General features: G+C 43.5%; 1 protein-coding gene and 1 pseudogene across 2 annotated transcripts; one reads left to right on the top strand and one right to left on the bottom strand.

The window, feature by feature from the left end:
- Positions 1 to 3377: 3377 nt before the first annotated feature.
- Positions 3378 to 114455, bottom strand: CCDC6 (coiled-coil domain containing 6). Of its 2 annotated transcripts, XM_008145477.3 has the most exons (9): positions 113785 to 114453; positions 67637 to 67786; positions 50416 to 50544; positions 34432 to 34535; positions 24889 to 25049; positions 19470 to 19626; positions 16842 to 16942; positions 8688 to 8812; positions 3378 to 7678 (listed from the first exon to the last, which is right to left on the bottom strand). In XM_008145477.3, exons 1-9 carry the CDS (start codon positions 114100 to 114102, stop codon positions 7484 to 7486), a joined length of 1440 nt encoding a protein of 479 aa, XP_008143699.2. In that variant the 5' UTR covers positions 114103 to 114453; the 3' UTR covers positions 3378 to 7483. The 2 variants fall into 2 exon arrangements, with proteins under 2 accessions (XP_008143699.2, XP_028007311.2); XM_028151510.2 differs by lacking the exon at positions 50416 to 50544 and having other exon boundaries at positions 113785 to 114455.
- A 2729-nt stretch (positions 114456 to 117184) lies between these two features.
- Positions 117185 to 117330, top strand: LOC129152116 (small nucleolar RNA SNORA33; annotated as a pseudogene).
- The last annotated feature ends 232 nt before the right edge of the window (positions 117331 to 117562 follow it).

Genomic DNA, 117562 nt, shown 5'->3' with positions numbered 1-117562 from the left:
TCATGCACCTTGTCAGCATCCCTCATCAAACTTGGGGTGGCTACCGTTGGCTTTGCTGCTGTAGGCATTCAAGGAAGCCTCATGCACAATTCAGAAAATCTGATTGTGGGGGTCCTTCTCCCCATGAGCACCTCCCACCAACGGGTGAAGGAGTTTGTGGATCCAAGTCCCAGCATTCCTGTCCTCCAAGGGGACAATTCTGAGGCCCCTTCTAAATTATTCCTTGGGGAGACCCCATGGGACAACTCCAGTTGCCCACAATGCTAACAGGCTCATCGACACACCCTTCACTGGTCTTGTCTCATTTTTCTTCTTTCTCATTCTACTTTCTGGCATCATCTCTCAAGCAAGCTTCCTACACCAAGTCCTGTGTCAGTCCGTGTTCTGGGAACCCAATCAGCACTTGGATGGGTGCTCTTACCTCCAGGTTTCACACATGCCGTTTCCTCTGCCCCTGAGACTCTTCATTTAATTCTCACCTGTCCTTCAAGAACTTGCGTAAAGATCATTTCCTCTGGAAGACTTCTCTGACCTTCCCTCTCTCCTAACGCTGAGGGATCCTGCTGCAGTTCCCACAGCCACAATGCTGACAACACGTGTCAACTGGAAGCTCCAAAAGAGAGGAACGGTGGCATTCTTACCCTCCACCGCATGCCCAGTACTGTACACAATGGCTGGCATAATACGTGTTTTAAAAATATTTGTGGAATGAATGAAACTATATTGGAAATGGTTAAGAAGTTACCATGCAAAGAACCTAATACTCTATAAAGTTTTAACAGTATGTTCATTGGACCCTAATGACCCCATTCTCATTCTTATTTTGTAGGTTAAGAAACTGAAGCTCAGAAAACTTGACTCAGACTGGACTTGAACTCATGGACACTTTCTACTTGGCTACCTTATACCTTGAGTCTTCATGCCCAACATTAAAGTGACTAATAGGAGTAGTAAGTCGGTTCCTGAGGTTAATAATTTCCGAATAGTGGTTCAATCCAGGCAGAGCTATCCCCGGTGGGGGGTGGGAGGGGCAGGTGGAGAAAAGTAGGTCAACTGGACTTAACTTGAATTTCAGGAGTTGCCTTTTTCAAGTCCCTTAGGAACATTTAAAGAGCCCAAACCTAAATCCACAAAAGACTTACAGCAAGTTTTTTGTTGCTTTAAATTTTCAACTATTGTATTTATTTTTTCTTTTGGTCTCTAGAAGTTCAATTTGTCTTTTTTAATACTTTCCATTTTTCTTACATGTTTGTGCCTTCTTCTGCCTTAACACAAGGAGAATGTTTATTATAGCTATTTTCACATCTTTGTCTATTAATTCTATCATCTGCTTCACTTCTGGGCTGTGTCTGCTTTTGGTTTTCTTTTTTAAAATGAGAATTTTTTAGATCAATTATTAAGATCACTTTTTGAGATAATTAGTAATCTTGAAAGTTGTGTTTTCATTCGTAGGGTATTAAAAATAAGATCTTTAGAAAAAGATATAAATATATTTAGTTCAATGTAATTTATAATTAGGGGTGATATGTAAGTGAAGAGAAAAACTTAAGGAACAGGAAATAAATTTCTCATGTCAACATAAACACCAGACACAAACCGAAACTGACCACCCACTGACTTCTTCCTCTATTTCTAAAGAAAATGTTTAAAAGTTCGGGCCTGGATTAGATATTGATGACTGAATACAATTGCATTTCCAAAAACTTTCCTTGACTTAATAGCTTATGTGCTTGTTAAAACAAGAGCCCAGGTTTACTTAGTTTTACATAAACACGAAACATTTTCTAAACCAACCATTTCAATGTTAGAAGAAACATGTGGACGAACACACAGGCTCTAAGAGGCATTAAAGGGAAAACAAGTGCACGTGCAACTTAAACTTGACCTACTTGTCGTTAAAGCATCCGGTGCAAACCCCGTTTTCTTGCAACTCCACCTGAAACCAGAATGGCTGTCTCCGTTACACAGTCCAGAAAACCGAAGCTGGCGGGTGGAAGCAAGACTGGAGTTCTGAGGTCCTGGGTAACTTCCTGGTCAACATTTTTCCTCAAGTTACCACTAAACTCTAGCTGCCAAGAGTAGAGAAGCATTTTGAAATTTTGGTCATTTCGATTCACCACATGAAATGGAACAGAAGGAAAGGAACAGAACAATACTACCTCCTTTTGCGTTCTCTTTTAACCAGTTTTAACCAAATTTAAAACTCAATTAACTAGGATAGTTACTGTGGAATCCTGGTTAAGCCAGAGTGGGTCAAGACTGGTTCCAGATTTATTTAGCACTTTTCCATAGAAAGGGGCTCAGGGTTAAACCATTTGAACTCCTAACATGGTATCACAACTGGGTTCCTGAAGACTATGCTCCTAAGACAGCATCCTGCTAAGTACCGCGCTTGTCCCTCAGGACTTACTGCCGGGGGTGGGGGGTGGGGGGGGTGGGGAGCTCTCTAAATGCAGCTGGGGAGCCAGCACCCCTCCCCGCCCAGCACATCCAAACATCTCCCCAGACGGTCGCTGTTTCTTCCTGCATGAACGGATGTAGAAGGGACTTGTGTCTTATTGTGTGTGAGAAACTGTACCAGATGTTTTCATTTCAATTCTCTCATCTTAGCGAGGCATATAGCATCCCTGGTTCATCGGTAAGGAACCTGAGTTCCAGAGAGGGTAAGGCCTCGTGAAAGAACTGGTACTCAAACCTAGACTTGATTGAAAGCCAAGAGGAATCCATGCAGATGGATTTAAAATTTTAAGAAAAGCTGAAGCTAATATAACAAATATAATGTCCAAAGCCTAAAAAAAAAAAAAAAAAAAAAAGTATTTGTTTATAGGTAACATTTTTGGGAATTGAGAGTAGTTTTATTTTATTTTTTTTCAGAATCTCCTGCATTTATAGTTTTAAATTGAAATATAACATAAAGAACAACACACAAATCATAAGCAAACAGCTCAATGAAATTTCAAAAACTTAATATTCCCAGGTAACCAGCACCCTGATTAAAAAACAGACCAAGCTTGGCCAGAGTGGCTGTTGGTTGAGCATCGTCCCGCGCACTGAGGAGTTGCAGGTAGGATTCCCGGCCTGGGCACATACCTGGGTTGTGGGTTCAGTCCCTGGTTGGGGAGCATATGGAAGGCAACCGATTGATGTTTCTCTCTTATACGTCCTTTCTCTAAGCATGTCCTGGGGTAAAGATTTTTTAAAAAAAAGAAGGAAAGAAACAGAACAATACTACCTCCTTTTGTGTTCTCTTATTAAGTTTACGTTCTAAGGCAGCCTTTGGTACTTGGAATCTAAATTCAGTATCTATCAGAAGCAATAGGGAAACAATGTTCATTTTCCCACTCAAAGAACAGAAATAAGGCTTAAGGCTCACGAGGTACATTTTAAAAAATTATCTTTATTTAGGTTTCTGATTCAGCACATGTATCAAAGACTAATCAACATAAAGAAGTAAATAAGACATTAATTGGAAGTCTTACATCTCTCTACACTCTGACCGAGAATGTCAAGATTGCCACTATTACCAGAACTCCAACCTCATCAAGTTGTGGACCAGCTGTCATGAACAAACAGCGTGCACGGAGGTGCAGAGGCAAAAGACAAGCTAGCACTTGGCTCTCCTCTCTTCCTTGCTGATGTCTGTTTGACAGTCCACTTTGCTTTCCATGCTCAGTTCCAAATAAAGTCCAAAGCAGCCCTCAGGGTCAGCCTGACGGAATACGCTTCCGGAGGAATGCATTCCGGAACTGCTGTGCCTGCAACTTCGTTTGTGCCAGGATGAAGTTCAGATCGAGATGTACAATACAATCTAGATGACGGTGCAGACTAAGTCCAGAACGAAAGTTGAGCAGTAACCCGAGTTAAGGCATGAATGCACACACGCACACGTGCACACACACAGCACCCACGCCACCATGAACATAGGATTCCTCCGATTGCCTGACGAGAGGCAACCAGGGCTTGGCAGTTAACCACAACTGCTGAGCATTCTGGAAAATGCTCCCCATAATTTTATGCTAACAGCTGTGTGTGTATGTTTTATATTTAAAAAAAAAATTAAAGAGAAATAAAGAAAACTAGAAACAAAACGAAAACCTATAAACCCCTCATTTCTCACAATGGCTCTTGAGCATGGAACTCATGTAGCAGCGTCAATGGCTGGCTCTTTAATAATTTGGAAATAAAAGGTTGTTTTACTGTGTATTTCTTTGGTAGTCATCACTACAAAGTTTTCAGTGTTGGTTACCTAAAAGACAAGTACTAGACAGAAGATCAAGTCACACAGAGAAATTTCTTCTGTACTGATTAAGATGAAAATATTGAGCTCTCGAAGCATACGTTACTACGCTTTTTTTCTTGTCTTACTGGGCACCCTCTACCAGCAAGGCTTCGTGCAGGAAAGGTCCGTATCACCCTAACAAAGGGTGATACGTGTTCTATGGTCCTACAATTGAACAGGTAACGAAAATTCACATTATCAATCATGTCTGGTCAAATCAGAAGCCAATTACAAAGGGACAGCAGCACTTGGTGTCAAAGCCACATTCTGGTCACACCTTCATTCCATGGTTTGTGGTCAGTATCTCAGGAGCTCAGCATTTAAAGCTCCTTTCAATCAACAAAGGAGCAAGGGAAATGAAATCTTAAATACTTCCACCATCTGCAAATTTCTAGAATTCTGCCTAAAATGCCAGCATGCTCTTGAGAGAAAAGCAGGTCAGAGCCCAGAGAGGTGTCAGGTGTCAGGTAAGCGAATTTGGTTTCTCGTAAAAGGCATGGTGATCTGGCAATGACGTACTTACCCTATTAGCAGCACAGTGGTAGCCAAGGGTCTCTGTCAGCAAGACAGAAAAATGAAGCTATTATTGCTCCCACCGGCCTTCGGGATGGCTGCGGATTTTACAAAGGCCTTCCGGGAGTCAGTCCCGAGTTGCCCTGGGCGAGTGGGCAACGGGGAATGGCAGTAACCACGGTCAGCCCCGAGGAGAAATGGCCGAGGTGAGTCAGCTTCCCTTGGGTGAGGGGGCTCTCGCCTCTCTGGGCTCGGGGTCTGAATCTGCCTTGGCAGGCATTGCCCAAGTGCGGCAGGCTCCACACGGGCTCACAAAACACTTTAAAAAAGACATGAAACAGCATAAATCCCAAGTAGTAGTGTTTGTTCTATCAATTCTGAACGTCCGCAGGGAGGGGAAGTCAGACCGGCGGTGAAAAGGTGCCGCCTGAAGGAGCTGTGTTCTAGTTTGAAATGAAATGACTAGCCTGGGGGCCCCAGCACTCCATGCGGGCAGAAGTCTGAAGGTCAAGAACCTCGTCTCTAAAAGGCATTGGTCAGGAACTGTTGTTTGCTCACGCCCAGTGCTTTGTCATTCTCCAGCCGGCGATGTTTTGACTTTTGTGCTTTCAGGAGGTAACTACATTGACAGGAAGCAGAGGTAAGGTCACTCACTACATGACGGACTTCCTCGTTTGAGCGCAAGACACTATCCAACAGCACTGAAGACTATACTCTTGTAGAAGATTCTTGTAAACATGTGCCATATTTCTCCTATAAGAAAAGCCAAGAACTGTACCATGAGGGCAAACGTCGTTTGCCTCCTCTCCGAATGCCTCGGAACGGCCATGTACCAGGAGGGACAGTGGGCTGGCGGTGGCATCCTCAGGTTTCAGCTGACCCAGTCTGATCATATTAAAAATCTAAAGCCTCAGCAATAATAGGCCAAACTTCTCCCCCTATTTGAGAACTGTACTGTGATTAGGTATATTACACACACATTATAAATAAAATTTATATAGACGGACGATTTCTTCCAAACAATGAGGAGTGACGCTCTCCGTCTGGGGGTGGGGACGGGGGGTGGAAGCAGGAAGAGGTGAAAAATCCTATTGTTGTTTTTACTCTCAAGTTCTTAAAATGCTAGTCAAACACTATTATCCAACAAGACTTTTTTTTTTTCTGTCTGTAACTCTTAAATATGCATTCAAAGGCAAAAATGGAGGTTTCTATACTGTACAATATTAAATATCTACAATGTCATGGTTCCTTATTTTTTAGGAGTGTGTTCAATAAAGAGCTAGCTATTAATAAGAGATGGTTGTCACAAAACATGGACTCTTAAAAATTACTGATAAATTAACTTTCAGTCCTCTGATTATATCCAACAGATACACATTCTCATCATAAAATATACATTCTCTAGGTAAGGTATTTTCGTCCACAGCATATATAAATATGCAAACACAGGTGGTAAAAATCACTTTATACTACCAAAGTACAAAACAGTAACTGCTGAAAAGCAAAAATAAAGATGTTGCAGTCTTAAGAAAAGAGTGACTCACAGTGTTCCACTTCGAAGTGAAACCCAACGATTTATTTGTGCTAAATGCATGGGGATAATGTATTCAGAATATACTTCTTTGTACACACTGCACTTCTTATACTGGGCGAAATAAGCAGTCACCAATGCTAATGTGCTACTTTCCCATACACCTCCTCTCTTGCCTGCCGAGCAATAAGGTACTGTGTGGCCATTATGCCAAAGATATTTCTATAACATTCATTTCAAATAGTATCTTCTAATAATCTCGCACCTTTAAAATATTTGTTCAAACTCTATTTTAGGGGAACACAAATAAAGAACGGAAAGGGAAAAATAGCTGTTGTTTTGTTATAATCGCATTGCCTTCTGCAGCAGAAATCGCACAGCACGCTCTAACCAGCCATTGCAACCACAGTGGGGAGGACAACATTTATGGACGCACGTGAGAGGGGGCCAGTTTGGGAAGATTAACATGAAGGAAAAGGAAAGAATCACACTTTAATATACAATAATTACCCATCCCGTGTAGGTGGAAAAGGTACAGGCATGTGATCCATCACTTTTGGCTGTTTTACAAGAGAGGCGGATGTTGATCTACGCTGAAAATAATCTATAAAAAGGGTATCTGTAGAAAGCTCAATTAACAGTCTTGGGCACTGATCCATCTAACTTTCCATTCTAGGTTTCCAAATTGTAGTGCTGAATTATTGGTATGTTTGGTAAACACCATTCTAACGGGGGGGTGGGGTGGTGAGAACAGCTCAGTAATTTTTCTGCAAATTCATGGGGGGGGGGGGAGATAAAAAAAGATATCCCTTTTTATTTTACAAACCTAAAAGCCAGGAAAATGAAGCTCTGGGGCCAAGCAAAAAACGGCACACGGCTGCCTAATTACCGAACATCGCAAAGCAGAGGTTCCAGCTGAGGAATGGACGCACGTGTCGATTCAAGTAAAACACTGATGGAGAGAGTCGTCTGGTTAGTGTTGTAACCCACAACACTGGCTGCGTTTCCGACAAACATTTACAACACAATTAATAGTGAAGCCTAGATAACCTCAGTGCAAATAAGTCAGATCCAAATATGCCAGGGGAAGAAGCCTTTGGCATTGAGTAGACGGCTCCACGGTACGAGTCCCAACGTAAGATTCAGACTAAGCACATGCATTAAGGCTGGGAGGAGGGGTGCACCGAATGTTGCGAAGGGGCGGGCTGCGTGGTGGCTGCCGAGGGGACCGCGGGCTGCATGGGAGGTGGAGGTGGGGGCGGAGGCGGCTGGACCGGGGTCTGTGTGTTGGGAGACGGAGGCGGCGTGGGCCGTTTGAATTTGTCAGGACTGTTGCTTCTCCGTGGCGAAGGCCTCTGTGGAAAGGACAGGAGCAGTAGGTCAGTTTAGGGACAGACAGCTCATTTCTTCCACAGCCTGACTCAGAGCTGAGGCCAGTGAAATGCTGACCAGCGATTTCCTTGTCCAGCCCTATTGATTTCTGAACTAGTAATGAAAACTTAAAGTCAGGTTTATGCCTAACACCTATGAAAAAGCAAAATCACTATGAAACTTGCACTGACCAAAGTACTGGACTTGCCCCCTTCAATGAATCAGTCCTAAAATTAAGGCTCAGCTGTCACACCCTCCCTTACACTTACATTAGCATTAACAAAAGTTTTCAATATCCTAGAAGCTTAAGCTAAACCAAAAACGTTTCTGCTTTTACATAGAGCCCTCAAACAGCAAAACAGCTTCAGAAAACCCTTAATGCTCTTGAAGAATAATTTCTTGTTTAAAGATTTCCTTACTGGGAATTTACCTTCAATGCAGTCTTGTTCTCAAACCCCTATTAGCTACATTTCCAATTGCTCTATTAGCCAACTAAATAATCAGTTCTAAAGAAAAAAGATCCCCTGAGTGAGGTTTGAATCAGATGCACTTGAAGTTCCTTCTAATTTCAGGAGAAAAAATTCTGAGTGAAACTAGAAACAAAGCTAATTTCAGAAAGCATATTGAGGGCCAGTGAACTGTGAAGGTGCAGACAATAAATATTCTAGACATTATGGCAACTAACAGTAATTGGTTTTGGCAAGGACTTGGCCAGAGTTCAATCAAGGCATTGGCCAGAGTTCAAAGTAAGTTTCACAAGGGTGATTTCTGAAGGAAAGCGAAGCTGAAATTTTCCTTCAGGGATAGATTTTAGTGTCAACACCAGAATTCGGTATCAGACTGTTAGGAAGTCTCTATACAGTTTTAAGGTGAACTGATGGAGGGAGGGAGGAAGAATGGTGAATATCTAATGGCATCGATCCTGGTCTCCTAAGGAGGACCAGGGAGACCACCAGCTGGGGTAAGTGCTGCTTCCCACCCCGGGGTACTCACTGTGATGCCGTGGGATGCTCCCATATGCTGCACATGAAGACCCGGGGAATTGTAGTAAGACATGCCGGCTCTCGTCAGTGAAGTTGGTGGCGTGAAACCAACCGTGTGACTTGCATATGACAGACCTGAAATATAACAAGACCTTGTAAGCATTATTTCAAACTCAAATTATCTGTTGTCCTTGACCATCTAGGAGGCTTCAAAATGCAGAAGTTCCCCGTCACCCACAAAAATGAAAATAGATGAGGTGCACAGTGGGCTCAGTTAACGGCCTGCTGGGTGACAAGGGATGTAAAGTCAAGCCATGGAACAGAACAGAGAACCAGAAGACATCCCATGGATACATGGTCAAATGATCTTCAACAAGAGTGCTGAGAATTCACAATGCGGAAAGGGTAGTCTCTTCAACAAATGGTGTTTGAAAAACTGGATACCCACATCCAGAAGAATGAAACCGGACCCCTACCCTCCTCCCCCCCTATATTTCACCATACACAAAATCAACTATAAATTGATTAAAGACTTGAATGTAACACCAGAAGGTGTAAAACTCCTAAAAGAAAAAAATAGGGAAAGGCTTTCTGATATTGGTCTTGGCAATTTTTCAGATATGACACAAAAAAACACAGCCATAAAAGCAAAAATAAACATCAAACTAAAGGCTTCTATTCAGCAAAGAATACAATCAATGGAGGTAACCTATAGAATGCGAGAAAACATTTACAAACCATGAATCAGATCTGCAATTAGTATCCAAAATATGTAAGAAACTCGTACAACTCAACAGCAAGTAAATAAATTACCCAATTCAAAAACGGGCAAAGGACTTAGACATTCTCCAAAGATGACCTACAAATGACAAATAGGCATATAAAAAGATGTTCAATACCACTATTCATCAGGGAAATGCAAATCAAAACCACAATGAGATATCACCTTACACCTGTTAGGGTGACTATTATACTATGCAACAGTAAACAAAGAAGGATCTCTTACCCTTTGAGAGAGCATGGAGGGACCTAGAGAATATTATGCTAAGTGAAATAAGCCAGTCAGAGAAAGACAAGTATTACATGATCTCAATCATATGTGGAATCTAATGAACAAAATAAACTGATGAACAAAATGGATCCAGAGACACAGAAGCATGGAACAGACTGTCAAATCTTAAGAGGGAAGGCGGGGGTAGGTGGGTAGGTGGGAAGAGATCAACCAAAGAACTTATATGCATATATGCATAGTCCATGGACACAGATAATGGTGTGGTGAGGGCCTGGTGGGGGAAGGGGGTGCAGAGTGGGCTAGAAGGGATCAATGTTGTAATACTTTCAACAATAAAGATTTAAAAAATAAATACATGAATAAATAAATAAAATTTAAAAATGTTTATATGTAGATGTTGGCAAGAAATGTGGAGACTTTGAACCATTGTGCACTGTTGGCATGAATGTACATTGGTGCAGCCACTATAGAAAACAGTATGGAGTTTCCTCAAAATATTAAAAATAGCACTACCATCTGACCCAGCCATCCTACATCTGGGCACTTAAGCAAAGAAATGAAATCAGGATACTGAAAAGCAATTTGTGCCCCCATGCTCACTGCAACATTATTCACATTAGCCAAGATATAGAAACAACCTAAATGCCCATCAATAGATGAGCAGATGAAGAAAATGTATACATACAATGAAATATTCTTCAGCCTTGAAAAGAAAATTCTTTTTAAAGAGAACATGAATGAACCTTGAATGCATTATGCTAACATAAGCCAGTCACAAAAGGACAAATAGATATATGAGGTATCTAAGTCAAACTCAAAGAGGTAGAGAGGAGAAAGGTGGTTGCCAGGGGCTGGAGGTAGGAAGAGATAGGGAATTGTTCCATGGGCTAATGTTTCAATTATACAAGAATACGTTTTAGAGATCTGCTGTACAACACTGTGTATTATACAGTTAAAAATTTGTTAAAAGGGTTGATTTCATGTTAAGTGTTTTTATCCCAATTAAAAAAACAAAGTGAACCTGCCGGAAACAAATCAGTTTCACTCAAAGAGAGATGTTGACAGGAAGCCAGGAAGGCTGGTCAACAACCTGAATTGCTCTAACCACTCACCCTTTAGTTGAGACATTGTTAGCTGAAGCAGCCTCCACCTTTGTTTTTCCCATGTAAATTTCTGTTATTTCCTGCCTAATGGCTACATGTATATTTCTGTTTATCCTGGCTAAGATGTTTTCCCCAAAGCCTCAATAAAAGGGATGGCAGGGCCAGAGCAGGAGTAGTTCTCCCACTAGAGGTGGACTACCGCCTGGCCCCCCATTTCACCAAATTGAATTTCTTCAAGTCTCCTTTCATTTGTGTGCGGCCCTTCTCCAGAACTCGAACCCTGAACCGGAACCCTGGACCACGCGGGACGTGGGAAGGGATTCCTACAGAATCCCTTGCCAGGAAAAATGACACAAAACCACTGTGTGAGTTCGTGCAATGTGTACAATCAGCCGTAAGGCAAACAAAAACCATCACAGAACTTTGCAACTACAGGACACTCAACGAAGAAAACAAAAGCCCTATCTATGTTAACGTTGCCCCAAAGAAACTGATATTTAAGGAAAAAACAAGCCCCAGCGCACTATAATGTTCTACAGTCTCCTTCTAAGACCTGAGAATTATCTCCAAAGTACATGCCCGGACTCCCCTCATTATGGGATAGGGCTGGGTTGAGGTCCTAACAGTTGTTTTTTTCCAAACATTCCTAACGTGGTCATCACCCACGTGCAGTCAAGCAGCGCTGGCCTTTTCTCCTTAGGTGCTGATGGTCCAGTGGTCCAAAGCATCACTCACTTATCACTACACAAATGTGGCTATCTTTTTTATTTTTATTGATTTTTTACAGAGAGGAAGGGAGAGGGATAGAGTTAGAAACATCGCATCAGCTGCCTCCTGCACACCCCCTACTGGGGACGTGCCCGCAACCAAGGGTCATGCCCTGGACCGGAATTGAACCTGGGACCCTTCAGTCCGCAGGCCGACGCTCTATCCACTGAGCTAAACCAGTTAGGGCAAACGTGGCTATCTTTACATCTTTGTGTTCCCAGCATCTACCAGGGTATCTAGCACAGGTCAAGCGCCATATGAATGAATGCAGTAAAAACGGAAACAAAGGAGCAATTTGGGGAATTTGGGTAGAAGTATCTATTGTCAATCACTGTGTTCCCAAGACCAGCTGTTGGATGCCAAGCACCATGAACTCTGGGTAGGGCTTTTGTTTTCTTCATGGAATATCCTGAAGTTGCAAAGCTCTGTGGTAAGTTTTGTTTGCCTCTTTTCTGAATTACATGAAAGCCAGAAAAAAGCAGTTTGGGAAGCTTTCCCACATTGTCTTTGGGTGCCGACGACACGTAGCCACTAAGCCTCCCTTTAGTTGTCCTGTCCCAGAACTTGCCGCGCCTCCACATCCACGGTTAGGTGCTTGCTTTATTTCTTGGTTTGACTATTAACTGGTGCTGCTTTCTATTTGCTCTATTTCCATTTCTGATTGTGGATCTTCGGCCCAGGTTTACAAAATGGAGGCTGGGGGTAAAGTCCAAGGCGTTGGGAGCGAAGTGGCCATTGACTGTGATGTTTATGCAGGGAGCGGGGAGAAGAGGTTTTCTTTGAACAGCTTTGGGGAATATACAATCTTAAGTCTATTTCTTATGAAAGCAATGAAATCTAAGAGAAAGGCTATAAAAGTGGATCCTTATCCCCAGATAAGAGAAGCTCAGAGAATTCAATTCATAACAACAAAAATAAGACCCAGCTTATGTTCTAGTATTACAAGGTTTATTATTATGTTTCACTGCTAATCAAAAGTCTTCAAAGACTCCTACTGTTGGTCTAAATTTTAAAAGCTTCTCTTCTCCGGCTATTATAATTCTCTTCTCTGGCCTATGCATTTGGCTCCAAACTATCTCCTGATGTTCCTGGTCAGTGGATATCAAAGCCCTCGGCCAATCCAAATCAAACGAATCAGGATCTACGGGGAACAGGGTCCCAGGGCAGCAGGTGTGAAGGACCACAGTGACCTTATTTTATCACCTGATTCTGGCCTCCACATCTCAGTTCATACTGTGCCCTTTGCCTGGGATAGCTTCTCTTCACACAGGACCTGCTAGTAACTTACTCCTTCCCCCACTCAACCCCCACCCGGGTCGATCAGGACCTCACTCAGCCTCCTGGAAGAGGCCAAGAGCCCAGACTCCACAGCCGACTGCCACGTCACCTCAGCCTCTAGTTCAGCCACTCGGCATTGAGCCACTGTGGACTTTTACTCCTTCAACTGTAAAATGAGATTATCGGAGTGACCTCTCAAGGTTGTTGTGGAGACGAAATGAGTTAACATCACCAAATGCTGCGAGTGTCCGGCACCCAGTAGAGAAAGGCTCAGTAAGTGCCAGCTTATGAAGGCTCATCTCAAAAGCTCTCCAGGCTGCTGGTAGCTCTCTGCTGTTTAAAGCTCTTTTTAAACTATTTCGCTTCTTTTATTGTAACTTATTTTAAAATAGTTTATAATTCACAAGAAGCTGTAAAAATACTACAGGGTTCCCATGAATCCTTCCCCTAGCTTCCCTGAATGACATCTTACATAACCACAGCACATTATCAAGACCAGGAAACTGGCATTGCTCCAATATAGGTGACGAAGATACAGGATGTCATCTGGTTTTACTGTATTCTCTCTCTGTGTGTGTGTGTGTATACAGCTCAATGTAGTTTCTTCACATGTACAGATTCGGATCACCGTCACCACAACCAGGACACAGAACTGCTCCATCACCACCCACCAAGAAACGCCTTTGTGTTAGTTCCTTTAATCCTAACGCCTGGGAAGGACCAATCTGCTCTCCAGCATTGTGATTCTGTCACATAGAGATTGTTATAGAAATAAAATCATACAGTATGTAACCCTTTGAAACTAGCTTTTTTCATTCAGCATACACCCTGGCAATCACTGGAGAATGGAATCAGAAACCATGACTTGGGCGGTGGGTATGCATGTTGGGCAGTGGGTGTGGTGAATACCCTTTTTGGAACTTAATTATTCCTCACCCTGATGAGGGCACATGAAAATATACTAATTGGGAATGTCTCTTTCTTAGTCTGTATTAAATAATGGACGACCCGAAAAACACTCTCCCCATAGATAATCCACATATAATGAATAAGGAGATCTTTCCTAAATTCACCTTTCAAACTGTGAAACAGGATTCAACGTATCTCAACAAGTTGGTGAAAATGCAAGACTGCCAATGTCGAATGGTAAGGGAGGAAGAAGAACCAACGCGCTTAAAGTGGAAATAAAAACTGCAGGAACAGCTCTGAGAACCACAAAGTCTCCCAATAGAAAACAAAGTGAGGGAAGTGGGGGTTGGGGGATAGATTAAGCAGAGACCTTATATGCAGGTATGCATACCCATAGACAGACAAGAGTGCGGTGAAGGCCTGGGGAGGAGGCAGGAGCGAGGTGGAGGGGGTCAACGGGGGGAAAAAGGGGACACCTGTAATACTTTCAACAATAAAGATAAAGTAAATAAATATAAAATGTAAAAAATAAAGTGAAAAGAACACATGAAAATCCGGGTTTTGCTGATGCACTTATATATAGGACTGCAATGGACTAGAATAGGAGTAATTCTGCTGCCAAATAGGAGATAAAATCTACTTTGATGATATTATAGAACTTAAAATAGGATACAAATGTTCTCACTTAGCCTGGCTAAAAAAATCAAAAAAAAAATCCTGGTGTTACTTATTATGTAGTTTAAGGGGAAACCAAATAGCTTATTTATACAAGCAAGCCCCACACTACAGGGACAGGGGGTTATGAAAATAAAAATTATGAAAATGGAAGAATACCTTCTTCAGAACACTTGCTATAATAGAAGCTTAATGTTGCCAACAAAGGTCTGACTTTATTTTTATTTTCAATGACCACAACATTATATTTAATGAACTGGAAATTACACGCCTCTCAAGATTTCTTTAGACTTAAATACACAGAACATTAAACTATAGGTAGCATGAATCGGCATCACCCATCAACCATAAAAGCTACTCTCCATCTTGCTTCTCCCTAAGTCATGCCTTCCTTTTAGGTCAATAAATGAGAAAGCAAAAAAGACCTTTATTGCGGTAATGAAACCCAAATGCTCTTCGGGCGAAATTGAGAAGCAGAGAAGAAGGGAAGCTCTGGGAGAGGCGTAAAGGCCACTGGAAAGCAGGAGACACAGTTTCAGGAATACCCTTTGGGCAGGAACAGGAGTGATGACCATGACATAGATCCAGACAGAAAGTTGTCTTTCTTTGCAAACAGCCTCCCTTTGTGCGGTTGGACGCCAGAGACAGTACGCTGGACATCTGCGAGGGCACCGCCACAGCCACGCTTGGTTGTGGGACTTTTGATTTCTCCTCTTAAAAACACACCAACCACAGCATTCCTGGAGCTGGGCTGGATCCTACCCTCACAAAACCAAGCCGTTTCTACCTCGCACTTTCTGGCTACCTGCGTTACTGCAGCATGCCCCCTTTACCAACCTGGAGAACAGACAATAGGAGGTGTCACCCTAACACGAGGTTCTTTTACTTTCCCAAAACGTAAAACCTTTATTGCCATTAACCCTTCCAAGCAGTCACTCCTTCTCCACTCCCCCCACTGCCCCCCACTACACACGCACACTCACACACACACACACACACACACACACACACTCCCCCCCCCCCCACCTGTTTAAAACCTGTTTAGCAGCAAGCACAAGGAATTCAGTCTCTTCACTTCAGTCACAAGACTCGATCTTTTTCATTCCTTCCTCCCCTCCGCTCGCCAGCCAACCGCCCTGGCCCTGCTGCTTCCTCGCTCTGCCTGGCTGGACCGTTTCCTTGCCCTCCCAACCTGAGAGCCCATGCTGTGCTGGTCCTGGAGCCAAAGACCCCGGGGGGAGGTTTCGGGGTCAGATGAAGACAAGCACGCCTCTGAGGGAGAGGCTTCTGAGGAGCAAAGCCAGCTCCTTCTCTCATGTCCTGGTAGGAGGGCCGAGTCCCACGCACAATCCACTGAAAATAGCTCTCACAGAACCCAGTGGGAGGTGTGCAGGAAGCAGCTGATCGGTGCTTCTCTCTTTGATGTTTCTACCTCTCTAGCCCTCTCGCTTCCTCTCTCTGAAATCAATAAAAATATATTAAAAAAAAAGAAAAAAGAATACTGGCTTTGCAACAAGACACGCCCTTCCCCACCACATTCTGACCATGAGACCAGTAGCTTCCGATTCACTGCATCCTCAATTTTAACATGGGAAAAACGGTGCCTAGGTTAACTCTTTGGCGAATAGAAATTAGATAATGTAGGTAGAACATAATGAAAAAGCCATAAAACGTGGCTGTTTTCACCGTCCTTATATATATTTATAAATACCCAGGTCCTCAAAGTGCTCTTTGAAGCAGCATCACCATCTTATTAGTTCCCATGTTAGTGAGTAAATAAATCTTAAACCTATTTTAAAAAAAAAGGGATATGCTATGATGCATCTTACAAATCTACCCACGGTTTAGTCAATGCATCAGCGTTTAAAATCGCAGTCAAAGACAGTCTTAACAACAGTTTGGGGAGTTAAATTCCTTTTAGATTAAAAAAAAGAGAGAGAGAGAGAGAGAAACACCAGTTCCCACTATAACATTTACGCTTAAAAATTACAAGCTAAACCCTGGCCGCTGGCTGATGTTCTCAGTGGTTATAGTGTCAGCCTGCAGACCCAAGAGTTGCAGGTTTGATTTCTGGTCAAGGGCACGTGCCTGCCCCTCCCATAGGGGTATATGCAGGAGGCAACCAATAGATGTTTCTTACACGTTGTCGATATTTCTCTCTCTCTCCCTCTCCCTCTCCTCCCTCCTTTCCACTCTCTCTCTCTGAAAATCAATGGAAAAAATATGCTCGGGTGAGGATTTAAAAAAAATTACAAGCTAAGACTCAGTGTTGATAGTGATTTGTTTTTATGTTTCTCAAACACACATGACCACTCTCTCTCTGTTTACAAGACTTTTATCTGATAAAAGGGGACCCATTCAGGGATGCCTAGTAACGTACCAGAAATCAGCCCCAGAAGCAGCGAGCACAGGTACTCACCCGGGGAGATGGGCCTGCTGGAGCTTGGAGAAGGAGTGTAAGGGATCGGGCTGGACACAGTGCGAGGTCTTAATCCTTGTGCAGACATCTCATTAAAACACCTAAGAGGAAGGGGGAGATGATCAGGACCGCCTGCATTTCAACAGTTCTTAAGAGAGCTCTGATGAGAAAATGCTTGGGGTTCCCATCCCAATGTGCAGAGAGTGATGCTGTAGCTAGGAGACACCTTTTAACTTGGGCTCTTTCGGGTCACTGCTTCGCAAACCTCTCTCCAGGGTTTGGGTTGGGGAACCTGGAGATCCTAGCTCAGCATGGGGACCTGGGGACAGATGCACCCCACAACAGAGAGGCCGGGCTTCTCTCCATCACACAGCAGCTATACAGACTCCACTCCCACTGTCGCAAGAATTACAGAGACGTCCGTGTGTTAATGGCCACATTTAAATTGCTCTTTGAAACAAGCCCAAACAAGCCCTCTGGGGTCTATGTGATCAAATTAAAGCTTAAAGATACGTCTTTCTGTGAACCAAATGTTGATCCTGGGCAAGGCAAGCCTTCCTTAATGAAGTCACACGTCAGAATGTAATAGAGTGCCGATGAGGAGAAATTTCTGTGTGAGAGACATCCTAGTAAGTTATCTTCCACGGGCCTCGCGGCCAAAAGAAGGAACGGGCTGAGATCTGGGTCCTGGGGAAGATCTCAGCCCTGATAACCAGTTCACGAGCGAACTTTAGCGCTGTCACTGCTCTACTGGCTTACTCGACAGGAAGAAAGCCAGGCTGCTGAATCGGACATACATCTCTCACCTAGACACCCACCGCTGACTCTGCTCTGCTCTCCAGAGCAGGCCCCACGGAGGCACAGGCTGGACTTCTTGTAGGCTACCGTCCAGCTAGCAGCGAAGACCGCTTCTTGGTTTTTAAGGAATAAACACACTTGCAGATGCCTCAAGTGTCTATTTTTCTCTCTCTCGAATGTGCTATCATCATTCCCAGTAGGGAGAGGAGATGATGACTTTATTAGGAAGCTGTACTCTGCCTGAAATAATCTGACGTGCAAAAGATAAAGCAACCCTTCTGGCGTGGATACCAGTTCTGGGAAAAAATGTTTGTCTGGAGCCTGAAGGAGCTTTAGTAGTGTCTCCATAGTTGGAGGAAATTCCAGAGCACATCTGGCTCAAGATCAAGCACAGGGTACCGTGTGTGCGAACAGACAGTCTGCTCGGTGCCTCAAAGTAGTTAGTAAAGTAGTTAATAGGGCTGATGTGTTTTTTAATCCAAACGGTTTTCAGAGGGTAAGAATTTCAGATAGAATGGGACACTGTCAGAAAGAAATCAATGAAATTCAGAGGTAAGAATAGTTAAGGATAGTTTTATATAAACTTTTGAGACCGAATACTCTTTATTCTGTTCAAATGAGGAAGCATATACATAGATGCTTTAATGAGGATGCCCCATTACTCTGTTTTTATACTTTTTTTAAATTATGAAATTATAGACCTTCGCTACAGAAAAATCTCAAACTTTTCTTGAAATGACAACTGTCCACAGCAAACTGGCCCGAAGCCTGTTAGCGCCCTGGATCTAGTCAGTAGCACAAACAAAAGCAGAGTGCTGCTGGGGAAACACTGCCCACGTGCTCTCAAGCAGTGTGCTCTGACATCCCCACACTAGCAGACCCTGGTCTCAGACACGGGCTCCTCGGCCTGTGGAGGGGCCCGGAGGAGGCTCGGTCTCACCTCCCACACTGCGATACCGACCACGTAAGGCCAGGGCTCCCCTGATCCAGAACAGGAAATATCCTTGCAGAAATGATCTGGTTCTGCGGCAGGCTAATTCCCCAACTGCTGGGTTTCTCTGCTGACTAAGCAGTTTTTCCAAGGTGAATGTGTTGCTTATCTTCACAATCACCTTACTCCCAGAGTTGGGGGTGGAAAGGGGAAGGAGGAGGTAGCGGGGAGAGAGAGGAAAATCCGGATGAGAGAGAAAAGCTGATACCCCTTTCTCTGGTTAACCAAAGGTTGACTCTTATTTCAGCCCATTTCTCAGTGGGACAATCAGGGGGCTTGATGATAACACTTCAGCAGATAAATGCATTATATTATTATTTTTTTAAGTAGCTGCAGAAAGGCTCAAACGTTACCAAGAATGTTAAGGCAAGGCCTCTGGCTTCCAACAACCTCCTGTCTTCTGCTGATTCTTTCACCCTGTGAGTACACGTTTCCTCGGGCTGTACCAGGGCTTGCTTACCTGCATCTACGACGTCAGGTGCTCCCAGGCTTTAAACAGACATAACCCAGGATTGGACCAATTCACCAACACATGCGAACTCAGCCTCTCTACACATCACCCTGCCTCCACTGCTCTCCCCAGCAAATGATTCTGGGAAGGACATCTTCCCACCTCTCTTTTTGGGTTTAAGGAAAATGGTCACCCTTCTTCATTTCCCCCATTCTCAGCATCTCTTTTGATGCAGCGGTGATCATCATCACACCCAGTAAATGTCAGAGCCACCCCCTTCCACATCTAACAGGATGTGAAGAGAGACCTTTTAGAGCCTTTGTTAGAATAAACCAAAAACAAACAAACAAACGAGCAAGGAAGCAAGGCTCCAGAGACCAGCGCGCACCTTTCGTCATCCATTTCCAAGCTGGACTCGCTCTCGGAGAGCTGTCGACAGAGGGCTTCTCTCCTCTCCATCTCCCTCTGCAGCTTCCTCTGCAGCCGCAGGTTCTCTTCCCTCATGTGACGCTCCTCCTCCAGGTACTGCGCCATCTTCTCCGAGTCTGAAAAGCCAGAGTTCTCCATGAAAACGTGGCCCGTGCACGCACACACAAACCTTGACCAAGACACCGGCGGTCCAGCTCCTAGGCTACAGACGAGAACCGTCTCAAGCCAGGAGTTCTCACTCTCCCCTGCTTTAAATCTGGATTTAACGTTTACCCCGAGTACCCAAGTTTACCGATGATCTGCCTTTAGAGAAAAATACAAAAAGCGGCGTTGGGAGTTTAGGCATCTTCACCCCCACTTCCTTGCCTTCTAAGGGGCCTGAGTGGAGGAGGACATGGTGGAGGTGCAGCTAAGTCTAAGCCTGGACTTAGCAGCTACCAGAGCTTCCTGCATTGCTGGAGCTCCGAGGGGAGGGGGCTCCATCAGGGAAACAGAACCAGCCCACGGGCTGCCCTCTGGGCACCATGTCTGCTGCCCCTCAACTCCAGACACAGCGTGGCCAGTCACCTACGGAGCCATCACACTGTCAGCGCACCCAGGGCACACTGCGAGCCGGTGAGCTACGGCACGCTCGGTAACGGTTATAATTCCTTTTTAAAAAGTAGAAACTCACATAGCAAACAACTTTCATGTGTCAAATAAGATTAATTTTGAGTGTGTGTGTGTGTGTGTGATTCACTCAAAGCCTTTCCAAGTCAGAGAGCAGGTAAAGACCTGCACGCAGCCCGGCTCTTGGGAGGGCACCTTGGTTATGACAAATACCCGTTCCTGAGGAGCAGGCCATACAGGGGTGGGCAAATGTAGGTTCACAGTGGTGGGCACGTGAAACAGTTTATTCTTGTGCTAGCAGTTAGTAATTATTGTATTATTTATTTGTATCACAACTGTAAACCTACTGCTGCCCACCTCTATCTGTTGAGGTCTCCACTCCAGCATCCATCTCCCAGCCAGAGCTGTCTAGCCCCAGGGCAGAAACTGGACCCAGTTGGATTCTCTCTCCCAGATGTCTGAAATGCAGAACGGACACCTTCACGAGGCTCTAGAATCTCCTTCTGCTGAGTCCCTGGTTCGCAAGCCCCACCGTTGTGAGGTTCTTCTGGGCAGCATTCTGGCACATTCCAATAAATGGCATCACATGAGCTCCCCGCTCTTTTTCTGGTTTACCTCAGACAGAATCTGTTGTTACTAAGGAACCAAAATAACCTCACACAAAACTCAGTGTCTACCCATCTTCCTGCTTCTTCCTTTTCCCTGTCTCAGCCATGAGTTTGGAAAAAGTAAAACCTCAAAAAAAAAAAAAAAAAGGGGGGGGGGCGGGTAATATCTACTTCACTATTCTGAAAAATAGCTACCCAGTCAAAGTGGCCATGATCGCGCCTGAGAGTTCTACAGGTTGTTGCTCCATATTTTCAGCCCATTCCAAATTTAAGAAGGAAGGAGCTGAATGCCATATTGGCCATTTCTCTGCCACATACAGACGCTATTTCAACTCCCAAGTCCATCGAATTAGTTTCAGTTTTAAGCAACTCTGTGAAGGTCTGGTGCTTTAGCAAATAATGACTTTTGAGGATACACATTCAATGATTTCTAAGGCATCATCATTACAGAACACATAAAAGCTATTGGATATGCTTATTTTAGAAATTTAAATAAAAACACCAAAATTAATAAACACTATGATGTACACTAAACCCTAAATCCCTCCGTTGTTCTCAACATAATCAAAGCCCTGCTGCTTCATCCAGTTGCAAAAGTCCCTTTAACTGAAGGCATGCTGGGAAAATATTTACAAAGCACACTTTTAATATAAACGATTTAAATTGCTTCATCCCAAGCATGCGCGCGTGCAGCACTTCTCACCAGCGCTCCAGGAAGCAGGAGACTGGCCCCTGGGAGTACTTATTGTTTCCAGAACCAGAAGGGCGCTGTCAGAGCAAGTTGCCTTTCTTTTCCATAAATAGGAAAGAAAGCTTCGCAGAACTGAGGGTTCATGAGACTCCAAGAATCATCAGTTAAGAGGAAACAGTTTTTCAAAGGAAACGGCAATCCTTTCACATCTGGGGAAGTCAGCAGGGGGAATCCTTAAACAATACTCTACAGACAAGAAAGCCGGTCAGCAGGAGTGATGGCTGGAAGACTTCCTGCCTGTTCAGCAATTAACAGAGAGGCCAGCGCTGGCCGGTGTGGCTCAGTTGGTTGGGGAATGTCCAGTGCACCAGGAGGTTGCAGGTTTGATTCTCAGTCAGGGCACATGCCTGGGTTGTGGGCGTGCAGGAGGCAGCCATCGGATGTCACAGCCTCACACTGATGTCTCTCTCTCCCTCTCCCTTGCTAAAAATCAGTAAACTATTACTTAAAACAAACAAACAAACAAAAACCCAGAGAAGCCAGAGGCATAGGGAAGACACCAACCAGGTCCAAAAATTCTGGGTGTTACTGACCCAGGCACAGAGAGATGTCATTCCTTGGGTGCCCTCTGCTGGCATACCGCCACACCTGATTTCAAGAGACTAGACTTCCAGAAGTCAGCTCTTACCTTCCCTCACGCAGAGCTCCCGAAGACGTAGGGGCCACAGTTTATGTTCTCCCTTATGAGCCACAGTTTATGCTCCCCCTGTCTTCAGCCACCTTGCAATATCTAGTCTAAGATAGTCAACTGAGAGTGACTTCCAGTCATAGAGTCCAAAGAGGTGGTTTCCACATAATCCAAAGGTGACCTACACAGTCTGCTTTCACTTTCAAGTTTATGGTTAGAAAATACCGATGCCCAGACCCCACCCAAATCAATGAAATCAGAACCTCGAGGAGGAGGACTCTCCACTGGTCTATTAAAAACTCCCCAGGATTCCAATGTGCAACCAGAGTTGAGAACTATTGGGTGAGAGCTTCAAGTTCAGATACAATTGGACTTGGAGGATAAGGATGAGTGAGGTAGATGGATGAGAAAAAGTTATTAACTCATCCTCTAAACCCAATCCAAACCACTTGCGAGCGGCTGAGGGCCACTTGCGGCTGTTCGGTTCGGCTTTCTCTGTCCTCACACTAACGAGTGCCTCTGGTGGTATCTGCAGCCTCTTCAAAGACCAAATAGTGCAGGAGGAGGGAGATAAGCGGAATGAAAAATTCTTCCCAAATTTCTTCTAAAAATGTTGTCAGGGACACAAGGCAAGTAAGTATGCATGAGAAAGAAACATGCAAGCTGATGGCACTGGAAAGAATTCAGAAAAGTGCTGAAGGACACCTGTGTGCCCAACACACCAACAACTCAAAAAAATTCCTAAAATAACTAATATTTGAGAACTCCTTGACTTGTTTTCATGAAATGTATTTAGTGGTTCTCCACCCAGGGTATACATCAGCATTACCTACATTAAAAAAAACAGAGGGCCAGCCAGGCTCTACTCCTAGAGTAAGGCTAGAGACCTGTATCGAGTTAGACAGAATAAAGGACTCCCAAAGATATCCAAATCCTAATTGCTAAAGCCTGGGAATATGTGACCTTACGTGGCAAAAGGGGCTTTGCAGATGCTATTAAGTTAAAGACCTTGACATGGGAATTTATCCTGGATTATCTGGCTGGGCTCAGCGTACCCACAGGGTCCTTATAAGGGGAGGCAGGGTCAGAGCGAAAAGGAGGTGTGACAACGGAAGCAGAGGTGGAAGTGATGCCAATGGAACTAAGGGGCCACGAGCCAAATCCTGCAGGCATGCTCTAGAAATTGGAAAAAGCAAAGGAACGGATACTCCCTCCAAGCCTTTCCTGCTGACACCCTGATTTTAGCCCCATGAGACCTCTTCTGAGCTTCGGACCCCAGAACTATAATACAGGCATCGGCTAACGTAGGTTTACAGTTGTCTGTATGGAAAATGATGCAATGACTAAATAAATAATACGAGAATAAACTTCTGTTTTGTGTACTCACAACTGTAAACCTACTTTTGTCCACTCCTGTACAATAAATTGTGCTGTTCTAAGCTAACTAAGCGTGTGGTCTTTTGTTACAGCAGCAATAGGAAACTAGCACATTGTGTTTTTTAAAGGTTCTTGATGCACCATCCCAGACTGAATAAGAGCTTCAAATTTTTTGAATTTTAGAAAAGAAAACCAAGATAAAAATCACTGAAATTTACCCTGGAGGTGTTCTTGAACAGTAATCAAATGTGTGTACAGACGTTCATTGTAGATATGGCAACACAGGCAAAAAGGGTCTATTGGTATGGGACTAGTTAAATAAACTGTGGTGTAACCAACTAATCAAATACTGAAGCTGCCTTTTAAAAAAGGGAGTAAGACAGCTCTATAGGTTGGCAAGAAAAAAGTTATAAGATATAGTAAGTGAAAATATAAAGATGCAAAAGGGTATATTGTACTATTTGTATTTTAAAAGTTTACACAAACACATATACCTGGAAAAAAATGTATAAAAAATGGGTAATTGCACCCAGCCAGTATGGCTCAGTGGCTGAGCATCAACTCACGAACCAGGAGGTCATGGTTCGATTCCTGGTCAGGGCACATGCCCGAGTTGCAGGCTCAATCCCTAGCAGTGGGTGTGCAGGAGGCAGCCAATTGATGATTCTCTCTCATTATTGATGTTTATCTCTCTCTTTTTCCCTCTCCCCAAAATCAATAAAAACATATCTTAAAAAAATTTTTAAATGGGTATTTGTCAGAATTGGGTGATTGGGGATCAGAAATGAGAAAGAGACTTATTTTCCCCTGCATACCTTTCACTACATTGCCTATTTGAACAATTAAATTGGAGCAACCTAAGCAGAAATAGGAGACCCACACAAATGCACAATGATCTCATCAAGTATTCAGAAATCGAGTTCCTTTGACTTCCAACTCAACACTCCCACCTTTTCCAAAATAATAAATATAAATTTCAAAAGCACTTATTCAAGTACCACAAACAAATGTTATCTATGACTAAAATTTAGCAGTAAGGAAGATAAACACTCTAATCTCTGCATTAATGCCCCCCAAATATATTGAGGTCTCCTGCAATATTTTGTTAGCACCATCCTAGAGATGGGCGCAGGGGAGAAGGTTAACAATATTACCCCTGATTCTGGACCCTCCTGAAATTATTTGAATTATGTTTTAGAAGTATTCTAAACTAGCTGCCTGGCCCTACTACAATAATTTTTAAAAATAATGAATTCCAAGATGACAGGATAAACATGTATTGGTAATGAAATACAATACGAATTTGATTAACACAAATCAAACCATAAATGTTGTTAAAACCCTTGGTACTTGGTAAGTAGATTAATTCTGCAGACAGAAGACAGGGAAACCAGAGGCTACGTACGCTGTAACTGAGCGGCCCTCAGCTGCTTCTTCAGCCTCTCCACTTCATTCTTTAAAAACCGGATGTGGCGCATCATGTTTTCAGGAGAGTCGATCTCCATGGAGATGTCTCTAGGTGATGGGGGAGCTGAGACCGGCTGGTCTAATTTCTCCTGCAGGATTCTTTATGGAAAAGAAAAATTCCAACAATGAGAAACTGTTTGCCTTTGAAAGACAAAACAACATACTAGCCAGAGGGCTTGTTTTAATAGCAAGCTCCTGTAATGAATGAACTGCAGAACCAATTCACAGGGTTGCTTATCTCCTCTGCCCATTTCACATGAACTTCTGGTCACCCTTACCTGGTATTCGGGTCAAAGGGCAGAGCTGAATGAAGGACCCACCCTCCTTTTCCTTCCTTTAAGTTGCCACTGGTAATTAAACATTCCTAAAAAAAAAATCTCTAACATGTGCTTCTAAGTAGTATGTCTGGCATACAGAAGGCTCCAGAGTTATCTACTCACTAAATGTTTGACATGCTGGTTGAGGACATGGAGATACTAAAGGAATTTCACTCTCTCAATGCTTTCAGTTGAAGTTTATGAACTGTGCACTATCAGTCTCTGTGGATGGTGGCATAACATAGAGACTCGACGTATAAAATTCCCGGCTGAAAAACCAAGCTGAGGGCATGACAAACTGATGAGAGGCCCTTTGCTTCTGGCTATAGCTAAGGCAAAAAGTTAAAAGCAAAACAAAACAAAAAACAAAACAAAACTTATTAGATTAATAATTGGTAGTTCCACCTTCCCCACTAACTATCGTTAAGCACATAAAATGCTTATTTGTTAGCGGAAACCGGTTTGGCTCAGTGGATGGAGCGTCGGTCTTCGGACTGAAAGGTCCCAGGTTTGATTCCGGTCAAGGGCATGTACATTGGTTGCGGGCACATCCCCGGTGGGGGGTGTGCAGGAGGCAGCTGGTCGATGTATCTCTCTCATCGATGTTTCTAGCTCTCTATCCCTCTCCCTTTCTCTCTGTGAAAAATCAATAAAATATATTTTTTAAAAAATGCTTATTTGTTATATTCAACAGCTTTTGACTTATAAAATGTCAATTTCAGATTGCTCAACCCAATAATCTGCAATAATTTGGTACTGATTGTGTTCTGCAAAGGAAGACTGAATGGCACAGATCTCCATGTCCCCTTTTGTAGGTTGCTGGGGGGTTTTGGTTTTGTTTTGTTTTTAACTTTTACCTTTGAGTTTGCTCAAGGGCTCTAACTGAGCAAACCAGTATGTTAAATGTTGTAATGGTCCCTACAACATTTATTATGTTAAATCATTTTTCCTAATTCCATCTATTAGTACAGCTACAATAATGCAAAACGCAGCTGGTTCAGACACATCTTGAATATTTCCCTGTAGATACACAGTGCCTCTACTTGCACTTTTCTTAAAGCCTCTGGTATGTTTCTATTTTGCAAATCTTGAGATGAACTCAGAATGATTTATGGATTCATCTAAACCCAATATTTATGGCAAAAGGACTCTGGTTAGCAAAACAAAAAGGTCCTCATGAAGTGGATTAATGAACATTTTCAAGAAACTCCCTTTCTACACCCATCCACACATCCTGCATACAGAACTCCTTGCCATTCTTCAAGCCCGGCTCCAGCCTCCCAAAGTCTGCAGCACTTAGAAATAAGGGGCTGACAGTACCTTGCACAGAGGGGTTCAAGAAACGTTTGCCGAGGAGGAAAAAAAATGGCGACGGAATAGAGTCGGGTTTGGAGTCTGTTCCTGGGGCGGAGAGTCGGAGCAGCAGAGGCTCGCAGAGGGAGTGTATGTGGGCAAGCCAAGGGACAGCTAAACTCCAGGAGAAGGCGGGGGAGTGCTGGGCAGTGTTCCTCTGACCACGCAGCACCCACAGGGGCTGGGTCCCCTCTTGGAGCTGCGGGCTTGCCGGGCGCCGTGCCATCTTGCAAGGAAAGGAGGATTTTAGGGGAAACCTGTCTTTCCGCGACAACTGCAAACACTGAACTGCTGGGAGCACCAGACCACCGGTCCCCTATCAGCGCACACATTTGGATCCAAAGAAACTCTCCACTGCACCACGGAAAGGTCAGATTTTGTCTGAAATAAGCTGCGGTTTCTAATCCCCGCGGTGGGTGAGGGAAGCCCTGGGTGAGGGAAGTGCGGCAGCCGCAGGACCGGCAGGAGCCGGGAGGTCTGTGCCTAGAAAAATCAGCGGCAGTTGGAACTGCCGTGATCCGTGAATGAGGAGGGGGGTCTTCTGAGCTGCTAACAGAAGTGACCTCTTGAAAGCAACTCATTTTAATCTGACGAGGAGGGTCAGACTAAGAATTTTCAAAGGAGTGCAGGCTCCTTAGTCTGGGGCACAGACCCACGGTCCGCACACCTGGGCTCTTTCCGACTCTGATTGCTAAGCCCAATACAGAGGCAAACCCAGGTGGAAACCCTGAAAGACTGCAGGGGGAAGGTGTTTTTTCGGAACCTGGGGCCAGAGCTGCGTGTGACCATCAGAGAGGCAGCTCTGAGGCGCACACCTCTACAAACCGGTAGTGAGTGCCATAGAAGGGGAAAAAAAAAAAAAAAGAAAAAAGAGCTAGAGAGGCCCGGAAGTCAATTCAGAAACACTGCCACCCAGGGGCTGAAACGCTAATTGTCTCTGGTGTAATCAAAAATAAATACGAGAAATTAAGACAGGGCTGGCTTAAAAAGCAGGACTGGCTTCCAACACTGAGGAGCCCTGGAATGAAGCTGAATTGATATACCGCCCAGACTGGGAAAAAGGTGTACCAAACAGAATAATAGAGGAAGTGAATGACAGCCGCTACTGCACATTTTAGTCTTCCTATTTTTTAATTTTCAATTCTTTTTTCAATTTTTTAAATTTTTTATTCTCATATTTTTTTATTTTCATTTTTTGCATCTTATACTTAAGAAACTAATATTTTTTCTTTTTCCTCACTTGATTTTCACCTTTTTAATTATTACATTTTTATTTCCAATCAGCAATATTATTACTATTATTTTACTTTTTTTTTTTTTAATGTCATTTGATTTTCTCTTTCTTTTATTTTTGGATTAGTGTCCTACATTCGATTTGCATCTTTCCCTTACAATCGCTTTACCCTATCTCAAAGCTAACATTATGCCATCACTCTCCTCCTAACCTTTCCCCCTTGTTCCCCAGTTTATCTTAACCCTTTCTGGCTTTAGATTTTCCCTACTTTTTCAGTTTACTCCCTGCTAAAACTTCACCCTACTTATATATCTAATCCCAACCCCCTGCTCCAAATCCATACAAACCTCTCTCTACGCTACCTTTAAAAAATTATTTTTCTCTCGGGCCTTTTGTTGTTGTTTGCTTGAATGTTGATTAGATTGAATTTTTATGCTTTTTTAGGAGATTGTTTTGATTATTCTTTTTGTTGGTTTGGTTGGTTCTTTTGTTTGCTTTGTTTTTGTTTGTTTTTTACTTTTGTTTTCCCTTGCCTCACTTGATATTAGCTGCTGTTGCAGTTTGTATTAATCTCCAGGCACGTGTTGCTGGAATTTGCTGGGAATAGTGGTTGTTCTAGTGGAGTTTACTCCCCATATATATAGTTTGTTCCCCTTTTCTCTCTTAGTATCATTCTTGTCTCTCTTACTTTTTTTTTCTTTTCTTTTTCTTTTCTGTTATTTCTTTTCTTTCTTTCTGCTCTTTTCCCAAGTTCAGATTCACACTCTTTGTTTTTTTGTTTTTTTTTTCTTCGTTGTTGTTCTTTCTTTTTACTCTCCCTCTTCCACTCCTATTCCCTAATTTGTCTTTCTCTGGTGGTTACCTTTATTGGAGGTTATTAATATCGTGAATACAATTCTGTTCAGTGCCTTGTCTGTTGTGCCTGGTTGTGTTGTATTTTATACCTTTAAATCAACGCCAGAGAGAGAAATCTATATAACCAGACATCCGGAGAAGAGAGACCATGGGGAGACAAAGAAACAGCCCCCACAGGAAAGAGAAGCAGGCATCACCAGAAAAGGAAGTAAACGATTTAGAGGCAAACAACCTATCAGAGAAAGAATTCAGAGAAATGGTCATAAAGTGGCTGAAAAGGATGGAAGACAAATTCGACAATATGAGTAAGAACCAAGAAGAAATGAAGAAGAACCAAGAAGAAATGAAAAATGACATCGCTGCTGTAAAGAACTCAATAGAAAGCATCAAGAGTAGACTAGATGAAGCAGAGGACCGCATAAGTGAGCTAGAAGACAAGATGGAAAAAAATACCCAATTACAACAGCTTCTAGAAACAAAAATTAGAAAGATTGAGGAGAGCGTAAGGGAACTTCAGGACAATACAAAACAAAACAACATCAGGATAATAGGGGTGCCAGAAGGAAAGGAAACTGAGCAAGGAATAGAAAACCTGTTTGAAGAAATAATAACAGAAAACTTCCCTGATATAGGGAAGAAAAAACCCACACAAATCCAAGAAGCTCACAGAGTTCCAAGCAAAATGAACCCCAAAAGACCGACGCCAAGGCACATTATAGTTAAGTTGGCAAACACCAACGACAAAGTAAGAATCTTACAAGCGGCCAGAGAGAGACAGACAGTTACATACAAAGGAACCCCCATCAGACTAGCAACTGATTTCTCAACAGAAACTCATCAGGCCAGAAGGGAATGGAATGAAATATACCAAGTCATGCAAAGGAAGGGTCTAAATCCAAGAATACTGTACCCAGCAAGGCTATCAATCAAAATTGAAGGTGAAATCAGGAGCTTCAGAGACAAAAAAGGACTAAGGGAGTTTATCACCACCAAACCAGCAATGAAAGAAATGCTAAAGGGACTGCTGTAAAAAAAAAAAGAAAGAAATAGGAAGCAAAGAAGGTACACAGGGGTATAGAATAAAAATGGCGTCAAATAAGTACCTATCAATAATAACTTTAAATGTAAATGGATTGAATGCCCCAATCAAAAGACACAGGGTAACAGACTGGATAAGAAAACAAAACCCAGATATCTGCTGTCTACAGGAAACCCACCTCAAAAAAAAGGATGCATACAGACTGAGAGTAAAGGGATGGAAAAAGGTTTTCCAGGCAAATGGAAATGAAAAAAAAGCTGGGGTTGCAATACTTATATGTGACAAATTAGATCTCAAAGTGAAGGACATAACAAGAGATAATGAAGGCCACTTCATAATACTAAAGGGAGAAATCCAACAAGAAGAAATAACTCTGGTAAACATATATGCACCCAATACAGGAGCACCAAGATACATTAAAAAACTCCTGGAAGATATCAAAGGAGAGATTGACAGTAATACAATCATAGTAGGAGACTTCAATACCCCACTATCACCATTGGACAAATCCTCTAAACAAAAAATCAGCAAAGAAACATCAATCCTAAATGACTCACTAGAACAGATGGAATTAATCGACATCTTCAGAACATTTCACCCCAAAGCCACAGAATATACATTCTTCTCAAGTGCACATGGGTCATTTTCAAAGATAGACCATATGTTAGGACATAGGCAAAGTCTCTCCAAATTCAAGAAGATAGAAATCATATCAAGTATCTTCTCAGATCACAGTGGCATAAAACTGGAAATTAACTACAATAAAAACAACCCAAAGAAATCAAACACTTGGAGACTAAACAGCATGTTATTAAACCATGACTGGGTTACCAAAGACATCAAGGAAGAAATAAAAAACATCATGGCAACAAACGACAATGAAAACACAACAATCCAAAATCTATGGGACACAATGAAAGCAGTCCTGAGAGGGAAGTTCATAGCTCTACAAGCCTACTTCAAAAAACAAGAAACAATGGTAATAAATTACCTAACCCAACAACTCAAAGAGTTAGAGAGAGAGCAACAAGATAAGCCCAGTGTAAGCAGAAGGAAAGAAATAATAAAGATCAGAGCGGAGATAAACGACATAGAGACCAAAGAAACAATACAAAAGATCAACAAAACCAAGAGCTGGTTCTTTGAAAGGATAAACAAGATTGATGGACCTCTAGCCAGGCTCACCAAGAAGCAAAGAGAGAGGACCCAAATAAACAAAATCAGAAATGAAAGAGGTGAAATAACAACAGACCCTGACGAAATACAAAGGATTGTTACAAAATACTACGAACAACTCTATTCCAACAAACTGGACAACCTAGAGGAAATCGACATATTCCTAGAAAAATACAACCTTCCAAAACTCAATCAGGAAGATTCTAAACAGCTCAACATGCCAGTAACTATGGAAGAAATTGAAGCAGTCATCAAAAAGCTTCCGGCAAACAAAAGCCCGGGGCCTGATGGCTTCACAGGAGAGTTTTATCAAACTTTCAAGGAAGAACTAAAACCTATCCTCCTCAGACTATTCCAAAAAATTCAAGAGGAAGGAACACTTCCAGGCTCCTTCTATGAAGCCAGCATCACCCTAATACCAAAACCAGATAAAGACAACTCAATGAAAGAGAATTACAGGCCAATATCCCTCATGAACATTGATGCCAAAATCCTCAACAAAATTCTAGCAAATCGGCTCCAGCAGTACATCAGAAAGATCATACACCATGACCAAGTAGGATTTATTCCAGGAATGCAAGGATGGTACAATATCCGCAAATCAATAAACGTGATACATCACATAAACAAATTGAGAGATAAAAATCACATAGTCATATCAATAGATGCAGAAAAAGCATTTGACAAAATCCAACACCCTTTCTTGATAAAAACTCTCAACAAGGTGGGAATAGAAGGCTCATACCTCAACATAATAAAAGCTATTTATGATAAACCCACAGCAAACATCATACTCAATGGGCAAAAACTAAAACCATTTCCCCTAAGAACAGGAACAAGACAGGGATGCCCACTCTCACCACTCCTGTTTGACATAGTACTGGAAGTATTAGCTATCGCAATTAGGCAAGAAGAAGAAATAAGAGGCATCCAAATTGGAAAAGAAGAAGTGAAGCTGTCCTTATTTGCAGATGACATGATATTGTACATAAAAAACCCAAAAGATTCCATCAAAAAACTAATAGACTTAATAAATGAATTCGGCAATGTAGCGGGATACAAAATTAACGCCAAGAAATCTATGGCTTTTCTATACACCAATAATGAACTTACAGAAAGAGAGACTAAAAAAGCAATCCCATTTACCATCGCACCAAAAAAATTAAGATACCTAGGAATAAACTTAACTAAGGAGGTAAAAGACCTATACGCAGAAAACTACAGGACACTGAAAAAAGAGATAGAGGAAGACGTAAACAGATGGAAGAACATACCATGTTCCTGGATTGGTAGAATCAACATCATTAAAATGTCCATACTACCCAAAGCAATCTACAGATTCAATGCACTCCCCATCAAAATACCAACAGCATATTTCACAGACCTAGAAAGAACTCTCCAAAAATTCATCTGGAATAAAAAAAGACCCCGACTAGCCTCAGCAATCCTCAGAAAGAAGAATAAAGTAGGTGGGATCTCAATACCAGATTTCAAGCTGTATTACAAAGCCACTGTTCTCAAAACAGCCTGGTACTGGCACAAGAACAGACATATTGATCAATGGAACAGAATAGAGAACCCAGATATCGACCCAAACCACTATGCTCAATTAATATTTGACAAAGGAGGCAAGAACATACAATGGAGTCAAGACAGTCTCTTCAATAAATGGTGTTGGGAAAACTGGACAGATACATGCAAAAAAATGAAACTAGATCACCAACTTACACCATACACAAAAATAAACTCAAAATGGATACAGGACTTAAACATAAGACGGGAAACCATAAAAATACTAGAGGAATCTACAGGCAACAAAATCTCAGACATATGCCACAAGAACTTCTTCACTGACACTGCCCCTAGGGCAATGGAAGCTAAAGAGAAAATTAACAAATGGGACTACATCAAAATAAAAAGCTTTTTTACAGCAAAAGAAACCATCAACAAAACAACAAGAAAGCCCACTGCATGGGAAAACATATTTGCAAATGCTATCACTGATAAAGGTTTAATCTCCAACATCTACAGGCAGCTTATGCAACTTAATAAGAGGAAGATAAATGATCCAATAAAAAAATGGGCAACAGACCTAAACAGAATATTTTCAAAAGAAGACAGAAGGAAGGCCAAGAGACACATGAAAACATGTTCAAAGTCACTTATTATCCGAGAGATGCAAATCAAAACAACAATGAGGTACCATCTCACACCTGTCAGAATGGCTATCATCAACAAATCAACAAACAACAAGTGTTGGCGAGGATGCGGAGAAAAAGGAACCCTCGTGCACTGCTGGTGGGAATGCAGACTGGTGCAGCCACTGTGGAGAACAGTATGGAGTTTCCTCAAAAAACTGAAAATGGAACTCCCATTTGACCCAGTAATCCCACTCCTGGGAATATATCCGAAGAAACTAGAAACACCAATCAGAAAGGATATATGCACCACTATGTTCATAGCAGCACAATTTACAATAGCTAAGATTTGGAAACAGCCTAGGTGCCCATCAGCAGATGACTGGATCGGAAAACTGTGGTACATCTACACAATGGAATACTATGCTGCCATAAAAAAGAAGGAATTCTCATCATTTGCAGCAACCTGGATGGAATTGGAGAACATTATGCTAAGTGAAATAAGCCAGTCAATGAAAGAACAATACCACATGATCTCACTCATTTAGGGATAGTAAAGAACATTATAAAGTGGTGAACAAAAAGATAGATACAGAGACAGTAAAGCATCAAACAGACTTTCAAAGTACAGAGGGAAAGTTTGGGAAAGGTGGGGGAGTTATGAAATCAAACGAAGGACTTGTATGCATGCATATAAGCATAAACAATGGACGCAAAACTCTGGGGGGGAGGGCATGTGTGGGTGTGGGGTGGGGGGGTAATGGTAAGATATGTACACATATAATACCTCAATAAAAATATTTAAAAAAAAAAAAAAAAAAAAAAAAAGAAACGTTTGCCGCTGAATGACATTTCACATCCATGTACATACATTTAACGCAAAGAATGCTAACCTTAAATATGTACGAGCCATTTCTTTGCAGCAAACAATTTGATGGTAATTTTTCTATCAAAATCTCAGTCTTCCTAACTAAGTACATTTTATAAAAATATAATAACTACAGGCACGTAGTACATATCCTATGCGGTTTAGAAAAGAATTGGGGAAACCAGTTTAACAAGTAAAAAAGCTGAAACTATAGCCATCCTTCAGAACAATTTAAAGGTGAACAATAGCACCTTGACTAATTTCTTCATAGCCTCTGACACCAAATGGAAAGAAATTCTACTGGGCCAGTGCGAGAGAAGTGTAAAGAGGTGACCAGCATGAAAAGAGGTCAGAAAGCTTTCAACGTGTTTTTCATTTGACAAATTAAATGATATGCATCAACCATGGAATTAAAGGTCCCATTGTTATCCTCCAGTCATACCCAGAACAGCACCCTAGTCACATATGCAATCCCATATTGAACAATAAGACTAAACAAACCGCTTTTCAGCTTCAAGTTTATCCATTCTTTTCCAGAGACGATTAACTAGTGCTTCTTGTTCTTGCTCCAAAGTATTTTCAAGGTCAATCTTCTCTCGTCTCAACTAGAGGAAGGAAAAGAACTTTTACTGAGAATAGCAGGCCACTTAAACTTTGATAATTAGATTTCTTGATTGGACCATTATGACCCCTTTACTTGGAGAAATTGCAAAGAAATGGCCAATTTTCTAGCACAGACACTTTAAATGCATCTAGTTCTTACACTCTTGAGAAAACCAAGACAGGTTCATTCTTTGATGTTCAAGCTTAATTGCTGTCTGGTACATCACTTGTTTTAGCATTTACTCAAGGCACATGGAAAATCTTCCTTTAAGAGAGTTCGGGGGGAGTTCTGCTTACTAGTCATACCAGGACTTACCTGAATGTTTGTACCCCCATCCTGCCCCCCCAGTCCTGCATGTAGTTCAACATTAAAGATTACATCAACATTTATATAAATACCTCAAACACCCATATTTGTCAATGGGTGCACATAAATATGTCCCAAGATATAAAAATAGGCACAAAATTATAAACACCAAATTCACAGTACTGGTTACCTCCAGGGAGGTAGAAAAGAAGGGAACTTCGATTTGAGGAAAGGTGTGCAGTTGTGGAGGGAACCCCAAACTATTCTACTTCATAAAAAGAAGCAAACGGGGAAAATTCGTTTAACCAATCAATATTGATAAATATGAAAATACTGAAAACAACACCGGACACTGGTTAACAAGGAAGTAGCTGGGAACCCAGAAGTCAGAAATGTCTGCCTTTGTAAACTTACATTTTAATGGCGTCAAGATAGTAAATGAAACAAATAAATTACATATTTGGTAGAGGGTGAAAAGGATATGAAGAAAAAGGCTAGTGAGAGGGCTAGAAAATGCAATGATCAGTAGACTTCACAAGGACAAGTAGAGGGAATGTGCTGCATCATTTTTTTGTACTTGTCTATGTATTTGAGATATTAAATAATTTTAACAGGAAGTTTCCTTAAAAAGAGAGAAAGGCTATGTGACTGCCCCTATGCTGTCCCTGCAACCAAACCCAACTCACCTTTTCCATCACTGAGTCAACAAATTATTTGTGATTGCACAGCTGCAAAAATGCCACAGTGGCAGATTTCACGTTTCCTTAGGAGATCATAGAGGCAAGCTCCTACTGATCAAAGATCCCTGCATATGCAATAAAGTGAGACCAACACCATGTACAAAATGTAATCTTTTAAAGTAACCAAAGTAGACTTTATCCAGCAGGTAAACGAGCCTGGGTCACAGAGTCAACGGAAAATACAGCTTCAGGATTATTTTCTTTGCATGAGGGGAGTCAAGGGCGGTGGGATGTCAGAGTAAGTCGGACGCATTTTGTGCTGTGAAGCTGGGAATAGGCTAATGCACACATGCTCCTCAGAATGTTAAACAGTTCTTACCGGAAGCAATGAGAAAAGATCTGGAAAGCCTCATAGAACTCCTATACAACCTAGTGAGATTCTGTGCGGACCACATGTTTGGCCAAGCTTTGAAGTATGATTCACGGCCATTTTTTAAAGAAACCACATTCTAAGGCATTTGCCCGTGAAGGACCCTTTTCCTGTGTTTGACTAACAGCATGATAGCGAGTACTTGGCAGGCAAGAAAAAACTCAAGTAAGGCATCATTTTGTAGTAGGGAAACTTATGTCCAATTACGTTTCATTTTGGAGTAATCATGCACAGTGCTAACCAATAACTCTGAACACCCAAAGCTGTCTTTGCCTGTGGATAACTTACTAGGCGTGTGGCTCTAGCAGGTACTCACCTGCTGTGCGCCTCAATGTCCCCATCTGTGAAATGAGATGGTTGGCCTAGATGATTTCTGAGGGCCCTTTCAAAGCTACCCATTCTATCCTTCTCCATCAGTGTCGGTCTCAAGACGGCAGCTGTCTTTAGCCTGGGCTGGCTCAGCCACCGATTTTTAGAGCTAGAAGCAGTGAGACAAATCATCTAAACCCACCATTTCATTTTAGAGCTGAAGGAACACAGGATCTTAAGGAGAAAGTAGGATTTGGGGTAAACGATGCTATGGTTTGGGAACCTACCTCCTTTGCCAAGAATTCTTGGGAGTAGCAGAGTAAGGGGCAGCTTCATGAGTCAGAGTATGAGGACACAGAGAAGAGAAAGAGAGCAGGACAAACGGGTTGAAAATGGACATGAATCTCGGCTTCTGTGGGCACCAGCTATCCACTTACTGCCCGCTTCAGCAAACTGAGGCTTCCTGGGGGTGAAACTTGGGATTGCTTTACCAATTTCCTCTCCTAATTCATTTGCATGACATGGGCCACACAGGAGGCTCCAGCTCAGCAGCCTAGACGTGGGTGTTTCATTACGCGGACTGGCAGCGCTGTAGGAGTCCGTGTTATTTAGCCCCCAAAGAGCAGGGTTTCCGGACTTGTTTCTTCAGCTTTAAAAAATCTCAACTTTTCAGCATTGCTGGGGAGTTCTGATGGACATTAAGGGGCAGAGAAGTTAGAGGGAATGGTGTTATTTATGATTACGATGAACTGCCCATTAAATTCTTTATCAGACTTGCCCTTCTACCTCCTGCTCATTTATTTTCACAACCTATACATTTAGAGCCGAACACAGACGCCAGTTCTGCCAATTCAGGCAGAAGGAGATTTCAGGTGCTTCTGACATTGTCCGGATGCCGAGCCCTCAGATCTGGGCGAGTATATGCTAAGTCTATAGGCTAAGTCAGACATTCGTGCTTGAATCACGACAGCAGCCCAGGGGCGCATTGCTCTCACTATGCTGGTCTCTATCTGTAATGCTCTCCCCTATTCCCATCCTAAGAATATCCCGTTGCTTTTTTTATTCAGTGTTCATGCAATAGGCATCCGCTCATCCATCGCCACACATCAAATTCTCAGGCTAACCTGAGCCCCTTCTGCCTGCTTTTTTTCTGGGAGCATCGATGGATATAGCTGATTTGTAAACATACTCATTTGAAAGACTGCCCTGTAATTAAGTCAGTGCAGTGGACTGCCAGATTCTTTACTTCTCTTCAGTAGCTCTCCTTCTCATTACAGGTTAATTAACCTCAGACCAAGGGTTCTTATTATGTTCCCAAAATAAATACAGAGCTCCTTTAATGGATAAACTTAGTGCGTATAAATTTAGCCAACTCATCTGAATTCACAGCCCTTCCTGCCTCTGTGTCTTCAGTGGTCAGATACTGACCTCCACCAAAATAGCAGAAAAGAGAGGGCGCAGCTGAGAGATGGCTCCCCGCACTATCGGATTTCTGCCTCATGGTAGCCTTTTTCCATTTAAAGAGAGGTATGATGCTGGCTGGGGTGAAGGGAGAGGTGGGGGGAAGGGGTGCTGATGAGAACGTTAGCCTCACCACTGTACTCAGCCACAGAATTCTGAAAGGTTTTAATGGGTTTTTTTCAATCTACTTTGAAAAGTTTTAGTCTAACTACCATATAATCATCATTTCTACGAGAAAATATATTCCAAACACCTGACTTGAAAAACAAATTTTGGGGTGGAGGGGATGAATGAAAAGGGGGGAGGGATTACGGTGTACAAATTGCCAGTTATGAAAAACAGTCACAGGGATGTAAAGTACAGCATAGTCAATGATGTTATAATAACTATGCATGCTGTAAGATGGGTACCAGATTTAACAGGTGATCACTTCATAAGTTATACAAATGTCTAGACACTATGTCATACACATGAAGCTAATATACTGTGTATGTCAACTGTAATTGCAAAAACAATGTTTTAATTAAAAGAATAATTTTGGAAAGCAGCCTATTACAACAAATCTGAGATAATAAAGAGAGAACCCTGGCTGGTGTGGCTCAGTTGGTTAGAGCATCATCCTGAGCACCTAAGCGTTGTGGGTTCGATTCCCAGTCAGGGCACAAACCCAGGTTGCAGGTTCGATACCAGTTAGGTTGCGTATGGAAGGCAACCAATTGATATTTCTCTCACACACTGATGTTTCTCTTTATCTCTCCCCCTTCCTCTCTCTCTAGAATCAATGAAACACATATCCTCGAGTGAGGATAAAAATAAATAAGTAAATAAATAAAAATAAAAGAGAGGGGAAAGCCCATGGAAGGGTTACCATATGAACTGAACTCAGACACACAGATTGTGACAACGTAAGTAAAAAGCACTTAGGATGATGATGATATAAGGAGTGTACCTGATGTTTTAAATAAAGAAATAGCAGAGCACTCTCTAGGACCTACATTAACCTAATTCATAATTGGCTATATATATATATATATATATATATATTTTTTTTTAACAGAAAGAGGTAACTACTAAGAAAACAACTGGGTGATGGGGATTAGCACAATAATCTCCCCAAACCTTCCAGGTTAGGTAGTATCTGACGGCCATTAAAAGTTCAGCCCAATTTCCTATCAACTTATTATGTAATATCATAGATGTCCAGAGCGGTGACTGTGGAGGTTTATCAGAATCATCTGGGAAAATAAAAAGCACAACATTAAGAAAACAACTAAATTAAAGTCAGAAAAAATGAACAGTTTTCGCAATGGACTGAATGTTTGTGCCCCCCCAATTCATATGCTGAAGCCTAAATGCCCAGTGTGATGGCTTAGAAGTGGGGCCTCTGGAAGGTCATTAGGTTTAGTTGGTATCATGAGGGTGGCCCCCATTATGGGATTTCTAATGAGCTTTCTAAGAGGCATGAGAGACTTTGCAGCGTGCTGTCCCCTCTCACGTGAGGACGTAAGGAGAAGCAGGCAGTCCGCAACCCTGAAGATGCCCCTCACTAGAACGCCATCAGGCTGGCACTGATCTGAGACGTCAGGACTCCAGAACTGTGAGACACAAGTGTCCGTTCTTTATGAACCAGTCTGCGTTCTGTGGTACAGCAGCCCAAGTGGGCTAAGACAGTTACGTTTCTAGTAGAGACAGTAAAAGATCTTAGTTCATTCCATCCTACTTTTGCCAATACATATGAGCTAATCAAGGTTTCACGCATTGAGTCCTCACTTAATGTTGTTGATGGGTTCTGTGACTTTTAATCAAAACAATGTAGGCTAATAGGTATAAACAAGAGTTAAGTTCCTATGGCATCTCATTAACATTATAAAGGTCCGACGGTCATCGAGGACCTGCTGTACACAGGAAAGAAGTGACGAACAAGACTCATGAGGGAGCTATTGAAACAGATCATGTGCAACTGACACGAAAAGAGCTGAGAACAATGCACCATGGTCCTTGGTCCCTGGCAAAGCCTTCACACATTAAAGCAACAGAGGCAAGTAAAGCAAACCTTAAACACGGCCTCGGTTGGCGTATGTTCAGGCAATCAGTGGAAGTTTGCTCAGCACTGGCAATTCTCCTAGGCTAGAAAAACATCTGACCCTTACCTTCTGGCAAAAAAAAATTTTTTTTAAAGAAATCAAGCAGCCAATTTGTGTTACAGATGAGGTAAGACAGGTGTTCCTAGACCACAGAGCCCCTGAGGTAGCTATTGGATTAATCAAGCCGAGGCTGGTTCAGAATTAAAAACAAGTTCTAGGTCATCCCAGTGCTGAGCACAGGAAGAGCCAATGGAAGTCTGTCAGTGAAGAACAGGAGAAAAGGAAAGAAAGGATGGTCACGTTCAAGTGTAGGAGGCCGAAAATTACAATTGAAAAGAAATTTATCTACGCACCTCAGAAATATACTGACAGAGGGAAAAAACATGCAAAAACATCATAAAGAACTACTTATACAGCAAGATAAATAGGGCTGTCTTTTGGATGAAAGTTATATTGGTGATAATTTATATTCCTACTTTTTCCTACCCCCGCCCACTTTTTAAAAGAAATTTACTATTTTTAACAAAAGAAAATACTTAAAAGATATCTAATCCTAAAAAAATGACAATTTCCTAATATAATTTAGTAGTAAAACCCCTAATTTAGGATGTTCATTTACATATATAAAATACAGAATAAGCCCACATACTCTCAAAGGATAAATGACAGCTTTCTGGAAGACTCTTGAGAATTTCCCACATTGCCCAGAGTTAAACTTCTTTACCATAGCTTACAACTGTTTTCTTCTCAAAAATTATGTTCCTATAAAAATTAGATTTGTTCTTTGAAATAGATATGACTTCAGGATAACATTAATATCCCATTAACATTAATATGTGAAAATGACACTATTTCATAGTTTATCAGCTCAATAAATTTTGCTTTAGTTCAGTGATGTTGAAAAATGAAGGCCTTTATGAATTCCCCACACTTAAAATTACTCAGATTTATTCAGTTTTCATCACAGTGTTAAACAGATTTGATACTAGGTTTATAATTCTAGGGGGCACTTTTACCGAATAATTACCATTGATGGAAAGCAGGTTTCCGCATCTTGGATGGACATCCTTTCACCACATCAAGGAAAAGTCCTTGGAAAGAAGTCACCGAGTGTGGATTACAAATACACTATTACATCAGGGGCTGCTCTCTGTCCATTACCTAAAATGAGCTTCCTTCACAAAATAACACTAGGGAAACTCTTCTTAATGTGCTTTATCTAAAAGGAAAGCTCTTGGATAAAAGAAATCATTTCTTTCTAATCATGACCATACCCATCCCACTTCTTTACATAGAGTTGTTAGATTTATGACTAACTTTCATTCACTAGCCATAGTTCAGCGAAGGGGGAATGCCTCTTCTAAATCATCAACCAAATTCTTATCTTGGTCATAAAGAAACAGACTTCGCTGATTTCGAAATTACAAGCAACTAGGAAGTCTGGGTTTAGTATCTCTGGGTTTTATCACCCGTGCTGCAGCACACCAATGTCCTCCAACTGAACAGGCAGTCTCCACCCACAGTGCTTTACCAGAAATGCACTGTCGGATCATGATGAGCTTCCTTTTTACAAAGGAAACACGTTTAATATTTTCCCGGCCGTCGTGTAACATCATCTGTAGAAATCGGTCCACGTGGCAAGTGTTATCTGATGCTTCAAAATACAGTCTGACAAAATGGAATACAGTGAGTCTTTGTACTTCATTGAAATGACGTCCAGGGAAGGAATTCTAGGGATTGTGGGCGGTGGGGGGGGGGGGGGGGGTCGGGGGGTGGAGGTGTTGGTGGTGGTGATGGTGGTAACCACATCATGTAGAGATACTTGTCAGTGTCCCTGACAGAGCTCAGAGTCTACTTTCAAAGGTCTGGAGTTGGGACCCCTCGGTTGGCTTCATGAACTCCCGACAGCTCCTGGATTACAAAGCAAATCCACCGCAAAGCGAGCCTGCTGGAGCTTCGGATACTGCCCAGTGCCCCCAGTTTACCTACTTCCCGGGCACCAAATCCCACTAACTTCTCAGCTCTGCGCTGAGGCGTTTCCCCTTTCAAACAAACGGCAGGCAGAAAGCTTGTACCCAAGCTTCTCAAGTGGCCCAAACACCCTCAAGGATTTGCTACAATCAAATTCCCACCGAGCGGACTTTGGGGTTGACTATGATCATGTCTGGCTGTGCCCCAATGCAGTGCATCTGAATGTGCACACACAGGTTATTACATTTAAAAAAAAAAAAATTAAAAGCAGGGCAGCAAATTATAATACACTGTTGTTAAAGAAAGGAGGAAGAAGAGGAGGAGGAGGAGAATGAAGAACAAATATAAATAGCAGTTGTTTGGGGAGGCTTGTAGTCTAGGTAATGTTTTATCATTTTTGTACTTCCATGTTTTTCAAAGTTTCTTGAAAGAGCAAAAGATTACTTTTAAAATGCAAATGTTTAATAATAAAGATTCCAAGACTTCCATAATTTGAGATCAGTATTTGAAATCAAATTTCAAAGCAAGCATAGTGCTCATTAAATTTCATGCCCTTAATGCAAGTGAAAGCTCAAGGAAAACACACACACACACACACACACACACACACACACACACACAAAAGGCACACAGACACCAGCAGGTGCTGCCCAGAGCTATTACAACAGATTTCTCCGACTGCCAGGGGCTACAAGGGCAGCTGTTAGCATGAATAAAATGCCTGAAAACCCAGTATGGTCACACCACCCATGAATTTAACTTTGTTCCACAACAACAAGAACAGAAAATCAACCAAGGACACAAATCTGAACATGAGCCACTGGCCACTCAATTCACAGCTCAGTCACCAGGACATACAGATTATCTGTGGAACTCACTGGAGTCAGTCGCTGCAGCTACTAAAATAAATAGCATCTGCCTTGTATGTAGATTGATGGTGATGTCTGTTTGGTTTGTATTTTGAACAAATTACCTCCCAGACAAGTAAGGCAGAGCCCACCTGGTAGCCGTCACTAAGAACACTGTTCTAAGAACTAGAAACCTAAAACTTTCCTTTCTTCCTCATAGAACTTAAAATATACCATGTTTCCTTTTAGAGGGGGAAAAAACAAAAAACAAAACATAAATCTTGTCCTGAGGATTGCAAGTCATTATTGGAAGCCCCAGCCTCTACGACTTGGTGAGAGACATTGGGCCAGTGGGTGTCGCCCCTGCAATGCCCCCGGAAGCCAGAGTCTTGCCAAGCCTCCGTAGTTGGCCGATGTTGTCTGCTGGCTAAAGGTAATCAATCACTGGGCTCCTGCCAGCAGAGGCCTGCATGAGCCTTGGTGCAGCTCCATGGCAGCCTTCTGCATGACCCTCACTATGTAGGCAAGCTCGTGCCCTCAGAGACCCCATACACAGACTGCCAAAACCTCCCCCGCTTTCCTTGTCTGGCAACAAAGAGAAGGGATTCAACTTCAAATCTTCTTCCCGAGTTCTTTTCTCTGTTCTCAGCCTCTCTACTCCATGCAGTAACGGCACGCACTTTTTACTGCATTCTCCTCTTCCATTTCTGTCTCCTCTCACATCCCTGCTTCCCTGCAACAAGCTGGACTTAGCTCTACCCAGCCCGTGTGTATCAATTAACAAACAGTCAAACCCAGTGCCAAGGAGCTTCAGGTCCTCCTGAGCTGGTATGGGGAACGGGGTTGCAATGGGAACGCTGCTCCTCTCCACAACAACACCGCACAGAGCATCATCGCTCGTCATGGTCCACAGGTTCACTGGCCTCCCTAGACCGGGCTCCGTGAGGCCGGGGACCTTTCCCAGCCGTTTGTGGCAGATGGCAGGCACGTAACCAAGGTGCTGAATTAATGCAGGATGTGTGCCATACAGGTGCACTGACCGCAGCATGGACAAAGAGAACATCAAAGTGGTGGGGTCACAGGTGACATCTGAGCACAGAGATTCATAAATTAACAGATAACCAGGTGAAGGAAGGTGGTGAGACATTTGAGGCTCAGCTACTATGCATGCACATTTATATAATATGTCCTCTACCATAGACATGAGGTGGAATCTTTCATTATTAATGGCAGCAGCTACAATTTTTGGAGCACTGACTAGACGTGAGTCACCAGGGACATGGTGGTGAGGTCAACATTGTGCCTTCCCTCCTCTACCTTCCAGGGAATTTAGAGGGAAGACACCATTTGTTTAACTGTTTGCTAATTACTATTTGTGTACCAAGTGCTACAAGAGAAGGACTGAATGTTAGGAAGTACTTCACAGCACAGACCCCTGAGTGCCTGGGGGAGGGGCGCCAGTCAGAAGAACGAGGATGGGAGCGAGGATGGGAGCGGGAGGGAGAACGGAGCCCAGGCAGAGGAAACAGGTCCGCGGAGATCTAGCGCAGGAAAGCACTGGGCACATCAGAGCATGTTTTTCAAACTGCAGGTCACAACCCATCACTGGATTGTGAAATCAGTGGAGTCAGTTGTGACCTACATTTTGCTAAACATGAAATAAGGTTGAATGGAAAATCAGCGCAAAGCACATACGGTTGTTTGATGAAACTTGTCCCGGTCACATATACAGTTACAACAGCAGCAGTGCACCGGGTTGCCACGTAAACTTATTTCTGGCTGTGTAGTCTACACTGCAACCACTGTGCAATACGCCTGGAGAGTGAGGAGCGGCGCAATGGAAGATTAATCCTCCTCACCAGCCTACAGGTTCGGTATTATGTCTGCTTCACAACAGAGACCAAACTGCCTGCCTGAGATCGCCCAGCTTATCCAGATGGAAGGAAGCTTTGAAGATAGAGAAGAATCTCCCAACTACACAGGCTAAAGTACTGTCAGTACACATGGGTGCTCATGAGTGGAATTACCATTCCAATTCTAAATCCAACCTTCAGATATGGGTATCTGTGCTTTGGAAGGAAAGGACCTCTCGGACAAGAAAACATACCCAAAATGACAGGGTTAACTGAGAAAACAACCCGAGGGTGTCTGGTACCTGGCAGGCAACCCTGCTCGTCACGTTAAGTGTTTGCCGGACTGCACCGCCAATTCTCCACTAACTGATTCCGGCATTTTTCTATTGTACTGCCTAATAAAGGGTTAAGTATGCAGTCCACCTGTTTCTGGCTGCTGTTTTCTTCTTTCCCGTAAGATAATTTCCTGAGCCAAGTGCACAGAAGGCCCTCACATCTGCTGAGCTGAACTTCATTTAATAAAATAAATGAATGCATGCCTTTTAATGCTAGTTACCCTTCTCCAGAGAAGAAGAAAAATCCTTCCTAGTTGGCAGAAATCATTCAGATCAAGATTTGTTGACACAGAGAATATTCCAAGTTCTAAATGTTCTTACCTAGGAAAATGTGAATACCAAATAAGCGACTAACAGGGATCACATATTGGAACAAAAGTCTTTAAATCAGGGCCACCACCGGTGTTTGTTACGAGCCCCAGGAGCACTGACGTCCTGCTGACTAGATTAATCCAGTTCGTTAGACTAATACTAACTATCAGTGCAGCAAAGGCCTCATACTCTCACGTTATTCTGAACATGCTTTTCTACATTGTTTTCAGGATGCTAAATAAATGCCCAAAAGGTAGCTAAAATAAATGATTAAGAACTCCTGAGCCGTGCATCTTGAGGAGCACCTCCTGTTCCCCGTCTGGGTTTCCATTTCCGAAAAAGCAGTGTAAGCAGGTTAGGCCACTTACAAGCCAACTCGGTCTATCATCAACTGGCAAGTCACACGATGCCACCTCCACTGCTTCTTCAGAGGAGAGGGGAGCAGGAGGCTGTCGTCCCAAAGCCTGGGAGGAGACCGGATGCCCCTGCCTCTGGGTTTTCTCATGATTTCCCCACTGTCTCTTGTCTCCGCCAGGGTCTGGAGACAAAGACAGTCCTCCCCCAATTCACAGGACTTTAGTTTTCCAGGTCTAAAATTCTGTGGATTCACATATTGCAAAACGCCAACAGAACAGACCATTTATAGCACAGAGACCCTGATGATGAAGCTTAACATTCCCTACCTGAAGAATGAAAGGATCCCAGACTCCGGGTCTCAGAGGAGAATGTATCTGACTAATTAAGTGTCCATGCAGAAGGCCTGACTTGTGGAGAGAAACTTACAATGAGGGCCTTCTGCCTTGTGAGCTAACTGGGGCCTACTTTCCAAAAAAGCCCAAGACGGAGTCTCAAACTCTGTTACGTTCTGCTTTACAGGGAGTGGGCAGGTGCCTACTTAAAAGCCATTACACATCCCAGCTACACCTTTAAAACAAACATGTTATGGCCAACACAAATCCCTGGTAGAAGGCCTTCCAATATTCCTTCCGCACATGCAACCCATTAGGTTCAAAATATGAATTAGTTATAAATTAACAGCAGCATCCAACTCATGTGGAGTGCTACATAGCAGGCATTTTGTGAATCACATCGCTCTCATTCATGGCATCTAACATAAGTTTGCTACCATTGCCATCTTATAGATAAGGAACCTGAGGCTCAAAAGTGAACTGACTGGGACAATGGGATAGCCACACACAAGAGAATGAATTTGGACCCCTACCTCACACTACACATAAAAATTAACTCAAATGGATCAAAACCTAAACATAAGAGCCAAAAGTATCAAACTCTTAAAAGAAAACATAGGGATAAATCTTCATGATCTCCGATTTGGCAATCGATTCTAAGATATGACACCAAAAGCAAAAGCAACAAAAGGAAGAAATGGATAAATTGGACTTCACCAGAATTAAAAATGTCCATGCTTCAAAGCACTTGATCAAGAAAGTGAAAAACACACACAGAATAGGAGAAAATATTTTCAAATGATATATCTGATAAGGCACTTGTATCTAGAATATAAGGAACTCTTAAGAATCTTACCTTATAATAGACAAATATGCAAATTGACCGCACCTTTGCTACGCCCACCAACCAAGCCACGCCCACCAGGAAACCATTGCAGGGACTTTGGGGTGTGGCGGAGCCCAAGGCCGGGAAAGCCTCGGGCAGAGGCTTTCCCGGCCTTGGGCACCAGCGGGGAGCCTGCATGGATCGCAGGAAACCACTGGGGGTCGGCTCCTGTGATCCGTAGCAGGGACGCTGGGTGTGGCAGAGCCCAAGGCCGGGAAAGCCGCCTGAGGCTTTCCCGGCCTTGGGCACCAGCGGGGGGGTCGGCTCCTGCGATCCTTAGCAGGGATGTTGGGTGCGGCCGAGCCCAAGGCCACCGCCCGGGGCCAAGCCCCGACCCTAAAAGAAGGCAGAAGGCGGTGGCCACAGCCAAGGCCTGGGTCCCCGGTGCCGGCAGAAAACTGGTGCAGGCAGCCAGGTGAATGAAGGTCTATTGCACGAATCTTCGTGCAAACGGGCTACTAGTTCAATAATAAAAAGATCTCTAAGAGATATTTTTTTCTAAGAAGATACACAAATGGCGGGTTTCAACATCATTAGCCATCAGGGAACTATACACCCACCAGGAGATACCACTTCATGGCACAGCCACTTTGGAAAACAGTCTAGCAATCCCTGCAAAAGGTAAACGGAGATACCACAGCAATTCCACTCCTAGATATGTATCTAAGAAAAATAAAAACAGGTGCCCACACGTAAGATTGTATATGAACGTTCACAGCAGAATTATTTATAACCAAATGGTTGAAACAAAACAAATGAACATCAAATGATGAGTGGATAAACAAAATACGGTATGTCCACACCGTGGAACGTTATATGGCCAGGAAAGGAATGAAGTACTGACACATGCTACAACATGGATGAAAACATTATAGAAGTGAAAGAAGCCAATCACAATCACAACAGACCACGTACTATATGATTCCATGTACATAAAGTCTCCAGAATGGGTAAATATATAGAGACAGACAGTGGAGTGGTTCTTGCTTAAGGGGGAGAGGAGATTGAGTAGCAGCTGAAGGGTACAAGGTTTCTTTCTGAGCTGATGGAAATGGTCTAAAACTGATTGTGATTATGGTTATACAACTTCGAATATGCTGGAAACCACTGGATTATTCATTTTAAACCGGTGATTTGTATGGTATGTGAATTATATCTCAATAAAGATGTTACAATAAAAAAAAAAAGTGAACTAAGATATTAAGCAGAGGAAACAGGTCACACCTGGTCTCTTACAAGCACTGTGCCCAGGCCCTGAACACTACACTGACCTGCCTTCCAAAATGGAAAAGACCACTCCTCAGTCACCTGTCCAAATCCACACTTCTTCCGGCAAAGCGGGTAGGGCATGAGGCACCTCGAAAGTGACCTTCAAATAGCTTCTAGTTTTAATTTGTCAGATACTAACCATTATAAAGCATAGTGTAGTACATGCCTTTGCTCTTCTGGCAATAATGTCTAGTACAGGATACACTATATAACATAGACTACGACATACTGTATATAATATAATACAGATGATAATCCCAAGAGATGACCACAGAGAGGGTCAGATCACATCCAAAGAAACATAAAACAGATTTATTCCCACCGGAGGAAAAAAATAAACATTTCCCCTAAACACTGACTACAATTATTTATAGCGAAACAAAATACGGAGTAAAATCTCCAACCTTTACTCATCCTGAACGTATCCAAAACAAAGAGGGGAAAGTTTTATGATTATGTTCAATTTCTCCATGTTAATTAAAACAGGAACTAGATATCCGGGATCTGAGGTCTATTTCTGGTACAGGTCTTAGCAAAGCACGTATTCCGTTGTGGAAATCCACCTCTTTACTGTTGAGGTCTGAAATAACCTAAAAAGGCACTAAGTCATTAGCTCAGAGAGAATGTGTGCCTTGGGCCTCATTTTAAAGGGGTTCAGTTAGTGAAATCACTAAAGAGGCTTAAGGGGGTGCAGCAAGCCATCGCCTCTCTCAGGGACTCTGGGATGAGACTGCCCTTCTCTCTCTGACACTAGGCTACTACCTCCCCCTTGTGGCCACCCTGGGGGTTACAGCCTTCATCCCAAGATCTTAGGAGCCTGTGAACAAGTACAAGAGCAAAGCCGGTTCCATTATTGACCACCGTCACTGTGAAGGCCATGGCCACGTGGTTCTCACAATACCAACTACTGTGAGAATGTCATCTGGTTAATTCTTTATTCACGAGTACCACTAACAAGTACTTGGTGTATCAGGGACTTAACGAGAATCTTCAAAGCTTTAACTTGAATAGAACTAACTGGCTATTGCCTACCCTGAGAATTAAACAGGTGAACTTTAGAACAAAATGTTTTTAAACTGGGGGGGGGGGGGGGGGAGGAGCCTTCTAAATTTAGATATTGCACCTGAATTCTGAAGATAAGTGGTAAAAATAGATTACTCTGAATATGTATAAAATAGCAAAACCTTGGGAATGGAACTTTTTTTTTTTCCCTTTTATCTGAAAGGGATAGAGAAAGTATTTTTAGGGCCATTATTCATAGTCTTGGAAAACCCAGTCACATTCTTCCCTTTCACATATAGGTAGGGTCAAGAATAACACGCAAAGTCACCTAGGTAAGTTTCAAACAAACCCTGACTTCTTCTCAAACCTCGCGTTCCCATCACCATTCATTCGCAGGCGTAATGAAGAAGCTAGTGTGGTTCTGAGGGTGACTTAAGAACCAGTCAGCATGGATACACAGAGAGCCTGGAGATGGGTTAACTTTGCGTGAAAGGGTTAGACAAGTCATCAAACTGGCAATCGGGATCCAAATTACAAAGAGCTGGAAGGTGTGCATCAATATACTGAATTTGATATGGAAACCAGATAACAGACACTGTGATCAGCCTCTTATGTGTCTCAGGGGAAATAAAATTTCAGGACACTACAGTGGGGGAAAGCATGAAGGAGGATGTAGGCCAGGGACTGACAGGTAACTTTGTCTGACACACGAACCTGTGTGGACCAATCACCGCTGCCCACAGTTCTACGTGCTGGAGCCTAAGAGCCAGTCTGGACTCCTCAGGCAAGGGCTCAACCAAATACCAACGTCTGCCCAGGGCAATGGACAAAGGGATTATGCACTGTTCCTGTCTTCCTTTTGCACCTTTCTAAGCTTAGCATTCCTGAATTTAGTTTGTCCTTCTTCTCTAATGGAAAACTTGGGCCCAGAGAAATGAAGTTAATTCAAGGTCATACAACTAGTTAGTGGCTGAATCAGGTGTGCAACCGAGTCTCTGATTCCATATCTGAATCCACAAATCTAGGCGGGAGAAGACAGAGTTCATATATGGTTGCTAGTAATTAAAAAACAAAAAACAAAAGGCTAACGTTTGTTCTGAAAAACCCTTGAAATAGAAGCAACACTTGCCTTGGGAACTTTCACAGAAACTATCCTGCGGTTAAAAACACAATCTTCCCCCTTTGCAAATAGGAACCTAACGTTTCCTGCCTATCAATCAGAACAACACAACACTTCTCCTCCAGGTTTCTTCACTGGGGTTAGAGAAAGAGAAAGTGTGCGTGAGAGTGAGCAGGTGCTGTGCAGACCTTCAGAAATGAAGTCTCCCCCATGGGAAGGCAGAGCTGAGAAATGTTCTTCCCTGATAGTCCTCAGGGCACCCTCAGGCTTGAAAGAACAGTGGGTGATGTGAGGGGGGATGTGTAGCGAGAGCTTTCGATGCTTACCTGCTCTAAGGTCAGCTGCTTAGAAATGGTATCGTTCTCCAGCTTCTTAATTTTCTTCATCAGTTTGTTGACCTGGAATTCCTGCTCCTGCTCGAGGTGCTGTTCCAGTTCGGCTTTCTCATGCTGCAGCTGGAAAGTGGAAAACACACAGATGCTGTGGAAACCCCGGCTCCAGAGGAGGTTCCACTGAGACATCACCGCAAGAGCCTGCTCACCTCTGCTCGTACATGCCAACGTGTGCCTAGTAACTGCTCCTCGCTGGTCCGCTAACTCAGAACCAGCAATTACACTGCACACACACACAGGCGCTCGATCTTAACCAAAGGCCGGGAGATGAAAGGACAAATACATCATGAGCATCAAACCACGATTACATGGATTTCAATTTTTAAAAACGTTAAGTGGTTGCCTCTGTAGAGAGGAACTGGGAGGCTAGGGAATGAGGTAAGGAAGGAAACTTACTTTTTAACATATAACCATAGGCATAAAAATTAAAAAAGAAATTTTGTACTGTCAGTAAATGAATTACACAGCTTGCTCCGAGTTATACAATGTGTGTAGAGAGGAAATAAATGTTACAATCACAACACATACTTACTAAATTATTCTGAACGCTATTTCCCAATGTACTGGAGAACATGCTTTGGCAAAAATAATTCATTATCTTTCTATAATGAGATCATACATCACACCTCCTACCATCTTTCTTAAAAATCAAGCGGGGGAAAGCCTCTTATGTATGCAATTAAATAAGTTGGAAGAGGAAATACAAAAAAATATAAATATACTCCAACCTTCAAAAAGGAATAACAGAAACCCAGTGGACACAAGACAAGTGGGGTTCTCAACAGCAACCATGCGCTCTTTGGACATTCTCAAGTGGGGGGAGGGGTGGGGTGGCTGATCCATGGCAGGGATTGGAAGAAACAATGGGCAAGGGCCCGCTGCTTTCAGAACCCAGGGGAGATTAAGTAAAAGCTATTGAAACACATCCCGTTTTATTTGGTTTAAGTTGACACTGCTCCCTCGTTTTCCCTTCAAATGCATTTCTTTGCACAGACGCGGTATCCCAGGCCTTCACAAGCGTTAGGCAGGCATTGATCACCCCACTTTTTATGTCACAAAAAGGTTCCTGGGCGAAGGCAATTCAGCTAGAAAGCAGCAGAACCTGGAACCGAAACCCCACTCTGAACACCAAACGTGTGCTCTCCCACTGGATCCTGAGCAAACCTAAGATGGTCGACTCTAGACTCTCCCACCCACTCATGCCTAGTGCACCCTTGGCCTGGAAAGTCAAACAATGAAGCACAGACAATGACGCCCCGCAGGCTCGCCCAGGGGGTGCCCTGTCTCTTTGTAAACCCTGCAGAGGGTGCGATGGACAACAGAGCAGGCTCACCAGGACCTGATCAGCCTCTGAATGGCTACCTGACCCTGCCACCTCGGGCGATTTCCACTGCTCTGAACGCACAGATTTGGTTAAAAAAAAAAAAGGTTAAAATCCAACATCATCTTCTAACACTGCAAATGTTGACTGAACAGATGCTGTTTTTCCTCCAACTGTTTTTGATATGCAACTAAAAAAAAAAAAAAGAAAAAAAAAAAAAGAAAAAGCTGGTCAACCTTGCAGGGACCCAGAAAAAAGCAGATGTGAGGAGGTGCTTACAGTGACAAGTCTATTTTTAGCTAGCTCTTTACAACTCAGGTTCTGCAAGATCAAGCAGTAATTAAAAGAACTGAGAATGGACAGAGAACAAGAAGAGTTCCTGGCATTTCAGACACAAAAGGTCCAAATGGGAAAAATATGACTTATGAGGAGAAAAAAAAAACACACAACCCCAGCAAAATGGGTACATCTATCTGTGGATACTATGCTATAGTTGAGGTATTATCCTTAACCTAAAATAGTTTATCAACACTAAGCTTAAATGATATCTACTGGTTTTAGAAAAATGCACTTTACAACCTTTAAACCATTTGCTAAAGCTTTTTTGTTAAAGCTGTGTTTTCCTCCAATGTTTTCAACTGCTGCTATTTTTATGTGAAAGAACCCCCCTCATCCTTTTTTTAAGGTCAGGCTTTGGTCCTGAGGGAAATTAACACAATAAAGGATGCAATCTAAAGTTGGAAAATCTCTTCCCCAACACTATTAATCTTAAAAAAGAGAAGGTTCTCCTTGGCTTACTGGAAAATATTCATATTGGGACAGATGGTGTAATTCTACCAATATCTGATTAATAAATCTGTAAAAGCTCTCCATTTTAAGAGGTTTTTCCCCTCTCAAAAGCTATACCCCAAGGAAACTTTGACGGTAAAGCTGTCGTTACCAGAACTCAAGTTAGGTCCCTGGGTTATACTAACCCATTTGGAAAAGATCAAGCCACCCTGAGATCTGTTTGCCAAAAACTCAGTTTTCATCTTCCCCAAAAGACAGATGAAACGAACAGCTTTGCTGCCTGCTGTGTTCTGCCATCTCTCAGGTGACATGCAATGCAAAAGCAGGGCATAAAGTTTCTGAACAGAACCCTGGGAACAGAAAATATGCTTCTTCCTTGAAACAAAGAATCCAGCAATAAAAAGAGAGAGAGAGAAATAAAGAAACAACCCCTCTCTCCCCCCCCGCCCCCCCAAAAAAATCCACGAGATGAGAGATAAGATGAACAAGAAGGGGGAAGGAATCTTGAGGAAACTAATAACCATAGAGTTTGCCTCATTACAGTTTGCATGAGAAAAATTCAGAAATTATTTGTGTTTTAAATAGATACCATGCAAATTCAAACCATTTGGCCCCATAGGGCTTAAACCAATATCCTGAATTCACCTATTTTAAAGCTGTAGCTCATGACACTACAAACAAAAACCCTAAAAGGAAGCCTGGTTGAGGCTGGCCCAAGACTAACTATCAGAAACAAACTCCTGTTTCATCTCAGAGTAGCATTTTCAATATGGGCATAAAACTCAAGGCATGATTTTCAATTTCTAATCAAAGTCTTAATGCTTTTATGAGCAATTTTAAATCTTTCAAGAAGGTCAAAACATCCTGAACTAGAACAAAAAGAATTCAAACTAAGAAGTACATAGTCAAGCAAATTCTATTAATGTGTTTAAAATATAGCTCATGTGTTTGCCTTAAATATACCTAAAGCAAAATGCCTGCTTAGGTATATTAAGTTTTTTTTCCTTCAAAATCAGAACATTCTGTAAATGCACTTTTTATAAAGTAAATCTCAAACATTATGGAATAGTCTTCTGTGTGCAATATATTGTTAACATTAACAAAAAAGGCAGCCCTGTGGAACTGAAATCACATTACATAACAGATGATCCACTGCTGTGCAGTACATTTTCACTGGAATTAGGATTATATAAAGAAAGATTTGTTCCTTAGGAATCAGCACGAAACATCTATTAACATTAACTGAAAAAGCCATAGGCAACGCTACAACTCTAACTCTGTAAAATTCCAAGTACTACTGAAACCTGAGCATTTTCTTATTGTATCCGATTCCATGTGTGGCGTCCCAAAGCAAACTTCCAGCCCATTAACAAACACAAGGATAGTGTTAATTTGACCTAAAACAGGCTAACTGTAAGCATCCATTCAGTTTTCAATAATTGTTGCCATATCATTTGCCAAGGCTTTCTGGTGACCTTTCTGTGATCCAGCCCTCTTATGAGAAGAGAGTCAGGAACTCTTCACTACATTTGTTCCGGGCAAAATTCTCTCTAGCAGGTAGAGGCACTGAAAATCGTCCACCTGAGAGACGCACCATCGGTGCACAGGCAGGTGGGCTGGGCGACGTGTGTTTCCCAGGCTGGGCCTGTTGTTAACCCGGCCCAGGCCAAGGGAGGCGAGCCTTCCGGCCACCACCCTCAGGACCCAGCTTCCTCAATGCAACTTGGAAATACACTCAAAATGCCCCTGCCTTTGTTTTCACTTGTCAACGCTAATATTTCTCTCTTGTGTACTAACCACAGTCCCACATCCATCTGCTTTGGACTACACAAAGGCCACCGTAAGACAATAGCTACACGAAGTCATTGGACTGTCAACAGTTATCATGTTATGAACAGGAGCTTTGAAGAAAAGAGTTCAAAGAGACTCAGAACACGGAGTCTCTCAAAAACCAACTTTTCACAACGGCTGCACTGAGCAGCCTGAGCAGAAAGTCAGCCTCCCACCTCAAACGGAGAGAACATCTACCACTTAATGCCTCCCATGCCCACACTAATTCCCACCTCCTCCCTCTTCTGTTACTGGAACCATTATTCTCAGTCAACACCTCAGGTCGCATCCGTTACCCAAGTTACCCAATGCCAGTTAAGTCAGCCTCCATAACAGCTGTCAAACACACCCTCTTCTTTCTGAGCTCCTGCCCCAATCTAGTTCAGGTCTTTGGTTCCCCTTCATTGGGCCACTGTCAAAGCCTCCTAACACATCTCCCAGGTCATCTGAGCAGACAAACCCTGTTACTTCAACACCCTGCTCAAAACTCTTCATGGCTTCCTGGGACTTAACTCGTTAGCATGGCGTTCAAGTCCCTCCACGTAGGTGTCCCATACTTTTCTCGTGCTGTTTTCACACTCAGCCCAGCTGACAGTCTGAGGAAGGTTTGTAAACATAAATGCCTTCAGAGTCTAGGCATCTAGCAAACAAAAAAAAAATGAATGGGTCTAAGCACACGGAGTGGCAGCAACTGCCGATAAAGGCAAAGCTGACAAGGTTTTAAAATGAAACCCACCATGCTGGGCAACACTTCTGGCGGCTCCTCTGGTCCAGGGGCGTGCAGATGGCCAGCCCCGCTGGTCACACTGGACCCCTCTAACACAAGCTAGTGCACTCTTCCTGCCCCACCCTCTGGCCACACCGTGCCCTCTGCCTAGAGTCCCTGAGTCTCTCTCTCTCCTTAAACTTTCTGAAACTGGGGAATGGCTCAAAAGACACCTTCCAGTGTCTTCGCACACACCCTAACACAAGGAAGACTCCCCCTCCTTTAAGCTGTGACAAGCACACAGTGGACGTGGTGTACATTCTAATGCCTAGTTCACTGTGTTTTTCACATCCTTTCTATTAGCTACTTCTAAAAGCGGTTAACACTGCAAGGCACTAGATACTACGTACCAAGCACTTTATGTACGTCAATACGCTAAGCCGCCATATACTATGGTAGATACGATCGCCTGTATTTTACAAAGAATGAAACCACAGGTGAGAGAGGTCAGGTAACTTGCCCCAAGTAACACAGCTGGTAAGGGGTAGAATCGGGGTTAAAGCCTAGGTCTCTAGCTTCAAAGCCTTTGCCCTTACCCCTGATGTGTGCTGGGACCCTTGAGCACCTGGGCGCATTCTCAATCACCTTTACAGCTCTATGAAGGGCACTGACCTGGACTTGAACTCAATTCTACTCCAGAGCATCCAGAGAACACCTTATCTATGCAAACACCGATTAGAAGAAGAAGAATATCTCCACTTCCTACAAGCTGTTTTCCCTTAGATTCAACCTCAAAATGAGCACAACTAGGCAACTACAAACAATACCATTAGTATATGGATGTAGTATCCTCAGGTGACCATCACCCATATAAAGTAATACAACACTGCAAATGTGTCCCTTCCTGATCACAGCCCAATATCAACTAGCGGTAACCACTCTACTGATTCTTAAGGTATTTGCTTCCTTGCATCTTTTTTCCTTAAAAGACATTTTACTGCCTAATTACTTCTAAACATTAGTTTTGCTTGATTTTGTATTTTTTGTCTACCTTCTTCTGCTATATGAACTTGTGATTTCATTCACCCATGTTACTGAGTGTAATTGTGACTTCTATTTTTATTGCCTTAATCCCATTGGTGAGTATACACAATCTATCCACTCTATGAGTGATGGGCATTTGGGGTATTTCTAGGTGTTTGGTTTTTTTTTTTTTACTATTATGAACAATGCCACAAAGAACATTCTGCTCCACATCTGGTGCACATGTGCACACATTATGAAATATATCCAGGAGTGGAACTGCCGGGTCACAATGAGGTAATGGCAAAGTGTTTTCACAATGGCTGCAACCGTTTCCATTCTCTGAGAGCGGTGCATGAGAATTCTCTAGTCATGTCTTGTGCTTAATCTCACCTTTCCTGATTACTAATCGGGTTGCGTGCTTTCTCATTTGTTTACTGACCACTGGCTACCTGCTTATTATGTGAAGAGCCTGTTCAAGGCTCTTGCCATTTTCTTCTGGGTTTTCTTATTGGTTTGTAGTATGGTGCCAAATATACACTGAGTGGCCAGATTATTATGATCTCTGAACGCATAATAATCTGGCCACTCAGAGTGTGTGTGTGTGTGTGTGTCTGTGTGTCTGTGTGTGTGTATTAGAGGCCCGGTGCATGAATTCGTGCATGGGTGGGGTCTTGCCAGCCTTGCCAGGGAGAGGGGACCTGGGCCGTTGGCCGGCCTGCCTGCTGGTCGAACTCCTGATCAAGGGGACAATTTGCATATTAGCCTTTTAATATATAGGATATACACTGAGCGGCCAGATTATTATGCATTCAGAGATCATAATAATCTGGCTGCTCAGTGTATATGTTGCAAATATCTTCTCCCACTCTGGTGTGTCCTTGTGTTCTCTTTACGTGACTTCCTATGATACCTCTTTGGTTCTCTTCTCTAGAAAACACTCCCAGGTCTGGATGTGTAGCCCAGGCTTCTGTTGAGAACCTCTGTCCAGCTGCTTATCTGTTATCTCCATTTGGATGTGCAGACGTCTTGACTAAACTTCTGACCTTCTCACTCCAAGTCTGCTCTATACTTGCTGTCTTTCCCATCTTACATAATTCTAGTCATCGAAGCCAAAACCTCTAAGTCTTCCTTGATCCTGTCTTGCTCACACCTACTTCAAGGCATTAGGAAGTTCTGTTCTCTTTGGCTGTAATGCTCTTCCCTCAGAAATCCACAGGATTATCTTCCTCCTTTCCAAGATTTTATTGATACTACCTAAATGACTAACTTAAAATTTCAACAGCCCCTTACCTGTCCTTACAGTGTCCTAATTTTTTTCTGCAGCACTGAATATATTCTCATAGTTTTTGAAGCTATCTTTTAAGTTTTCACATCAACTAGTTATTGCTGAATACAGAAATACATTTTATGTGGAAAAAACCAACAACTCAATTCTAATTATTTACCTGTAAGTTCTTTAAGATTTTTCAATTACTCAATCAGAAATAAGTGGCAGTCTTAATTCCCCTTTTCAATCCTTATATCTCTTATCTTTTTCTTGCCTTTCTGTACTGACTACGAACTATAATGATGAACAGAAGTAAATACAGCAGGCATCCTTATCTTGTTCTTGACTTTAAAGGAAAAGCTGTTAAACTGTCATAATTAAACACAATATTTGGTAGTCTTTTTGCAGACACTAATATATTTAAGTTCTATTCTTAGTTCACTAGGATTTTATCATGAGTTATTACATTTTATCAAGTCCCTTTGCTCCATGTATGAATATGATCATAATTTCTTCTGAGTCTGTGAATATGGCCAATTACACTTACAAATTTTCCATTTTTCCATTAACCTTGCATTCCTTGTATAAATGCAACCTGGCCACAATGCATTATTCTTTTAATATGTCATTGAATTCATTTTCCTTAAATTTTATTTAAGATTTTTGCTTTATTTAAGATTGGTATTTCACTGCAATTTGCCTTTCTTGAACTATACTTAAGTTGCATCATTATGGTTGTGTTAGCCTTAGAATAAGTTGGGAATCTTTTTTTTTTTTAACTTTAGAGTTTACAAAAGATTAAAATGATTTCATCCTTGATTGTTTGGTACACGTCTTAGTGAAACCATTTAAGTCTGAAATTCTTTTTCTAGGAAGTCTGTCGATCAATGATCTAATTTCTCTAATAGGTTAAAAACTCGTTTTCTATTTCTTCCTCATTCAGTTGTAGAAAGTTATGTTTTTTCAAGAATTTTGTCCATTTTATCTAAAACTTCAAATGTATTGCCATATTGTTATTCATAGGTTACTAACTTACCTTTTGAATGTAAAAAAAAAAAAAAATGATGTGATGTTTCTAGTTTCCTAACAAAGATTTCAAGCTTGGCTTTTATTTCTTTGAATGTATTAAGCTCGGTAGTCAATGTCTGATAAATCCAATATCCAAAGTATCTGTCAAGTCCATTTCTGTTGTTCTTTCTACTGGTTTATCATTCGTGAAATCTCCATCTCCATCTGCCTGGTTCTCCTTGTGTATTGGACAAAGCAGTTGAAATTTTATTTGTAGGAGGAACTTGTGGCCTAAGATGATAGTCTCTTCCTCCAGAAAATTCCATTCTCTTTTGCCAGGCACCATCCAGTTTGAAACTACCTTAATCCTAAACCAAAGCTTCATGTTCTCTGGCTTCCCCAGATGATGCAAAACTGGTACACTCTTATCCTGAAAGCATAGCTCTTCAAGACTCCAGCTTGAAGTGGGGCGATTTATCACTGTCTCCACCTCTGGCCAGCCCCAAGATCTGACTTCAGTCACACCAACCCCTCACAACTACCAAAAGCACTACTCAGTTTCTCAGCTGTTTCTTAATGAATAGCAAATGCTCTCAGGACAAAAGCCACCCCGAGTGCTGGGTCTTCTCTCAATTCCCATTCTCCCCAGACCAACAGTTCTTCACTATCTTGTTAGTTCTTTCAAATAAAAATTTCAAAGCATTTTGTTTAGCTTTTATTCACCTTTAGTGAGGTTAGTCTGAATGATCAAATCTGTCATTTTCTAGAGAGGAAGGCACAAGTAACTTTTTCAAGGAAGAAAAATAGCTAGGTCCTTCCAGAAAACTATTTTGTAAATGTTATTTCCTTGTCAGTATTGTCAACACCAAAGACTGGCGTCAAGCCTTCACTTCTGAGCAGATGGCTCCAGTAGAACATCAGACTTCCCATCCACTCAGAATACCTAAAGGGCTAAGTTTGGTTTTCCTGGATTTCCAATAGTATGATGCTGCTTAAGAAAGAAACCTGGTTAGAAAGAAGGTTAGGAAATGATGCTCCACAAATAAGATAAAGAAGTCCTTTAGGCTCTGGAGTCCACCTACTGCCCTGAAAATCCATTTCATACAAACTAGCAGTTCCTTCTTCCAAGGAATAGAGAGTCCTTTGCCCAAAGAAAGAATTCATTCTAAACTGAGACATCGTTGTAAATTAAAATTAAAAGCCTCATCTTTCTTATCTAGTCTATGAGTAAAGAAGAAAAAGGTTAAGACAGCAGCAGGATATAACTGTATATTAAGGCAATTACGGGGGGTGGGGGGGACAGCTGTAGTTCATAGTTTGAAAATGAAAAAGAACTGACCCCCCCAAAATGCAAAACATTGCAACATTTATAACGGCAAAGTTTTTAAAACATTTCAAAAGCATTTGTAGTTCTTGAAGGACATGGAAGTATCCGTCAATAACCCAGACTACTCACCTTTTCAACCAGAAATAAAATGCTCACCTCGGCTTCAATTCAACCTCTCATGCCCAGCTTCACCTAATTATTTTTACTTGCACTTTCCTTTTAATGTTAATTTCTCTCTGCCTGCATTTTCTCACATTTTTGTCAGAAAGCCGGCATAAGAAGCTTCTAAGCCCTTCCTCTCGCCCTTACATTTTTGGGAATCTGTGCTGGTACATCAAATCTAACCACAATGTCAATACACATACACACTCTTTGAAAGAAACTCAATGATCTCTTAAGACTAAAGGAGTGCATCAAGGTGCTGTCCTTTCTAATCATAATACACATAATGTAGGACCGAGAAACTTTTGGCATGCAACTGACAGGAAAATTCTGGTTTATAATTTGGCCTCTGGTGGTTGCAGCATTTGAAATGCATTAAAAATATCCCGGGAGCTCTTGGCAGATGTATCATGAATTTGATGCATAAACTCCCTGCTCCATGAACAGAAACAAGGAACAGACAAAGCTGAGGATCAGATAATTTGGGATGAAAAGCAACATTTTAAAAAAAGGAACCAAAAAAAAAACCCCCAACTCAGCCCCAACTGTTTTTGTAAGCTATTAGGTGAGAGCAATTTTTTTGACCAGCGATGGTAGCCCTGAAAAACTGAAAACCAAAAGGGCCACTGGTCTAGCCACCTTAATGAAGAACACATTTCAAGGTCTCTTCTCCCTGCCGTCGGGAGAACCAAGTTTTCATCTGAATGGATGCAATGGCAGTCTTAGCCCAGGCGCCCTTGAAGTGAACGAACAGAGTTACACACATACATGTCTCCCTGACCTGATTTTACTGCCTGCACCAAGGCACTTCATTGTCATCTTAATAACCTGGGTAACTTGGCGGGGGAAAAAGCTGCCTCAGATTCTTGTGTACATGCTGGAGAAGAATGATATTGGGAGTCCACACTCACTTCTCATACCCGGAGACACAGCCTTTCGGGAGTCAGGAAGCATCCGCTCCAGAAGACTGAATTCATTAAGATGGTATTGGAAGGAGAAACTACTCCGGAACTTAGGGCGGGGGGGGCAGTGGGGGGGTGGAGGGAGGGCAATGGGGGGGGTGGAGGGAGGGCAGTGGGGGGAGGGAGTGAGAAGGCAAATGAAGTTTGGTAAGCAGTTGTCTAGATTAAATAGGCAGATTTGGGGACTTGTTGAAACTCTTCCTCCCAGGTTTTGTTCCGGTGCTAACAGAGATGAAAGAATAATGCGTTGCATGCTATCTTTCTGAACTGCTAACCTATCCATCATTCGGCAGAGGCAGCTTGAGCAGCGGTTTCTGCCCGACTTCCTTCCTTTCCTCTGCATATCATCTTCCCATAGATGCTAGGAAACTTCAACCACTTGAATCCCAGGAGGCATTCTAACCCTAGGGATCAAGCTAATGCTAATAAAAATAAGCCACGCCACGTAACAACAGACCCAGAGAACCTTTATTCTTAAGTACTTCCCATAATCAACAAGAATGTGCCCCCTCAAAAGGACATGAGTATCATAATTTCTATTATAGCTATAGGGGCATTATTTTCTGAGGACGAGATCCAATTTCAAACGTGAATCAAAATTACAATGCTACAAACCTATTTGTTATTCTACGGTCTGAAATTTCAAAGTTGCATCAGATTGAAAAGAATCGGAGATATATGTAATACTCAGTACTCTTCTTATCTCAATCCTGTTTCAGGGTTTTTAAAAAAAGAAGAAAGTATTCGCTAACTTCTGGCAGTGGTATGGCTGAGAAGAGTGCAGGCAACAATTGAACAGGGTTTCCCAGAGAGCAGGGAGTGAACTTGATGTATCAGGCTTACATAAAACGCAAGTGAGAAAATCCACAACTGCGAAAACCATAATTAATCTCAGCAATGACAGGTCTTCCCGTTGGCAAAGGTGACTGATGGTTAACAGTTAGCCAGGGGAATTAGGAATAAAAGAAAAAAAGTGCAAGCCAGTGGAATGAATCATATCAAGAGTGACAAGACAGTTAAACTAATCATTAGAGCTTTCTGTGTACAATCGCTATTAACGATCTGGGCAATCTAGAATCTTCTATTACCTGCAAATGAGCCTGACTCTGCAGGGAGCTTCTGTGTATTGCTGTCCATGACAAACAGATGCAACTACCATAGAAAGACTCTGAGCTCTCAAAGTCAGAGACACAGGAAGAGGTTTCAATAAGTAAGGATAAAACAAGCATCAGAATTTTTAAACTTCCTCATTAGAAAATAACAGAAAGCCCTAGCCAGTTTGGCTCAGTGGATTGAGCAATGGCCCGTGGAATGAAGGGTCCCGGGTTTGATTCCTGTCAAGGGCATGTACCTTGGTTGCAGGTTTCCGGGTCCTGGTAAGGGTGCATGCAGGCGGCAACCCATCGATGTGTCTCTCTTACATCGATGTTTCTCTCTGTCTCTCCCTCTCCCTTCCACTCGCTCTAAAAATCAGTGGAAAAATATCCTTTGGTGAGGATTAACAACAAAAAAAAAAAGATACAGTAGTCCCCTTTATCTGCAATCTTACTTCCCATTGTTATCGGCAGTTAACTGTGGTCCAAAAATATTAAGTGGAAAACTCCAGAAATAAGCAATGCATAAGCTTTAAATTGCATACCATTCTGAGTAGTGTGATGAAATCTTGTACATCCCACTCCATCCTGTGTGGGACATGAATCATCTCTCTGTCCAGTGTATCCATGCCACATAGGCTGCCTACCCATTAGTCACTTAGTACCATCTTGGCCATCCAATCAACTACGGTGATGCCATACGTAGTGTTTGTGCTCAAGTAACCCCTATTTTACTTAATAATGGCCCCAAAGCACAAGAGTAATGATGCTGGCAATTCGGATATGCCAAGTGAAGCTATCAAGTGCTTCCTTTAAGTGAAAAGGTGTGTCTGTATAGGAGCAAGCATAGTATGTATAGTACATTATATGTAGTACATATACATTTATAGTACTATTTGCAGTTTCAGATGCCCACTGGGGTCTTGAAATGTATTCCCCACGGATAGGGAAGAACTACTGTAAATTTTAATTACAAAAGTAATTCATATTGTTATTAAAAAGTGAGAAGGAAAAGGGCACACAAAAATTAGACTAACTTATAAGTTCGGCACCCAAATAGAAGTACAGGTAACATTTGGAGAATGGCTTTTCAGACTTAAAAAAAAAAAAAAATAAATAATATATATATATATATTTGACATATAACACTGTGTCAATCTAAGGTGTACAACCTATTGATTTGATACATTTATACATTGTAATACGAAGGCCATTGACGTGATACCACCTCTATCACATCACATAATTAGCATTTCTTTTTTATCGTGGGAATAATTAAGATCTAGTCTCTTCACAAGTTTGATGGTTATAATACAACATTGTTGTCTATACTCACTATACTGTACATTAGACTTTTTTATTTAACATGCATGTTCTAAATCAGATTCTGATGAGGAGTTTGCTAAGGCAGCATTTCTTATAAATTTTAATTACAAATTATAATTAAACTGCAACCTCTCTTTCAAGATATCCAGGGCATGCCCTAGCTGGTTTGGCTCAATGGATGGAGCATCAGCCTGCGAACTGAAGGGTCCTGGGTTCGATTCCAGTCAAGGGCACATGCCCAGGTTGTGGGCTCGATCCCCAGTAGGGGGCGTGCAGGAGGCAGCTGATCAATGATTCTCTCTCATCATTGATGTTTCTCTCTCTCTCTCTCTCTCTCTCTCTCTCTCTCTCTCTCTCTCTTCCTCTCTGAAATCAATAAAAAAATAAAAATAAAAGGTCTTCAGGGCAGAATTTAGTTCTGATGTAGGCTTGTGCTGAATTTACCAAAAGTATAAGGAAGTTCTTTATAGGACAATTTCTCACTCAGGTAACCAATCCCAGTCTGGGCTCGGAAGGATACAGATTTTTCAGGTAAGAGTTTTCACAGAATGAAGATATAATTCTGTGTCTATCTATTAGACATATACAAAAGCAAGGGAGAAAAGCTGCGTATTCTCTTTGGTGTGTGTGTTTATTTCAGGAGCATTAACATATTCGGAGGTGCTTTAAGCTCTCTCCCAAACTTGATCCTCTAAAAGGGCAAAGAGATTTCCTCTCATCTACACTTGAAGAGACTCTCTCTTGAAGAGAGTTTTTAAAAGGTGTTAGATACCAGCTCAGTCAGCCAATGGGAAGGAAGGTGTCTCTTCCATAGCAATAATCTAATTTTGTTCTCAGGCCCAAAGAATTCCTTTGAAATGCACATAAAAGCATTGTCTAATCTCTAAGAGAGACAAGAGCCAAAGCATGATGACAAAACCAAAACTGTTCTATAAATAGCCTCTCAGTGGCCTCTGGGTGAAAAAATGCTAAACACTTTCACAGTGAACAGATCAATTCGCACGTGTCTATCAGTGACACCTGCAGTGGGGGTTGCTCTTAGCAGGTTTTTCATAGAAAAGTCCTATCCAGAAGCAGCCATCCTAGAGAGCCACAGTAAAGTGATCACACAGTGGAAAAGGCTATTGGTACCGATTACTCTAAAGGTCTTCCAGATGGAGATCGGTTCTTCCACACTGGGTGGCAGAAACTGTGAGCCTTCCACCAAGGACGGGCTGAAAACAGGAAATGCACCCTGGGGGGCGGGAGGGGGGGGGTGATGGATAACAGACCGCCAGCCCTTCTTCCCTGAAGACCTCCTCCCTGCAGCTCCCTGAGATCTCTCCGACTGGCCAGCAACAGAAGGGGGCTTCTTAGGTCTTTACCACAAAATGGGAAATAGTGAGGCCCGATGTCTAAGTGAGAGAATGAATAGACACAGCTCTAGAACTTGGCCCAGACCTCAACCCCAAACTCCCTGCCACCCGTCTCCTTTCCAGAAAAGTCTAAGAACCAGGATTGGGGAGTGAGGAGTTATTAATGGGTACAGAGTTTGTTTGGAAAAGTTCTGGGGATGGATAGTGGGATGGCTGCACAAACCATGTGAATGTATTCAATACCACTGGATTATACATTCAGAAATTGCAAATTTTATGCTATGTGTATTTCATTATATACTAGAGGCCCAGTGCACGAAATTCATGCATGGGTGGGGGGGGGGGGGAGATGATGTGTGTCCCTCAGCCCAGCCTGCACCCTCTCTAATCTGGGACCCCTTCAGGGATGTCCGACATCCCTTTCACAATCCAGGACTGCTGGCTCCCAACTGCTCGCCTGCCTGCCTGCCTGCCTGCCTGATTGCCCCTAACCTGCTTCTGCCTGCCAGCCTGATCACCCCCTAACCACTCCCCTGCCAGACTGATCGACACCTAACTGCTCCCCTTCCAGACCGATTGCCCCACTGTCCTCCCCTGCAGGCCTGGTCCCTGCCAACTGCCCTCCCCTGCAGTCCTAGTTGCCTCCAACTGCCCTCCCCTGCAGGCCTGATCACCCCAACTGCCCTCTCTGCCGGCCATCTTGTGTCCACATGAGGGCAGCCATCTTGTGTTGGAGTGACGGTCAATTTACATATTACCTCTTTATTATATAGGATATGTACCTCCTAAGAATCAAGCTAGGATTCATGAGAGATCATCTCAGAGACATGCTGACCATTCATTTGTCTAGAAACTATAAGTCAGATCACTAACAAGCAAAGACTTACCTAGAGCTCCCCAAGCAACAGAATCACACCTTCATACTATGCCTTTTGTTGAGACTTGGCCACATGCAGACTAGTGCCACACATTATATATCACTCTGGCAAAAAGAGTTTATTGTGTTGTTCAATTTATATATCATTAGTCTCTTTAGAAAGAGTCAATGCCCCTCGAAAAAATTTAAGTTTTTAATATATGACATTTTTTTCCTCCTGACCAAATAAAACTATTTTTTTAGATATATGAATTATTTTTAAAAATCACAATATTTCTCCAGGTTATAGCTTTATTTATAGGATGTGCAGAGCTTACATTTTAAGTTCAAACTTTCTTATGCCACGTGTATTACTATAACTAATGCCCCTCTCCGTGGCACATGGCTCTTAGGTTTTCATCCTTATGTAGTATCTCATTTTAATGTCCTTGGAAAGTGGGTGGGTCGTGACAAGTGAATGAGGGGCTGACTATAAACTACACACTACAGAAGCACTCACACTGAAGATGAGTGCAGAGAGAAGGAGCGTGACCTGGATAGGTTCTGATGGCTTCATAATGTGCTTTGGTCAAAGACTCCAAATACTAACAGCCATGAACGTTGAAAACAAGGAATGTTTCCGACAGTGTTAAAAATTAGGATGCCTGGTTACACACCAAACTCAGAACAACAAACTATAATTGCATCCCTTTAGTGCTAGAAGCAACATGGAGAATGCGTCGTCGAACGCTACCAAGGTAATGCAGTCAAAGGCCAAATTAACCTTCTCCCTCATTTTTTTCTCAAAATCAGAACGCACATGAATAAGCAAAATGTGTCCATGAGAAACTGCCATAAATCTCAACCAGACATGAATGCCTCGGAACCTCTATTCTTCACATTTCAACAGTGGCCATATAAATTAAAAAAAAATTTTTTTTTGCAAGACTGTAATGGTATCTTTCTTCAGTAGTCAGGTAGAAAAATGAGAATGAAACAAAGATTGAGTGAAAGCTGCCCGGGCCGTATACGGTTTTAACACTGAAGTTTCTATTCTAAAGCTTCCTGGTCTTCTCTTATAGGATAATCTATGTTGGATGGTTAGAAAAAATTTAGGAAGTTTTCTTTAAAAGCTTCGAATATCCTTTTATTATCACCTCACTAAAATACATATGTCAACCAAATTCATGAACGGAAGTGATGCCAGGAAATAGAAAATACAAGGGCGTGTTTCTACCTGTCACAGCCTGCTGGTGAATGACAGTGGTCCTCCCGGGATAATTTTATCTCTGCTCACTATTTTGGATAAGCTGTGTTAAATAATGAAAACTCCATATCCTACTTATTCTTAAGTTCATACTAAGTAGCCCACAAAATGTTTGCCTTAAACAAATTTTACTCTTGTATTTCACTAGTAAGTGTTGGGGGGGGGCAGAGGGGGAAGTACAGGAGAAAAAAGGAGGGGGGAGCCTTTGAACTAAAATAAATAAATAAATAAGAAAAAAAATCAAACCTTCCTGTATGTTTTGTGTGGTATCTTTTACAAACTATTAGTGATTAATGTTGTTTTAATATTTAAAACAAATAATTTTTTAAGTTTTAATATTTGTTTAGTAACACATTACTCACCCATTTGAACACAACTGATGGCGTGTAATTTGAACCACGGATTGTGAATACCTTTTATTTCCACCCCCCCCCAAATGGACATTTCACTTTATATCCCCACATTGTAGTACAAAAGTCCTAGTTCTGACTGCCAAAAATGTTTATGCATTCATTACAGATTCAACATAAAGGGGGAAAGAAATCTCACATTTGGTATTAATCCTCCTATATCCAAAAATACTGCATACAGCATTCACTCCCAGGCGGAGGCCTCAGGCTCCGCAGCTGTTTCTTGAAACGCTGATGTAAAATAGCTTACCTTCCCTGAGCAGATGAGCTAGGGAACCACAGTCTTCAGGATCACACTGCTGCCATCTTTACCAGGTATTTTTAATCTCCAAAGACTGTTAGCTACAAGCTCATCAGCAAATGTTTTGAGCAAACTGCTCCATCAAAGTCGTTTTTTCCTGGAGAGGACAGCAGGCAGGGGAGACGAGAGGGGAGACTGGGTAATTTACCTGCATCAATTTTCTGGAGAGCTCATTAGTGAGGAACTCTTCTTCCTTCTCATAATTTACAGCAAGGGTTTCCTTCTCCTTCTGCAAAGCCTGAATTTTCTTGAATAACGTGTTACTGATGAATTCTTCTTCCTGCTCAGCCCTGGCTTGCTGTTTTTTAAAAGGGAACAAAACAAAACACAAGTTAAGGAAACAGGAAATTTACTAATTGAAATATAGTTATTTCCAGCGAGAACACCCATTTTAATTAGAGCCCTATTTTTAACTGTGAACCAACACACCCCAAAAGCACACATCAGAGGAACTCAGCAGCAATCCCACTATTACCTGCAAGGGCCTCCCTGTACTATGTATGGTCCCTCTTCTTAAAGGGATATTTCAAAGTCATTAACAAAGATTGCTTTGCAGTTTTTCAAAGCAATCTCAAGTCTATCACCAGAATACAGAAAGCGCCTTCTCACATGGCAGATGAGTCCAATTCTGGGTACATGCATCGATCCATAACTATTCGCAAGTCACTACATCTCACAAGTTTATACAGCAGGTCCTCACATACTGTCATTTTGGTCAAGATCATTTCATTATAACGTTGATGAGAGTGTAGGAACTCAGCTCTTGTTTATATCAAATAGCCTGTTTGACAGCAGTTCCAAGAACCTATCTACAAGGTTAAGTGAGAACTTACTGTAATTATAATATCTAGGCAACATTTTTTTTTAAACTGCAGCAGAGAATTTCAGCTCACTTTAAAAAGTAAAATTATATCACCTCTTTAGGGTGTTACTGAAAGGGCTTGGGGTGTGTCATTCAAAAAGCACTACAGAGCCCTAACCGTTTGGCTCAGTGGACAGAGCATCCGCCTGCGGACTGAAAGGTCCTAGGTTTGGTTCTGGTCAAGGGCATGTATCTTGGTTGCAGGAACATCCCCAGTAGGGGGCGTACAGGAGGCAGCTGATCGATGTTTCTCTTTCATCGATGTTTCTAACTCTCTATCCCTCTCCCTTCCTCTCTGTAAAAAAATCAATTAAAAAATATATATTTTTTTAAAAAGCACTACAGATACACATGGATTCATTTACATGTTCATTGAGTAGTTACTGTAAGGAAATAAACCAAATGGCTGAAAAGTAGTTATTGCAAAGTAGTGGGGATCCAGGAGGTGAAGAGTAAGGTGGATAAAAGGAGTTTCGTTTTTTATCTATTTCCCTACTGAGACTGTTTTTGGAGGTGAGGGCAAGGAAGGTTGGGCATTACTGCATTTTAAAAAGAGATTAAAACAGGGCCAGGCATAATTCAATGGAATTGAAAATATTCTTCTGTAAACCCCCCACCCCCCATCTATGTTTGAACAGAATAAACAGAAAAAACAACCACCCTTGAAGGAAATTAATGTTTTCAGTAAGAAAATACTTGTTTCAGATGGACTCAACTGTATTTCAAAGCACCTTTTAAACTGCAACATTTTGATGCATTCATCCCCAATAATGCATTCCTGTTTCATCTGCCCAGTCAAGGGAAGGGAAGCTGCATCAATTCCAAGCCTGGTCCAGCATCTGTCACTTAAAATAACGGGAGCGCCAGAGGCCAGGGCACAAAAGGGCACCTGCATTAAGCAACTACCACCTTTTACTGTAAAAGGTCCGACAACCACTCCCGACTCCGGTGGTTTAGATTTCTGCCCATATTCACCAGCTTCCCCCAAATCCCACGCTTTAACAGGCATGGTTTCTGGGAGACCATCCTTCCTGCTCTCCATCACAGTGGCCCAGAGGAAGTACGCCAGGCTCTGGAACTGCCTGCCAAGCAATTCTCCAACAGAGAGCCACATGCAGTACTGAGACTGGAAAACACAGCTACACAGAAAGTGGAAACTTGGGGAGAAGCTCCGGCACGCCGTTTCTTTAAGAAGAAACCATGTGGGATAGTCCAGGAGAGTTGAGCTATTAGGAACACATCACAGCTAATCAATGTTTATTCCCAGCCCGGCGCATCCACTGAGCAGTCCCCCTAGGTCCCCAGTGGTTCCCTTGCACACTCCATATTTCGTCAGCACTTCTCAATGCCTATGCTTTCCACTACAGTCAAGGAAGACTACTGAGGATTCGCACTTCCCCTCCCACTTCAAACTAATCCCCAGCCGTTTTCAAAACTCATATACTTCAAGATCTCATACATGTGCAGTGGGCAGAAAGCCAAAGAATTTATTCAAAGCGTATCTGACACATTTACCCAAGTCCACAATCTGTTCAAGCTACCTGTTTTTCTGGTTTCGACTGACCAAGTCCTATAGGATTTGAATTCTCGATATTTCTCAAGTTACAGAACAAAAAGGTAGAGAGGAACGTTAATGCTTTTTTGGTGGTTTGCACTTAGAATTCAAAAGGTTGTTTTCCATACATTAATCTCATTATCAAGTCAGTCTCAACTTCCTGGAAGTTACCACCGGACATTCAATATTTTAGGCAAATTTAATCACAAGCCATAAAAGAGATCCAGACGCACAGGCTCAGCTGACCACCCTCCCTTTGCACTGTGGCCTAGAAGTGAGAAGTTGACATGAAGAGGCTAAACAGGGGTCCTCAAACTTTTTAAACAGGGGGCCAGTTCACTGTCCCTCAGACCGTTGGAGGGCCGGACTATAGTTTAAAAAAAACTAGGAACAAATTCCTATGCACACTGCACATTATCTTGTTTTGAAGTAAAAAAACAAACCGGCAAAAACACCTGCATGTGGCCCACGGGCCGTAGTTTGAGGAGGCCTGGGCTAGGCCCTAAGAGCCTGTTCATGGAGTTTCCGCCCACTTCCCATTTCATCTAACCATGAAGTCACGGGGGCAACAGATTTCAGTGTAATAGAAAGCAGAACCTTTGATAGAAAGTAGATTAGTGGTGGCCAGGGTAGGGGTAGGGGGGAAGGAGAAGGACTGCTAATGATACGAGGTTTATTCTCGGGGTGATGACAATTTCTGGAATTAGTGCTGAGTTTATACAACCTTGGTGACTATACTAAAAACCACCCAAGTGTACACTTTAAAAGGGTGAGTTTTATGGTAATATGAGTAATATCTCCATTAAGAAAAAGAACTCTGATGATGAACAGGGTCAATATTTCACAGAACACCTGGTTTCCTTTGCAATCCTTCCCGGTGTTAAAAAGAAACAAAAGACCAAAATGGAGTTCCTTGCAGTAAGCCCCACCAAGACCTAACTAAGTACTAACCTAATTGCAGTCTCGGCCTCTCCCAGGAATGGAATTTTAAAACAATCAATCTAGACTTTCCCGGTCTGGGCTGGTGAGGTAATCTGTAATCTGGCTGATAAAACCCGCTGCCTTCAGGAAGATGACTTTGCCTGAAATAATCCACTCTTTTAACTTCCTCGTCCCACCCTCCTTCTGCCCATAAAAACCTTCTGTTTCATGCAACTGCTCAGAGCCCCTTCCTCTTTACCAGATGGGTGCTGGCTCAATTCAAGAATCGTTCATTGAACCAATCAGATCTTCACGTTGACTTGAACTTTTTTTCTTTAACACCAGGGAAAGCAGCAATCTTTTTTAAATCCGGGGCAGGGAAATGAAGAGGGCTAGATCTGCTCTAGAAGTACTTTCAAAGTAAGTGACGTGTCACCAGTCTGTCACCAGTCGTGAGAGACAGGGAGGCCTTGGCAAACAAAAATCATCCTCCACTTTCGAATAGGCACGTATTTCTAGGCAAAGCTCATTAATAAGAAATGCCACTCTCAGGGCCCATGAATAACAGGAGGAAGCTGGTTAAACCAATCTAACGGAGGCGGCGGACAGAGCCTAACAGAGTTTATTAAAGGTTTCTTAAAGGGCTGTTATTCTGCCTCCCACAGCATCTCAACACCCAGAGAAAAACCAACATGGGGAGGACAGGATTCGGGTTCCTCGTTCACCCTGTTTCCAATTGGTCTCAGATCATTTTAGGAATTAACACGTAAATGCTGACAAAAAACAAGCTGCTGTATCTAATTATAGGCTCAGAGGAGACTGGTTTTAGAAGAACAGATAAGGTGTACTGACAACCATGAATAAAAGTTAATTATCAGAGGATGAGCCATGCAGTACAGAAAATCAGTAAGTACCCACTTTTTTTTTGTTATTTTTTTGATCCTCACCTCTAAACCATACTCTGAATGAGGATATTTTTCATTGATTTTTTTAGAGGGAGTGGAAGGGAGGGAGGAGAAGAGAGAGACACATTGACTGCTGGCTTCCTGCACTCGCTGTGTGACCCATCCGGGGATGGAGCCTGCAACCCAGGTACATGCCCTTGACCGGAAATCGAACCCGAAACCCTTTGGTCCGTGGGCTGTCCTCACTCCAACCACTGAGCCAAGCCGGCCAGCGTGTGAGAAGTATCCACTTTGTTCTTGAGCTTAGTCCTGGCTTTTTCTTCCCGAACTCCAAAACAGGCCTTTTTATTTATGACGTAAAATAAATTACCTTTCCAATTTATTCCCCCCCAAGAAGCCAAGAGCCACAGCAAAGAAGCAAACCACAGGCACCGTTTGCAACCGGTGCCCTAAACTGGCTATCCCAGTGGTCGGCAAACTCATGAGTCCACAGAGCCAAATATCAACAGGACAACGATGGAAATTTCTTTTGAGAGCCAAATTTTTTAAACTTAAACTTCTTCTAACGCCACTTCTTCAAAATAGACTCGCCCAGGCCGTGGTATTTTGTGGAAGAGCCACACTCAAGGGGCCAAAGAGCCGCATGTGGCTCGCAAGCCGCGGTTTGCCGACCACTGGGCTATACTATATGAAATTTCATTAGTTGTATCAATATATTTTCCTTTTTACCTGAAATGCTTAAACATCTCAGCATACCTAAACACATCCAAATTCAAAAATAAAATTCTATTTCAGTAACTCAATAAATAAAATTGTATGTCAAGATTAACTATATAACTCTATAAACTCTCAAAAGAAAATAAACAAAAACATTGAGAAAATTTTCAAGAAAAACCTTTTCTTAGTGTTTTGCATATGTTTGTAGATTGAAGATTAAAAAATGATTCCTTCCTCTGGAGGAAATTTAAAAATTTGTGATCCTATGCTCATGTTCAATATGATTCTAATTGCTATGTTTAGAAATAGAGTGAATTTGGTATAATCTTATTCATGTATTAGTGTCTGCTATTTTGCTCCTCACTTATCAGTAAACGCTCAATGTCTGCTAATGTGAGGACTAGAGTACAAAACATTTCTCCATCATTATTTCCCCATCCTACCAAAACATCAATGTAACAACGGGGATTGGAGAGGGTGGACAAAAAAGATATGGGAGGAGGGGAAACAGAAGAAATGTACCAGGTCCACTGGAAAAAAATAAACACCAAAAGAATTATTAGAGAAAATTATTTCCTCCTGAGTCAGTACTTACTTAGGCAACCATACTCTAAATGAGCACAATTTTCTGCAGATAAGAAAAACACAGTTCGTTCTGACCCGCTGCTATTATGACCAAGGCACAAAATTGATAGGAAATTCCAATGTGATTGTTTAGTGTTTCTGTTCTTTATCAGTGGCATTTGGAGATCCAGGGTGAGTACAGAAAGGCGAAGGCAGAAACTCTCAACAGTAGCACTCACTGCTGAGGAGAAAATCCAAGTGCCAAAACCAAAATTATGTGGAATGATGCAATTCATGATCTGTAAATTGTTTTTTTAAAAGGATGGCTTTTCAAAGCAAGAATTACAAGCAAAATGGATTTGATAGCAGCCATACATAAAGAATATAATCAAGAAAGTTCAAGTGACTACCAAGATAACACTGTTGCATTAATTTTATAAGAAATTCCTTTTAAGGAATTTTTAAAAGAAATTCCTTTTGATTGCTGACTTGTTTTAATACAATACAATACAGTAAAATAAAATCCTAGAAGTAAGATACCTTAAAGCTCTAATGCAGCGGTCGCCAACCTTTCAGACCTCACGGACCACGGGTTGGCAACCACTACTCTAATGCATATGAGTCCACGCAGGCTCTATTTATCATTTAAATTATTTACATTTCTGAATATATTTAAATATATCATTCTAACTATTTAAATTTACTATTCTGTTGACTAGTCACTTACAGTCCACATTTATTGATTTTAACACCTCAGCTTAAAGTAGCATCTAACACCAAATTAGTACAAAAAGCAAATTAGTACAACACAAAGCCAGGCAACTGAATAAAATCCTGTTCTGTCATTTATTAGGTGCACCACTGCACTACTGATTGTTCCAGGAGACGCTCAGAGTTCAGCAGAACTCATGACTGATGGCTGGCACCTCTTACAGGATTAGCTGGAAAATCCGTCATACCAATGGGTTTAACACCACAAACAACTGTCCTGCACTGTCTAACATTTAAGTGTCGGTATTGCAGGGGTGGGTAGCAGGTGATGCATTCATTTCCTCTATTAGAAGATCTAGGGGATGATTTCCATTACCTGCTTGAGGATTATAATTCTCTATTTAGTCTGCTTATTTCCTCCACATATTGCACACTATCTTATAGTAAAAGCAATTAATAGTCAACAAGTGAACATATTATTCATTACATTCAGGACTGCCAGCAAATCACTTAAATACAGAACAGAATCCTGATTAGGCCTCACAACTGTGCTATTCTGCCCCAGATACTAGCAATGGCCTAGGGTAGGCCATTGTTACAGGATGCAGGACAGGAGAGAAAGCAGCAACAAGGGTGACTTTCAGGACAAGAACTCAGAGAATCTTGATATTAAGAAGGATCCCTAACAGCTACCAAGCTTGATCGAGCTGCAGTGCCCCTCAAACCAGCGAGAGTGAAAGACCAGTCTTCACCACCCATCTACAGGAGAACAAACCCTATACCGCTGTGCATGGCCTCTTCCACGTAACTGAACACAACTCTGATTACACGGCTCACCGCCTGAATTCAACACCACCCAAACTCGTCCACACCCAATTCAAAATGAGTCCACTGATCACTTGCTTGGATATGGAGCAATGAGAAATTGATAGAGAAGTTGCTAAATGTTTACATTTAAAGACCATAAAAAGAGTGAAAAGGCAGCCCTCAAACTGAAGGAAACTTGCAAATCATGTAACAAAGTGATGAGTAGTATCCAGAATATATAAACACTATAAAGAAATATAACCCCCAATAGAAAAAGAAAACTATCCCAATGCACAGGCTTCAAACAACATGTTAGTTGCCATCATTCCATGGACTGATGAGTGGATCCTTGCCTGTTTCACCAAGGCTGCATCAGGGGGTTCAGCTGAACTCGACAATCCCAGATCAAGAGGGTCGGCAACACATTCAAAGAGCCTCCATCTCTGAATGGGAGGAGCAGTAAAATATTCAGCCAGGATACTTCCCTTTTTCAAAGCTTCTTCCCTTTTTCTGAAGGCACAGATTTCCTAAAATGTCCCAAGGTTTTCCCGTAACTGATCAACATGGAAGAGGAGTAACGCTAGCGTTTGGTTCATCCTTTAGGTCAGGCGCAAGTAGGACGACTATCTGCCTTGTTCACGACCAAATTAAGTACGGTCGGAAGCTTTTTTCTTTTTAATCTTATATGCTATATTCATATTGCTAAAACATTCATTTCCTCTCCTGATGACAGCACTAGAGAATGCACAGTCTCACAGTGGAGTCACAATCCATTTTCCCAATTATAAACACAGGAACTGCTCCCGCAGGGTCAGGATGAGTAATCTCGGGTTTATAAGCAATATATAAAAAGAGATCAGGCAAAAAGAAACATCTGTGCCTAACAGTCTCAAGCCACACACCATCGTTAAGAACGAGAGTCACACACTAGATAGAGATCTATGGATAGAAACCCAGAGAAACGACCACATCAGGGTTCAGTGTTGGAGAGTCACGTCACCGATTAACGTGAATCCATGACCTTCACGTTGATGAAGTTACTACCTCCTGGGGCCATGGGGAAAGTTAGCCATTGCTCTTGGAAGATGTGTTCTTAAAAAGTGAGGTCTCGCCCTAGCCAGGTTTGATTCCGGTCAAGGGCACATACCTAGGTTTAGGGCTTGGTCCCCACCAGGGGGCCTGCAGGAGGCAGCTGTCTCTCTCATCGTTAATGTTTCTATCTCTCTCCCTCTCCCTTCCTCTCTGAAATCAATAAAAATACATTTTTTTAAAAATGAGGTCTCTCATTTTTTTTTTCCCACAAGAAAGCTGCCAATGCCACACCCTCTATACCTCTACCTATCCCCAACCAACCCCAAGTGTCCAAACCTGGCACTGGGGCAGTGACTGAAGCCTGGAGAATAGGGGTGTGAAATGTCTACAGCTCTATCTCCTTGGAAAATGAGGGTCACTACTCAGTTGCCACCAGCACAGGCAGAGGCCAGTCAGGCAGGAATGTCGTACTCCAAAGGTTCAATAGGGGGCGGTGTGGTAAAGTGACCTCTGTGGAACAGGCAGGCAGGCCAACTACAGCCAAAATGACGGGAGTCATCCACCTCTCCTTCCACTCTCCTCCCTACAAGCTACATTCCAAAAGCCACAGAAATCGTGAAAGAAATTAACAATGACAAAACAAAAATTTGAGCAAAGAATAAACTCATTGGCAGTCCATTTCACCCTGGAGGTTAAATTGCTTGCAAATGAATATTACTCCAGATCAAATACTGGCCATGCACCATTCACCAGGTGCCTAACTCGAAGCATCACCATGACGGGAACCCTGTATTTCTAAACATGTCCCCACTACTGCTGACAGGGGCAGGGGTGAGCCTCAACATTACTCCCAGGACGCCTCCCCCACCTGCTTCCCTCCAATAATAAGTTCTTAACCAGAACAGCTAAGGAGCAGCAGCCACTGCAGTCATTAAATTTTTTTAAATTTAATTCAACACATACAACAGAGCATCTCCTGCATGGCAAGCACTATGTGGATATGGCAGTGAACACCACAGACACTGCCCCTGCCCTGCAGGGGTACATAACACAATCCTCCCAGCAATTAAAGGGAAGTAACACCATTAATACATACAGTTAGCAATTGGCCTTGAAATGAACTTGGCTGCAGAAAAAATAGCCTGAAGAATCTATAGAGATTTTAAATGAGATTAAGCTACACCGAAGGAAAAAAAGCTAAATATTTTTTACCCACCACAGTAACAAAAGAAATGGCTGGGCACATAGCACTCCAAAACCTGCAGAATAATGAAGTCCATAAATGTATACAAATACACAAAATGGATAGTAGTGTGTATGTATAGATAAACATATACATGTATGTGTGTGTATATGTGTTTATAAATGGATATTTAACTTTATGGATTGCATTCCTATAATAAATGATAATGGCGGTCAGTGTTTAGGTATGGATTGTACGTATGGAACTATAACAGTCTCCTCCACACATTATCTCTATGGATTATTTAATTCACACATTTCAGCCCCACATCATGCATGGGTTTACGGGCTGCGAGAGGTCAAGCAACTTGCCCAAGGATCCAAGCTACTGAGTATCAAGGCTGGGAATCACCAAGCAACTTGCCCAAGGATCCAAGCTACTGAGTATCAAGGCTGGGAATCACACCTCATCCTTGGACTGGCTCCAGAGCTCCCAGTCCTCCTTATGGCGCTCCCCACCATTCAATGTCTCCCCTGCCCAAGGGAGGCAGCATCTCCTGCCGCTAAAGCCAACGTTATCTGTGCTGTCCCACAGTGCCCGGGCATCGCAAAGCAGCTCTTCTTGGGGAGGAGACACCCTGTAATTTCCTTTCCCAAACAAAGTGGCTTTGCGTGACTGACAGGTGATTTTTATGAACTGCAAAGGAGCCACTTTTTGCTACTGCTACCACTGCCGCTGCAAGTAGGAGATTACATGTTTCCGGATGGCACACACAGACCGTACGTATTGTTCCTGTGTGATGACAGCAAGCTCTGGGCATTTAGCTTTTCTCCGCACGCTCTCTCCTCTTTCAGAGAATGAATAAAGGGGCACCTGGCAAGGGTGAGAAAAGGTATGTCTAAGAGACCATGGGTGGGGGCAGGTCGGCAATAAGCAGACCAGTGAGGCTATGAATTCAAGTCTATAAAGAAACTGCAGGGTAAGAAAAGTCCTCCAATGGCTATCCACCCCACTCAGAAATAGTGATTCCTTCCCATCATCTACCACACCTCCTGTGAGTAAAGATTTACTTAATAAGGATATATAAAATGCATTCACTTATTGTACGCACACATGCAACTGGGAGGGGCTGCCTTGTCCGCAAAGGATTCCCAAAGCCCAATTTCAAGACGGCGTTAGTACCACCTAATACTCATGTGAAAAAAGAAAAGATCAGCTATTGGGCCAGCTGAGGGGTGGGGCCCAGAGGTTGGCAGGAGCAGTCCAGGAGGTGAACCAGAGCGGATGAAAGGACACTGCGCTAGCCATGGGGGACCTCTGCGCTGGACCTGGTCTTATGTTTACTCCTAATTAACTCGGCAAGCCTCCTCCTTCCCTGAGCCTGCGCTTCGCCCTCTGCAGAATATGAAATAGCCGAACATCCTTCATGACACAGCAGCTGAGAACAAACAAACAAAATCAGTCACACCCCCCGACGGATCCTAGGAAAACCTGCTGTCGCCAGCTGACACTGACGCCAGGAAAGACAGTGATCAGGAGCGGAGTGGGAACCAGAACCCACATCTCCCTACTCCCCCTCCAGTGTTCTCCCCACGTCAGCATCCTTGCTTTGAACAGCAACTGCTAGGAAGTATCCCCCAAATCCAGTGGACACTTGGCAGTAAGTAAAAGAGAATAGTTCTATGATTAAATATAAGAGAATAGAACTCTCCCCCAAGAGTAAAAGGCCTCTGGATCAAAGGACTTTAAGAGGGAGGAGAGGAGGAAGTGAATTAAAAAAAAAATAGCCTTGTTATAGAAAACTTCCACGTATATATTTTTAAAGACGACTATGCGAAGCACTGTTAACATGGCCATCCATCCCTTCTAGACGCGATGCTCAGACACATGACAAAATCGGTTCACGTTATAGGCACACTGTATTCCTTCACCCCACTTATTATAGTGCAAGTCTTCTCGGTGATTAAACGTTCCTCCAACCGTTTTCTGATGTCACAAATGTCCTCTCTCACTGATGTGCCCAAACCAGCTCCCTGACATTCCAGATGTTTCCAATCCTTCCTGCCGTAAGAACTGTTACAAAGAACGTGCTTCAACAAAGTCCGATACTGCACTAGCCGGAGGCTCCTCCAGCAGATTCCCCAAGCCTGGGTTTCGGTATGCAGTTAAGACGTGGGGATTTAAGCAAACGTCGACCTACACTCACAGCTACAAAGCTGTGTCTGTTTCCTGTGCAGTTGCAAGTGAGCAAGCGGCAGCCTTTACTTCCCGTTCATCGTCTGCTGGCTCATTCCAAGCCGTCTCGGGGTTTGGCCTCTCCGCGACTCTCTATGGAAGCCAACCACAACGCTTTGGTTCAAGGGGAGGGCTGGCTTTGTGATTTGGGGGGTGTTGAGGTATAGAGATTCTGATTTTCTGTGAGGAAGGAGGAAGAGAAGGGCTTTCACTTGTAGCAAGGGTTTAACTTTCAGCATAGTTTCTATTCTGGTTGGACACAGGGATATAGCGGTCAAACTACATCACCTCCTTGATACCCGGAGCTGGGTCTGTGCATCCGAAGAGCACAACTGCCCAGAAAGGAGGGGGTGCGGGGGGAGGACAATAGTACATGAGTAGTCGCTCTCCCCAGATAGAACTTGCAAGAAAGCTCACTAATCCACTGTTAGGAATTAAGGTGAAAACCTAGCACCCGTCCTCAAGCCTTTAAACACAACCCCCAAATCCGAAGACCGAACACCAAAAGCTGCAACCACTTGGCAGGAAGCCCACCAGCCTGACCCGCGTTCATGCGGTGGCAAAGCCTCACGTGAAATGAATATAAGCCTGTTTGCAGCCTGACTAGCACATTTAGTCCACGTTTCGCTGGACTGCTGCTCTAGCCCACGAGAAGTGACGTAGCAGGTAGCATGTGCTCAGGATTACCTCTCCATACCCCAACCCATTATGCCTTGCATTGAACTGTATCCGCCCCCCGCCCCCCAAACCCCAACCAAGGGGTATGTTGAAGACCTAACCCCAAGTACCTACAACTCTGACCTTATTTGGAAGTAAGAGCTTTGCAGGTGTAATCAAATTAAGACGAGGCCAATAGCATGGGCCTTAATCCCACAGTCTAGTGTCCCTGTAAGAAGAGAGAACAGAGACGCACAGGAAGATGCCATGTGACTGCGGAGGCAGAGACCCGTCAAGGGACGTCAGGAAGTGCCAGAAGCTGGCAGACGGGAGGACCCTCCCTAAAGGCTTCTGCGGGAGCATGGGCCTGCCAGCCCCTTGACTGCAGATGCTCAGCCCCCAGAACTGTGAGGGAATCCATTTCTGTTGTTCTAAGCCAGTCTGTATATTTTGTTACGGCAGCCCTAGGAAACCAATGCACCCCCATGCTCACCACCAAAAACCTCCGTTCGAAAACACACCTGGCCCCATGGACAAGGGACTGTGGCACAGAATAAAATGTGCCATTTTATTCTGCCTATTTCCAAGGAACACTATAGAAATTTGTGAAGATTTTGTAGTAAACTGTTTTTGTATTTTAAAAGGAGAGGGGAGGAGAAAGAGAAAACACAGGACATCGATTTAGCCTTTAAAATGAGCAAGACAGAACAGTTGAAACCATCCCATCTTAAACACTTTATATGAGAATAAATGTCCCCCATTTCAATGATGTTGAGGCAGTATTACATTTAAAATCAGAACAGCTGTCCACACTCCAAATGCTGAAAAATTAACCATGGTTAGTAATTCAGACAGAACATCCATTGAGATGTTATATTGGGAAGGAAACAAAGTGAAGGAAGGAGTTTAATGGTGAAATGCACGTGCATGCGTGTGTGTGTGGGTCCCTAAGTGTATACACTCACGTCCTTACTCCTTTATCTAGCAAATATACACCAGCAAACATGTACTATATGTACCAGAAGGCACAGAGAATACAATAAAGCCACAGTGAGAGACAGAACCTTAGACCCTAACGGGAATACTACAAAGGGACAAATTGGTCTCCTCCAGCTCTAAAAATTTCTCTTTGGCACTAAACTTGCCTCCATGGATTGACCAGTGATACACAGCGATTGACGTATGAAGACGTTCACTGAATTGCCATCTATATGAATGCAAGCAACCAATTAATCAATAACAAGAGGCTACTGTGGGCAGAATAATGCCAACACCCCTCACCCCCCAAAAAGCCACATCCTAAATCTAAGAACTTGTAAATATATTACTTAGGTGGCAAAGAGGAATTAAAGAGATGGAATTCAGGTTGCTAATCAACTGACCTTAAAATAAGGAGATTAGCCTGGGATAACTGAGTGGGCTCAATGTAGTCACCGGGGTCCTTTAAAATGAAAAATAGGTTTGAGAAGGACCATGCTGCCATTCCTGGCTTTGACCAGAGAAGACCCACCAGCCAAGGAATACAGGAAGCCTCTAGAAGATGGGCAAGGCAAGAAAACAGATTCTCTAATTACCCAAACAATGGAATAATGAAGCTGCCATAACTGAGAACAAGTGACAAAACTGTCCTAATATTATGATCAGTAGGAGGCTAGGAGCCACATGATCCCGATTTTGCTTGCTGAAGAGATTCACAACAACCCTCAGGTGCATTAGAAATGAGTAGGAGACAAAAACCAGAGCAATAGAGGTCATTCTGAGGGTGGTACAGACAACACTATGTCTGTATAGTGAACCTGTTTTTTTTTTTTTACCCTATTTTTGTGATTAATTTGTTCTGCATCCTTCACAGTTTTCTAAGCACTTTACCCACCATTATTCTGCCAACTTTGCAGACAAAGAGAATGAGGTAGAGAGAGGTGAAGCAACTTCATCCAAGGCCACATGGTTTAAAGGGGCAGAGCTAGATGCAAACCCCAGCAGATGGGCTCCAGGGCCAGGGTGAGTGACTGCGTTGGGCTCCACCAGCCCAGGTCAGGAAAACAGTTGTCACCTTGTCCCGTGTGGGGCACTGGGCCAGGCTTTGTGCAGGACCCAGAAGCTATGATGACATTGCCCTTGTGTACAAGGCGCTCACCTCCCCGGGGGATACACACGAGGGCTTGGCGAGATTCTGAGTGCATCTGCAGCCCTGGCCACATCTGGAGTGCAGACAGAACCAAGGCTTTTACAGTGACCCATGACCACTGTGGCGGCGAAGGAAATGGATCCAGGACGAAGAATCCGAGTAAAGCCGTGAATGAAAAGTGACAGAACTCATGGCTCCTTGGCTCAAGGAAGAGGAGATAGGAGATGGCACTGGCTTCTGGTTGGGGTCCTGGCAGCACACCTGGCTGGGATCCCTGGCAAGGGTCCCAGCTCCTGGGGGGGATGACATCTTCAGGATGAACTCTTGATCTCATTTCCACTCCTTGGCACTGGCCTTGTGTGCCTACACCTGAGGGGTGACCTGTCATCACTGCGGAACGTATTTACAGTGGATTCAAACACACACACTCACTGGGTAAACTTGTTTTTCAAAGTTTTTACAGTAAAGAGTTAACAGAAAAAGATGTTTAAAATCTGGCAGAGATCACTCCTCTAGGGCAGCTATGACCAGCTCCTCTGTGGTGACCGGACCTAGTAAGGCCTGGGAGAGATACACTCAGGGTAAGGAAGAGCAGGCAGACAGGAAAAAAGAGAGAGAAAGAGAGAGAGAGAGAAAGAGAAAGAGAGAGAGAGAGGCTTGAAGAACCCAGAAGTTCAAAGTTTCTTGTCCAGATAAACTTCTAAAAATATGCCCAGGGGTAAAGTACAAGGAAACGCCAGTAGCCCACTGAGGAATGGAGACTGACCCAGAGCCTACAGACGTTCGTGGAATAAGAGGGTAGAGGAGCCGACGCTGTCTGCACCAGTACTCTGTTTACTGGGTAGAAACAGCTGAGCATGTTAGGTTACATGAGAGTATGACCTGATTCTACGGTGACTGGAAGATGCTAGAAAGAAGGGAACACACACCTGTCATTCCAGGTGTCACCCACCTGAATAGTGCAAGAGAACCAACAATGATTTTAGTTCAGCAAGGTGACCGGAAGCCAAGCAACATATTAAAAACACGAAATAAATCATTCCTATATATGAGAAAGTAAAATGAAGAGGAAAAAAAATTCCTACTCACAATGGAAAGAACGGGGTACCTAAGAAAAAAGATGGAGTCCTAGACAAAGGAAAGTAGTCTTAGCAGCTTCACTAGAGCATTAGAGTCAAGAATATAAACCTTAATGAATAGATAAGTTGGGATATTTGTAAGATAGAAATTCTCCCCAACATAAAATCCCCACAGGGGCTGTAACAGTCATGACAATTCTGAAAGCAATGTGTCAGAACTTGCCAGATGGCCTAGTAAAACCTACCATAAAGGCACAATAATCAAAACAGAGTTAACACAGGAACACAGAGATTAAGCAGTCAGAAAAGAGTTAAAGAACTAAATCTGGGTGTTAATGAAATTTCAAAGCATTTCAATGGGATAATCGGCCACACATTTAGACAAAAATAAAATGAGACAGGGCCTCAAACCTACCTAACAGCAAAAATATCTAATTTCTAGCTCCTTTTCCCCCACCCATGTGCATTGGTTTGAAGCTCTTTTTCAAATGATCTGAACACTCCTCTTCATCCTTCCCTTCCTTTTCTTGAATATTGTCAGGCAGGATATTGCCAGGTAAAACTCACCTTCCTCACCAGCCTGTTTCACATTCTGTCCATGAAATCGAATGAGAATTCATACTTAGCTGCAGCCCATAGACAGGGCTACATTTACAAGCATTCCAGTAGCAGAAGGTTAAATGTTCTGTTACACGAGAAACTCAGAAAAGCATGCTAGTCAAGGCCCATCCCCAGCTCATGTGAAAGGGTCAGAGCCTCAGGTGATTCCGAATGGACCCACAAGCCCCTAACTACTCACAACCAATCAGAATACTGGGCTCACCGAAGTGCAAGCCTTCTGCTCAAACCCTGCTTTAAAAGCGAACACAGTGAGGTACTTCAGTAGCTCCAATGGGCATCCCAGAAGAAATTTTCTTAGACTGAAGACCTCCTTTCAGAAAACTTTTCCTTGTGGGCAAGGAGTTGTATCCCAACTGTGAGTGCTCACTTAGGCCAAGCCTCGGAAGATAGAAACGAGAAAGGGAAGGGAAGATACGGCTGGAGTGCCCAGAGGGAAGACGCATCCTCTCGGCCACCCAGAATCCTTGTCGGAAGGAGGTGCAGTATAAATGAACAGACATCACCTGGTTCTGAGCTCTAACCATTACATCACAAGGGGCCATTAAGAAATTTGGGTCACTGTTTTAATTACCCTCACTCCACAGGTAAGGAGAGAAGGGGCAAAGTGTGATTAAGCATTTGCCAGAGGCCCATGTGACTTCACCAGGATTACCTAAAACTCTAAAAACAAGTCCACACTGAGCAACCCCAGTCACCAAGAAGCCTGAAAACAAGGGTAGAAAGGATAATGTCCTTAATATACTTCCTATTCAAATTTTTATTTAGTATCTTAAGAAATAAGTATCTACTAAAGACCACCCATATTATAAAGTGTAGATTTATGAAAAAAAAAAAGCCCAGAAATTTTCCTTAAGAAAAAAAAAAATAGCAGCCTTAACTGGTTTGGCTCAGTGGATACAGCATCAGCCTGCAGACTGAAGGGTCTTGGGTTCAGTTCTGGTCAAGGGCACAGGTTGCAGGCTCTATCCCCAGCAGGAGGCGTGCAGGAGGCAGCCAATCAAGGATTCTCTCTTATCTCTCCCTTCCTCTCTGGAATCAATAAAAATAAAAATAAAATAATAATAAAAAAGCAGCAGTCCCTGATATGCAGGAGCTGATTTGATGCTCACAGCCAGACCTCAATGTTACTGCAAAGCAATCTGGCACAGTAGGTCCAGCTGCTCTCCTCCAGGACACAATCAATCTCCTAGAACAGTGGTCAGCAAACGCATTAGTCAACAGAGCGGCAAACCGCGGCTCGTGAGCCGCATGTGGCTCGAGAGCCGCGGTTTGCCGACCACTGTCCTAGAACATCCACAGCCAACAAGGTCACTCTGAGACCAGGACAAAAGGAGGCAAAACACGATCACTGGGAAACCCACCCAATAGCCACCACCCCCTGCCCCCCGCCAGGCTGAAATGAGTGACTGCTGCTTCTTTACCAATTACTGTTTCCTCAGACTCCACTCTTCCCTCTCCACCGGTAGGATTTATTGAGATACTCAGAGAACTGCCCTCACTTTTTTGTTAATCCTCACCCAAGGATATTTTTCTCATTGATTTTTAGAGAGAGTGGAAGTGAAGAAGGGGAGGGAGGGAGAGAGAAAGAGAAAGAGAAACATCAATGTGAGAGAGACACATCAATTGGTTGCCTCCCAATCAGGGATCTAACCCGAGACCCTTCAGTGTTTGGGACAATGCTCTAACCACTTAGCACACACCGGCCAGGGCTGCCCACACTTTTTGAAAACACCCCATCTAGAGAGTACCTGCATGTTTGTAGACCCTCTCAAGATCACCCAACCAAAACCCAAATCCTACAGTAGGTTCTTTCTAACACCCTCTTACTCTCCAGGCAGTATTCTCCCTCGTTGCAACAAGCAATATTATACTAACTTGTTCAATGACAGGTGTGTCCCTAGTGGTCTCTGACTAAAGGGCACAAATTTCACATTGCAAATTTCTAATTTCTTTCCCCATCAAGATCCCATATCCAATATAATAAAAACCCTAATATGCAAATCAACCAAACAGAGGAATGACCAGTCGCTATGAAGCACACTGACTACCAGGGGGCAGATGCTCAGTACAGGAGCTGCCCCCTGGTGGTTAGTTCGCTCCCACAGGGGAGCGCCGCTCAGCCAGAAGCCGAGCTCACCGCTGGCGAGCATAGTGGAGGTGGTGGGAGCCTCTCCTGCCTCCATGGCAGGTGGACATCCCCAGAGGAGTTGGACTGGGAGACAGCGCAGGCCAGGCTGAGGGACCCCCCCAACCCCCTCCTGCCCCAGTGCACAAATGTTGTGCACCAGGCCTCTAGTATGCTTACATTTTGATAAAACCAAATTTAACCTCATTTACAAACAAACTTTTCAGGATCCCTGGATACTGCACAAATGCACATCACATCTATAAGACAAAAATGCACCTGGCGGAGACTCTGAGTGCATCAAGGTTTTTACTTCATCCTTTTAAAAAATACCGAAAGGCGTTTCCCTGTTAATATTGAATCCTTTATCCCAAGGACTCTGAAAATCCAGATAGCCTTTTCTCCTATCGTTCATGACACCTCATAGACTACATTTTCCAAATTCACAATTCTACTGAAGAAACCAAAGGGGGACTCCGTAGTATGCTTTTCCTAGAACGCTGGGTCCTGAGACCCAATCTCAAAAAGGAAGAGATCAACAACATAAATGAATCTCACAGACATGCTGCTGGGAGAAAGAAGTTAAACACTAAAGAGGACATCCTGCATGATTCCAGTTAAACAGAGCTCAAACTCAGGGCAGTGGCTACTCTGGGAAGAATGACTGGTCGGTGGCAAAGCGAGACTCCACAGTGTTAGTAACGTTCAGTTTCTTGATCTGGGGGCATGTTATCCAAGTGCCTCCATCTGTGAAGATTCATCAAGCTGTATATTAATTAGCATGCATAAGCATATATCATGTACGTCATACTTCAAAAAAAAAGTTTAGAAGATGAGGGGTGAGGAAGAAGTAGGAGCATGTCACAGAGCAGCCTCCATGTAATGGAGACCCTGGAGGTAGCACATTTAGAACAGCTTAACCTCTCTAGGACCCACATTGCATCTGTAACTGAGGGTAACTACTTGTATTTTAAGGGTTCTTTTAAGGGTTACATCAGATAATGCTTGCCCATGGCCTGGCGCCTGGGGCACAGAACATTAGGGTGACTCATCCAACCATCTGGATGCCCTGCAATCCAGTCTCTGCCTAGTGTCTCCTCTATACAACTCGGGGCACAGTCGTCATTTCTGTCATGACCCGAAGAGATGGCACCTAGCAGATCAGCATCTGACTGACCCCTTCCACACTTTCTTTATCTCCTCCTTCCTCAACCTGGGTCATCTAGTCCCGGGTCAGCAGGTCTCACCAGATTCCTCCAGCTGCTCATGCCTCTGGCCATCTCCACATCTGCTATTTCAGACAATACCCACCTCCATTCTCAAAACACTCCACTGTCTGCACCATTCCATCAACACCCTTTCTACTGTCTTCGCTTTGTTCTCACAGATGTAACCATTTAAGGGGTGCCGATTTCACACCTATGTCATGGGCGACCCCCCGGTACCCCCCCGCCCCGTTACGAAAGTCATACCAGGTCAGAGTGGGCAGTGCTTTCCCGAAGAGAAGGTGAGGCTCGCCCCCCGCCCCCGAGAAGTGAGCATGCACAAGGGTGTGCCATGTCCTGTAAGACTTCAGATGAGAATATTTTTAACATGAACATCAAGGCAGCATATTAAAAAAAAAAAAAAAAAAAAGCCAAACTACTGGGGCTTTAGGTGGGGGAAATTCCACCTACTTTGTCTTGGTGTCCCCAAAAGGGGCACAGTGAGGGGAGACAATTATGGCCCATTCCTCTCGTAGGGGTCAGCTGAGGGCCCACTGCAATTTCAGATTCCCGTTGGGCTCACTTGTATATATAAATTCATTATAAAATTCACTGTTCTTTGCATAAATATATGCGATTTTAAAAGGGGAGGAGGCATGGACAGTCAGAGGGGGAAAAAGTCTACCAGCCAAATAGAGCTAAAAGTTACACAGAGGCTAATCAACAGGTGCTATGCATTCTGAAATTTTAATTCCGAGTGTCCTTCTAGCAGCCTAGCCATTTTTGATGTCCTAAAACTGATGAGCTTTACTTGGTATTAAGACCTGAGCCCTAACCGGTTTGGCTCAGTGGATATAGCGTCGGCCTGAGGACTGAAGGGTCCCAGGTTCGATTCCGGTCAAGGGCACGAATGTACCTTGGTTGTGGGCACATCCCCAGTAGGGGGTGTGCAGGAGGCAGCTGATCAATGTTTCTCTCTCATCGATGTTTCTAATTCTCTATCCCTCTCCCTTCTTCTCTGTAAAAAATCAATAAAATATATTAAAAAAAAGACCTGAGAAAACAACTTCTTCTGTGAGTCCCCATAAAGGGACACTGTGTGACAGGGTGGATGGCAGCCTCAAAATATTCTCATTCTCATGCCCCTGTTCGTGGGAGATGCACACTGAATACTTAGGAATGAAGTGACCCTATATCTGAAACCTACTGTCAGGTGGCGGGGCAAAAGGGAACAGAGACAGACAGACAAGAGAGGAGGGGAAGGCGGCAGGGTGGAAGAGGTGTATGCTGTGGGAGTGGTATGATGCTAAAAACTGGTGAATTTAGGTGAGCGTAGAAAGATATTCATTGTACTGATCTGTCTACATTTTAATTGAAAAAAATATTTAATCTGGTATGAAAAAGGGGGGGAAAAAAGAAATCTATTGTTACCTCCAAAACACAGTGAGTAACAGGGATTCTGAAGAGTCATATCAAGTTAACCAATCAGCTGGGTACACTGCCCACTGTGATCTCTGCTCTCATTTCTCTGTACTAGCAATGGCCCTCAGAATCCTAGTCTTTGAGTTAAACAGCACATGTCTTTACAACAGTATCAGTTCTGCAAAAGACTAAAGTACAGCAATGAAGTGTGATATTGAAAGTGAAGGACAGGGAACTAGGAAGGGAAATAAAGTCTCCCTTTTGACTTCTGAGTGAGATGATGGCATCAATACCCTGTAAAAGATGCAAAGAATCCCAAAACTCAGATGTAGCAGGGACTCAACTATCATGACTGATAGTAGAAGCTATCTCCTCCCTCTGGAGGCACTGTATTTAGAAATCCAGGTTTTCCTTTTTCTTCTCTTTGCTCCTTCCTATTCTGTCAACTAAATCCAAAGTAGCACAAGTTAAACATAAGGGGGAAATCTAATTAGAAATTTTTATTAAAAGGTTACTCAAATTATAAATCCTGTCCAACTGGACCCATAATATTAAAAGTTTACTTCCTTTTATTGGTTCGACTTACCTATATTAAAATGAACTGAAATGATTGTGTATTTAATGAGGAAATCCACTTTACTCTAAAACTCCCCTAGAAAATATTTGAGGACATGGGCTAAGATTCCTATCATGTGAACCGATGGTGATCAGGATAGAGCCTGCTTTATGAAAATGGAACTCTCCACTTTGTACACAACATACACCAGATAGTTTAATGTGTGGTCAGATTTCAAAACCCTCAACAGAGAACCCCAAACTCTGAACAAATTTCCTATCATTTTATAAAACCACCACCTTCTTATATGACTTGAGGAAGTGATCCATGCTAGCAAAAGACAGATCTTTAGTGATACTCCAAAAACACTCCCAATTTGCCAATTCTTACTGAAAGGAGAGTTTGATAGTAAAAGTCATATATCTCTGTCCTCTTACTGACTTCTAAGTTATTTAGGCAAAAGAAGAGTATTCAATGATAAGAAAGTTGACTAACTTCCTGGGGGTGGAGGGGAGGGGGAAATATAAACAACCTGGCAGTTACTTCTAAGAAAAATCATAAAAGAATTCCTTTTAAAACTCAAAGAATTAAAGATGTTTCTACCTAAAGAACAAAGAAAAGGCCAAAACAGACACCAGGTTTTATAAAAAGAAGAATTACAAGAGAAGAGAAGGAAGATAATAAACAAAAAATGACTTAATACTGCCCAAGTGAATATAAACAAGAACATTTAAAAACACATACTCCTTGTCCGGCCGGTGTAGCTCAGTGGCTGAGCACTGACTCGGGAACCAAGAGGCCGCTGGTTTGATTCCCGGTCAGGGCACATGCTCGGGTTGCAGGTTCAATGCCCTCTGGGAGGCATGCAGGAGGCAGCTGATTGATGATGTTTCTCTCTCATCAATATAAGTCCACTCATAGATATTTATCATATAGACTAGAGGCCCGGTGCATGAATTTGTGCACTGGTGGGGTCCAGCCGGCCTGCCCGATGGGGGCCATCAGGGGCGGGCCAGCTGGCCCTGCGGGCAGTTTGCCGGCCGGCCCCGCCCCCGTTTGGAGTGGGGGTCCTGCTCGGGAGCAGGGCTGACCAGGGTGAGGGGCTGCAGGTTTTCCGGCCGGTTCGCCATTCGGTCAATTTGCATATTACCCTTTTATTATATAGGACAATACAAAATATTGCTAAGATTTATGTTTTAAAAATTCTTAAGAATGTTTAATGTGACTTTAGTTGCAGAAAGCAAAGACTGGAAACAATCCACGGAGGAGAAGTTAAATAAAAACTGTGACCCCATTTCATGGAATAGTTTATAGGGGGCCCTTAAAAAGAATGAGGCAGTTCTATACCCACTAAAAGGGATTAATCCAGGAGATGCGTTAAGTGAAAAAACCAAGACCCAGAATAGTATATACAATGTACTCCCCTTTCTGTGTATTTTTTAAGGGGGGACAATATAAGCCCACCCTTGGACTTGCATAAAATACATCCAGAAAAACACTTAAAAATTTCCTAAGACTTTAGAAATAGTGATTATGTCCATGAAGATAAACTGGGGTCAAGGATAAGAAAAACTTACCTTTCATTTTTACATGGCTTGAATTCCAAATGCACCAATTATTTAATTTTTAAACCTACCTTTCCTAAAAATAAAAAATAAAAAACTACTTATATTTTTCAGTTTTAATATGGAATCTAACCATTTTGTATTAGTGAAATACAAGTCTCAGGTGATCTCTGCAAAGTGAATAACAGAGGGCTCAGCCCTGGGGACAAGAGATGAGCAGTTAATAATATTTAATGATGGAAAGGGGTAAAGAAAGAACACACAGTACATACTGGGGGAAATGCCAGTAGGATATCCCTGCTCATCTTCTAATCTACAGACTTAAACCCACCAATATGCATAGAGATGGATCAGCCTCGGGCAGGAAACCTGGAAAGAGCTCCTACTTACAAGTAAGCAAACCCTGTTCGGGCTCCCAGTGCCCTCTGCAGACCCAGATCACACCCTGGATAACCTGATTCTTCTCCATTCCTGCCCGAGGCGGCTGACCCATGCAGCAGGAACTTTCCTACACCTGACCCCAGCCTATCTACGACTCTAATATCAATTGTTCCTCCTCACTCGCCTTAACCTCTCCTCTGGCCCACCTCATGGGTAAGTATCACCAGTGAATCCACTTTTTGTTCCCTTTCCATCCCCAACAGAAGCAGCCAAGATCTGAAATGTGCACGCGAAATACTTCAGGGATAACTACACAAAAATGCACAGGCTCCAACAAGGGAAGGTTTAGTGTCTTTAACTCATTACAGGTATGGGTTAAAGGACTCCTCGACACGTTAGTGAGATGCCAAAAAGAAAAAAAAAAAAAAGAAAAAGAAAAAAATCCCACTAGAACAGGAAAGGAGAAATCTATTTTGGATAAATTTTCTGTGTATCTACAGTCCTTCCATCTTCATTCCTTCTTCAATCCCCCAGCCAAGTCAGGAGGCTTAACAAGCAGTAAATCTTCCTGCCACATTTGGATTTTAAAACATGAAAACTATTGGCAAGAACATACCCCAGAGCAAAACTAAAAGGGAATGGATTAAAATGCCATATTTGCAGGCCAAATGTCTTCATCTGAAGAAAGTTCTAGATTGGCATAATCACTGGAATAAAAACCTATTCCTGATTTGAAAGGCACATGTGCCAGCATGACTCCTTGAATTAGATGCTCTAAACACTAAAGGGTGTATAGAGTACAGGATTAGAAGCATGGTCTGGTCTTGGCCTTGGCAGATCCCACATTCTAGAAGACAGTCTTCCTTTTTGTGTTTAATAAATGTGACTCTTAAATGCTTTCATTTTTATATCTCTCATACAAGCCAGTGGGGGAAAAAACACACATCGGAACACATTTTCTTAGGGAAGAGAAGGTGCAGAGTGCAAAGAACAATCTACAAATCAGACCTAAGTTCAAGTTCCGATGCTGCTACCAGAGTGGACTTAAGTAATTTGATTTTCCTGGTCTATCATTTGTGTCTGTGCGTGTGGGGGGGGGAGGGGGGAGGAGAATTAAGCATAAGACTAGCAATAAGTGACATTAGGGTACTCTCAGGTCAGAAATTTGAAGATAGCAAGAGATAAAGCTAAAGAAAAGGTCTCTTCCTTTCAAATGGACATCTTGCATATTTTACTAATGGTTCAGGGCTCAGGGCTTACTCACAAACTCAGTAGCATATGAGAGACTATAAACCCTGTCTAAACTGGCCCCACCTACTTCCAGATCCTTCCTCAGGTCACATCCAAATCATGCTCTGACCACACTTGTCTTTCAGTTCCTCAGATTCACCATGCTTCTGTTGCTTTCAAGATTCTTGCAGGGCCTGTTCCCTTGGCCCAGAACATGCTTTTACCAATCCTCTGCGTGGTTAACTTCTATTCATTATTCAGAATGATGGCGGCCTACATGGCACCTCTGGGAAACTGTCTCTGGCTGCCCCAAACTAGTTCAGTTTCCCCTATTCATATCCTCTGAGGACCATTTGCATATCCTTTGAAGCATCTTTCACAACTTTAATTCTGTAATCTGAAATTAGTTGTCTGATGTCTATCCCCCCACCTCCTCCCACGTTAGAATATAAGCTCCAATAGGCAGGGACTCTGCCACAGTACCTGGTACATAGAATATCCTCAGAAATGTTTGAGGTCAACAAACATTTGGCTAACTGGTCAATACAGAAGAAGATTAAATTTAAGGTTCAGAGCTTTAAACCTATCTTTAAGCAGGGGAAATGGAAAATACTGTAGAGTAAAATAAAACCACCAGATAAACAGAGTTGGAAACCAACCAGGAGAGAGAAATCATGCCAGTTAAACTTAAGTCCACTTAAGAAAGTTCTGGAGAGAGGAAAAGGCTATGATAATAGTATCCAAAATGCAAACAATTCAGTAACTGATGAATTTGTCAGAAGAGATTTACCCTAATTCAAGATCTTATATGAAATATAGTCCTAGCTGGTTTAGCTCAGTGGATAGAGTTTCGGTCTGCGGACTGATGGGTCCCAGGTTCGATTCCAGTCAAGGGCACGTACCTGGGTTGCAGGCTCCTCCCCTGCCTGGGCCCGGGTCGGGGCTCATGCAGGAGGCAACCAATTGATGTGTTTCTCTCACATTGATGTTTCTCTCTGTCTTTCCCTCTCTTTTCCACTCTCTCTAAAAATCAATGGAAAAATATTCTGAAGTGAGGATTAAAGAAGGAAGGAAGGAAGGAAGGAAGGAAGGAAGGAAGGAAGGAAGGAAGGAAGGAAGGAAGGTAAAGTGATACTGTAGAGAACGATGAGGAGGAAAAAGATACCAAGAAATGTGCTTCTAATATTCAGCTATAAATTCAAGTAGTTTCATGTAATTCAGAAGAATATCTAGCATCATTACTTCTATGATTTATTCTAAAATTCTCTTAAAGGCACAGCATATCATTTAAACAAAAACACAGTATTAGTCTGTCCTACATTCTTTTTCAAAAGAGTATATACAATGTATGGTTTACCATAACATCATGTCAATTATTTCCTGTAGATTATAAATGACATTAAGAAAGCATAAAGAAACTTCACTGTGGCTTAAAAAAACCACCTAGGGCCAAGTCAAAAGATAAGTGACAAATGGGAAATTTTTTTGCAACTCAAAATTTGAAAAAAAGAACACGTCTCTGTGATATATAGAGTGCTAAGGAAAAAAAAATGGGTAAGAGAGAGACCAACATCCCAATAGACAAATGAGAAAGACTATGAACTAGGCACTTACAAAAAAGGAAATACAAATGCTCTTGCAAAACATATGAAAAGATGCTTACCCACCCACCCATCCATCCCATAGAAATACGAAGATCAAATGCCACTCTGCAATGACCGAACTGGCAAAATCCAAGTTTGATAAAAGTGTGATATGGGGCCACACATACTCTCTCTCAGATCCTGCTAATGGAGGTATAAGTGAGTACAAGCCTTATGGAGGGCAATTTGGCAACATCTATTCAAATTACACATATATAGCACATCTGACCCAGCAATGTCTCTTCTAGGAATTTACCCAGAAAGGCAGTATCTCAAAGTGAAGGAATTCTCTGGAGTCAATGAACTCTGGCTGTGCCACTCACTCTCTGGGGTATGATTTTGGGCACATCACCAGATCCTCTTTGAGCCTCAGTTTCTTCATCTGTAAAATACTGCTGGCTACCTCAAAGGATTGAAGTGAGGGCTGATTCAATGTAAGGAAATGGTTTACGAGATCGTTAGCCAATGCAATGTATCCCCTTAGATAATACTCACCCACATACAAAATGACCCATGTTCAATTTACTGTAACATTGTTTGTGAGACCAAAGATTGAAAAAAATTTAGATGCCCAATGGTTAGAGACAGCCACACAATGGATTACTATGCAACTGTAAAAAAGAATGAGGAAGTAATCAATGTACTGTTATGGAAAAAATCTCCACAATATAAGAAAGTGGGAGAGATAAAACCACAGAATGAAGAATCATCTACACCACCTTTTGTGTAAAAGGGAAGAGGAGAACATATCATGACATGTTTTTCCTATTCAAAAATTTAATTAAAAAATGAAAGAACACTTTAGGTAATTATGTGTTATGACGAAGGTATTCCCTAATATTATGGTGGTAACTAACCATTCTGTAATACACACAAGTCTAGCAAATCAACACGTTGTACACTTTAAACTCACACAACTTTATATGTCAATTATTTTGTTTATATATATATTTATGTCAATTGTATCTCAATAAAGCTGGGGAAAATAACTAATAGGGGGAAATAAGAACATTTTCAAAAGGGCAGCACTTTACTCAAGCCTGAGGTGAAAATAATATGTACTCACAAGTATATAGACCACTGATTCCCAAACTTTGTGGCTGAGTCAAAGCAATTTAAAAATTACCTGGGAATCTAAAAAAAAAAAAAAAAAAAAAACTCATGCCTGGCTCCTAGCCCCAGACACTGACAGATGTGACCCCAGGTATCATGACTTTAGAAGTTCTCCAGGTGATTCTGATGGACAGCAAAGTCTCAGAACCACAGACTGAAAGGTGAAGGCTATTGTCAGAAGTCAAATTATACCCACAAAGAGCAACCACTTAGCAAATAACCAATGTCGCAAGCCCCCAACTCAGCGGCCCACTTTAAGTACTGGCTGGCAAATGAGAGCAAAATAACTGGACCATCCCTCAGCGGTAATATCTACAGCTCGGACTGTCCACATTTATTTTCCTCGACTCCTCTAAGTGAAGGGCTTGATCCTCCTGCCCAGCCTCCATTGAGGCTTCATGTACTGGCCCATCTCGCACAGGTCCAGCCAGTATTTGGAAAATTTCTAGTAAAAGGAGACTTGCTACCTTTCACCTCATTCTCCTTCATGAATCACCATCAAAGCTCCATTCAGTACCCGCTTTTGTTTCGAAGGGTTGAACTACTAGACCCCTTTTCTCCTTCTCTGCCAAGGAGCTGACAGAGTGGAAAGAGCCCTGGCCTGGAGTCAGACCACCTACCTTGCAACCCCACCTGTCCCATCTACCAACACTGTTCCCTGGCCAATAATTTAATAGCATTTCACTGGAGCCCCAGATGCTTCGTTAGTAAGGCAAGGCTCCCACTACCTACTTCACAGACTTGCTTTCACACTCAAATGAAATGTTGAAACCATCCTATAGATGCTGCACGAGCTACAGATTTCAGAGCTGGGATTCTGGGCAAAGATGCTCCTTTTCTGCCTGTCCAGCAGACATTGGTCCGCACTCTGCCCACAGCTTCCTGTCTGGTGTTTTCCAGACCTGCTCGGCTTCACACACAACAGACCTTCTAGAAGCCCTATATGCCAGCCCATCTTCTATGACATACTTCCTCCATGGTGCTCATCATGAAAGAGGGCAGCAGTAGAATTCGGGGATCCAGCTAGTATTTTAAGACCTATTAATCATGCTCTGTGAACCATGATTGTTTTATTCTGATTAAAGAAGGCATTTCTACCCTGGCTGGAGCAGACCTGAAGATGCAGCCCTTCCTCCCCATGTGGAGCTGCCTATTATCGTAGAAAGATTAACAACTATGCTGCAGAAACCAGAATGGCCAGCCCTTTGAAGATCTCCAGCCCTTTGTGCATACCTGCAGGCCTTTGCAGACCTCCAGCCTGCTTACCTGTTAACTGCACTCCCTTTGGCTACTTCCCCAGGTAACCCCAGCCCTTACATATCACTAAGCCCTTTGAAGACCCCTAGTCCTTTTGCATATAGTAAACTGCCCTTTTGCCTACCTTTCCTTTGTACTTTTATTATATAAGCAACTGGCTTATGGCGGGGTGCAGAGCAGATTTCTGTGGCTGACCTGCTGCTCTCCCATACAACCGGCAGTATTGGAATAAACGCTCATATATGATTCAACCCTGTCTCTGCTTCATTGGCTCAAGTAGTGACAGGCAGCAGGGACCCACTGTTTGTCCGGTTACAATTAGACATTTCTCAGCTAAAAGCAAAGGATTCCTCACTTCACTTCAGGTTTCCTTGAGGCCGAACTATAAAAACCAAGATTCTTGCCCCACATGCACAACCTGAGATTCATACCCCTATGTATCATGGGGGCTGGGGAACCAGTTTGCACACCTTCCAGAGGGCAGAACCAGTATGACTGGGATGCCTAGGGGACTGGCACCAAGGAACAGGGCAGCAGGTAAAAGATGCCAAACCACACTGGGGGGGTGGGGGGAAGAAGAGATTTAGATCAGGGGCCAGCAGCCTCACGGGTCAAGGCTGAAAGCAGAGGGAAGCAAGGATAACCCCTATTTGTTCCGAGAAAAACTTTGCTGGTTACCTTTCAAACACAAATTCACTAGGGAAAATATTACTATTTTTTAAGATGTGATTATGGTATGGTGCTTGTAAAATCCTCATCAGAGATGCAAAATGAACTATGGGTGAAACAATTTTAAGACTAACCATGTGTTGATAATTGGTAAAGCTGGGTGGTTTGTACATATTCATTCACTCTACTTTTGTGTATGTGTGCAAATTTCCATAATAAAAAGTTTAAACAAAACTATCATCATAAAAACCAATTTCACAGCAGAGGAATGTGAGAAACGTATTCTGACCGCATGATCAAGTGCCAGACGTTTGGGGCTGGGAGACAAGGTCACTAAGGCACTAAGGTAAGCAGCGATTTCTCCCCCCAAGGCATGAGCATCGTCATCAGAGCCCTGGCTGCAATGGGACCCAGGCACCAAATGTAACTGCCACTGGCCATGAACTCCTTCCGGGGACTGGCGAGGCACCCCACGCTGTTTCCCACTGTTAAATGACACGTTGAGGATTTAGGGTGCGGAGCTCCCCACCTGGCTTTGCCCTGTGAGAAAATTCAGGTCAGCCATAAAAGACAACATGGACAGGTGAGAAAGTATTCTTGGAAAGGGGCTTCTGAGGCAGAAGAAAGAGGGATGGGAAAGACCCCACGTATCAATTCCGCCATTCGGAGCTGCAAGCCTTGCTGAAGTGGAGCCTGCTGTTTCAAGCTGCCATGCCTTTGTCCACACAGTTCCTTCTTCCTGGCGTGCCCTTCATTCACATCCTCTTGGGGGAATAAAAACCTACAAGTCCTCCAACATTCTGTCATCTGTGAAATGTTCAATGACCGCCCAAGCCAAGCATAGTAATTTCATTGCCATTTCTTCCTGAGCCAGTGCTGGGTCGCTCTGGCCCGAGATCCCTCCACTGACCTTCCCCTGCTCTGCAAGGTAGGGTGACCTCTGCAGGTCGCATTTGCCAGTTCTCAGAGGTCAGCTAAGGTCCAACTGGATTGGCCAATGAGAGATAGTGGCCAGAGCCTGGAGGGTGGAAGGAGGAGGGTGTTTCTCCCCCTTCCCCACCTCCTCAGCATTCCTGTGTCAAGGCCCACCAATGGTCCACCTTTCTCTGGATGACCCCTGCCCCTGGGCTCTGATAACACCCCTCCTCCCTTTGCCAGCCAGAGGGGCTGTGGGAGTGGTGTCCTGCTGTTTTGAACCACCTGGCTGCCTCACTGCACCTCCCAGTGAGTTGTATTCTCAGCAAATCCACCCAGGGGACAAACAAGTCTCTGGATTACGTTCTCCCTCTCATTCCACATGATTTCTGTTTTCCTGTGTAAACCCGGACTGGTCAACTTACCATCTTCCCTCAACCGTGGCCACTGCTTTCCCACCTGTCTCTCTCTTACCCGCCTCTGAGCTCCTTCACAGCAGGCCCAAGGTCGTTTTAGGCTCACTCAGTTACTCTTCATACCCTGCCTTGCTCCTACAAGGGCATCTGAAGCACATAGCTGGTGCTGCATAGGTGCCCAAAAACTGCTGAGTTAAACGTACAGCAAGGAAACGTCATCATCCATAAAGGCTAGAGAAAAGCCGCAGGAAGAGAAAACACTCAGAAACATCTGTTAAGGGAAAGAACAATCCTTCTGAAGGGAAACTGATTCTAAGGATGTACTCACTAGTCAAGACTCAAGAGCACATGCCCACATCATAGGGCAAGGACTTAGACTATGAATTTTACAAACAAACCAACAAAACAGTGCTGTATTCGGAACTCCTGCAAGGAATTCCATAGAACCTCGCAGCTGCCAGGGGTCACAGAGATACAACACAGTGGTAAGAGCAGGGGGTCCTAGAGCCAGGCTGCCAAATCCTGGTCCCAGCACCGACCAGCGGAATGACCCGGGCAGGTTACCGTCTCCACCTCGGCTCTCTCAGCCTGTAGGGTTGCAAAACTGTGCCCCGTGCTTTTGTTTCAAGGGCTAAATCAAACCGTGCACACTGGCTTCATTAGTCGCTATCGGTAGCACAGCTCCAGGGATCTCAAACGCATTGCCCCTCAGAGAAGAAAGTGAGTAAGCATGTGACAGCCGCCAGAGGTGAGAAGCCACAGGGACAGGTGATGCCCGAGACCAGTGGTCGGCAAACTCATTAGTCAACAGAGCCAAATATCAACAGTACAACGACTGAAATTTCTTTTGAGAGCCGAAAACCGACTTCTGCGCATGGGCCACGAAGTTTCAATCGCACTGTACGTGCGCGCCCGCACGTGGTATTTTGTGGAAGAGCCACACTCAAGGGGCCAAAGAGCCGCATGTGGCTCGCGAGCCGCGGTTTGCCGACCACTGCCCAAGACAAACTAGAGGGTCTGTCTGTGCCTTTTCTGAGACTCTTTCAAAGATGCTAAACCACTCACCTGCCGGCCAAACGCCAGCTGCCAGTTTGCAATCCCCGACCTCTAAACAGGCCTCATTGGCGAAATGAGGAGAAAACCAAGACCCCAAAAGGGTACATGTTTGTTGCCTGGCCCCACAGGCATCAAGAGACTAAAAGCCCCATTCTTCCAGTGCCATGTCACGCTCAGAAGGAAAAGAGAAATGAAACAAGAGGGCTGGCAGCATGTGGCCAGATAAAGGGAGGCCCCTGAGGCATACAGGCCAAGATGGCCTTCGGAGAGGAAGAACTCAGGAAGTTGGTGGTAGAAGGGCAGGAAAAAATGAAAGCAAGCTGGGAGCAGCTTGAGGAAGAAGAGGAGGTGACATCCTGAGAAGACAGACCCCAAAGAGCCGCACTAAGGAGAGGACACTTGGTTGGTTTCATGAAAAAGAGGAAAGGAAGAAGATGGACAAGACGTAAATTCAGATCATTGGAAAGGATGCTGAATGCGTCCCGAGGGCTTTCATAAGTCACATCCTTTATCCCCTGAGAAGCACCTGAGAAGTGAGAAGCCATGGTCCTGGTATAGAAAGGAAGGCATGGTGGCCTTGGGGTCAGTAAATGGTCACTTACTGCAGAGTGAGGAAGGAGAAGAACTGAGATGTTTAAAAATCCTTTGGATTTGTTTGTATTTATAAAATACAGGGTGCCTAGTTAAATTTGCACTTCAGATACACAATGAATACTTTTTAGTGTACATGTATATATGTTCCATGCAACATTTGGGATATACATATGCTAAAAAAATTATTGTTTATCTGAAATTTAAACACAGCTCCTCAGCCTGTGTTTTTATTTACTAAATCTGGCAACCCTATCTGGTTGCCAAGCCTCTCTCCATTATACCAAGTTCTCTCAAAGAACCCCGGGGGGTGGAAAAAAACAGAAAGAAGTTAAACTGAATAAATTAAAAGGAAGAATAATTCACGCAGATAGCCTAATGGAGAATGCTCATCTGCAACACATAAAGTTAAAAGCATAAAAAAAAAAAAAAAGGTGAGCCGTGAAGCCCAGAGGAATTTGAGAACTAGAGAACGAAGACACTGGACTTAGGAAAAGCATTGCCTGATCGCATCACCCATCAGGTACCGATGACCCAGAGCTGCAAGACTGTGGGCCAAGTAAGAACCAACCAAATAAAAAGAGTTTAATGGGAAGGCATTCAAAGAAGCTTTGGAGGGAGGCAGCAAGAAACCAAAGACTCCTCCTAGTCTTGGCTAGAGCCTCATCTCCCTGGTGGGCAGGTGGCAGCAAAAGAGCTAAGGGCGTTCCTGGGTTCAAGGTAGCTGACTTCACCTTGACAATGCCGGCTGAGTCCCTGAATGACACAAACTGTCTCCCTTCCCCCCTCTTATCAAACCAAAAGCCTCCACACCAGGACAACAAACCCACAGCACACTCCTGGTGAGAAGCATGTTCTTTCAAACCTCAACGAGTCCCCAGCCTACCATTCCCACCCTTAGAGAAGTCCAGGGCCAAGAAGAAGAAAAGGGGTCACACCCAGCTGGTGTGGCTCAGTGGTTGAGCATCGAACTAGGAGGTAGGTCATGGTTCGATTCCCAGTCAGGGCCCATGCCCGGGTGGTGGGCTCGATCCCCAGTGGGGGGTGTGCAGGAGGCAGCCAATCCATGATTCTCTCTCATCCTTGATGTTTCCATCTCTCCCTTCCTTCCTCTCTCTGAAATCAATAAAAACATTTTTTTAAAGCGGTCACTTGAGGAGTCCACTGGCAAACAGACCTGTCCCTGGCTCACAAGTGGGACGGTCCTCCTGTCACTGGGGGCCTGGACGGGCACTCCTGCAAAAGTCAGCCGATTTCAAAGATGTTCACGTTTTGGTTTCTCTAGACCAGCAGTTAAGCAGAAGTGGTATTTGTGTTCTCAGCCACCCAAATCCACCCCCTCTGGAATCCACACCCCCATGGAACAGTGTCAAATGTCACATGACAGAGAAGCGGGCTTTGACTGGCTGCTGCCCACAGTGCTAAAGACAGGAAACCGGGAAAAGGCACACGTTGGCTCTCTTTTTTTTTTTTTTTTTTCAAGAAATAATGGAAAGAGCCCTGAAACCGACCCACAAGGGGGAAAAAAATGGATCTTTTAGGAAACATGTTTGCCTCCTGCTGTCCTATTACTTCCACAGGGCCACACAGGCTGGTTCAATCCTGACTCACCAAACCCTAGGATATCGGCCGAGTTCCCAGGCCTCCCCAAGTGCCAGAGAATGCAGGGCCTGAGCAGGGCTGCAGAGCTGCCCAGCCTGAGGTCTCCGGAGCGCTTGGTGCTTGCTGCCTCCAGCACCCTCTCAGCTTTCTAGACCTTATTTCGCTGCCATCATCTTATAGGATAATCAAGAACAGTTTTGATATTAAAGTACGTTTTGAAGAATAATAGAAAGGGTTGGTTAGTGGTCATCTTTAATATCATGTCCTACAGAGTAATTCGCAACCAAAATACTTTGATGTGTATTGTCTCATTTGATTCCTGAAACAGTGGGATAGAGACAAGACTGGTATTAACCCTAAAGACTGTAGTGGTTTGTTTTTTAATGTGTTTACTGATTTTAAAGATAGAGGAAGGCAGAGAGAGAGAGAGAGAAACATCGATGTGAGAGAAAAACATCAATCGGTTGCTTCTGGTACCCATCCTGACTAGGGATCAAACCCGCCACCTAGGTATGTGCCCTGACAGGGAATCTAACCTGCAACCTTTCGACGCTCCAACCAAGTGAGCCACTTGGCCAGGACAAGTCTGTCGTTTTAACAGGTTAAGTCTGCTGAGGCTTAAAGACCCTGATTACAATGAAACTTGGCTGGTAAGTAGCCAGAACTTTACCTGGAGCCTATGTTGTATAGGCCCTGAGCCCGCTGCTGTGCCACACTTCTCTCACACTGTCCCAATGCCCACGATCAACACTGAGGGGAGCGGGTGGGGTTACCTGGGGCCAGAGGCTAAAACTGAACAACTCCACAGACACTCATGCAATGGAATACTGCACAGCAATAAAAAAGAAGTACTCCTACGGGCAACAAGATGGGTACTGTTTAATATTAGTAAGTGTATGAACTAGGATAACTAATCAAAGAATCTAGACACACACAAAAATACATTCCCTATAAAGCAATTTCTATGAAGTTCAAAAATAAGCAAAATGAAATCTATAGTGATAGAAGTCAGAACAAGGTTACTTTTGGGGAGGTAATGCCTGAAACAGAGCATAAGGCAGCTTGGGGGGAAGGGGGGTTGCTGGTGACAACATGTATATCGACCGGGGTGATGATTCCATTCATTTGTCAATTTATGGCACACTTTTCAATAAATGTGTGCATGCAGAGCTTGTGTACTTTACTGACTGTCATACTCCGTTAGAAGAGTTTATAAATAGTCAACCTGGGAACTCCCCAAAATAAATTCTTCAAACTGTATTGAGCAGCTACTGGGTTAAGGCTGTGGAAAAATGCCAATGACCCTTCCAATGGCAGGCTTTGTATGTTCCAGTCACCGGGCAAGGTACCATCAACACTGCCTACGTCCAAATCCTGTCCTACACTTACTATGACTGTCAGACTGCTGAGACTCCCACCCCTCATTTCTTCATCTGTGATGTGGAGACGGCAAAGGGTTGCTGTGACAAAGAAATGAATCCCTAAACCCAATGTGTTTAGCTCTCTACCAGGCACACAGCAAGACTGTAGTATGTAGCCATCAATATAATGAATAAGACAGACCATCTTATGGATGATACTAGAGGCCCGATGCATGAAATTCATGCACGGGGGGGGGGGGGGGGGGGGCTGCACCCTCTCCAATCTGGAACCCCTCAGGGGATGTCCGACTGCCGGTTTAGGCCCAATCCCACAACTGCTTCTGCCTGCCAGACTGATCACCCCCTAACTGCTCCCCTGCCAGCCTGATTGACGTCTAACTGCTACCCTGCTGGCCTGATTGCCCCTAACTGCACTCCCCTGCTGGCCTGGTTGCCCCCAACTGCTCTCCCTGCCGGCCTGATCACACCCCCAACTGCCCTCCCCTGTCGGCCTGATTGCCCCTAACTGTCTCTGCCTCGGCCCTCACCACCATGGGTTTGTCTGGAAGGAAGTTAGACATCCGGAAGATGGCCAGTCGACCTGGTCTAATTAGCATATTACCCTTTTATTAGTATAGATGTGACAAAGTCTCTGTCTTCAAATAGTTTAGAAGGAAAACATCTGCAGTAAGCAGCCAGAGTGGACCATTACAGTGCCTCTATACTCCATTGCTCTCCTGCCCCCTCCTCTGTAGTTAGCCCCTGGATGGAGCCTGGTCCCTGGTCTCCTCCCCATTTTATTTCTTTCCCACATTCAGGTTCTGCCTGAGTAAGGGAGGCATGCCCCCTCCTGCCCCGACTCCCACCCCATCTTCCTCTAGATTAACTTCAACTTATCCTTCAGGTTTTAGCTTAATAACCACCTCAGGAGAGAAAGAGCCCTCCTTGACTATGATCCCAACTCCTCAGATGCAGTCTCATCCCAGTTCTCACCTGTGGCATTCTGTCTGGCATACAGCAGGTGACCAATACATGTTTTGAAAAAATCCTCTATTACTATGCAGGTCGGACTATGTTCAAATAGAGGTTATAACATACGTGGTCCAAAGAGTCTGGTTCCAGACTGGGGTGGGAGCCCAGGGGCTGTGCTATAAGCAGAGAGGGCAACCTACTGGGCTTCACTGGGCAGGGAAGGGCAGGGGTGGAAGAGACCAAGGCCCAGTACTGGAGGGAGACAGAGCCGGCTCGGGGCACAAAGGCTGTCCCCCAGGCACTGAAGGCACCCTGCCCATCACTGTTTCTTTTCCGAGGCAGGGAGCCTGCTGCCCTGGAAACCCTCCCTGGGGCCTGGCATCCTGAGAATTTGCTGTGGTAACAGGGCAGCCATGACTCTAACTAAAGGACTAGCACAGTGGAGAAGCAACTAAGAGTAAAGTGCCCACAAGATAAAAGATAAAACTGCTCATAAATTAATTTCTATCCCACCTTCTCACCGGCTGCGTAGCCTCATGCTTAAGCACTGAGGCCAGACCTGGGTTCAAATTCCAGCCACGAGTTACGTAACCTCTCTGGGCCTAAATTTACAAGTTTGCATTAATGGATAACGTCAGTAACGCAGGACGGTGGTGAGATTACATAAGAAGACATATGCAAGCCCCTCCCAATAGAACCTATCCCACAGTGGACACTGGGTCAACACTGCTGTTATCACAGCAACACAAAATAATGTGGAAGTGGAGCAATGCTGGTATAGAAGAAGTCTTCTTCATTTCTTCAAGCTTTTCCTTTTTTTCCAAACTTTCTTAAATTGGGTATATTCAAAATGCTATAGAGGAAATTAAATGCTTACAACATATTTCTTTAAAAAAAAGAAAAAAAGCAACCATTAGATATTCGGAGTTAGGACAAAAGTTCTTTCTCTTTCTGGAAGGACAAGTCCCCGCTGTGGATTATTCCTCTCAGTGTTCTGCACATCTGGGTGCTTACTCTAAATGCAAATTAGAAAGGGGGGGGGAGGTAGAAAACCAGGGCTGGGGTGCCATACATGTGTGCCGAAGACAGCAAAGAACCAGATGTGTGATAGCCAAAGAGCAATAAAAAATTAAGTTGGAGCAAGATATCAAAAGCACTTTAATTAAAATGCTTTAGAAACAAATTCTTAACTTTTAACATCAGAGCACTAAGAAGCAGGTAGCTGCTTCTGTAGAGCAGAAAAGAAAAACATTAAATCACTAGGGATAGAGGTTACCAGGGGCTGGAGGTAGCGGGAAATGAAGAGATATTGTTGAAACAAGACAGAGGTTCTGGTTGGAATGATGAAAAACTTCTGGAACTGGATAGTGGTGATGGTTGCCCAACACCGTGAATGTACTTAATGCTACTGAATTGTATACTTAGAAATGGTTAAAATGGTCATTTTATTTGTGTATACTTTACCGCAATTTTTTAAATCACAAAAAAAGTCACTGACCCTATTCTCTGGGACCTAAGGTACTTCTCGATAATAAGCTACATGCATTCAAGATTCAAAATGATGTGAAATAGTTCATATACTCTCCAAAACCCATGGCACCTTCCAAGTAGTGATTTGAACCTAACTAAATCCAAACCTCTATGGTATGGCGTATTCACTTAAAAGTGTACTCTTTGGTTAACTGGGACATTTAAATTATCTAGCCGATTTCCCCCCTCAAATTTTAGTGTTTCTATAATCAGGAGCTATTAAATGAAGCAGCAACACAATGTTTTGACTCTCAGCAAACGCCTTTGTTTAGATAAATTAAGGCCTGTCCAACGAAGAACTGAAAAACAACAACAAAAAAAACCCTCAATAGAATAAAAGTTATTATTTGAGTTGGTATGTTAGGACAACTAAAAAAAAAATCACCACTTACATGCAAACAATTTCATGAGCCTAGAAGCTCTTTCTATAATTAAACACCAAATAAATTCTTTTTCTCACGATTATTTTAGCCCTTCTAATTCAGTCTCCAAACGCTGATAACACTGAAGACTCTGTTCACTGATGACAGCCACACATGAAGTGCTTAATGTGGGCACAAGATTTCTAGGAACTCACTTTAGCTCACCCATAATCCACATTGCTCTCATTCTTTCACTTTCCTCTTTCCTTCTATGGAAAACTTTTTTGAATTATGACCTATGTCTGGCTGAGTATCTCAACTCTGCTCCGCGGCACGAGTGGCCTCATTTGATCCCAAGTGCCCTGAGATGCCCTGGAGGGCATTAACCAGATCACTCCAGCCACACACCTGGCACCTAAGGCTGATTTGATCTGGAACAGATGCGCGGAAGATTATCCTGTCAATCAACATTGCTTTAAAAAAAAACAAAACACACACACACACAACACACACACACACACACACAGCATTTAAAATTGCCCATAATCTAGTATCTCTATTTTTAACATAATAAGTCTTTGCTTTCACAGATTGGAGATTGAAGACTTAAGAAAATTTTGGTCCATGAAACAATATTTTGTGAAAGGAAAGTACAAGAGTGTGACAGAAATAAAGGAAAAACCACCTAGATCATTTCAATCTGCAGGCAGATGTAAATCATGACATTAAAACATCAATGGCCCTTCTTTTCATTCCTCACCACATAACAAAGAAAATTAAAAACAAACAAAAGCCTCCCAGGCCACCTCGACACAGACAAATTGAGCAACAGCTCTCCCTATCTCTGCCTTACAAAATAAACTACAAGCTCATTAAACTGAGTGAAGATGATACATTGTTTTCCTTAAAGATATTCATAAAACAGATGAACCGGAAGGCGGAAGGTAACAGCCGTCGCTGGGCACCCCTTCAGGAGCATGCCTGGACTTCCAGTCTTGCTTCCACTCATATGTGAGTTATCTCTGTACTGCGTGACTCTCACGGCTGGGAAATGCTGGAGAAGGGAGGCCGCTCCCTCTATTCTGCATTCCCTACAGCACCCAGCCAGGGCCAAGCTGAATGAAAGTCAAGTGCAATCCTTGGTAGGCTGCTGGAGAAGCCCTTACATTCCTTCCGAATATTTCGGAGTATCTGGCACACAGTCAGCCCTTCATAAGGACTTATAGGTTGAATCCTGCCTATTTCAGGCTGTATTTGTCACATACCATTTTGTGCCTTACTGAGGAGGCAAGGGGAGGGCGTGGGAGAAAAAAAACACAGAAAATTTCCCAGCATTAAACCATGTGAGTACTATAATAAATGTTAATCACTAAACTACCCCCCCTACCCCATGCATTAAGATCTAAGAACCATCAAGGAAGGAGTGAGTTAAACCTAAATATCCATCAACAAAACTATTAACCCTTTGGTTTAGCCTTCTTCTCCCTAGAAGAGAACACCTACACAAAGTGAGTTTGAGGTCTGCAATGTACTGGTGTGAACACTGGGATAAAATTCACAGTTATGAGCTTGACAGCCATAAAAAAAAAAAAAAAAAGTTGACAACCTTGGGGAAGTAAGAAGAATCTGCAAGTTAACACCACTCCAAGATCCTGACGATTAGAAATATTTTCCAGAACATTAGTTTCCCTGTCAAGAAAAGTTCAACCACCGGCAAGCAGGAACACACTGAACCTGCCGAACAGCCACTTCCCGGGCTTTGACAATGATGCAATCTATCTAAAAGCAACTGCATTGTAATTGAAAACAAAGAGCAACACCTTACCCACAGAGGGAAAAAGTATGGGAGGGAACAAGATGGTTACTCCTCTGCTCCTCCAGGTTGGAGTTTAAAAGCTCGGATTTGTAGCTGTAAATGCAGTTAGCTCTGCGAGGCCTGGTTTGAGGGAGGAAAAATTAAAAACCATGCACGTACACTGTTTGTGACGCTACAGCAATCTACCAAACCCCAGTCTGCAGGCCATAGGTGGACATCAACGAGGAGTCAGCGAGTCTCCTGATCTTATTTGCAGATACTCCCTCAAATGGAGCTTCCGGTACTCGCACGGATACATCCCCTCTATCACAGTTCATAATTGTATCCCAGAGGCGGCTGAGGGGCATTTCAACATAAAAAAAAAAAAAAAAAAAATCATAAGAAATGCCTGGGGTGATCTGTCACCATGGCAAAACTGAAGTGGCAAATCTTAACACTTTCAACAGAGCCACTTCTTCCCCATCAGCCAGGGGTGGGTGGGGAACCATTTTTCCTGCCAAGGGCCATCTGGATATTTATAACATCATTCACGGGCCATACAAAATGATCAAAATTAGCCTGCTGGATTTGGTCAAACATTTAGTTAACTCGCCCCTACTGCCTTGGCAGGGCCAGACCAAAGGATTCTGTGGGCCTTATATAGCCCTGGGGCCGGATGTTTCCCACCCCCGCTAAGCTTTACTCAGACACCTTAGAGAGGTGAACCTGAAGACACTGTCCCCTGCCAAAGGTGAAATGTATCACCAGCATCTAGACAAGCCTCTGGGTATACGCTACAAGGTAGCCTACAACATCACCCACGGTTAGAAGGCCGGGGCTTGGGGCACACACTGATTCCAGTGGTCCCCCAAAGTATACAGTGTATCCATCCACTCGTCCATCCAATCTGTTCAACCAACCAACTATGGAGAAGATGGTGCTTGCTTGCTGCTGTGGAGGACACATGCACGAGAGTGACTCTATGGACATAGGTCAGGAGACAGTGTCAGCACCCTCACCCCAGTACAAAAAGAACAAAAACACCTCATCACCCAATGCCTCTGGAGTCAACCCAAAGACTCTACCACACCCAGGCACTGAGGAATGGGAGTGAATGGGCACAAACCCCAGTGTGTGGCTGGCAAAGAGCCGGTGCTAGTGTACACTGCGGGGGGTAGGGTGGGTGGGGGGGTGGGGGGGGCGTACCGTCGACGTGGATTCCCAAGGTGAACGGGAGGGGAGAAGGAGGGAAGAACAGTCAGGGCACGAGGTACATCCTAAAGGAGCCAGAGAAACCTGCTACAATTAATTCCAGGAACCAGCAGCGCGAAGCCCAGGGAGAGCTTCCAACGTGAGGGGTGCGTCTGTAAAATAAGCACAGCCAGGTCGCACAGAGCCTGGTACACCTCCAGAATCTTTCCTGGGACCCAGAGGGCAGTGGGGAGCCCCGGAAAGTTTTAAAGCGAGCAATGCCTGCTTCAGATTTTTGCTTTAGGCCAGTCTCTCTGGTCTTGAACAAGAGTTACCACAAACCAGATACTGGTGATTCTTTGAACTATTGCCCATACCCAGCAGAATAAGTAAGGAGGACACTATAAAAGACTGTCACCACCTACTCTAAGGTTTTGTGTTTTTTTGTGGGGGTTTTTGTTTTTTTTTTTGCAGTCAAATACAAATAGATTATATGAAACACACAGAAGGAACTTACAAATATGAAGAACTTTAACTGCAGAAGAAATCCAAGAATAGCCTCTTTAGAAAGAGTGAACTTGCAAACAATTAGACCTATCGGGTCATACTTTTTTCCAAGTTGTGTCTAAAGCGGGGTGTTTCTATAAAAATCCAAGGATTTTTTCAACCAAGAAAAAACAAGAAGACACACAATCTACCTTTTTATAAGAGAAATGTTGATCTCCTATCTTCAAAGAATCTGCCAAAATGAAGTCTTAAAAATGGAAAATGGTGTATTGGGCTTCCAGAGTAAGTAATCCAAAACATTAACTATATGGTGGCTTTTACTGGTTAATGAGGTCATTACACTGCTGATGTTCAAAATAACATCATGCCATACCGACGTGTTTTTCTACTGTAACTTCCAAATACCTTTGTATTTCCGTAAACTTTGTCTTTCTAATCATGCCATACCAACGTGTTTTTCTACTGTAACTTCCAAATACCTTTGTATTTCCGTAAACTTCTATAATGAAGGACTAATTTTATGGTTAGAAAGATATTTAAGTACTAGTGGATTATCACAGGATTTTTCTTTTCAAAGCAAACACACGCTGAAGGTCTGAACCGGTCTAGAGAAGCACACTCTTTAGAGCAGCGGACCGCTGGTGGTCGGTGAGGTCCGAAAGGTTGGCGACCGCTGCTTTAGAGGACTAGCCCTGCCAGGTGGGAGGCCCTGGGTATACTCTGAGAATACCAGCAACTAGTCCAGAAGTTGGAAGCCATCCAATTACTGCCCAGAATTGCATTTCCTCACCTTCTCACAGATTACCACTCCTGGACACCCATCACTACACTGAATTAGATAACCTCCAATTTCCCCCCATAGTACAAGCCAGATAGATATAACCTAACATCTACAAGCTACTCAACATTTGTTTTTTGTTTATTTTCTCCACTCCGAAGAAGTTATGATCTATAATCATCAGCCCGTTTCCACTCCCGATTTACTAGGGGAAATAGGAGAATCACTCAAAGCATTCCATTCCACCTCTAATTCCCAGATAGAACACTAGGGGCAAGCTCTAACTCCCAGATGCCCTTTTAGACACGGATGAAGGGCCTCATCCATCCGATTCTTCCCCACAGATGATGTTTACCTCTAAATGCTGAGAACACATGCCCATGAAACCAGTCCTTTACTAAACGGGTAGTTTGATCAGAATAAGCACTCACATACAAAAAAGACAGAAATGACCATTAGTTACAAGCTTCTATTGGCCTTTGGGCTTAAAAAAAAAAAAAAAAAAAGAGGGCACAATAACGAGATACCACTACACACCTATTACAATATTCAAAATGCACAACACTGACAATTTCAAATGCTGTCAAGGATGTGGAGCAACAGGAACTCTTTCGCTGCTGGTGGGAATGCAAACACAGTACAGCCACAGTTTGGCACTTCCTTAACAAAATTCAAAGTACTCTTACGTACAATCCAGTAACTGTGCTCCTTGCTCTTTACCCAACTGAGCTGAAATTCCTGTCCACAAAAACCAACACGCTGGTGTTTATCGCAGCTTTATTCATCATTGCCAAAATCTGAAAGCAGCAAAGTCCTTCAGCAGGTAAAGGGGTAAATAAACTGTAGCACATTGAGATAATGGGATATTATTCCGTGCAAAAAAAGAAATGAGCCATCAAGCCATAAAAAGACATGAAGGAAACCTAAATGCCTATTACTAGATGAAAGAAGCCATTCTGAAGAGGCTGCAATACTGTATGATTCTAACTCGATGACATTCTGGAAAGACAAAACTAGGGAGGCAGTATAAAGAGCAGCAGTTGCCAGGGATTAGGGAAGGATGGAAGGGCAGAGCGTGGAGGATTGTTAGGGCACCGTATCTGCCTTGTATAATACTAGTGGATACATGTCAGTATGCATGCATTTGGCCAAACCCACAGAATGTACAACACCAAGAGTGAACCCTAATGTAAACTATGGACTTTGGGTGCTTAGGATGTGTCAGCGCTGGTTCCCTGATTATAACAAATGTACCACTTTGGCGGGGGGATGTTGGACATAGCGGGAGGGAGGGGAGGCAGGGCAGGGAGTACAGGGGAAATCTCTGTACCTTCCAACCAATTTTGCTGGGAACCCCAAACTCCTCTAATAAATAAAGTCCATTAAAAAAACAAAAACAAAGAAAAGAAGGCGCCTCCCTCTTCTCCAGGGTGAGGCTGATGAGCAATGTACCTTCCTGATCATACGCAGGGAAAAGAAAAGGCCATCCATAAACATCTTCTGTGCTCATCAACATGCTAATTACTATTGTAACTAGAGGAACTAATAAGAACCAGGAAGGCAAGTAATAGGATTATGGTTCCATCTTCACTTCAAATGAACTGAAATTATTTTAAGTGAAAAAAATCTAGCAAGGCCTCCCCTTAACTGAGTATCTCGATCTTGTCACAAACTTCCTAGGCAGCTAGCTCCCAGCTATGTTTAAGTTAAGAGTCGTCAGGGGTTGTACGGCTTAACCTTGACAAAAAAAGACAACACAGTGTTTTATCAGTCGATGTACTCCTTACATCCACAGACCCATTTCATGTAGCTACACACTCTGGGCCCTGGTTCAGTTAACAAAACTTTCAAAACCTTAAAGGAACCTCTTCTCTGCCTTTGGCCTTAGCAACACCTGCCAAGTACTCGAGAACCAGGTAAACCACAAGCACTTTTCATTTGTCTCCCTTAAATATATTCATCAGAGGTTAAGGAAGAATGGAGAGGCTTCTAGTACTTGTAAGCTGTCATCTGAAATAATGTTTAAACTTTACTCATAAGGCCACCGAGCATTTCACAAAGTACACTCGGTTGGATGTCAGTTTTAGTGGAGGGTTAAGTGCTAAGGAATAAAGCCACCACACCTCACACACTCAAGGCAAGTGTTCAGAAGGCCTCTGATTTTTTATACACCAGGAATGAACACGTTTGTCCTTGCAAAACCAAGGTGCTTGTGTACAACTTACAGACCTACTTATAATATGGTCAAGTGTCAAACAGATAACCCTTTCATAGTATCTCCACCCCGCATTCTCCCTCCCAAACCAACAAAAACAGCCTGAATTGCTCACTGTATGCGAGAGGCTAGAGATTCTGTTTCATGTAAGCTTTATGACTTTCCGTGGTTCACATTCTCCAAGAGACCAACCCTCTCATTTACTAACTCAAACCCTTAAATAAACTGCTTCCACCAACTATGCCCTCTTCTCAAACCCTCACTCAGCAGACATCTCTCTTGGCCAAGAAAGCTACAGAGGAGGCTTGGAAGTGGCTGCCTATGGAAATGTCTCCCCCTTTCCTACCAGAGGGGCAATTCGAGAATTTGACAGTTCCAATTCCATTGGTGAGGGCTGGGTTTGAGCATACTAAGTGTCTTTCTACAATCAATTTCTACCTAGGCTGCCAATCGCACTGAAACTTGGGTGGAAACCTGCTTTCTAAGCTAATTCAGAACGCCGTCCGGTTCCTATGCATGACCTAGAGTTGGGGGGGGCGCACACACACCCACTCACACGTACACACTCACTCCTCCACTGAAGACTCTCCTGGCACAAGGGCATCTGCACTTGCCCCCACTTCCTTCCCAGCGTGTGATCTCTGATCCATCTCCAAGTCCGTATCTCTTTCTCCATCTGAAGATTTGGTCTAGTCAGTCATTGTGCAGCAGGGATGGCAATTTCCCCCCCCCCCCCCCCCCCCCCCCCCCTTGATTTCTTCACGTTTCCTTCTCTGCTCCTGGCTGGGGAACTGTGTTGATCTCAATAGGATTGTCTGCATGGGGATTCTGCATGGTAATGAGGTGGCTAGCTGACGGGGATGTTAGGTGAGAGCCCTCGGTGTACTTTTTCCAGTTATGTTTTGTCTCATCACAGCTATCGGGGACTTTTCTAGACGCCTATTAGGGAGATCTAATGTCCCTAACCTTACCCCCCTCTTCGGGGGAGCCTCCGGGGACAGCCTGTTCTCCTGTCAAGTATCCGGACTCATAAGGCAAAATACCCCCAGACGCTTCGCCACCAATGAAACAAACACACGTATGCACATCTTGCTCGGCAAGGGAGTCGCTACCTTTCACGCTGGTTTCAGGCTTCATACCCTTCCCTGTCCAGACCCGTGTAAAGATGCCGCCTTCACGCAGCTGGACACCGCCTCTGCCACCCCCCGCATCCTCACCCTCCCCACCAAGGAAAGGACTTCCAACGGAGGTGGGAGCATCAGCCCCGGCACCCGCCCTTCCCTCTCGATCCTGGCCAGAAAACTCCACTTCCCGGATTCCCGGCCACTCTCTCCCGCCCCCTCCCCGGCGATCCAGCCAGCGCCGTCCAGATGCCAGCCAAGTGCCCAGCCCAGCTGCGCACCCCCCCCCCCGCGCGCCCCAAGCCAGGCCCCCGACACAGGCCCCCAGCCTCCTCCCTCTTCCCTAGCGCAGGGCTCCCCAGATTCTGGAAGCACCCCTCAAGCACGCTAGTACTGAAAAAGTCCCACCCCGCCCCCCCGGCCACGCCGCTAGCCTCCAGCTCTGCCCGGGAGGGGCCTCCTCCCCAGAGGTGAAAAGGGAACGCGAGTGGGTGGTCCCAGCAGCCTTCTCCCGTACCCCGCGACGGGCCTGGACCCCGGGGGGGAAGACAGACCCGCGTGGCCCCGAAGGGGCACCTCCCTCTCCCCCACCCTCCGGAGGCCGGCAGGTCTCGACCGAGCGTGTGCTCGCTGCGGGACCCCGGGAACCTCGGGGAGACCGGGGGCTGCCCGGGTCCTGGTACTGCCTCTCCCGGGGCGGGCGGGGGCTGGCGCGGCGGCGCGCCCCCGGGGGGCACTCACGATGGTCACGCTGGCTTTGCGCAGGTCGCGGTTCTCCTCCTGCAGCGCCTTGCACTTGAGTTTGTAGGTTTCCAGCTCGATCTTCAGCACCTTGTTCTCCTGCTGCAGCGAGGCCAGGCGGTTGGTGAGCTCCTCCAGGCGGAACGGCGAGATGACAATGCCCCCCGACTTCCCACCGCCGCCGCCGCCGCCACCGCCGCCACCGCCGCCACCGCCGCCGCCGCCCGAGGTCGACGAGCAGGACGACTGCATGGCGGCCGAGCTGCCGCTGTTGCCCCCCGCCCCGTCCGTGTCGCTCTCGCTGGCGCTGTCCGCCATGGCCGCGGCGGCTGGGGAAGTAGGAGGAGCGGGAGGCGGCGGCGGCGGCGGCGAAGGCCGGGCTGCGAATGAGTGGGCGCGGGGCGAGCGCAGGGGAGCGCCGAGCTGGGCGCCTGGCACCAGGGCGCAGACGCGGAGCGGCGGCGAGAGAAAGAGAGGGAGCTTCCCGCTGCCAAGGGACCGCCTCCGCCAGAGAACAGAGACCCCGCCCGGGCTCGGGCAGTACTGCACTGGGGCTCGCTGCGGCCGGCCGGGCGCGCTCGGGAGGCCGCCCCGCCAAGCTAGCCGAGAGCTCGGGACCGGCCCGCCGCCGCCACGGCCCGCCTCCAGGCGTCCGCCGGCGGGCCAGGGACGCGCGGGCGCGGGCGCGGGCGCGGGCGCGGCGAGGAAGCCAAGCCGACCCCCGCACCAGCTGCTCGCCGGCCGCACGTGTTCCGAGGGAGGGAGGGCCTCCGCGCCCCCTGGTTGAAGCCCGAGGCCGCCCAGCCTCTTCCGGGCTCGCGCCCGCTCCCGGGAAAAGGAAACCCAATGCCCCGCTGGCCCTGCAGGTGCTGGGGACACGTGGAGAGGTCAGCCAGCCCCGGCCGCGTCGGGGCCCCGTCTTCCGCCGACTGCGTGTGCTCGTGTCTCCCTCTGTCTGTTTCAAACATCCACGCAGCCCTTTCGGTTTTATCTCAGGGAGCCTGACTGGGAGGCGTTGAGTCGCGCTAAAAGAACAGTAAGTTCCCCTGCCAGGAGGAGAGTGGGGCGAAAACACCACCGGCCACAGGTTAACCTCCTTAAGAAAGATTTGCAGAAGACACACCACCGCCTGGACTCCTGATAATCTCCCACACCGCACTGCGCTCAATTGTTTAAATGCGGTGCAACTTTTTCTTTTTTCTTTTTTTTCTTCGCATCTTGCAAATAGTACCAGGACATGCCTCACAGTAGAATTAAGACACCAGCATCGAATCCAAAAAGAAAAAGAAAAAAAAATGATAAACACTTTTCGTGGATTGAAAGTCATCTCTTTAAGTGCCAGTTTCCCAAAGTAGCTGCAGACATAGCATTATGCTATACAAATAGTGACGATGAAGTAGGAATGTAACAGAACCATAACCATCACCTTTCCTCACTAGTCCTGCCACTCCTAGAAAACGTTTGTAAGTAAAAAAAAAATAAAACAGATTAATTACTCTAATGTGGTCTCATTCGGGGTTCTAATTTTGAGGCGTAGGAAATTGAAAATAAAAACTTTTATCTCCCCTCCCCTCCCAAAGAAAGACTTGTAGGAAATTGACCCAGCAGGTGAGATGATTCTAAACACTTTACACTGTTGACACAAAACAGCTTTCACTTATGTATAAAAATTAGAAAGTGAAACTGACCAGACTAGTTTTATTATCCAAGCTTAGTCCAGGGAAGCACAAACACATGGAAACAGAAAATTTAGGGGGGGGGGGGGTAGGGGGTGTAAATTTCTTTTCTAGTCCTTTGAACTTTTGGAAAAGTTTATAATATGTTAAGAAGGGTAGAGAGGTGGGGAAAGGAATTATTTTAATTCCCACTCCTTCGTTACCTTTAAACCTAAATTTGATCTAATGATTAAGCTGTTATTCAGTGGCTAATGGAAACTGTTACCTCTGAATCAACTAAAACTCCAAGTCTTCCAAATGACATCATCTTTTACCAAGATGGCTGCTTCTAGCAGGGAGCTCAGACATGCCAACCGGTCACACCCCAAATTTCTCCTAGTTGTTTTTTTATTTTTATTTTAGTGCCAGAGGACTTCTGAACTTAGCCCCTGTTGGTGTGGTGGTGGGGGAGAAACGTATGGCCAATGTAAATAATTCTGTGAGAAGTGATCCAGTCTAATTTTCACCGAAACTTATTTCTCTCCCCAACTTTTCCTTTTGGGGATCTGGCACATGAGACCAGCAGCTCCTTAAATTGCCAAGGGCTTCTGGAAAACGCACTTGCTGGGTGACATGGAAGAGGAAAGCTAGCAGGGAGTTAGCTGCAACCACAGGGGAAAACGGGCTTAAAAGCCTTCTTCCCACTTTATTCAGCACCTATGGTCGAATCTTAAGGGCCGATCTGGCTTCCACGCTTCCCAAGTTTCTATTGTTCCCTAACCCATAGTGTGCTGAGGCTTCCACGTTTGGAGTTTATTGCCACAGAAACATTCCTTCCAGGCAGAGCAGAGGGAAAGCTGGCTCGGTGTTAGCTTTATCACCCACCAAGTGCCTCAGAAAGGCGGACTTTACTGCTTCCAGTCAGCAGAGGGGTGGGGTTTAAAGTGCCTGGTTTTCTTAAAGGGCCCACGTTATATAGTAAGCTGATGAATGTATGGGTCTTGAACACGATTTGGAGGAAACGTGCATTTTGACATGGTGCTTTTAGGCAGTAATCGTGTTTAGGAGACTTTAGGGGGAAAAGCCATCATTTAGAGCTTCCCTGCTGATACAGATGGGAATAAACTGGAGAATATTTTTTCACTGTGGTTTTTATTGTTATTGCAAAGCCAAAGCGTGTCTAATTTTCTACTTCTTGTAAAAGCGAGTCCCCTTATAAACAGAGCATTTATCACAACATTGGTTCCGTAATAGCATTACAATGGAAACACTAGTTTAAAAAACCAATAATATCATTATAGAACTCCTTCTCAGCTTTCTGGGGGAAATGAATCAGAAGAATGAATGGTAGTGTGTGCTGCCTGGAGGAAGAAGAGACACATTTAGACAATCACTGCCATTTGAAAAACAATGGCATTTACCTTTGCTCCAAATTTAAGCTACAAAAGTGTAACACAAAGGAAAAGGATACCTTAGAGTCTAATTGCAAGACACAACATCAACATTTTTCTTTGTCTAACGCCATTTGTGCAGCTGATTTAGTCCACAGCCTTGGAACTTTCCATCGTAAAACTAAAACAATGCTATAAGTCATAGGGAAATTTTGTTGTTCAATTTTTAATGGCTCTAAATAAATCGCTGTCCATTTCTTTTTATGTTAATGTCAAATACGAGTAATTTCATTCAAACTCTGACTGGATTTGGTGGTTGCAGGACCCACCATTACGGTTTTTAAGAGAATTGGAAAGCCAGCCAATAAGTCTGCTTACCTGAATGTGTTCTGCAGAAATTTAGAGAAAGCTGGCAATAGTAAAGCCATGTTACGAGCCTTAAAGACATTGAAGTCATTAAGACATTGAAGTCATTAAGTTCCCTGAAAATGGCTATAAGAAGTTTTAATAAACAATTTTCATAAGACACAAGCTAATTTTAAAGCTTTACTATAACTAGTATTGATGGCTTGCTGGAATTTCTAAGTGTTATTAAAATGAAAATCCCATATGACTTTTTTAGAAAATTAAATAAAAATAAAAATAAAAATAAAAAAAAGAGAGAATTGGAGTGACCCAGGTATGAGGTAGATATCATTGTCAGAATTTGGATAGAATCATAGAAGGATGTGC

This window comes from Eptesicus fuscus, chromosome 17 (genome assembly GCF_027574615.1).
Source record: "Eptesicus fuscus isolate TK198812 chromosome 17, DD_ASM_mEF_20220401, whole genome shotgun sequence".
Taxonomy (NCBI): domain Eukaryota; kingdom Metazoa; phylum Chordata; class Mammalia; order Chiroptera; family Vespertilionidae; genus Eptesicus; species Eptesicus fuscus.
Note: the sequence above shows the minus strand (reverse complement) of the source record. Positions and strands in the feature narration are given on the sequence as shown.

Coding starts and splice junctions, on each gene's coding strand:
- CCDC6 (XM_008145477.3), bottom strand. CDS start 114,102: ATGGCGGACAGCGCCAGCGAGAGCGACACGGACGGGGCGGGGGGCAAC. Junction 67,787..113,784: donor GCAAAGCCAGCGTGACCATC/GTGAGTGCCCCC, acceptor TTTAAAAAACAG/CAAGCCAGGGCTGAGCAGGA. Junction 19,627..24,888: donor GAGGGCCGCTCAGTTACAGC/GTACGTAGCCTC, acceptor CTGGCTTTTCAG/ACTCGGAGAAGATGGCGCAG.